Source organism: Peromyscus maniculatus, chromosome 22, assembly GCF_049852395.1.
Source record: "Peromyscus maniculatus bairdii isolate BWxNUB_F1_BW_parent chromosome 22, HU_Pman_BW_mat_3.1, whole genome shotgun sequence".
Classification (NCBI taxonomy): Eukaryota; Metazoa; Chordata; class Mammalia; order Rodentia; family Cricetidae; genus Peromyscus; species Peromyscus maniculatus.
In genome coordinates this window covers 32846293-32990471 of record NC_134873.1, presented here as the reverse complement: position 1 = coordinate 32990471, position 144179 = coordinate 32846293, and the positions used below count along the sequence as shown (strand labels likewise).

Genomic DNA, 144179 nt, shown 5'->3' with positions numbered 1-144179 from the left:
AGCCAAATGAATGGAAACACATGAACTATGAACCAAAGGCTGAGGGGCCCCCAGCTGGATCAGGCCCTCTGAATAGGTGAGACAGTTGATTGGCTTGATCTGTTTGGGAGGCATCTAGGCAGTGGAACCGAGTTCTGTGCTCATTGCATGAGTTGGCTGTTTGCAACCTGGAGCTTATGCAGGGACACTTAGCTCAGTCTGGGAGGAAGGGACTGGACCTGCCTGGACTGAGTCTACCAGGTTGATTGCAGTCCTCGGGGGAGGCTTTGCCCTGGAGGAGGTGGGAATGGGGCGTGGGCTGGGGGTAAGGGGAGGGGGTGGGAGGGGGGAGAATAGGGGAACCCGTGGTTGATATGTAGAACTGAATGGTATTGTAAAATAAAATAAAAGGAAAAAAAGTTAAAAATAAATTTAAAAAATTTAAAAATGCATGTATGGCCTAAGTCAGGCGCCTTTCCTCCAGGCTTCTGCTGAAGGGCAATGTCCACATATCAACAGGCCACGCCCAGTGCCACGGTGCCAAAATGACAGGCTTGACTTAGGGACTCCAGCAGTCGGACCCACCCAAATCCCTGGGTCCAGATGACAAGCCCTAAGAGGTCCCGGCTGTCTCAGTCCACCGCAGTCACCTTCTGAGGATGTGGCCCCAGGTCCTGCCCTTTTCTCACAGAACAAGGCGCAGAGACACGTGCGGGGGTGGGGGGGTGGGGGGGCAATGATTGGCACGCGGTGAGGGGAGGGGGTCGCAAGACTGTCCCAGAGAGTTTTCCCTTTAACTGCAGAGAAGTCTGTGAATGACCACGGGAGGAGGGGGAAGTCTCTGGAAAGAATGCCTAAAAATTGAGGGGAGGGGGGCGTCAAACTCTTTTTTAAAACAAAGTTTTCCCACCTGGATTCGCCCCCACCAATGAATGCCTAGAGGGATGATGAGCCCAGTGGCCAGCAGAGCTCACAAAAGGCAAGCGCACCCGAGCTGCGGGCGCACCCACGGAGCTCTCGGGGCCCCACCCGGTTGGGGGCGCGGCAGGGGTGCCCCAGGCGCACGTGGTGCGGGCTGCGGGCTCGGGTAGACTGCAGTCGTGGACTTGGCTGACTTGAGGCTCGGCCGGCGTGCAAACGAGGCTGGAGCCAACCGAGGCGCGGAGGGGAGGGGGGGAAGCGCGCACAATGTGTTTCTTGTTAGGGACTCCCAGACCGGGCCAGGTTTTGCTTTTGGTGCGGCATTATAATATTAAGAAGCAGTTTGATTCCGGACAAGCCCGCCCTTGTTGCAGGCTGCTTGCGGGTTCCCACGGACGCCAGTGGGCAGACGCGGGTGGCCTGGGCGCTGCGCTCGTCTTGGCGCGGCGGGCGGCGGGGGGCGGGGGGCACCCAGCGGGCTGCGGCCTGGGGTCCCCGCGGTGACCCCGGCTCCCGTGGTGGCCCGACCCGCGGCTCGCGCCTCCCGGTGGCGCGCAGACTCGGCGACGCCAGCCCCCGCTCTCGCCAGTTCGCAGGCGGCCAGAGATTGTTTTCCAAGACCGTATCGCTCGGTCCAGTTAATTTTCTTTTTTTAATTTGGTGGCCGGAATAAAAAAAAGTCCCAGGAAAAAAAAAATCCTTTGTGAATGCCAAATGTGACCGCAAATCGGAGCACTTCACAGTATTGGTAACAAAATATTTGTGGCGCTCCGATCGGACCCTCCCCACCAAACTTCCCAAGCTCTCTTTGAACCTGGCTGGAAAGTGATCCTCTAAAAGGGGATCAGAAGGTGGCCAGCAATTGGATTTGGCACTTTTTTATTTTTTATTTTTTTTTTTAAACCTGGGGCTCGAGATAGGCAGGTAAACAGGACCGTGCCGGAATCCTAGAAGGAGTTATGGCCGGGATTGAGGCAGGGCGAGGGCGGGCCGATTTAAGGCTAAGCCATTGTAGAGTAGCAGCGGCGCTTCGCTAATGCCATTTATTAGCTGTGTGAGACACGAAGTGTAAGAGGTTAGGCGAGTCTTCAAAAAAAAAAAAAAAAACTCAAAGAGAAAAATAAACATCCTCGTGTTTGCTTTTCGTAGTCTTGCTCATTTTCCTTGAGTCCTAGCGCCCCTCATCTAAGGCCTTTTTAAACCCAAATTAGGTTTATCTGGTTGCAGGATAAGGGCTCCCTCTTGCCAAGGTATTAAATAAACACGTAAAGCAAAAACTCGAATCCTTATGCAACCCAGATGCTGTTTCCTCGAAAACCACTACAAACCCGGATAAGCCAGATAACAGCCCCGGCGGGTTGCGCGCCCCAACCCCCTCCCCCAAATCCCCAGCACTCCCGCCCTCACCCTTGGGTTTTAGGGCCAGCAGAGGACGATTGTATTTGGGATCTTTTCTGCAGGACTGGGGATTAGTAACTGCCGCTAACACTCTCAGCCGTGGATGAGCACCCTGGAGGGATCCGGGTGCCATAAACTATCCGGAAACGTTGGCATCTGGTTCCTAAAAGGGATCTTTCCCTGGAGATAAACCCGGGAGGAGGTGTCTGAGTCTCCAGGCTGACTTACAAGTTTCTGGACTCTTGGTGGTGTCAGGCGAAAACTCAGCACTAGGAAGGGGCTCCCCCTGCCCGCCCGCCCCGGCTTTTGTAGCGGAAATGAGCACGCAGATGCGGGAGCCGCACGCTGAGGCTGCGAGGAGCCCAGGACCGCAGCAGGCAGCGGGGCATCCTACCATCTCAGGGTGGGGGTGGGGCTGCCCTGGAAATGCCTGATGCTTTTTGCATAACCACTAAGGATTCCTAAGAGAATGTCAGTAGAACGAGGTGCATGTATGTGTGTGTGTGTTGGGGGGAGGATTCGCGGATCGGGGTGCTTCAATTTTTTTTTCCAGTCAAAGCCATCTAGGCAAGGACCATGGAGATTCAGAGGAATAAATAAATCCTGCCCCGAGATCCGACAGCGACCTCCTTCGCATCCACTCCTACCCTCCCGCCAGAGCCCCACGCCTCTGTTGCAAAAACAAATGAAATAAAACAAAACCTTTTTTTGCTTTGGCAACGTCTAAGCCACATTAACGCCCCCTCTTGCGAAGGAAGATTTCTTTCTTCTCCCTCTCCTGGCTTTTTTTTTTCTCGATCTTCTACCCCCCCTCACCCCCCCCTTCTCCTTTTCTTCTCGGTCCTCCTTCCTCCCCCCCCCCCCCCCCAAATCACTCGAAACTTAAGACGTGCAGAGGCTGCAGGTGCGCGCAGGCTGACGGCCCGGTCAGGGCGAGCCTGGGACCGCCGGGCCTTGCAGGCATTGATCAGCTGGGGCGCGCGCGCTGAGTGACGGCGCGGTTGCCATGGCAGCCGCCTGAGCGGCGCCGCGAGGACAAGGCTGCAGGGCGGCGTGAATGGGCGGCGTCACGCGCCTGGCGCCAGAGAGTCTGCTCCGGGGCTCCGGCTCCGGCCCCGCCGCGGCCTGGCCCGCGCGCCGCCGCCGCCGCCGCCGCCGCTGCCAATTCATCACCTGTCAGGGATCACTCGGGGGGTCACGGGCGGAATGGACACAGCTGTGAGAACAAAACCGAGGGGAAGAAAGGCGAGAGCTCCCAATTGCGCCAGATGTGCAAGAGAGGGGACCTCGAGGCTCGCCCCCGCCGCGCCGGCTCCTCCCGCGCCCCCCCCACCTTCTCCTCCCCGTGGCATCACGCGGGGAGAGTAACCGAAGGGGGCTGAGCCGGGACCTGCTTCTGATTACCGCGCGTGGCCTGGACACGGTGGGGGATCGGGGGGGGGGCTGGTAGCAGGGCTCAGGGAACTCCAGAGCGGGTCTGTCGCTTTAAGTGGGGGGCGACCCAGTGGGTAGCTGGGGGTGGCCAATATTTCCACCACCAGCATCCCCCCCACTCCCTCCCCGCCGCCCCGCCGCCGGAAGCCCTTCACACCTTCCCACCACCCACGGATCCCGCCCTTACTGCAGCTGGGCGCGTCCTGCAGCTGGGACCATTTGAACTTCGGGGCTCTCAGATGAAAACCCACATCCATACCAATTGGCACATTTTTATATGCCATTATAAGCCGCCCCTTCCCCCCCCCCGCAAAAAAAAGGCTCCCACCCCATTCCTGGCCCCCAAACATAATTTTAAGAAATGTCAGCCCGGGCTTGCTGTGACAGACTTGAAACTAGTAACTCCGGCCTTTTCTCAGTCATTGACTTACACAGTTTCACAATCCCCTTAAAAATGATCTTTAAATGAATGCAAAAAAAAAAAAAAAAAACTGGGTAGTGTGCCAACAGAATCGGATTCAGCGCAGCCCGGCAGACTGGACTCTGGCATGGCAGCCAGAGAAAGAAACGCCAGAGAACTTTCACCATATTTAGCAATTTTACTATATCAGGGTACAAGAATGGTCTTGGGAGAAGGCGCTCATGCGTTGTAGCTGCCAGTGTGTCGAGCGAGCGGAGCCGCACAGCGCTCATTATCATCCAGCCCAGGGCCTTTTCTGTGGGGATAATGAGGCTGGCACGGGCGCTAACATACGGTGTCCTTGGAAAAAGCTAAGAATGCGTCAGTGCCGCAGGAGATGCAATGTCCAAGAATCATAAGTAATAATTTGAGAATCCCAGAGATGTTTGTTTACGTTGGCTATTATTGTAAAATACTCCGAGTATAACATCATGAACCAAAAGTGTCAAAACAAAATCTGTTCCGCGGTGGCACGTATGTGACGGAAACACATGCACACAGAGTACATCAAGAGGCTCGAACTGTGTGTGGGGGGGGGGGGGGACGGGACTCAGATAGTAAATCCCTTCCAGGCTTAATAACCGAGGCAGGCGAGCGAGCCGCCCGTCAAGCGAACGCTGTCGCGGAGTTGCGGGCAGGCACTGCAGGATTTGCGCAGATTTCCCTGCAGGGCAGCGTCCCTCTGCAGCCTCCACACCGAGGTGGCCCGGTCTGACCACCTCTACGCCACCACCGGACTCTGCCTCCCTAGAGAGAAGCCCTGGGGCACATGGCTGTCACGTGGAGGTCAGAGATTGCCTGGCCCACCAGCTGAGGAATTAATCATTAATTGAAGGGAAAATACTGTTCCTCCCCCCACACACACACACAACACTACGGAGCTCTGCCCGGATTCTGCCTTCTTCCTCTTTTCTGGCATTCAGAGGATGTGGTGGATGGAGACAGAAAAGAGAAAGAAAAAAAAAAAAGTCAACAGGATACTACCAGTTTACCCTCTCTGAGGTTTTGTTTTTTGTTTACAGAAATATTTTTCCCCTAGTATACGGTAGTCTTCTGCAGAGCGAGAATTCAGTCTGAATTGAAGTGCTTGAGTCAAGGGCTCCAAACTTTCCAAAATGTAGCTGCATCCAGAAAAGGGTGCCGAGAGATTCCTAACCTCAGACGTAACAGAATTTCCTTTAAAAAACAGCGATAAGCTGTCAGTCAATAGCCGGGACCACCTACCTGACAAAGAGCTCCCCAAGAGCTGTAAGTGCTGGAATGTGACACCAGAAATCACAATTTGTGCATAATTAATCGCATCACTTTGCCACCTACACTGAAGGGCACAGACCAAGGGCAGTGTATGTAAATGTGGTTGCAGTGTGCAAACCCTACTAATGACCTCCGACTAATGGAGTCGTTATACTAAACCCTGGCCTCGTTCTTGGAGGGGCGGAGAGGGGGAGAATCCTGAACGTGCCGGGTCCCTCGGGGCTCCTCTGCGGTCTGAGGGAGACCGCACAGTGTTCGCTCCAACTCCGGTCACTGAGTTTCCGAGAAGGCCTCCCGCGTTTCTCCTCCAAGTTGCAACACCCCACGCGAAACCTGTCCTGAATGTGGACCTGGGTAGTTCCCCCCGCCACCCCCCTCTCCCTTAAACACAGCTTTCTTCATCTTAAAAGAAGGAACTCACGCTACAAACGTGACTCCCTAAACGGCGCGCTTCTTTCCCCCTCTGCAAAGGTCGCCGTCTTCCCTGACGCTAGCGACCTACGAGTTCCCCTCTGCTGAGCGGAGACCTTAGGGCTGCTGGCAGCCCTGGGCCTGGGGATGGCTCGCACCGGGCACACCTCCAGGGTGGAGGGGTCCTAACCACTCCGGGGATTGGAATCAAGCGGGCACATTTGCACACCCGGGCCCCCTGGGCTCCCTGCGCACACTGTACTCAATTTACCACCCCAGCTGGGCTGGCGCCCGCTCCTCCCACCCCACGGGCATTGGCTGCAAACGCGGAAGGACCGAGCGCTCGCGCTCACCAATGGGAGCGCTCTCTCGGCATGATGGACGGGGCCCCTTCCACCAATGGCGGCTGAGCGATGCCCGATCGAGTGGCCCGGGCGAGCGCGCATAAAAGCCGCCCCGCCCCGGCTCGCGCTTCATTCTGAGCCGAGCCAGGTGCCGCGCAGCCAGCTCAGCCCCCCCAACCCCCTGCGGCGGCTCCCTTTCCCCCGGCCTCTCCTCCTCCTCCTCCGAGCAGCATGAAAGCCTTCAGTCCGGTGAGGTCCGTTAGGAAAAACAGCCTGTCGGACCACGGCTTGGGCATCTCCCGGAGCAAGACCCCGGTAGACGACCCGATGAGTCTGCTCTACAACATGAACGACTGCTACTCCAAGCTCAAGGAACTGGTGCCCAGCATCCCGCAGAACAAGAAGGTGACCAAGATGGAAATCCTGCAGCACGTCATCGATTACATCCTGGACCTGCAGATCGCCCTGGACTCTCACCCCACGATTGTCAGCCTGCACCACCCGAGACCTGGACAGAACCAGGCGTCCAGGACGCCGCTGACCACCCTCAACACGGACATCAGCATTCTGTCCTTGCAGGTGAGACTCGCTCGCCGGGTACTCCCCTCCCTGCCCGTAAACTCCCGGTCGCCCGACCTGTCACTCTTTTTAAAAGCCCCTTGTGGAGACGGGCTCATTAACTTTATTTTTTAGAGAAAACTGTACATTGAGCCTCCTGCGGAATCGCTACTTAAGTTCTTCTGTGTGGGTTGCGTCTCTGGATCTGCATGGCAGCGTGAACCTGTTTAATGGGACTTGTTGGCACTTTCGTAAAAGGAGGAGGGAGGCTAGCCTCTTTCTAAGGTTGTCTAATACCCTGCCTTTTATCTTCTTTCTCTCCAGGCATCTGAATTCCCTTCTGAGCTTATGTCGAATGATAGCAAAGTACTCTGTGGCTGAATACATGGTGAGTGTTTGCGGGGAGCCTCCTCCTGTGTGCGCGCTTTGGTAATGGGCTTGTGTGTGTCTGCACAGTGTTTGACTTGGTAAATGCATGCTTCCCTCGCTCTGTTATGGGTGCCTCCTGTCTTACCAGATAGGCATGAAGGGGCTTGTAGCTGTGTGGTTACTCGGGATTACAGAACATTTGCCTTTCAAAAAAAAAGAAAGAAAGAAAAAGAGAAAAATGCCAGGAAGTTATGGCAGGTAAAGTGTTATACTGGCTTTGTGAGTCCAGAGGTGGTACTGTGAGGTACGAACCTCGGCTGTAATTCATCTTATCTCCACAAATTCTATACTGATTTCCCCCCCAAACTGCAAGCGTCTGAGATTTCTTGAGCTAGCCTGAGCTAGCGGAGGATTGCTGCTACCCTGAGCCTTTTTACCCCCTTGTGCTCTGGGATCCAGATTTCCCTATCTGTTAACTAAAGGGCTGTTTTCAATCAAATAATTGTTACAAGAAGCACCCTGGCGCCTGTGAGCAGGCTGTTAGAGATCCAAATAGGAGACTGGGTTTGGGAAGTTTTCCCCTGGAGTCTCTGCTGTTTTCATGTTTAATTTGTGCTGTGGAGGCCGGGTATGTGTGCCGCATCTGGACGCCAGGGGTTGGTTTAAATGCTCACACTGTGGCTTCCCCGGCGCCAGGCTGCCCGCCTCTGCCCTTAGGTTCCTCTCTAAGCTGCTTTTCTCCCCCAATCTTTTGCAGGCGTCTGGGGACTTTTTTTTTTTTAACTTTCTCTTTTTCTTTTGCACAATAAGAAGTCTACAGGATCTTTTTAAGTCGCTGAACTTTTTGTTTTGTTTATTTTCAACCATTTCACCAGGAGAACAAGTTGAATGGGCCTTTTTAAAAAGAGAAATGGAAGGAAAACTGAGAGTGATCATCTTCCCCCAGGAGTTCTCCAGCCTGGACTGTGATACCGTTATTTATGAGAGACTTTCAATGCCCTTTCTACAGTTGGAAGGTTTTCTTTATATACTATTCCCACCATGGGGAGCGAAAAACGTTAAAAATCACAAGGAATTGCCCAATCTAAGCAGACTTTGCCTTTTTCCAAAGGTGGAGCGTGACTACCCGAAGGACCCAGTATTCGGTTACTTAAATGAAGTCTTTGGTCAGAAATGGCCTTTTTTGACGCGAGCCTACTGAATGCTGTGTATATATTTATATATAAATATATATATATATATATTGAGTGAAGCCTTGTGAACTCTCTAATTAGAGTTTTCTTGTATAGTGGCAGAAATACCTATTTCTGCATAAAAATGTAATGACGTACTTATGCTAAACTTTTTATAAAAGTTTAGTTGTAAACTTAACCCTTTTATACAAAAATAAATCAAGTGTGTTTATTGAATGTCGATCGCTTGCTTTATTTCAGACAACCAGTGCTTTGATTTTTTTTTATGATGCTATGTTATAACTGAACCCAAATAAATACCAGTTCAAATTTATGTAGACTGTATTAAGATTATAATAAAATGTGTCTGACATCAATACCAGGATTCTGAATGATTTTTGAGATGGCTTGTGCTTGCCTGGGCCACATCTTCCGTTCTCTCTCTCTCTGTGCCTGTCTTTATCACGGATGTGTTCCATGCCAGCTCAGCAGACCAAAACATTGTTGCTGCTGTTAGGGATGGTGGGGACTGAGAACTCACACACCTAGCAGCTGGGCACTGGGACAGTTAGGTCACGGACAGTCTAGAAAGTGTGCAGTCTAGAGAGCCTCGTGTCTGGGTGTGTGCAAAGACGCTTGGAGCAGGATCCAGATTTAGAAGGGAAAAAAGGGCCTTGACCGGCACAGTTTGCCTCTGGGCATTTAGCTGTCAAACCTGGCCAGGAACACCCAGCCCTGCTCCTCCCTCTCTTCCTCCACCTGTGGCTTACCCAAGCCTGCCCAGGCCAGCTGCTTTCCCAGCCCCATGGCTATTAAGTGCTCTTCACCCTTGACTGCGATCTGAGAGGGAAGGCGCAAGAGAAGTCCCTCCCCCGCACCAAAAAAAGGGGTATCGCCAGTATTTCCACTAGCTCTCCGAGCCTTGAGGACGCCGCCGGGCCGCTAATTTAAATATGCATTCTATGGGTGCTTAGATTCTGCTCCCAGATTGGAAGTGACATGGGGTGGGGTGGTCCTGGAAGCTGGTCCAGGGAGTACAGGCGGGCGCAGTTCAGGGAAAGGATGGGACACGGGGCACGAGTATACACCTCTCACCTGGTGCCACTTTCTGGGCCAAGCAGGTGTTTGGGTGGCGCCTGCTAGTCTGCCTTGGCTGAGGTGTTTCCTGGCCCCTGACACCGAATCCATCATGGTGAGTGGAGGAGGGGCAGCTTCGGTTCCGGTGGTCCCCGCCTCTTTCCTGCGGGGTGGGGTTCGTCCTTAATGATTACACCAGGGGATGCCTGCTTTGGCCCTTACACCTGGGCTGGAGGCTGCCCCGAGGGGCCAAGGCAGCCGCCCAAAACACTAGTCACCTGTTGCCTACTGTAGCCCCTGTATGCACACTCGGCCAACCAACCCAGCATGCACTGCGTCCCCCCACCCTCCCCAAAAGCGGGAACAAGTTGCTGCCCCACCCCTATCCCCAGCCTGGTGACAGCCGCTTCTCATCCTCTGCTCGGGTGGCCGTGCGGATCTGGACCCTGAAGTGCAATCGTGCTATCTGAACGACAGGGCCCTTCGGAGCACCTGTGGGGTCGCTGGACAACCAACGCCGGCCTGCAACCCTTGAATGACTCCTAACCCGCGGCAGTCCTGGCAAAGTGGAACCTTTTGGAGGGGACTTGGAACTGCAGCCGGTCGCGCCATGGAGGCCGAGCGCCACCTGCTGGCAAACATGAGGATCGCTGCTGGCCATGGTTCTGCTGCTCCCGGGCGTGGGTGCAGGGTGCAGGTGACTCGGTCCTCAGCATTATCCTGACCACGCTCTCTGGCCATGTAACCTTCTAGGGAAATGATCGCTGTCATCCCTAAAGACTCCGCCTCTAGCGCCCTGTATATAAAGCCGTTCCACCTCAGAGGCCTTCAGCAGCATGCTTCTCCTCTGTCTCTAACTTTTGCCTTTAACGTTCCTTTTTTTGTTTCTGGAATTGCTTAATGCCTTTTCATCAGAACCCCAAATGTTACCTTATCAGAATAGGATGAGAGTGAGCAACATTTTCTTACTCCAGATCTTAACGCCATTTTCCCCTCCACTGTGTGAGATGTAGGTCCAGATGGTTCATGTACATTTTATCAGTTTTTTGAAAAATTCTTGCAGCTTCTAAATTTGGGGGATTTTGAGAATTTTGAATCATAACACGGTGGCAAATTTAGTAACATTCTCATACTTCATTTGTTAATTTTTTCCCCATTATATAAGTTTTAAATTTCCTTTCATTGATTTATTTGTGGTGCTGGAATCAAACTCAAGGCCTGAGTAATCCGAGGCAAGGCCCCTACCTCCAAGCCACCTCCTCAGACCATGATGTTATTATTCAGGAGGCTGGCTGTCCTTTAACAAGCTGTGGTTTCTAAAATAACTCGAACTCGAACGCGATGTCGGATTTGTTGCTGCTCTTTTGTTTCGTGGCTGTGTCCACCACAGACTCTGGGGAACCCGTATTTTGTCTGGACTTGTGAGAAATAAAGGACTGGCCTTTTTCTCATACCATCCTACACTCGGTTTTAGAACAACCGTCACGCTAGTTCAAAGGATGAGATTGGTGGGTTTGTTCTCGGCGCCGATGCTGTGGTTCAATCCTGAAGAGACGAGCAGATGTGTGTGTAGTCCTTCCATGGTACAGAAAGTGGTCCTGGATGTGCCACCCACGGCCAGTCGGTGGACAAGCTGACTGGGTCTGTTGTTGCTTCCTGTCGGTCGGGGGCTTCCAGGCAGAGCTGACCCAACAGTGATGAGCTTAGCAGTGTGGTCAGTCAAAAACTGTTACAGGAATCCTTAAACTCAACGATCCTTTGCCCCGACACTCAAGTCCTCCTTGGCCTGACTTCTTCTGCAGCTTTTGGGGTTCTCATAGCTTGCTGTTGGAAGGGGGGCTCCAGGCTTTGGGTGTCTCTGTGGCATGGACCTACCTGGACTTTGGCACCCTTTTTTCTAGTTTATGGTAGAACACAGGACAGCTATTCCTGGGAACTAGCTGAAGGCCATGCTGTCTTGAAAAAGAATGAAGGTAATGACCTATAGAGGACCTTGACCTGAAGTGTAATAAGCAGAACAATCCGGTTGATAGCTAGGTCTATAGTAATAATAGTGAGCCTGGGAGTTGCCCTACATGGAACGGGGAGGAGTCAGAAACCCCTGACCTGAGAGTCCAGTCAGCCCTCCCTCCTGCCACCCTGGGGCTTCCAGATGGTACGACTCCTGCCTGTTAATTACCCATGATCCCGTGAGTAAATAATTGCAACAAGCCCATTGGCTCATTTGTGGAGTCCTTCCTCTAAGCTGGGAGTGCCTTCTCTATCCACAGGCATAGACATTTCTTTATGTCTCCCCAGGAAGAGTCCCGCAGCACATGGTAGGCTGTGGGAGGTCTTTCTGTACACTGTGAATATGTGTTGCTCTTATTAGTTGATAAATAAAGCTGTCTGGCCAATGGCGAGGCAGAATAAGGTTAGGCTGTACATTCAAACTGAAGACAGGGATGAAGAAGGGCAGAGTCAGAGAAGACACCATCCAGCCACTGAAAAAGCAAGATGCCAGCAGATTGGTAATGGCGCAGCCACGTGGCAAAACATAGATTAGTAGAAATGGGTTAATTTAAGTTGTAAGAGCTAGCTGGTAATAAGCCTGAGCCATCAGCCAAACATTTATAAATAATATAAGCCTCTGAGTGATTATTTGAAAATGACTGTGGGACCAGGCAGGGCAGAAAAAAGCCTCCAGTTAATTGGTTTTATAGGGTAAATGCTGAAAGATCAGAGAAACAAAGGAGCAAGCCACAGCCACCTCTGACCTCGCCAACTCCTCAGACTGAAAGGGCTGAGCCCCTGCCTCCACCCCACCGTATCACCTCCTCTCTCTGCCCAGCCATATCACTTCCTGTTTCCTCCTCCCAAGTGCTGGGATTAAAGGCAGGTGCCTCCCAAGTACTGGGATCAAAGGTATGGGATCCCAAGTGCTAGGATTAATAGTGTGTGCAGCCACTGCCTGGCCTCTAGTGGCTAGCTCCACACTCTGATCTCCAGGCAAGCTTCATTTGTTAGAGCACAAACAAAATATCACTGTAAGCAATGGCAGCAAGATGATCCAGGAAGCCTAGGGATGGGCGTCCTGTTTAGTGAAGTAGGCACCAGGAGGAGATTTCCTAAGGGCACACACAAGGAAAGAACAGAGCATTGGCAAGCACTGTGCACACACCTGGGGCAGCCCCTGGTGAGGGGGAGCCCTCTAAACAAACTGGAGCTTTGGCCAACACAACTGAAGACAAGATGTGTCGAGCTGGGGAAGCGGACTGTATGAAAACATAAAACTTTAGCACTGATCTGAGACAGGCCACTAAAACAGCCCAGCTCCAGACCGCTCCCCTTGGGAACCAGCGTCTGCTCCTTCCCTGTATGGGCACACCCAGTGGGGCTCCTCCTGTGGATAATTTGGGGTCAGGCAATTCCTGGTAAGAGAGATAAACAAGGCCAACTTAAACCGGGACTGGGCACAAGCTCTGTGAGTGTGACTGTCCTTGAAGTGACCTGTCAGGGGGAAAATCCCTATTTATCATCTCATGACATACGCATGGATGGGTCCTACAGATGCTTAAATGTGTGGATATATGCCCAGTACATGAATAGACTGCCGAAGTTATATCACAGTTCATCTGACAGGCAGGTTAGGATCAGCCCCATTGCTGACCCTTCGATCACTTCCTCCCTCCACCAAAATTCACTAAGAAACAAAACAAAACAAACAAAACCCCACAAAGAACCAGAACTCTTGAGCTACATGCTTACTCAGGCCAACTTCCAATTCTGCACAGTGTATTCTATGCTAAACACAGACTTTAGTAACTAAATACTTGAATATGGTCACTGTGTTTTGTCCAATGTGTTGTCAAGGCGCGCACACACACACACACACACACACACACACACACACACACACACACACACCTGGAGTTGAGACGTTAAGAGTTAATTAGGATTGAATTGAGATTCTGGCGGGTGACACCCTAGGATGTGATGGACAGAAGTAAAGGGTTTATTTGGGTTTGGGTTTGGGTTTTGTTTTTTTATAGAGAAAATGCACAGAATTCTCACATTTAATGGTAGGGTAAAAGGTACTTATTTTTTTTTTTTTTTTTTTTTTTTGGTTTTTCGAGACAGGGTTTCTCTGTGTAGCTTTGCGCCTTTCCTGGAACTCACTTGGTAGCCCAGGCTGGCCTCGAACTCACAGAGATCCGCCTGGCTCTGCCTCCCGAGTGCTGGGATTAAAGGCGTGCGCCACCACCGCCCGGCTAGGTACTTATAATTTAAAAATATAAACAACACTGGAAACAAGGTACTGGGCGGGATAAGCAGCCTGTACAGCGAAGAGGAAGATCAAAAACGGAAGAACTATAGAGCACCTAAACTATGATCGGCAAAGTGATCAGGAAAGAAAACAATTAATTAATGAAAATAAACAGTGAATGAGTTGAAAAAATAGTTGAAGTGTTACGTCTCAAGCTCTAGGACAAATGGCTAAGGTGCCTATTTGACATATCCGAGTGGACCTGGCTGCCAGGTCCTCCCAGCATCCCTCACTCTCTACCTGTTACAGGGTATGGCCGGCATACCCCACCCTCTCCCCTGGCTCCAAACTCTCCAGTCCAGGTCCTGGGCTGCCCCTCCCCCAGAGGCTCTTCCCTGTCTACTCTGGACATTTCGGTTACCCACCACTTTTTACCTTTCGGTCCCTGGGCTGCTGCACCTGGTTTCCTCTCCCCTGACCCTCTCCTCACGGCTCAGGTCATGTCCATTCTGAAATCTCTCAGATGTCCCTGCCTCTGGCTGTGCTCTCTCCCTTTTATCTACAATAAACTTTCTCCTCCACCATACCTAGGAGCAGTCATGTCCTGCCTTTTTCTTTTTTTCATTCAATAAGAAAGCCACGAGCTGGGCGGTGGTGGCGCACGCCTTTAATCCCAGCACTCAGAGGCAGAGCCAGGTGGCTCTCTGTGAGTTCGAGGCCAGCCTGGTCTACAGAGTGAGTTCCAGGACAGGCACCAAAACTACACAGAGAAACCCTGTCTCGAAAAACCAAAAAGGAAGGAAGGAAGGAAGGAAGGAAGGAAGGAAGGAAGGAAGGAAGGAAGGAAGGAAGGAAGGAAGGAAGGAAGGAGAAAAAGAAAAACAGTAAGATTTCACAAGAAGTAAAATAAAATAAAATAAAAAGTAAAAGAAGTAATATAGCCACTGAAACTCAAAACTCTCTGCACACGGTAAAATCCAGGTTAGAAACTACTGAAGAAAGACTCGATAAACTGGACGATAGGCCCGAGGAACATGTACACAGGAGAAAGATATCACAAAGTGAGAGGCACAAGGGAAGGAGGAGGTAAGAGAGAAGAGCCACGTGAGGAATGCTTGACCACGGCTGCAGCCACGAAAAGGATTGATCACCGACAGCAACTGAACATCAGGGATGTCGGTTCTTAATCAAGGTAATATTCTACACACCCAACTGCACAATAAAAAACACTCATAGGGAACAAACACAGCTTGTCTCCTGGGCTAAGAACGCCCCTCTCCATACCTGCTCCTGTCCGTGGTCCACAGCACAGTCCTGGCATCTCCAGCATGCTGGGATTGCCCCTGCAACCGAGGCTGCATCATCGCCCATGGATTTCTTGCCTCTCTTCCAGAACTGCGATCCTGCCACATGGTACCAAGCCTCAGACTCTCTCCACGACCCCTTCAGCCCCCCAGCTTTCTTCAGGGCTGCCCAAACCACTGCCACGTGGGAAAGTCCACACAATACCAAGTCTGACTGTCAGCCTGTGATGCTCCGGACCACAGCTCTGTGTGCTGACCCTAAGGAAATGCTTTCTTCCCAGATTTTGACCTCAATGATGTTGGTTTCTTATTTAACCACAGCTGATTCTTTAGCTCCAGCTAATAAACTCTGATTGTCCCAGTAAGGAAAGGTTTTACTTCCATGCATTCTCAACCCCAAACACCACACCAACAGCCCTGATGAAGTCTTTACCTCTCTCTGAAACTTCAAGAGCCAGGCCTCCATGTCTGCGTCTCTCAGCATTCCTAGCTCACTAAACTCTGAGTATACAACAGTCTTTTCTAGCCAAAAAAGAAAGAGAGAAAGAGAGAGGGAGGGAGGGAGAGAGGGAGGGAGGGAGGGAGAGAGGGAGGGAGGGAGGGAGAGAGAGAGAGAAAAGAAAGAAAGAAAGAAGGAAGGAAGGAAGGAAGGAAGGAAGGAAGGAAGGAAGGAAGGAAGAAAGGAAGAAAGGAAGAAAGGAAGAAAGGAAGAAAGGAAGAAAGGAAGAAAGGAAGAAAGAAAGAAGAAAGAAAAGCTCTAAATCCTCCCACAATCCTCCCTTAAAAACACAGCCTGGTCAAGTCCATCAAAACAATATCCAACTCTAGATTTTACAGTCCATTGAGGGAACCCAAGGCAGGAACTCAAGCAGAGGCCACAGAGGAATGCTGCTAACTGGCTTGCTTTCCATGGTTTATTCAACTTTTTTTTTTTTAACTTTTTTTGATACAGGGTCTCACTATGTAACTTTAGCTGGCCCCAAACTTACAGAAATCTGACTGCCTCTACTTCTGGAGTACTAGGATCAAAGGTGTCCACCACCACAACAGCTCAGCTTGCTTTATTATACATCCTAGAGCCACCTGCCTAGGGACGGCACCGCCCACAGTGGGCTGGGACCTCAATCGTTAATCAAGAAAATGCCCCACAGACACGTCCACAGGCCAATGTGATAGAGACAATTTTTCAGTTGAGGTGTCCTCTTCCCAGGGGAGTCTAGTTTATGTCAAATTGATGAAAACCGAGCAACTGTCCCGTGAAGTTACATATGCATCTCTTCATTAGCCCAGCTGATCCTAACCTAGAAATCTACCCAGAAGTTACATTTGCCCAACTATGAATTAAAACTGCACCAAGCCAATGGATTCAGCATCTTTCCCCTTCTTCCTGATTGTTTTCTTCTCTTGATATTTTTTGGGGGGTGGGGGGAAGGGCAGGCATGGAGTTGCTCACCTTGTAGCTCTGACCAGCCTGGAACTCATTATGTAAACCAGGCTGGCCTTGAACTCACAGAGATCCACCTGCCTCTATCTCCCAAGTGCTGAGGTTATTAAAGGTGTGTGCCCCCACGGCCCAGAAAGGGCTCAGACAGGTCCAGCCTGCATCCTCAGACACATGCTCTAAGGGCAAAGGAGAACAGAGAAATCAGAGTTCACATTGTAGCCATGATGTTAGCAATGATGGTGGAATCATCATGTATCTATTGTAAGAAGATGTGGTTGATGTTCCTAGGACCCAAGATTCTCCTCTTAAGAGAAATGAGGACAATGTAAAGTCTTGCCATTGAACCGAAAGTGTTAGTCAGTTTAGATTTGCTTTTGTTTGTTTGTTTGTTTGTTTGTTTTGTTTTTTTCCCCCTGGAAAAGTATATGTTTCTAGCTTGCCACAGAATATGCTTAGTAGAAATGACTGTAAAGCCAGGGTTATCTGAAGCCTTTAGCCTAGGAGAAAGCAGGTTGCCGGGGAAATGCCTGACCTGCAGAGGGCATGGAATGTTCAAGTAGGGTCAAGAGGAGGGAAAAAGAACTCTTCAGGTATCCATGGAAGTTCAAAGACACCAACTATTATTATTATTATTATTATTATGTGTGTGTGTATATGTGTGTATGATGCGGGGAGCAGGCATGAGTGATGGCTAAAGTTACCTTTTAAGTTTAAATTACTGTGCTTAAAATGCCTCTAACCTGTAAGGCCCCTCTTGCCTAAGGACAGAGAACTTCCTGGAATGCTGGGGGCTGATCATATAAGGTAACAGCCCAATGTTTTCCCTTCTGTAAAGAAGCTTGGCTGTCCCGACTACACATTGTGTGTACTTGATCACACGTAGGCAGGAAGACCGTCGGGATGTACGCTTGCCCCTGATTGGATGGAGCCAGGAAGTTTGCAGCTTTGTGGGGTTTGCCTTCGTGAGCCCCTGACTAATGTAGTTTGGCACCCTGAGAATCCCAGGTACGGACCTGGCCAGTATCCGTGGTCCTAGCCTGTATTTAATAAAGCTTGCTTCAACTGTGGCTCAGGAACTGTGGTAGTGGCCTTATTCTCACCCAGTGGGATTAACACATACGTATGTGAAGGCCGGAAGACAATTCTGAGGGGTCCAGTCTCTTCTTCCACCTTTACAGGGCTTCTGGAAATAGAACTTAGGTCTCTTGGCTTTCGTAGCTACCTTGCTGATCCCCAGCTTATTCTAAAACGGGATGACTAGGGGGATAATTAATCACTTACGCCCCTCCCCTGCCGGCCAGGATGAGCTGTTAGGATCAGGATGGTGAAACTCAAGACACCAGAGGTCAGTGTATTGAATAAGTTAGCAAGTCAGACTCAGAGGGACAAAGAGTGTGTGATTTCTTCCGTGTGTGGAAAGGCGAACAGCAGCAAGGATAATAATAATAATAATAATAATAATAAATAGTAATAATGATAAGTTGATGACTTGTAAGTTGTAGGATACTAGAGAAGGATTGGGGGAAGATGGAGGGAAGAGGAGAACAGAGGGAAGAAGGCAAACACCAGCTGTGTCCCCCCAGCAGGGACTCTCTGGGCCCCGACACAAGGCTCTAGCGGCTGACCAGTCGCTGGCTCAGTCCCTGCAGACTGACCTTGACTTGCAGGGCCCTTGACCTCCAGTCTGAGCTGACAACAGCCTGTGTCGCTGACAGGGGCCTGTCGTGGGTCCCACCAACGGACAGCCAAAGGAAAAGTGGTCCAGACCTAGAGGAGCCCTCCCCCGCCCCACCCCGCCCCAGCCCGCCCCGCCCCGCCCCACCCCACCCCGCCCCCACGCCCCCAAGGCCATTTTCGGGAGAGAAGGCGTGTGGCTCCATGCAGTCAGAGCGGCCCTGCTTTGACACAATGCTCCACCTAGAGGCAGCATTGTGAACTCTGTTTCACAAATGAAAATCTTCTTTTGTAAAATGTGTTTTTAAAAATATATTCTATTCACACTCCCGACCGCCCCCCCCCTTGCTGACCCTATCCCCGTGTGTTGGTGCTCCGTGCATTCCGTTACTCCAGCCACCTCCTTTACACCTTTCTCCCCCCATAGTCTCCTCTCTCTCTCTCTCTCTCTCTCTCTCTCTCTCTCTCTCTCTCTCTCTCTCTCTCTCACACACACACACACACACACGCACGCACGCGCGCGCGCGCACACACACACACACACACGCACACACGAGCACACACACACACACGCACGCACACACACGCACACACACGCACGCACACACACGCACACACGAGCACACACACAAGCACACGCACACGCACACACGAGCACCCATCCAGAGCCCTCACGGGAGGGAAAGCAGCCGACTCTCCCGTCCGGCCTGCTTACAGACAGGCTTCAAAGCCAGCGTGAAGCCGCTCCATGGCTCTGGAGGAAAAAGTTCACCAAAACGCAGCAACCATCTTCAAACTCTGGCTCAGAACTGCCACGGAAGCCACGCCAGGCACAGAAAGGGAAAAGCCGTTCTTAGTGTTCTGATTTCATCAGAGCTTCCTGAAGCGCCCATCGGCTTAAAAAAAAAAAAAAAAAGCACACGTTAAAAATGTCAACTGAAATTGTAACTCCCTAGAGTAAAATATTTTTTTAAAGGGAAAAATCTCGTGTTTGAATTTAATCCAAGCTGATTGGAGTTGATCTGATTTAAAATGCCCTCGCTAGGAAACTAATTCCCACCCTCTCCACAGGCTCTGACTTTGTGCCTGACGGGGTTTCTGAGAGTCCTCCTGAAGCAAACATGTAATCTGTGCTTGCAAACATCAGCTGACAGGAAGCAATTCCAGCTGTGGCCGGGGCGCACACAGACGGTGTCCCCAGAGACACCCCAGCCTGGCAGAGAACCTCGGTGAAGGAACCGAAGCCCGTGGAGGGAAGAACCAAAGTGAAGCCCCTTGAGCCGAAAAGTCAATGGCCAGAACGGAAAAGTCACCGTTTATCCAGAGTGCCGCTTTACGTGGCTGGTCCCCCTAGGTCAACTGTGGTCTGAAGGGAAATGGAAAATTCGCTCTAAATAACTCTTAGGATTGCCTTACGTATCAGTTAAACACATGCACACTGTGCCTTCCTGGGGTGGCTTTACCACGCTTAGCTCTGTGGTGGGAAACGCAGCGCACCCGGGGTCCCACTCCAAGTTTCTGGGACCCACCTAGGATCCTGAGCCACGTCCACAGAGGGCAATAAGGCAGATGGCAGACGAGCCACGTCCACAGAGGGCAATAAGGTGGATGGCGGACGGACTCTTTTTTTTTTTTTTAATATAATTCTGTATTGATTCATTGGGAATTTCACATCAAGCACCCAAAACCTGCTCACTTCCCGGTTCCTCCATATCCTCCCCACACCTCTGCAGCATCCCCCTCCAAAGAAACCCCTCCAAAAATCAATTAAAAACAAAACAACACACACACACAAGCCCCTTTGGTCCTCCGTCTTTCCAACACCTCTTCATTCATCTTAATGGTGTTAGAAGTTGCAGTGTGTCACGCAGTATACCCTTTTGTCCAATCAGCCCCACCCGCAAATGTTCATTGCAACGAGTCACTGGTCTGGTTCAAGGCCTCTGGCACACCATCGTCACTGGACCCTCACCAAAACTGGTCTAGGATATCCTGCTGTTGCCCCGAGTCATGGAGATCCTGCGAAGGACCAGTCCGTTCACGCACTCTAGCAGGTCATAGATGCGGTAGATGTGAGGGTGGACCAACCCAAGGTCCAGGATGTGGGTCTGGGTGGTAGCTGAGCTGGTCCATCGGGGTCACTGCTCCCCGCACACACACACTCAGGGCCATGCCCTTGGGGCCAGCTCTCCCACACTCCTGTTGAGGGGTAGAACCATCTCTCCCCAAGAGCAGGGGCCATCTCTCCCATGGGGGTGGGGCCATCTCTCCCATGGGGGTGGGGCCGGCTCTCCCATGGGGGTGGGGCCGGCTCTCCCATGGGGGTGGGGCCGGCTCTCCCATGGGGGTGGGGCCATCTCTCCCATGGGGGTGGGGCCGGCTCTCCCATGGGGGTGGGGCCATCTCTCCCATGGGGGTGGGGCCGGCTCTCCCATGGGGGTGGGGCCATCTCTCCCATGGGGGTGGGGCCGGCTCTCCCATGGGGGTGGGGCCATCTCTCCCATGGGGGTGGGGCCGGCTCTCCCATGGGGGTGGGGCCGGCTCTCCCATGGGGGTGGGGCCGGCTCTCCCATGGGGGTGGGGCCGGCTCTCCCATGGGGGTGGGGCCATCTCTCCCATGGGGGTGGGGCCGGCTCTCCCATGGGGGTGGGGCCATCTCTCCCATGGGGGTGGGGCCGGCTCTCCCATGGGGGTGGGGCCATCTCTCCCATGGGGGTGGGGCCGGCTCTCCATGGGGGTGGGGCCGGCTCTCCCATGGGGGTGGGGCCATCTCTCCCATGGGGGTGGGGCCGGCTCTCCCATGGGGGTGGGGCCGGCTCTCCCATGGGGGTGGGGCCAGCTCACGGACAGCAGGCGCTTTGGGCTGCTTATTTATATTGAAATGTGTCTACAGGAGGAAAGTGTCCACCCCAGCAGAGCAAGCCTGGCTCCCCACGGCAGTGCAACTCTCACTGACAGACACTCTCTCATCAGCATCCCCTACGCACCAGTGGGGATGGCATTCCTGCAGGGGGCGGACACGTGATCACAAGTCACGCCGCCAAATGTCCAGGTGATAAGGGCTTTGAGGACAAATGACGGGCACAGAGGGAGAGACGCGAACTCAAGACCAGCTCAGCTGCAGTCCTGCGGCTCCAGACCCACGTCCTGCTCTGGACTTGAAGGCGCTTTGAACTCTGTCTCAGCCAGTTGGGGTGACAGATGGCAGCTCCCGAACACCTTCCAGGAAGCGGGGTGCTTCTTCTTCTTCTTCTTTTTTTTTTTTTTTTTTTTTTTTTTTTTTGCCTCCGGAGGCTTTCTGTCCAGCCGCGCTTCCCAGAAGCCCCACCCGACACTTCCTCATCCTGGCCTGCTTGTGGCACCCACTCCAGAGCAGCCTTTCTAAGACTGGGAAAGCCGGTGGCTGCCCCTCCCCCAGCCAGTAACGACCCCTGCTGAACGCCCCCTCCATGAGGTCGGGCGAGCTCAAGGGCTGGAGATGCTCCCTGCAGCGTTCTATTTTATTTTGTTGCCCGTTAATACTCGATTAATTGAAAAAGTGTGTCCTCTAGCCAGGTCCAAGGCAGTTGAGGGTTCACCGAGTGCATAGGCAGGATGCCTGGGAGGTAAGACACAGTGCCAAGGACAGGGCCCAGCACCACAGGACTGGAGCGGCTGGAGACGCAGTAAAGGAAAGAGAAGCTGGCTGACAGCCGTCCTTGTCGCGAGCTGCAGCAGCCAACACCTTTTCGGGTTCACACACAACACACACACACACACACACACACACACACACACACACACACCCCGCTCTCACCACCAGCTAATAAAAGAATAAAAGATAAAATTGTCAGACTTCTTAGCACACGTCTGATTCCACAACATCTTTGCAATACTCACAATAATATTACAATCAAAGGTGTGAATAAAATAGCATGTCCCCTAAGGTGGCCGGGCAAAGCTGGGTCATGGGCAGCACAAACAGACAAGTTATCCTGACAGTGATGCTGTGGCTTACTCAGTGTGTGGGGGTGTGCATGTGTGAGCACATGCATGTGCACATCTCTGTGTGTTTGGTTGGCCGGGTTTTTTTTTTAAAGCAGGGTCTCATGTAGCCTCTACTGTCCTGGAACTTGTCATCCAGGATGATCTTGAACTCTTGATTTTTCTGCCTGCACCTCTCATGTTCTAGGACTACAGCCGTGAGTTTACCGTGCCCAGCAGTTTGATATTTGAGACAGGGTCCTTCAGCCCAAAGGTGACCTCCCATTGGCAATCCTCCTGCCTCCGCAACCCCAGTTCCGGGATCACAGGTGTGTATGACCACATCTAGCTTTGTTCTGGGTCTCTGGATCAAAAGAGTGGTAAATGGATGAAGCAGGACGTGAAAACCTGAGGACCAGAGTTCAGATCCCCAGAACCTGTGTCAAAGATTTGCAAGTGCCACGGTCATCTGTCACCCCAGTCCTCAGGCGGCAGAGACAGAGAACGCCCAGAACAACTGGCTAGTTAGACTGGTCCGTGAGCGAGCTCTGAGTTCGGCCGAAAGACCCTGCCGAAGTAAATAAAACGGGAATGGTCAAAAACACCTGACAGCTTCAAGTCTTCACCCGTGTGTGACCACACACATGCAAACACACGTACATACATGCATGCATGCATATACATCACCCCCAAAAGAGGGACCACTCCCCTCCAAGTGAAGTGAAGACACATCCAAGAAGCTTAGTAAGCAAGTGTTGAGGTGATTGATGTCTAAGAGGTGAGCAGGACGAGGTCTCACTCACCAGCTCCGCCGACAGGCTGTCTGCAAAACGGACCAGTTATTAACCTGGGGGTACATCTTGTTTGCGAGAACTCAGCGCATTAAGCTAATTTGTTTCTACATTTGATGGGATTGTTTCCTCTCGGGATTTTCATAACTGTAATTACTGTATTGCAACAAATGCTGAAGTTGAATGCCTCAATTACAATATATTTTTATTGTTATCCCGGGAATCAAAAAGAATCCATCTTTCTCAAAAACCTCTACCCTTTCCAAAACACACATTTCCATTTTCAAAATTTCTTGCAATAATACTTCCTCATAAACTCTTCCACCTTTTACCCTCTGATTGAGCTGTGAAAAAGCATGAGTCTATTTGCTAATATATATATATATACATGTATGTATATATACATGTATGTATATAAGTATGTATGTATGTATGTAAGTATGTATGTATGAACTGGAGAGGCAGCTCAGTGATTAAGAACTCTTCCAGCTCCTCCAGAGGAACTGAGGCGGGTTCCCAGCACCCACAATGAACAGCTCACTATGTAACTGCAACTCCAGGAGATCTGATGCCCTCTTCTGGTCACCAAGGGCACCACGTGCACTTGCCATTCTCTCTCTCTCTCTCTCTCTCTCTCTCTCTCTCTCTCTCTCTCTCTCTCTCTCTCTCACACACACACACACACACACACACACACAGACACACAGACACACACACCTGGCTCTGTCCCCTGCCCTCATATCCTGTCATCTGTGCTTTTGGTTTATGCGCTGTTGGGGTTTGAACCCGGGGCCTCACGCATGCTAGGCGAGAACTCTACCAACTGAGCCACATCTCCAGCTTCATCTTCTTCCCCCACCAGCATCAGTTTTTAACCTTCTAGAGACCGCCTGTCCAGACAAACCCCAGAGAAACACAAAAAGCATGGGCTGGATACTCGGGGCCGTTGTCAGTCCTGGGTCCAGTTATTGTTGCGACGTCATGTTATTAGCCTGTCGCTTAGGGATTGTAGCTAAATTTGATCTTTAAAGTGTTATCTGACCATAAAGTATAGGGGTTGGAATCGGGGTACTGCTCAGTGGGTAAGAGTGCTCGCTGTGAAAGCCAGAAGATCGGAGTTCAAATCCTCAACAGCCACATGAAAAACCAGGTGTACATGCCTCTCACCCCAGCACCCTGAGCTGGAAACTGGTGAATCCCGGGATTCTCTGGTATGATGACAGATCCTTTCTCAAAAAATAAGGAAAGAGTTAGAAGATAGCTGATGTGTTCCTCCAGCCTCTACATACACACGTGCTCAGACACAAAACAGAGGTTGAGAAGGAGGCAGCAAGCTCTATGCATGAAGGGCACCCAGCCACAACTGCAGCCTGTTTGTAACCCCTGAACTTGACTATGGAGCAGAACCTGATTCAAAAGCAGGAAGATGCAGCGTGTGGTTCCAAAGGTGTCCCCCCACCTCCGAATGAGTGTCAACTTCACACACCAAAGGTGACTTTGTATCTGGGAATAGGGTGCAGACCTGAGCTGGGAACGGTGGCTGTGGTGGTTTGAATAGGTATGCCCCCACCGCATAGACTCATGTGTTTGAAGGCTTGACCCATAGGGAGTGGCGCTATTAGGAGGTGTGGCCTTGTTGGAGTGGGTGTGGCCATATCGGAGGAAGTGTGTCACTGTGGAGGAGGGCTGTGAGGTCTCCTATGCTCCAGCTATGCCCAGTGTGGGACTCAGTTGCTTCTGCTGCCTGCGGATCCAGATGTAGGACTCTGAGCCCCTTTTCCAGCACCATATCTGCCTGCGTGCCGCCATGCTTCCAGCCGTGACAATGATGGACTGAACCTCTGGAATTGTAAGCCAGCCCCAATTCAATGTTTTCCTCTTTAAGAGGTGCCGTGGTCATGGTGTCTCTTCACAGCAATAGGAAGCCTATGACAGTGACACATGCCTGAAATCCCACATTCTGAAGGCAGCATTAGAGGTATCACTAAAAGTTCAGGGACAGCCTGGGGTGCATGAGACTTTGTCTCAAAAAAAAAAAAGTGCCCCCAACAAAACTTAATTCAGATTTGAGGTAAGATAGCACCTTGAGTTGTCCCAGTAGCCCAGACAACATCTCTCAGCTTGGAGGACTTTTCCCAGACAGTGTGGATCAAAAAGGTGCTGTGTAGGTGGAGGTCAAGGCCACCTGAATGCAAGGCCTCTGCACGCTACATAGAATGGGTAGGAATTCTCTCCTGGGGACTCCAGGATAACACCGTATCCAAGGGGGCCCTGTGAGACCAGAGGAACCCCAGCTCACCATCTTGGGAGACAATCAAGCCAAAATACTGCTGGATCCCAATGGCCTGTGGAAAAAAAATAGGACACACCCCCAGGCTTGGTCCTCCAGATCCTGCATCCTGGAACCACCCCACCCCACCCTTGCATGTGTGTGCAAAGGACTTCCACACCTACTAAGCAATCTGTGTGGTGTGGATGAGGTGGTTCCATCGTAGCACATCCTCACCAAGATAAATATCACTGAAAACTTGTAACAGCTGGGGACCAGCATGGAAGTACACGCCTATAATCCCAGCACTCAGTAGGCAGAGGCAGGAGGATCGCTAAAAGTTCAATGTCAGCCTGCGGGCTGGGAAACCGGCTCAGCAGTTAAAGGACTTGCCATGTACGCAGCAATCGTGGGCCAGGGTTCAGATCCCCAGAAGGCGTGTGGATGCCTAGTGGACACGGTAGCCATAATTCCAACAGCCCAGCCTCAGAGACTGGGTGTGCCGGGAGCAAGCTGGCTAGTTAGACTAGCCACATTGGCAAGCTACAGGTTCAAGACCCTGACTCAATGACTAGAATGAAAAGTGGCCCAGGAATACTCCAGACATCAACATAGGACTTCTACACATGCACATGCAGACATGTACAGAGAGAGAGAGAGAGAGAGAGAGAGAGAGAGAGAGAGAGAGAGAGAGAGAGAGAAAAGCCAACCTGAGCTACAAAATGAATTCAAGGGTATCCTGGGCTAGAGAATGAAGCCTTGAGGGGAAATAAAAGCCTAGTCTAGAATGTTCTATAGAATGTGATCTTCAGGATTCCGTTTAAAGGAAGGGCACTGGCCTCTTTGGTGATGTATTGTGTCCCCCAATATACTGTGTCTCCCAATAAAATAAAACTTGCCTAGAGATCAGAGGAAATAGCCAGGCAATGGTAGCGCACACCTTTATTCCTATCACTTGGCAGGCAGGGATCTGTCTGGATCTTTGTGAGTTCAAGGCCACACTGGAAACAGAGCCAGGCGTGGTGGCACATACCTTAAATTCCAACACTAGTTAACCACGGAGGACTGTAGGTCTGTACAGACAGACAGGAAGTGACAGGACTGGGCAGAAGAGGAAGTGATGTAGCTGGACAGAGAGAGCAAATCAGATGGCAGAACAGCAAGGCATATAGGTGTGGGTAGACAGGAAGTAGCTCGCCTTTGGAAGCTGCAGAGTTGGTGAGGTGAGGTTAGCTGTGACTTTCCCTATTTCCCTGATCTCTCTCAGGTTTGCACCCCTGTATCTGGCTCTGTGTTTTTTATTAATAAGACCATTGAGAAATTCCTCTGCAGCCTCTGGGTCATGTGACCAGAGGTCCTGCTGCTACTGTGAAAATGGGACACTGGGCTTGTACGAAGGGACCCCCTGACATCACAGGGAGAAGCAGCCAGCAACAGGAAGGTCTCCTGGGACACAAAGGGGGCTCAGCACCCAGGTTCGTCACTCACCATGAAGTTCCTGTCACCAGCACCACCTGCAAAGGTAGCCCGGGTCTGCCTCGCTGGTGACTGTACCCTGTCAACATGTCAGAAAGCAGAGAGAAGGGGACACTGGGGCAATGCACGCTTTCACCACTTTGTTTTTATTTATCATAGCCCATGGGACAGCATCACCCACATCCAGGTCTTTTCTCCTCAGTTAAACCTTCCAGGACATGTCCTCACAAACACGCCCAGAGGTGCGCCTCCTAGGTGATGCTAAATCCATCCAGTTGGCAGTGGCAATGACCTGTCACTCATGTGCTATGTCAGAATGAGTTCCAACAGGAAAAAATGGTAAGAGACAAAAGCTGGGGGGGGGGGGGGCGCCATTGAAAATGACGTTTTTTGACTCCTAAAGAAGGCCCATGCCCATGTTTTGATGCTGGTGATCACGGCTATCAAAGGGCCCTGCCAGCTAGCCCCTTGAGTGCATTTACAGAATAATGTAATGTTTTGCCTCCGAATCTATTTTGCAGACATTTAAACCGATACAAAAATTTTAGATGGCAAGAAAGAAACGTGTGAGAATATACGTATTTTCACACGCCGTTAAGGGGTTTGCATGAACAAAAATGTTTAGAGATTATAATTCTAAACGCTTGATCTCTTTCTGTTTCAGACTGTGTTCGAGACATCAGCTCTCATGTTAGAACCTACCCCAGATGGGATGCTGTAAGACAGCCATGACACACTGTGTTGCCAGTATTCTGTCTTGTCATTCTATGGGGTTTGGGTGGGAGGGAACTAATCTCCATTAGGTGTTATTTTAATTGTATTTTACCAGTGATGAAGATGAGGATGAGCATGTGTGGTGTATGTAAGAGGTTTTCTCCCCACCCCTGGGTAGTAAGTTTGTCCACCAGATCAAGTCGAATTGAAAAAGAGTAACAACAGGTTTATTTTTGCAAAGCAACTCCTGGGCAGGTTCACCAGTCCCAGAGATCGAGGCTGGAGAAGCCCCATCCTCGAACTAAAGCAGGGAGACTTTATAGGTTGTAGGCAAGAGGTGGTGACGTGCCCGCCACAAGCTTGGATTTGTGCCCAAGGATGGTCAAAAGCTAAGCAGTTAGGCGGGGATTTGGGCTGCTGGAGACCCCAGGGGAGAAAGTCACAACAGTTGCTAAGAATATGGAACTGGGTTTTTTTGGCAGCTTTTTCTTTGTTGGGAGACTCTAGGAGTGGGCGGGGTTGAGAGAGAGAGAGAGAGAGAGAGAGAGAGAGAGAGAGAGAGAGAGAGAGAGAGAGAGAGAGAGAGAGAGAGAGAGATGGGGCTCTCTGGATCATGCAGGGGTGAGCTGGAGGTTCCAACAGTATGAACGCCTGTGTGTACAGGAGGACATCATATGTCCTGTTCTGTCCCCTTCCTCCCAGGGTCTCTCACTAAACCTGGAGTGAGGCTGGCAGCCAGCAAGTCCCAGCAATCCTTTTGTCTCCGTCTCCACGGTTCTGGGGTTACGGGTGCATTCAGGTTTTCACACGGTGCTGGATCTGAACTCGGGTCCTCATCATATGCAGCAAGCGCTCTCAATCACTGGACCACTTCTCCAGCCCCAACCAGATGTGCTTGCGTAAGGTACATCATATAGCTGTGGTCAACGGTGAGTTAGCTAGCAGCTGGGGCTTCTCAAAGCTGTTCTCATACACACTTATTTTAATTTTGAGACAGGGACTCGTTACGCAGCTGTGGATGGCCTGGTACTCACTCTGTAGACCAGGCTGGCTTCGAACTCCTAGGGAGCTGCCTGCCTCTGCCTCCTGGGGGCTGGGACTGAAGTTGTGCACCACCTTTAATGGCTGATGCTGGCTGTCACTGCAACTCCTATACTACTGTTGTTTTTTTCCTGCCTGGGCTTCCTCACAAAGTGGCAGCTACAGACAGAGCGCGGAGGTCTTGAGAAACATCCGGGGGAATTGCTTTTTCCATGAGCCGGTCTTGAAAGTCATGGGGCATCACTGCTGTTGTCTCTCACTGGAGAGAATCATGAAGCCCCTTCCCTTCCAGGGATTGGGGGCATGGACAGCGCCCCTCCCTCCTGGTACTGGGATGGAGCATTGGAACTTCGTGTACAGCCACAAAGATTTTTGTAGCCAGTTTTGGGAACTACAAACAGCTGAGGATCACTCCAGGGGGCAGAGAGGGGAAAATCCCCTCCCAAAGACCCATCACCAGAGAAACGGAAGGGGAAAGTTCCCTGTGCATCACAAAGGGTGCTCCCAGCCTATTTGGGAAACCGATCCTCTCAGGGCAGACCACAGGATGAGGCCGCAAAGACTTCCTTCTGGGGAGATGGAGACCCAGCCAGGACACGGCCCCTCCTCACACCCGGCGGCGGCGGCGGGGCAAGCAGGCTGCGCCCTCTTTGGCTTCCCCACCTTGGAGGTCCTCTGTGTTCCCAGAGTGCCCGTGGGGTCAGCAGGCCCTTTGAACACCCTCGGCGGGGTGGCCGTGGCTGTCCGCGTTCTTCTGGTGTCGGGGCGCCCCTCCCCCGGTGCTCTTCTCTCGGTTGGGAAATGTCAGCTAGAATTCACACCCATCGTACAACGACAGCGACGGAGAAATTAGAAGCGGCTCTCTGCCGCGCGACTGCCACTGCGCTGCTCTTACATATGGCTTCCAGGGAGAATGTGGGTTGTTGGGGTTTTTTTTTTTTATTTTTTTTTCCCTCTTCCATTTCACTGATGGTTTGGCTATAGGCTCTCAGAAAACTTGGGCTCTTGCCTATAACTAAGAATATAAAGGCCTCACGGAGAAAACGTTAAGTGTATAAAAATCTTTAATACGTGCTATTTGCGGATCGCATATCAACATCAGCTGTAAAACTCGAGCCCCTTACCCACCCCCACCCACCCACCCCTCCATCAAATAGCAGAAACGGAACCTCCACCGGCTTGTACAAAGTTCCCAGAACTTCCTTCCTTCCTATCGGTCTATTTCAGCCAGTCACTGGGACAAGAAGGGCAACAGACCCTCAAGAATGAGACTGAAAGCCGGGCGGTGGTGGCGCACGCCTTTAATCCCAGCACTCGGGAGGCAGAGGCAGGCGGATCTTTGTGAGTTCGAGGCCAGCCTGGGCTACCAAGTGAGTTCCAGGAAAGGCGCAAAGCTACACAGAGAAACCCTGTCTCGAAAAAACCAAAAAAAAAAAAAAAAAAAAAAAAAAAAAAGAATGAGACTGAAGCCCTGTGGCGCCCGCCTTTAATCCCAGCACTGGAGAGGCAGAGGTAGGCAGATCTCTGAGTTCGAGTCCAGCCTGGTCTACAGAGCGAGTTCTAGGATAGCTAGGGCTACACAGAGAAACCCTGTTTGGGGGAAAAAAAAAAAAAAAAAGGAAAAAAGAAAAGGAAAGAAAAAATTACTAGACTGAGGGGGTCGAGAGAGATTGCTCAGTGGTTAGAGCATTTACTGGCTCCTCTTCCGGAGGGCTCAGGGTTGATTCCCAGCACCCATGTGGCAGCTCACAACCACCTGTAATTCCAGTTCTACGCAATCCAAAGCCCCAGCCTCCTTAGGTATCCGTCGTACATGCACAAGGTACATAAACATACATGCAATTAAAACAAACACACACACACACACACAAATACACGCGCATGGGCGCGCGCACACACACATATTTTTTTTTACAAAAAAAAATAAAGTAATAATTTTAAAAAAGAGTGGGACTGAAGAACAATGTCAACAGTAGACGATTCCAGAAACAGCCGGTTCTCCCACCGCTGCTCTTCATCCTTGCCTGTAGGTGCCGAAGAACAGCTCTTGGATGTTCTCCTTGGCTGATGTCCTGGGAACTTGATTCTTCATCTGTTTTTAAAATGGTCCTTTCAAGTCCCGAAAAGCTAACAGTAAGACTTTCTAAACTGAAAACTAGGTGTACGCGGCTGCGGAGATGGCTGAGCAGCTAAGAGCGCTGGCTGCTTTTCCTGAGGGCAGGGGTTCAGTTCCCGGCACCTGCACGGTACCTCACAACCATCTGTAGATCCAGTTCCAGGGGATCAACCCCCCTCTTGTTGTTGGTTGTTTTAACTCTTTGCTCTTTTGGGGGCCCCGCCACTCAGCTCCCAAATAAATCACACAGCGCCTTATTATTTCTTATAAATGCTTGGCTTGTTTCTAGCCAGCTTTTCTTAAATTATCCCATCTACCTTTTGCCTCTGGGCTTTTAACTTTCTCTATTCTGTATACCTTTCTTTACTTCTTACCCCGTGGCTGGCTGTGTAGCTGGGTGGCTGGCCCCTTGCATCCTCCTCTCCTCCTTTTTATCAATCCTTGATCTTTTCCACCTGGATTTCTCCTATTATTTATTCTCTCTGCCTGCCAGCCCCGCCTATCCTTTCTCCTGCCTCACTATTGACTGTTCAACTCTTTATTAGACCAATCAGGTGTTTTAGACAGGCACAGTAACACAGCTTCACAAGGTTAAACAAATGCAACATGAAAGAATGCAACACATCTTTGCATCATTAAACAAATGTTCCACAGCATAAACAAATGTAACACATCTTAAAATAGTATTATACAACACCCTCTTCTGGCTCTGTGGGCACTGTATATACACATGCATGCATGCATGCAAAACACTCATACACATTAAATAAAAGTGAAGAAATCATGTAAAAGAAAAACCATAATATATGTAGAGTCTACTTTTTATGTATCTAATTCTACAATGGCAAGGTTAATCAGATGCACACACATATATTCTATAAACCATATTATTAAATATAACACATATTCTGTCTCACAGATATGCCAAAATTGTCCATGGCACTGTGGAAATAGAAATACTAATATCTTCCACTTCAGAGCAAAGTTCAGCTAAAACTCCGAGGTGTTTGATCAGCGTGGGGGGTAATATTTAAGACAAAGTCAGTGATCTAATGAGTTATGGTGTTCCATAGCTTGTACTTACATAACCAACTCTTTCCTTGGGTTCAAAACCAGGCTAAGCACAGCCTGGCAAACAACTTTGGGACAGTTTGACTCTAACTAAGAAAGACATGTGGAAATCATCGACACCAAGACATTTTGGCAGCTGGAGGAAATGCCAGCATCACTCCCAAATCGAGAGCTTTAGTGGTAGAGCAAAATAAGCCTGGGGGAGTTGCAGGGCCAGAATTATCCCTGCCATTTCCACCAAATGTTTCTGCAGAGCATCTAGCGTGGCGTCTGCCGTGGGAAGTTAGCCTTTTCAGAAGGGGCGGCTCCTGCTGTGAGCCGGTGGGCCAGGGTATCCACTCATGGTGGACTTTGCCCCCTCCCCATGTGGTGATGTCCACAGGGGTCTGTATTAGTTACTTTTCTAATTGCTGTGAAGAAATTGACGAGAAGAAGGATTCTTTGGGTTCACAGTTTGAAGGTACAGCCATCCATCATGGTGGGGAAGGCATGCGGAGAGAGAGGCTCGAGGCTATGGCAGCAGGCATGTGAGGCTGCCTGCTCACATCCCCAAAGAACAGGAAGTGGAGAGCGAGTCACGCTGGTGACCATCCAGCTTTGTCCTCTTTCCTCTTTTATCCAGTCCACCACTCCAAGGAATGGTGCTGCCCACTTTCAGGGTGGGCTTTTCTTTTGTTTTTGCTTTTTGAGACTTGGGGTTTTTCTCTTTGTAGCTCTGGCTGTCCTGGAACTCACTCTGTAGACCAGACTGGCCTTGAACTCAGAGAGATCTGCCTGCCTCTGCCTCCCAAATGCTGGGGCTAAAGATGTCAGGCTGATATCTTAATCTCCCAGATAACACTCTGAAAATTCCCTCACAGACACATCCGAGGTGCTTGTCTTGACAACACCCTAGACCTATCATAATCCAGACAAGGAGGCAAAGCCAATCGCAGCAGCTCAGCCCATCACCCCAGCGTGGCCCAGCCTCCTGAAGTTGACGTTCCACCCCCTGCCAAGTCCCCTCTTGTAGTAGAGCTGGCGGTTTGTGTGGCAAACAGCGATGATGGGACACTCCAGAGAACAGGCTGTGTAAACGTACAGCTAACTGTGGTGTGGGGCGCTGGCTCTGGGTCTGCTTTGCTCTGGATGCCAGCTGCTGTCGTATTAGCATCCCCTGTGGAGAGGCTCAGATGTCAAGGAAACTGGGCCTTTGGGCTAAGTGCTGAGGAGGAGCAGAGGCCTGCCTACAGGAGTGAGTATGGCCACCTATTTGCCCACCTAGGCCAACCTTAGGATGACCTTTGTCTCCTAAGCTGTTCAATCCGGACCACCCGATGAAGCCGTTCCCGCACTCTCGGCCCCCTGATGTGGTGCTTGATATGGAATGTGTGTTGTTTTGAGTCACTGAGTTTGTGTGTGTGTGTGTGTGTGTGTGTGTGTGTGTGTGTGTGTGTGTGTGTGTGTGCAACAATCTGCTTCTTGACATCTCCTCTCAGCATGGTGGGCTTCACCACCTTTGGGAACCTGGGGTCAAGTCTCTGCCTGGGAGGAGGAAGAAGCCATCCGGAGGCTGGCCCTCAACATGCTTGGTGAACCTGGAGTCAGATAGCTGCAGGGCAGGCACCAGTGTCCGGCGTCCATCCTTGTTAGCCTCGCTGCACTTAGGATTACGTCTGCTCAAGGTGAGAGGCACCCAGTTCCCAGCCCTAGGCCGGTGTGTTCGTTCATTCACACTCTCCGAGTTCCTAACATGGCTACAGCACCAGCTCCAAGAAGGGTACAGGGACAGGGGGATTGCTGGGACTTGCCGGCTCCTGGCCGAGCCAATATGAGGAACTCTAGATTCAGGGAGAGAGAACTTGCCTCTAAAAAATATAGAGGAGGGGACTTCTCTATAAAACCCTCTTCTGATTTGTGAGTATACGTACGGGTATGTACAATGTGCATACACACATGCACAGACGGACACACGTAAAGAATAAATCAATACAGGCCGGGCGGTGGTGGTGCACACCTTTAACCCCAGAACTCAGGAGGCAGAGGCAGGCAGATCTTTGTGAGTTCGAGGTCAGCCTGGTCTACAGAGCGAGATCCAGGAAAGGCGCAAAGCTACACAGAGAAACCCTGTCTTGAAAAAAAAGAAAAGAAAAAAAAGAAAAAAAAAGAATAAATCAATACATTTAAAAAGGAGAATTTGCCACTGCTCAGTTTAAACATTTTCCCAGCTGTTGAGTCCCATCTCTTCCTCTCTGGAAGTCATAGCGAAGTGTCTCTTCATCAACAGCAGCTGGTTTTACTTTTACCATTCAAATGCTGCTCATTCTCAGACGGCGCTGAAAAAGACACCGATAGACCCCTCGATAACCTTTTCCCCAACATAGTATTTATTGACAGAGCCCTTCTTAGACGCGTGATTTAAATACACTTTTGTCACTAGAGTCGCAGCACTAGCCTTTAGTAGTATGCAAATATCCCCACAAACGTCCAAACTGATAAAAGGCCTTCACTGTGAACTGAGTTCAAAAATCCAGATTCAGTGTCATTAAAAAACTAACTCTATTAGTTTTTTTTTCCAAATCAAAATTCAAGTCAGCATGTCAGTCCCGTGGCTAAGATACGCATGGATGTGGCTGACGGCCAAATGATTGAAAACAACACTTGGTCTGAAATAAGCGAGATCATAGCACGGGGGTGGGGCCCTCACTCCTCGCAGCATCCGCTGACCGGAGATCTCACAAAGACAGGAGCGGCGTTCTCTCTTCAAGCAGCGCGAGAAAGCTGGGGACAACCGAAGGAAGGAGACCTGGGTAGGGTTCGATGCGCCACTTCCTGTCTTCCCTTTCATTGTTAAGCAAGGCAATACTCCAGAAATTCAAACGAGGAGGGTTACAATGAAACACACCAGTGTCTACACGTGTCCACACGGCCACGCCTGTCAGTTCCGCCCTAGAAACAGCCACCTCTAGTGGCCTCCCTGGTTTACCGGCAGCTAGACAAGCAGTATGCACACTATCCTCTGTCCTCTGATGATCAGTTCTGTAGCTAGAGTTTTCCTGCCTTGCCCACAGTCAGGACAAATCTCTGTCACCCGCCAGTCCCACAGCCGCTCAGACCCAACCAAGTAAACACAGAGACTTATATTGCTTACAAACTGTATGGCCATGGCAGGCTTCTTGCTAAATGTTCTTATATCTTAAATTCATCCATTTCCATAAATCTATACCTTGCCACATGGCTCGTGGCTTACCAGCATCTTCACATGCGGCTTGTCAAGGTGGCGGCTGGCAGTGTCTCTGACTCAGCCTTCCACTTCCCAGAATTCTTCTCCTCCTTGTCCCGCCTATACTTTTTGCCTAGCCACTGGCCAATCAGTGCTTTATTTATTGACCAATCAGAGCAACACATTTGCCATACAGAACATCCCATAGCACAGTTCGGTCTTAGAAACCCGGCTGTCTTAGGGTCACTACTGCTGTGATGAAACACCATGACCTAAAGCAAGCTGTAGAGGAAAGGATTTATTCGGCTTACACTTACATGTCATAGTGCATCACTGAAGGAAGTCAGGACAGGAACTCACACAGGTCAGGAACCTGGAGGCAGGAGCTGATGCAGTGGCCATGGAGATGCGCTGCTTACTGGCTTGTGAACTATGGCTTGCTTGCCTGCTTTCTTATAGAACCCAGGACCACCAGCCCAGGGATGGCCCCACCCACAGTGGGCTGGGCCCTCTCCCATCAATCACTAATTAAGAAAATGTTCTACAGGCCTGCCTACAGCTTGATTTTATGGAGGCATTTTCTCATCTGAGGCTCCCTCCTCTCTGATGACTCCAGCTGTGTCAAGTTGACATAAAACTATCCAGCACACCTGTATGTACTTCCTACCACAGCAGAAGACCAAGAGCTCCCCAACATCACACACACACACACACACACACACACACACACACACACACACACACACCCCTTCCCTCTTGTTCATCTGCCCAAGCACAGTTATAACTACACCAACCATATTTACACCATTTCAAGTGTACCAGACCAAGAAGAAAAGCAAGTATGCGTCTCTTCTTGCAGGGACTTTTAGTTTTTCTAAAGCTGACTTTCATATTTTCTGTCTTTCTTGTAAATTTATCTCCAAATTTCCCAGTGTATCTGATGCCCTTCCCCCTCCTCCTCCTCTTAGAATAGTGACCTATTTTCGTTATTTTACACTTCACTGTGACTTTTACCATCTACTTGTCCCTTCTTTTTCTGCCTTCCATAAACTCAAGCACAGCAGTTCCCCGTGAGTCTTCCCGCCTCAGCCCAGGTGCAGAATGTAGAAGGGGGGATTTCTAACAGTCCCCCTCTACTCAATTCTCTCATCTGGGAGATCCGGATTCCTAGACGAAATATCTAGCTTTTTCTTGGTTTACTGTCTTATTTTGCTGGAGTATATCCTTCAATAGTTTCCCGAAAGACCCATATCTTCCCTGTGCCCCCTTTTCCTTGGGGGTCAGTAGCCAGGTCAAGATGGAGGGAGATGTATAAGCTCAGCCTACCATCCTTTGGGGACACATAATAATGACTTGTACTCACATTTGCCAAATTAAATGTGTTATACTCCGAGGGGCCATGGGTGGCGCTGTTCCTTTGCAATTGATTTAGGCAAGAATGGCCGAGGTTTTTCTTTTAATAGGTCGGTGGTGGACACGCTTTACGGAAAGTGTCAAAAGTCGCATGGGGGAAAACCCTGCTAAGCTGAGCCTTCAGCTGGAGGAGCCTGAAAAGGGCTCATTGTCCTGGTGACAGGGAACTAGAGTGAAGATCTTCCTGCCCGGCACAAACACACAGCTGTCAGTCACCCCTAAGAGCAAGAGGCATGGTTTATCCTGAAGCCAAATATCAGTGTTCACGGCCCAGGAACACAGGTTCGGGTCGCTTCAAATACCACGTCCTAGTGTGGTAACAGCTTCATGACATTTTTATAGCCACAGAACCCAGAAAGTCATCAATCAAGGCACTTTAAATACCCTGGTGGAGTCAGGGAGGCAGGTCACAGTGAGGCAGGGAAATCTCTGCTCAGACGCTATCAGGTGACTGTGCTGGTTAAGGGGAGCTGAGGGTCTGTTTGTGCATTCCAAAAGCACTTACTTAATGGTCATAAGGATGTTAGGGCTCACACCGAGGCAGCCATGAGTGGCTAAAGATAGCCAGAGATAATTTGCCTCTGGACCTGCAACATTCCAGGCCCCCCTCCACCCCACTCTACCCCTTCACCTCAACCCCACACCCACCCCACTCCCCCATCCCACCCCCGCCCCACCCTACCCTCACCAAGGGAGTTCTAGTCAGTGTATCAGCCTTTTAGAGTGTTTCTTATCTCTTGGAACTTCAGTTCTTATCCTGAATGGAAGTAATTCTAGATTTGCCAGATGGTGTGAACTTGTGGATGAATCCCCAGTTCTCTCTCTCTCTCTCTCTCTCTCTCTCTCTCTCTCACACACACACACACACACACACACACACACACACACCACACACACACACACACACACACACACAGAGAGACAGAGACAGAGAGACAGAGAGAGAGACAGACAGACAGACACACACACACACACACACACACACACACACACACACACAGCACCAGAAATAGGCAAAAGATTTTACAGTGAGTTGACTATAGCTGTGGTTCTGTTCCAAGATTTGTACCCTTGATCTCTTGAGCCTCTGATCTGTTCTTATCCTAGTACACATCACACTGTTACTGAGGTTTATGTCAACTTGTTTAAGTTTTTGTTTTGTTTTGTTTGTTTGGTTTTCAGGCAAGGTCTTACTCCGTTAGCCCAGGCTGGTCTCAACATGATGAGCTACGTAAAGACCTGTAGGTAGACTGAGTCCAAGGCCAGGGTGGCCTCAGGTCCCGAGCCCTGGCTACTGAGGGTCAGAGAAGAGAAAGGGAGAGAGAGATGGGGAGGCCTGGCATTGGGCATTGACACTGCTCGGCGGAAGGACTGGACCCACCCAGCTCACACCCACCCCTTGCTGGGACCCAGAAGCTCATCGGCCTCTGAGGAGAGTCCCATTGAGCTGGGAAGTCAGCTGGGTGCCGTGGGGGCTGCTGGTTGCCGCTCTTCACTGTTACAGAGTTCTGCTTCCCTGACTCCTGGTCCTTTCATTCCCAAAGCAGGAAGTCACAATATTGATGTGTTTGTTTGTTTGTTTGTTTCTGATTATTTGTTTGACTCGGCAAGTTGGTCTTAAATAGTCTTTTATTGCATGTATCGATTACACATAATAATGGATTTCATGATGACACTGTCATTTGGGTGTATGCAAGGTATTTTGACTATATTCATCCCACCCTGTTACCCTTTCTTGTCTCCTCCACTCCCACTGATACTTCTCTTCCCAGTGGGTCCTCTCCTCTTTCCATGCCGGCCAACCAAAATGAGGGGCATTTAAACAAGCCAGAGGGAAGCAGAATGTGGGTGGAGAAAGCTGCGCCCAGAAGCCACGGTGTTGATCTACACAGTCAGTAAGGAATGCACGCTAATCTGTGTCAACTGCAGATAGCTGTGTCTGGCTTTGTGGCAAGGACTGGGGTCAATAGGCAGACGTTCACACAAAGCTGAAGTGGCCCTTGACTGTCTCAACCCACCGTCTGTCCACAGTGACTGGGAGAGGGGCCTCGGTTGTGTTTCCTTGTTACTTTCTTAGGAAGACAGCCATCATTGTTATTAAAAACTCAAAAGCTGCACCTCAGAATAGATGCATTCTGCTTATCTATTAATAATTATTAATCATTATAATATTCCATCACAGAGTAGAGTGGCATTTAGGATTGTGAGCTAACACGTGGACATACAGGACGCACTGGCAAGCAGGGTAACTGGGAGTGAAGGTCAGATGACTATAAGATGAACATACTATAAGATGAATATACTATAAGATGAATATACTACACACAAGCTGCAGTGTGGTAGTCCGCTTCGTGAAGAACATCAGGACAAGAGACATCAACAAGGAGCCGATTTTGTGTAAACAAAAATGAAAGGTTCCAAAATAATTAGTCACAAAGATGTTTGATCTGAAAGATATTGAGAGTCTTGTCATCAACAAATATAATTCACATGGCAATAGGGTTTTGAGCCTTTCCTTTCTAAAGTGGGTCCTTGAGAGTCTCAAACTCTGTTTCAAAGCAAGTAGGCAGAGTCCATGGTGATGCCACACAAATTAGATGTGAGAAGGAAATGGTCTGCCCCCGGGAAGGAACAATAAGAACATGCGTGGGAGCAAGGGGCACTATTGGGACCTCGGGGCCTGCACCCAGCCTCTGGCTCTACCATTTAGAACGTGTGTGACCCACTGTTTCTGTCCGTTTCTCCTTTGTGAATTGAGAGTAATGGAGATATTCATGTGAGGCTGTCAATGACAATTAAATTAGTTAATGTGTGAAAAGGTCTTAGAACATTGTCAGGCACACAGGTGAGCTATTCCTATAACAAATGTCTGGACCACTTCCAATACCCAAATGAATATAGGACGAGGAGTGACATAAAGCAGTGGATTGGGGGTCAGGTGAATGTAACCCACAACTGGTCCAAACCACCAAAAATGCAACTCAACATGGCTGCACCACATATGAAGACAGCGGCCCGCTGAATCTGGGGAAGGTCCCACAGACTGCAGAATGTGTGTCAGGAAGGAGAAATTGCTGCCATTGACACCATTCACTGTAGGATAGTTTGTAATGTCACGTGAGCCAGAATGTGGGGGAAAGGGCATCTCAGATTTGAAGAAATCCAAACACAAAACACCTGGAAAGTGGTCGGCGAAGTCAGATGGCAGAGGGTTTGTTTAAAAAAACAGAAGTGCTGCCAGCCTGACCCCTGGCCCCTAAGGGTGGGTGTGTCTGGTAATGGCGAGGGTCTGGAGGGGTTGTGACGCTTCCTTTGTTCCATGCTCAGCCTTCCTTGAATCCCTCTGCCCTGCTCCCACCTCTCAAAAGCTGGGAAAGAACTGGCTGATTAAAAACTGCCTAAAACTTCTTTCTGTCAGAGGTCAGGATTTCAGGATAAAAACTCTACCAAAGGAAAATTTAAAAGATCTCAACATAAAGAATCAACTTCTGTTACTTTAATACCAGATGACGCCATCTTTAATCAGCTAGGGATAATACAGGGCATATCTCTGTGCTCACCTCCCTGTGACCTTCTTCCAGGGCAGAGAACCACACACAACTTCCCAGCCTGCCTTGAAGCTGGCTCAGCAGGAGCCCACGACTTGAGAAGCCAGTGTGTACCGAAGTACCCTTCATCACACTGCAGTCTGGACAGTCCACCATGCACTGTTGATCTCGCCTCTCTCCACCACATTATTGATCAAATACACAAGGCGGGCCAGAGCGCCCCTGCTGCCTTGAGGAGGTGGAACCCCAAGATAACGGGGCGTGCCTTTAGGTGAATTGAGGTAACACCAAACTATTGTTCATGTTGGTAAAGCCCCTATTGCTGATGACACCACATATTTAAGTCAGAGAAGAAGATGAAATCAAGCTGGTAAAGACGTGGAAGCTTCATCTGTACTGGCTAGTTTTCATTTGCAAGCTCCAGCAATGACTGGTCTCAGACATACTCACTGGTGCAATGGTGGCGTGGCATCATGGGAGCATCCAACCACTTTCTGATGGGATTTAAGGCCAGTCCCACAAGATGAACCCTACTCCTGGTACCAATAACCCGGGCCAATAACCTGTGGTTAGACAGGTCAGAGGTCTAGGGGAGAACCTACTACTATGATGCTGATAGATGGACGTAGTATTAAACCAATTCCTAATGACTTTTCATCATATCCGTAAATCAGTGTCTCTCTCAACCCTTATCTGAGAAGCTTTCATTTGCAGTAGATGGTGATTAGCACAGAGACCCACAGTTGGCCACTACACAGAGGATAAGAGACTGCAGAATGCTCAGCCCTAAGGGGACACACACACACACACACACACACACACACACACACACTCTGCACCTGACTCCCAGGGTTCAGGGATCACTGAGGAAGAGTGGAAGAGACCGAGCTGATGATGACTACAGATGAACACCTTCTGAGCTCACAGTGGTTTTGATGATAGTCTATCTAAAACCCATGTAAGCCCAAGCCAGACCAAATCCCGGCATAGAGCAGGGGGTTGGGCGCACAATCCCACACCGAGCATGGGAGCAACCGGCAGTTGTTAGCTGCTGGGAAACAAAGGGCCAGTTTTCTCTGCGAGTTTAGTTCCTGGTGAGCCAACCACATTCCAGTAGACCACATAGCCAAGATTATTTTGGGTAGCACAGACTGGTCTTTAAGGTTTAAAAGAAGAAAAAAAAAGGGGGGGGGCAAAATATAGAGTTGATAGGGAAGGGGAAGTAGATATAAGAATGGGTAGGGGTGTGGATGTGATCAAAACACGTTGTATGGAACTCAAAACTCTCAAGTTTAAATGCATTCAGTTAGTAAGACTGGGAAATTGCTATTAAGAATGATTTGTCTGTATCAACAAATAATGCATAATCACACATTCCTATAAAAAATATTCAATATGGATCCTAATACAGCAGTCACAATGGTATGAGATGGGGAGTGACAGATGGCTGAGTGGTGGTCACTGAAAGGAAGGTGGAAGTTCTGACCTGGCTAAGGCAAGCTGGGCACGTGGTGGTCCTGATGTGGAACAGTATCACAGTTAGAAACCTGAATTGGGGCTGCACTGCAACTAAGTTACACTTGAATACCGTTTTCAAGATTCTAATGTGAAATACAGGATTAACAGTTTCGTCTGCCTCTCGGATTCTATTGATGTATGAGATGGGCATCTCTACTACACCAAGGGCTTAAAGAGCACAAGAGGGTTCTTAAAACGTGCAGAACACATTGCCTTGCCCTTTAAAAGGAGATGGTTTGTCGTGGTGGGCTGTGGGTACCCACCTCAGGAATTTTGAATCAAGCATGGTATCACAACTTGAAAGATCGCTGGAATCATAAGCAGAGAAGCTTAGGAAGGCCAGACAGGTGTAAAAATGGAAGGGCCGCCCATGAGGAACTGTGGGGAGGGTGTGGGGTGGCAGGGCATTATCATGTAGGACTTGAGCAGACTCTGCCAGTTTTACCAACCTAGTTTAGATCTGCCTCATTCACTCACAGAAATTTCTGCCCACTGCCCTGGGTTACCCGCAATCAGGTTCACCTAAAAGGCTGTGCAGAAGTTTCCTCTCCTGCTACTGTGTTAACGATGTCTTGTGGTAAAATAGGATGAGTATAATGCAACCTCTAAGGAAACAGACCAAAAAAAGAAGAAGAAAAGAAAAAGGGCTGAAAAGAACATAGGCAAAACATGGAGAAAACAGAATCCGAAAAGAAAATGATCTCTTTCAAAATAGTTTAATTCACATCAAGTAAAAACAGCATGCCTTCTAAAAGTTCTAAGAAACACAACTTCCAAGTGTCAAAACTGTGACAATTTTGAAAATATCTAATGTTTTATTAGTTACCTGACCAAGAACGTGCTACAGGACATAAGAGGAGAGGCTAGGTTATTTACATATTTTTTCTATACATTGGGTTTTTAACCTAAAATCTCATAAAAGTAATACTTCATTAAAGACTGTCTTAAATCCTACAGTTACAGAGAACAGGGAATTCTGGGTGACACATTCTTCTCTGGCCGAAGGCATGGCAGGGCTACAGTGGTGGCTGTGTCTTCTTCCCCCCGATACGTGGTGAGGAAGCCAGATGGGGAAATTAACCGAGCTGCCAGGAGAATGAGAAAGGAGCGTTGCTTGGTCTAGGGGCAGAATACTAAGGTTCTAAGCCCTTGTTGCCTTGAAAGAAAAGGAGGTAAATATGTGTAAATATGATAAAATTAGAAAGTGGTCATGAATAATCGAGAGCTTAATGACCTCAGATAACTTCTTACTAGGAATAAGGACACACATTATGTTGTGAGAGAGTATGGTTTCACTCATTCATGCATTCTCAATGGTTTAGTAATTCACTTTGATATGCCAGGCCATGCTTTGCTAGATTACAATAAATGACTCCTAATACACATCTGTGGCGATATAGTGTGTACCCTAATAAAATTTACCTGAAGGTCAGAAGACAGAACAAGCCACTAGATTAAACAGAGAGGCCAGGCAGTGGTGGCACACACACCTTTAATCCTAGCACTCGGGAGGCAGAGATCCATCTGGATCTCTGTGAGTTCAAAGCCATTCTGGACTACATGAGACTGACTCAGTCTAGGAGAGAAACAGAGCCAGGCAGTGGTGGCACACACCTTTAATCCAAGTACTGGGAAGCACACATGCCTTTAGTCCCAGGAAGTTATATGGTGGGCAGAGAAAGGTATATAAGGCGTGAAGAGACAGGAACTAAAGGCTTTTCAACAGAAGCGTCCCTTTCAGCTAAAAGCTTTTTCAGGGTGAGGACTCAGAGGATTTCAGTCAGTGGATTCCTGGAGTTGGTTAGGCAAGAACAGTGGCTTGTTCCTTTGTCTCTCTGATCTTTCTGCATTTACCCCGATATCTGGTTCTGGGTTTTTTATTAAAAGACCATTTAGGAATTCGTGTTACACACATCCTTGGAATAAATAACACTACAAAGGGCATCTTTAGCTGCAGAGTAAGTCTGGGGAGTAGTCTCTGTTAGTCAATGACCACAGGCCACCCCCGCACTGGCAGATTCAGAATACTTTGTGTTTTGAAACAGTAACACTGCCTGTGTTAAAACATTTCATAATGCTTTGTGTTGTGTGTTCTGTTTTTTGACTAATTTACGTTGGTCTTCACTTCAGTTCGGATTCCAGACTTTTCGAGAGCCATCCATCTCCCACCCGTGTGTCTGGGACCACAGACAGCCCTTCATTAGTGATACTTCACCGTTAGCAACACACACCAGTAGATGCCGTACTTCAGGTTCCAAGTGTTGGCCCTTTCGGGGGCTGGTGACAGTGTGCCCAGCAGCACCATCATTGTGGGGGAACCACCGGCATTCTGATGGGATACCAGGGTGGGATCCTATCCCAAGTCGAGAAACACTGGAGAGGCCCTTCCTTCTTCATCAATGTCTCCATTATAAACTCACTCATTTCCGAAACGCTTCCCTCTCCTGGGAGACCTGAACAGTGCTCATCCATCCCCCAGCCACTGAGGCCCCTCTCAGAAGGGGTTTCAGCTCCGCTTTCCAGAATGCCCCCCCCTCCCGAAACCTTCCACCTGCCTGGGCCAACAGCCAGATGACCTTCAGGCCAGGGCTGTGATTTGCTACCTTTTTTTTTTTTTCCAAATTATAGTTACATCATTTCCTCCTTCTTTTTCCTCCCTCCAAACTCTCCCATCCATCCCCTCTTGCTCTCTTTCAAAATCATGGTCTCTATTTTTCATTAACTATTATTAGATATATATGTGTGTGAGTGTGTATATATGTATGTATATATATGCATTTCTAAATGCACAGATGAAACTTGCTTGGTCTGTATGTTACTTGTATGTCTTCAGGGCTGTTTGGTACTGGATGAACCATTGGTGTGCTCTTCCCTGGTTAAGACTCCTCCCATTCCCAGCACTTCCTTGCCTGTGGTTCTTTGTGTAGGGTGGAGGCCTGATATCTCCCCCACCCCCAATCCACTTTGGCACGTCTAATGTAAAGACATCAGACATTGCTCAGCTCATGTTGAGGCAGCCGTGAGACTTCATGGGCGTAGCAGGACCGTTCTAGGAGACACGGCCTCACAGCAAGCCGGGCTTGCTAATCACACCTTTAGAAACTCTTCGACCGTGCCGGTTGACAGGGGTTAACTCCTGGCAACCGTTCCCGATGTGTCTCACTCTGAACGCTCGTTTGTTACATACCTCAGTTTAAACTGGATCTTCTCAACCGCTGTCTATCTAGCACAGGGACGGCATTTTCTCCCTAGGCAGGAAAGGGTTTAATAGTACGTAAGACTGGAAAGCTGCTTTCTACTTCGTTAGTCTCAACCAGGGATTCTCAACCTTTGCCAAGCAACGAGCCACTCAGACACTGTCCGCAGCCGGCTCGCTGCTCTCCCAGCTCTGCTTCCACTTTTCAGTCCCCTTGTGTTTACTCCAGCCTACACTTCAGCTTGAGTAGGGAAGCACACTCATGTTCGGTGGCTCGCCTGCCCCAGGCAGGAGGATGTCCCCATTTGCTTTTCTCTCCCGCTGTGTCTGCTGAGCCCAGGAAAGATGGGTGAGATGAAGCAGGCTGGGGCTGACAGTACATATCTGCCCAAACTGTTATTTTTCTCGAGCCCTCCTACCTAATCCTTCAAGGTCATTCACCCGTTAATTAAAGGGGGCCTCTGTCCTCTTTTCCTGGTAAGTACGGCAATCTCTCCGGGAGTTAGCCAGGAATCCATGGATTTTTGTCTTTTTGTTTTTAATTCAGGGATATTTCTAAAGAGGCTGAGAATTCCTGGTGTAACCAAAAATTATGTGGTCTTAAAACCTTTTAAATTTAGTACCTTAGCCAAACCAAAAGAAAAAATATGTAATTTCATTTACAAGTTTAATTATTAGTAAGAAAAAATTAGTCATAAACTATTTTACTGTAGCACTAGAACATGCGAATGAGCTTGAATTCTCAGGATGAGGATTTAAGCAAATACAACTCTAAAATTACTTGGTTAGGCAACTACAATTATTCTGACTATATTTAAAACCATATGAAGTAACACAGGAAAACAAGTTCTCTTATTAGTGAAAACAACGCTTTGGTGGTATAGCTAGTTTCCTGAGACAGGGTCTCATATAGCCCAGGCTGGTCTCTACGTGGTTGAGGCTGGCCTTGAACTCTCCTGCTTCTGTCTCCTGAGCACCGAGATGATAGGCAGGGTTCACCATGCTCAGCAAAGTTTAAAGTTCACGGTGTAGGATTCCTGATCCTTAACCATCCGGCCCTGGGGAAGCTGACTCAAATGGAAAATACCAGTAGTGCCTGGCATGGTGGCACAGGCCTTTAATCCCAGCACTCGGGAGGCAGAGGCAGATGGAGCTCCGAGTTCGAGGCCAGCCTGGTCTACAGAGTGAGTAGGACAGCCAGGATGACAGATACTCTCAGAAGCACATCTCCAGAGGCCACGGTGAGTGTTAGGATGCTACATGAGCACACTCTCTGTGGCTGAAGGTGGAGCTAACGAGGCTCATACCACCTAAGACCGAGTAACAGAATCTAAGGGATGGGCAGGGTTCGAGGCTCCTTGTTCTATTATTTCATCCAGCTCAATGCAGAGTTTCGCCTGTGTGTGAATCAGACTAAGCTATGTATTATAAATAGACACAGACACACACTGACATGCAGACTCAGAGGGGTAACAGTGACTCAGGACCCATCTGGCCCGTCAATTTCTGTGCCAGTAGAGAAAGGATGTTGTCCAGAATGTTCACGTAATAAACTGATGTTCTGCAGGGATCTGGATCGTCTGCCTCCAGCTACAGAAATGGACTACCCAGCTACGGTGCCATGTGCTCTGGGGTGCCAAGGCTTCAAGAAAGCACTGGTTAGGTACTGGGACTTCAGAGCCGACCTCCCTCAGGAGGACAACAGGGCTGTCTGGACCATTCTGTCAACTTCACGACTTGTAAATCTCCAAACTCCAGTCAGAGGACAAAACAGACACACAGACCATGTTTTAATTTTTAATCAGAATGTGAATTGTCATTGCTACAGTGAATAAAACTCCATGAGTCAGGATGGCATGCACATCTTTATTGCTCCTAGTCTACGTGTGCACTTGGCACTCAGGAATGATTTCACAGACAGTGTGAATCAAGGCCTCCCGGGACTGGGAGCTATAGCCACTCACTTGGAAAGAAACCAAACTACTTCTGAAGTACCAATTACATGATATTGCAAACTAATAAACACTCTAAGTAGTCAAATGCATAATGTCAGTAACATCGTGCTGTTTTTAATGCTTAAAATACCTGTTAAAGAGCATGCAACATATGCACTTCCTGGAAATGCTCAATGACAGACACTCCAACAGCCAGGCACCGAAGCACGGGGCAGCTACCAGCACAGTGTCAAGTCAACACCACAGGACCCGTCAGTGATGACATCTCAACAAACACCAAGCCTGCGACCTCACCGTCCACAAGCCTCACCTGTGGCTCAGGACATACTGCTAGGACTGACTACATAAACAAGCTCTGCTCAAATGACACACAGTTTGGATACATGATGATGACAGGCACACTTCTAGCCTACATGATACTTCTATGTCTGTGATCATTCTGGCCTGGCCGAGAATAATGCGGAGTGCAGCATCAGGGTCACACCGGCTCTGGCTCTGGGTTCTTGCTATGTTGTAGGCTTCTAAGCTCCTTTTTAAAACCACCCCGCAGTTTAAATAATTTCCCCCAGAATTAAAATGCTCATTTAGGAACAGCTACATGAAACAAACTGCTGTGTTACAGACGGCAGTGACGTAATCACATATTTGCTTGTAGCTGGTCTAGGGTCATTGTCACTAACTCTTCTAAAGTAACGATTTCCTGACACAGTCATTCTCCGGGGAAAGGACTCAAGTTCAGGGCTGGGATGTAGCTCAGCCATACTTCACCTAGCATTGGTGAGGTCCTGCGTTTAATCACCAGAACCATTGGGAAAAAACTGTATTTTTCTCCTAGCCAGAGCTAAGCTAGGTTAGATGCATCATTTAGGAGTTGCAGAGCAGCCCAGGATGGTTTTGAGGGCATAGGTGTCAGAGGCAGAGGCCTGGTCTGGAGAGCACCCCAGGAATACACTGCTCTCCTCCAGCCCCTCTGCTAACCACTCACCACGGCCCAGGCCCACTGCTTTGGGTTCTGCTGACTCACTTTCTTATCAGCTTTTATCAGCCTCTTCAGTATGTATTTTCTACTTAAATTCTAAGAGCTCTTTAAAAAGCAGTGAGTCTTATATAGTACCCTGGCTATCCGCTTGCTAGGCATTCACTTTTAGTCTCTGGTCTCTACTCTAAAAACCTCTAAATCTGTACCAAGATTAAACTCTAACAGTAAAATTGGTTTCTGCTTCATCTAGCACTGTAGCTTCCCTCAAATGTTTCATGAATATTTTATAAAGGAGATCTCTAGGTTTTTTTCCTTGTGATTTAAGCCTTTCAGCTTTAAATACACTTCTGACCTATTTTTATATTCAGCCTGTTTCTCCTCAATCTGTGCAGTTGTGTGCCAGGGAAGGGCATCATGGTGATGGTGAGACTTTAAACTGCCCATGATGCAGGCGATAATGGAGATGACTGGTGGCCATCCTGTCTCAGGCTTCCCTCTGCTGTACAGAGGGCGTATGCTTCCCCAGGTGCCTGACCACCTATCAGTTATCTGTGATGCATGGACATGATGGAGAATGGTGACGGACCAGTTTAAAGTTCATGACAGTCCTTAGGGTAGGACAACGCTACTTCACTTCTCTTTTCCTTAGAGAATGCTTTCTCTCTCTTCTCCAAAGCCCGTGCTATCCGAGGAGGCTGCATGCAGCTCAGACGCATCTTTCGAGAGCCTTGTGTAACTGGAACGCTGGCTTCGCTTGTGCGACATGCTCTTCAGATTTTCATTCTGAACAGCAGTTGGGTTGGGACTGGGCCCAGGCCTCAGAATGACCTGAGAAGTCTCCCTGCCTCCCTCCCTCTCATCAAAGTTTTGGTTGGCTCTGTTAGCAGGCGCAGTGTTGTTGTTGAGGGTCACGGTACTGGGTGTTCGGTTCAGATTATAGGCCTTCTGGCACGCGGGCCAGCTCTCTTCAGGGCTGCTGGCAATCAGGCTGCACTCAGAAGGGCTTTTCTTGTCTTCCGAGCAAATAGACATCCGAGCTATAATTGGATCTTGCAGGCCACTCAGACTGTGTGGCATCCCACGCTTCCCACTGTGGCCATCGTCTTCAAGCTCTATGAGATTTGCCTTTTCCAGCTGGGGGTCGTCTGCCGTTTCGTTGTGAAGAGAGTGGTTGGGAGAGCTCTCGTTGGATCTCACTCCCGAATCGGAGGAATCTTTTTTGTCTAGGAGGGCATCCGACAAATACTCTTTTGCTTTAATGAATGTTCGGATTGGCTCAGCACTGTGTTCTGGAGACTTGGACACTCTCTCTGCTTTGCCTTCAGCTTTTTTATCCTTGTCATCTTTGAGCAGTGGGGTATTGTCTGACTCTTCTGGACCAGATTCATCTTCATCGCTGGGCAGTTTCTGGTAGCGCAGACCACCTCCCTTAAGCTTCAGGTCTGTCTGGAAGAGACTGGGCCGTTCTGAGGGTTTCTTGCCTGGGAGCAACTTACTACCTGACTGGTCGGATTTTTCATCTTCTTCAGTAATGGGGTCCAGGGGTGAGGCATCACTAGTGGACACCCCTGAGGAGGAGTAATCTATGACATCCCCCCTCTTCATTAGGAATGACTTCCGCCCATCCTCCTGCTTCAGCTCACCCTCCTTCCCCCTCTCCTGCTCTAGAGTAGAATGGATGGAGCCCCCTGAAGAACTCTGACCTATGTAGTATGTGCTGTGTGGAGAAGATCTGCCACTTATTGTTGACGACCCTGTGCCCCCTTCTAACTGGGACATCTGAGCAATGTACTCTCTATAGGCATCTCTATATTCGGCCTGCACCTTATCAGTAAGCTTTGAAATTTCAATACTGGAATCCTGGGAATTGAGACTCGAGAGACTTGGGGTTCTGCGAGTTTGTGACTGTGAAGACAGAAAAAAAAATTTAAAAATTCAAATAAGAAGGGGAAAAGACATAATAAACATCAGCTTAGGAAACACAAATGCACACTAATAATTAAAAAGTTGTCAAAATACCAGGGTCTTAGAAAAATTCGACCTAACAGTTTAACCAAAGATATGCATTTCTGAATAATTCTGTTATTAGCTTATAAATTTTAGCAACATTAATTTACTGTTTATACTTAAAAGAACTATTTCAGGTTGTATAAGTCATCTGAACAACTGCTTTTAGTAATTTCAAGTTTTTATTTTATTTAAGGTAAAAGCACCTCCACTGAGAAAGAATTCCTCTTAGAAGAGATAAAGGCCGGGCGATGGTGGCGCACGCCTTTAATCCCAGCACTCGGGAGGCAGAGCCAGGCGGATCTCTGTGAGTTCGAGGCCAGCCCGGGCTACCAAGTGAGCTCCAGGAAAGGCGCAAAGCTACACAGAGAAACCCTGTCTCAAAAAAAAAAAAAAAAAAGAAGAGATAAAGAAGAAATAAAGAAGATCTCAAAAACAAAATGCTCAACTCTTCAAGGTCTGATAAAAGAAATCATCTCAGATATATGACAGGAAGTTCCTGTCAAGTCTAACTCAGAGGGAAAAATGTTCTTAAAATGGAACAACCAAGGTGATAACAAGGTCTGTGGTGAGCAGAGGCGGAAGCTGTGGCTAGCTGGGCAGGAAAGGCAGAGTGGGATACTTTTAAGTTTAGTTTCTAATACTGAGCTTCAAGGTCCCAGCTGTTTTAGATCCAAGGAAAGCTAATAAATGAGCAATTAAAAGTACAGATTAGGAAAAAGAAGCAGGGAATGGAGGAGACAGCATGGGGGAGCTTGGGAATGGACTACAGGAAGGGCCAGAACAAAGACATAGAAACAAACCGCCTTTCCTTTGGAAGGAGGTAGCCCCACAGGATGCCACCGGACTGGAGGAATGGTGCCTCCCTCTACCCACTAAGGCAACTGTTCTCAAGTGCTGCGTGCGCCCCTGTGCAGGGGACCCACGGGTTCTGAACTGCATTCCACAGGACACGATGGTGCTCTGTGTCTTTTCTCCTTCATTCCCACAGGAGTGCCCAGTGGAGTTCCAGAGCTACATGTGTGTGTGTTGTCCCAGGAGATGGGAGGCAGTAGTACCTGGGGCCCAGTCATCTTCTATGAAGCCAGGCATTAAAGATATGTGCAAAACATTCCCATTCTCGCTGGACTTTTGTTTGAAAAAGAAAACAGAAAAAGCCAGGCAGTGGTGGTGCACACCTTTAATCCCAGCACTCGGGAGGCAGAGCCAGGTAGATCTCTGTGAGTTCCAGGCCAGCCTGGGCTACAGAGCGAGATCCAGGACAGGCTCCAAAAAAAGCTACACAGAGAAACCCTGTCTTGGGGAAGGAAGGAAGGAAGGAAGGAAGGAAGGAAGGAAGGAAGGAAGGAAGGAAGGAAGGAAGGAAGGAAGGAAGGAAAGAAAGAACAGTATTTTTTTGTGGAAGTGTTATTTATGGTAACCTGTAATTACTTAAAAGTATTTAGAAACATTTTCAGTTTCTATTTAACTATTTATAGTAATTTATATATGCAAAAATTTTCTAGGTACTGATAATATTTATTACTCTGTGTGTGTGTATGTGTATGTGTGTGTGTGTGTGTGTGTGTGTGTGTGTGTGTGTGTGTGTACAGCTCTGGGGATGTGTGTGGAGGTGAGAGGAGGTGAGAAGGTGGGTCCTTCTTCCATCACATGGGTCCCAGGGGTCCAACTCAGGTCATCAGGATGAGGCAAGCATCTTTACCTGCTAGCCATGTGGCCAGCCCCAGGTCCTGAACTTCTAAGAGAACAAAGGCTAAGAACAAGGAGGTGTGGAACTACTGTGCTAATGGGGGTGGGGGGGACACAGGCCGAGGCGCCTCAACAGTGGGGGGGCCAGAAGGGCAGCTCCTCCGAAAGCTGGGAAGGACAGGAAGTGCTTCTGTCAGAAGAGAGACCCAGGGACCAAGGGTGAACTTGGCTCATTGCAAAGTAACTGTATTAGTCAGTATTCGATAATAACACAGTAAGAACCCTCAGCTTCTCCACCTACTGTGGACTGTATGGAGAACAACTAAAGACGCTGTCACTACCACAGGAAGCGCTCACGGGGGCCCTGCCAGCACTGCTCTGTACAGCTTCCCGCGCACTCCTGGCTTCGCTCTCCCACTGTGCCCCGGGCTGGTTTATTTTCTTCTTATTCCTCCTCATCCTTCGCACATGACTCACGGGTACTCCTGCTGCTGATGCCTGCACCTGTCTAAGAACTACCCACAGAGAACATGTGTGTGGAACCACACGGTGGTGCAGGCCTGTGGTTCCAGCACTCAAGATGCTGAGGCAGGAGAATCGCTGGAGCCCAGGGGCTGGAGCCCAGCCTGAGCAACCTGAGTGTTGTGGGAGCCCATTTTCAGGGTCCTCTTGGCTTTACCCAGCAGGTCTGCATGCAGAGGATGATTGAGCCACGGGCCTGAGTGCAGGTGTTTTGTAACTAGCAAGGGGGAGGCCTTTTGCTCCACCCCTTGGCATTGTTATCAACAGACCTTTGGGATAAAGTTCAGGGCGGGCCGGTGGCTAAGGATCCAGGCTCTCCCGAGTCTGTCCTGTGTTTTCTGTTTCTCTCCCCTCTATTTCTAACTAAGTCTCTTATCCCTCGTTCCTCTAGAGTCCCTGGGTAAATAAGTGGGGGGCTGGTCCCCCCCAAGTGTGGTATGTAGTGTTCCTGTGTGCAAAGGGAAACCAGACCCAAGGCTTCAGCGGGTAGTCAGATGCTAGTTTCCCACACTGAATCTCACAGGAGAATACCGAAGGAAAAGCAGATTTGCAGCCACCCTAATACAGCCCGCCCCAGTCTCACCTATGTAGACTAGGCTGGCCTCAAACTCACCGAGATCCCCCTGCCTCTTCCTCCTGCGGGCTGGATTAAAGTCCCCATCCACTCCCCTGCCACCGTTGTCTGTGACTGAGTTACCACCATTTTTGTCAATTTCTGAATGACCTCACTTCCCCTGTGCTCTACCAGTTCTTCCCCTCCAGTGAGTAAACCCAGGTCCTTCAGGAGATGGCCCTTCCTCTTGCCAGCTGGGTTCTCAATCAGGACTCTCTGAACGAGCATTTCAATGTCCCAGCATATTTGCATTTACTCTCCAAGCACATGAAAAATGACATAAAATAAATACCTGCCAACTCAGGTTACTGTGCCGTGGGGCTCCCTCCTCTAGGCCCAGTGTGTTCAGCTCTTCAAAGCTGAAGTTCAGGGTGTAGGGAGTCTGGCTGGAGAGCTCTGTGTGAGGCAGTTCACTGTGAGAAGCACGGCGAGCAGATTCCCCGTGAGGGACCGGGGCGCTGGAATTTTCATTGAGAAAACGAGGGTCTTCAGGGACCACCTGGTTTTCCACATTTCTCATTTCCAAGACCTGAACAAAAGAGGAATGTCATCTGCACTGTCAAACCGCATTAGAGAGGCTTCGGAGAGCTGAAGAAAAGCATGGCCAAGTTCTCACAACAGGGTCAAGAGAGCACACACCCACTATGACGTCCTTTCTTCCAAACCTTACCTCAATCCTATTAGTAATGTTCAAAGAAGCCTCAGCATTTTAGTTTACAAATTTTAAAACTTAAGAAAACACAAAATTCAACTGGAGTGCATCAAAAAAAAACCAGAGCTGGAGTAGAAAGCAACAAGATCTACCACAACAGGTCGCTGACCTCAGTCTAGAAATACTCTGCTCCAAAGCCAGCCACGAGTGGGTGCACAGAGCCAGTGAGTGTGAGATGGGGAAGGTTAGTTTGCAAGGGATTCTGGGTAAGCCAATTTGACAAAATTCGTCAACACAAGTCAGGGTGATCAGACCTCAGCTGGAAGTAGCTGAGGGACAACATGGACCCTGAGGAGCACCAAGGGTGACCTTACCCTGAAGGTAGGGCTCGTTCTAAAGGGGCTCACGTGCACTGCTGCTAATACAGAGCAATAGACAAGGGCAGACAGTGAAGGCTGAGACCTGCAGGGCTCAGAGCGCCCCGCCTGGAACTGGTCAAGGAGAAAGCATGGAAAACTGGTGAATCACTGCTGCTTCTTCAGAAAGGACAAGATCCCACATGCTGCTATGACTAGTCCCCATAACACTGGGTGGAATACAAGTGTAAAACTGAAAAAGAAAAAAGTTACACATACACAATGCAAATAATCAGTTTGGACCAGTACTTCTTAGTTCTGGGTCTGTTCAGTGTTGCAGACAACTTTACACAGTATAGTAAAATGTCACGTGTGATAACTGCTGTAAAACCTCACCATGCTTCTGAAAAGATGCCAGTCTCCGAAGTTCATATTCATCTCTTTCTTCAGCTCGTCAACACTGCACTGAGCCAATACCCGGCCATTTATGTTTGCCTGAGTGAAAACAGAAACAAGATGTTCAGGTGTTCTGCGTTCCTGCTGATTTCCAGTCGGCTGCGGAGAGGCTGCACTCAGAGCAGCGGTCCCTCTCCACGCAGTACAGTGAGCTGCTCCTCAGCCACACAGACCACCGGACCTTTTCTTAGTGTCAAGCATTTCAGTGAAACAAAGCACACTTCAGGACCAACCAGCCTCTCACATGTTTCCACCTGCTCTGTCCTGGGTAGCAACAAAACCATTAATTTTGCTTTTCAAATCTGAGAAACTATGACTATGAACATGGGTGGAAGCTGGGAGGGAAAAGGATTTCTATCTTGTGAGTGTGTCAGTTGCCCACAAGCCTAAATGAAGGTTGTGTGTCTAATGAGCCGACTCACCACTTGCAATGGATAAAGAATGTCCAGATACTAACTTCCCAGTCTACTAGACTTAGGATAAAATAGGCGTTCAATTTTGTAGGACCCTGTCATTCAAGCTGCATTTAAATGAGAAACACTAGCATATTTTGAGGATGGTCTTCTGATTTCATAAAGAAAAAAAAAAAGCCTGACTACTAACTGGTAAAATGAGGTAGTATTTACATTAAGGCTTGGTAAAATGCTCCATTTCTAGGTTAATTCCAAAGGAATAAGCATACAGAGCCTGTCCATGGCAGACCGAGAGCAGACTTCCCTGAAACTAACCACGTGCCTGCAGCAGGGTTTGTGCCTGGGAAGGAGGTACTGACTCAAACGGACAGGGACAGGCATGGATTAGCTCTGTAAGAAGATGGACATGTGCCGAACTCTTTCTGACCACATGCAGGCTATGATTCGTTACATGGTATATAGAAATGCATGCAATTCTTTAAAGGGCATTAGCAGCAGAGGCTCGCTGTCTTGTATAGGCAATGTCTTCCCTGAACCTCCAGGCATAACTGTTCAGCTTCAGGGTGACTCTGGAGCTATAAGACGTGGAGGAAAATCCTTCATGAATGCACAGCCTTGCAAGCCCAACCCCATGTGGTTCTTCAAACACAACACAATCAAAAATCTTACAGGACACAAAAATGACCTTTTGTAGGAAATGAACTGTACTCTGCCATCACTATGAGGTCACACCAACACACACTGCAGGCCAGGTATCCTTCCCAGGATGCGGGGCACTAACACTGCTTCCGAGTGTAGCGACTCCCACTCAGGGAGGGATAGTCATTTGGACTGTGCTCACTGAGCATCCAGCACAAAGTTCAACATGCGACAGGCTCTGATATCGGACTTAGCCTCATCCCCTGCTCAGAAACTTTCCAGAGCTTTCCATTAGAGATGCAGCCTGTGCGTGGAAGGTAGTGGGAGTGCCAAGTAGCCTCACCATGTTCTCTGCTCCGCGGTGAAGGAGCTCTTGTATTTTATAACGTGTCGTTTTATTTTCACTCACAGTAGACCACGTGTGAAGGAGGAGCACTGCCCTCGGCTCTCTTTCTTTAATCTACTTAGAAAGCTAGGAAAACGAGCAATTGTAGGATCCCCATCTCACTCGGAGGTGTGCATTGCGGGGCTGGGGTAAAGCCATGCTGCCCGGCACCTGGCCTGCCGTCCACTCTCTCAGTCTGCTCTCTAGGTAAGATGCAGACACACACGTCACCTTTTTGATTGTTGCGCAGTACTGAGGCAGCATGCTCTGGTCCAGGCCTTCGATTTGTCTCAGTTTCTCAGAAACGACATCCACGGTCATGGAGCTCAGTAACAGTGCTGTACATGCAGTGGAGGCTGGTCCCTAGGTGAGCCAAAGGGAACACACGTGTGAGTAGCATTAATATGGAGTGTATGAGGTCACGTGACAGAAAAGTTCATTACGTTATTGCTGAAATAAAGAAAACACAGCCAATGCACATAAGATTTAAGAAAATGCCCTTAATAAATAGACTCAGCTAATGTGACGTGTAATGAGTAGCATTTATTACAGGAGACAGCCTGACCCAAAACACTTTTCTAAGATGGTCGTCCTGTATACCAGGCCTCCATCAAGTCTTCAAATGATTAAGAAGAGAGAGAACTGCCTTCAACAAGAGGGAGAGAACTTAAGAAAAAAAGAAGAAAATTACAGACACTTATAGAATACAAAAGACACATCTAAGAATAATTTCCCAGTGCCTGTATCAAACAATTAAGTAACCTTAAAAACACTCTATGCACTCACTGCCTTAGTGGTCGGGCTTCCAGAAGGAGTATCTAGGGAGGAGTAGGCTCAGACCAAAGTGCAGCTGGTCAGATTTTATATAAATGTACTGTTTTCTCTGCTCCGACTATTTCTAAAAAGGTTCTGGAAGCTACAGCCACAATGATAGAGGAAATGCAGTAGAGACAGTGGCGTTCTAGTCTGCCCTGTTTGCCCTTCAACATAACCTTCTCCTTAAAGAATATAAGTTTGGCTGGCAGTGGTGACACACACCTTTAATCCCCGCTCTCAGGAAGCAGAGGCAGACAGATCTCCCTAAGTTCAAAGCCAGCCTGACCTATGTAGCAAGTTCCGGGACAGCCAGGGGGAAGGTATATAAATGTGTCAAATATGTTCTACTGACTCTTACCCGTGCCAAGAAGCAGTAGACTGTCCTATAGTCTAAAAATGCCTGTTAGGTACAGGTAAACCTTATTTGTAATGTGAAAACATAATAGTTGTACTACCTGAGAAATGCATGACCATACACTGTGTGCGAGTGCGTGCATGCATGCGTGCGTGCATGTGTGCACATGCATGTGTATGGCAGATGGAACTGTGTTACTCAGACAGCAGGAGCAGCGACTTCATGAGTCAGGGACTCTAGCTAGCTCACAAAAGCAGCATAGGTACATCAAAACTTAGAAACAGATGACCCGGAACAAACTGCATCAATATAGTTCGCTTTTATTTAACTATAAAATGTACCATGTCTTACATGGTCCAGAGTTGCACTACTTTTAAAATATTAACAGCAACAGACGAGTTTTTTCATACTTCGATTTTCCTATCTCTGCACACAGCTCTCTTCTTTGCCTAGTAAGTCAGGCCGTGTTCAGTGTTCACTATGCACTATCTACTAGGTGAATGTTCAGTACCATGCTGGCTTCCTCTTCACATGCCATGGAACTCCCACATTAAATGTACAATCTGATGGCTACCTTTGTTTACACAGTTTGTGAGCTATCACCTTCAAAAGAAACTCCTGTTCCATTAGCAGTCACCCCCTTCAACACACCTTAGCCCCTGACCACCAACCAGCTGGTTTCCACCTCTGGGTTTGAAGCGTCTGTTTAGACACTTTATACAAATGGGACCCATTCTGTCTCCTTCCACTCGGTGTGTTGTCTAAGGCTCGTTCATCTTTTCACTTTCTTTTACTGGCGAATAACTAATCTTTAGATGTTATCCACCCCTTTAACTTGTGTCCTTGCTCTCAATATATTGATATTGGTTTACTTTCTTTTTTGTCTAAAAAAAATCACAAAAGTAGAATTTGATCGATAAAATATACATTATGATAGATTATAATTCACAGGAAAAAAACCATAAATTCATACTGATAAGACTAAATCTGGTTTTTGTTTTTGTTTTGAGACAAGATCTCTCTATGTAGCCCTGGCTGTCCTGGAACTATGTACACCAGGCTGGCCTTGAACTCACAGAGACCACTGGCCTCTGCCACCCAAGTGCTGGGACTAAAGGTATGCGCCACCACTCCCAGCCTTAAAGCTTAGTACTTCAATAAGTGAATTAAGAGGAAGAGATACTTTTCCTCATAGAATTCCAATTAATAAACGTGGTAGAGAGAAACAGAAAATCCCCACCAGGCAACCACCATTGCTACAGTAGCTATGTTATCAACTCTATCGATGGTCATCAATTAATGGACAAAAGCCAAGCAAGTTGAACAGGACACGGCAAAGTTTACTAGTTAGGAAAAAGAAAGCTATAAAGTATTGACACCTAGCAGAGGCCACCTCAATGGAGGAGTTAAGATCACGTCTAACTCCTGTTTCTAAGTTGGTCTTTATCAAATGATAAGTTATTAATTTGAAAACCCTATGTGTTGAAATAGTTTCTTTGAATGAAGGAGAAACGTTAATCACTTTCCAAGTCTTTTCTAAAGTAATAATGTATAGTGAAATTACTTTTAAATCAAATGACTTTTATAACCAAAATAATAAATTTTGAATGGAAATATCATAAAAGAGGAATATGAGAAATTTATTAAGTTGCTAAATTCTTATAGTTTTGGTTGTGAACCTAGCCTTTAACGGCTGAGCCATCTCTCCAGCCCCAGTTGCTAAATTCTTACTGGACACTAAGCCTGAGAGGAAAGGACGAGTCCAAATGCTGGTTCAACACTGATGGTGCATTCTCATCGGAAATCCACCTGTGTAATCAGAACACATCAATTTGGTAGACTGGTTTTCTAAATCGAAATTTATTTATCATCTTTCTTACTTGGAAAACTCAGTGCAGCACACATTAGCTTGTTTAAACTATTAGAAGCTTGAAAATGTGTTTAAATCAGAATTTCTCCAGTTCAAAGCAAAGCTCTGAAAACCCCAGTGACTTGAGGTGGTGGCCTTGCTTTCTGGTGTCAGCAGATTTCCAGTGCACTCTGAACTATCACAGCTTCAGTCCATTGATTAGATAAGCTGGAAACGGATTAGTCAGCAATGCCTGCCATGCAGAGGCTGAAAGCAGCTACAGACAGGAACCCAAGACACAGAAGGAGCACAGATCTCTCAACAGCCCAGCACGACGCAGCTGATGACCATCTACCAGTCTACGAAAGGAGTGAGATTTCACCAGGAGTTTCTGTACCTGTCTTTGTTTGTTAAACCCAGAGTCACACGGCTTTAAGGAAGGAATAAAACAGAGTGAAGGCCATGAATGTGAAATAAATCATCAAAGCACATGTATCACACACAAACAGAGCCCTTGCCAAGCCTCTTATTCCCCTCAACTCTGAACAAACTTTTTATCAGCAACACTGAGCAAGAAACATATAAAAAAAAAAACAGTTTTACTTCATTAGTAGATACTTAGAAAATTTTAAATTGCACTCTTAAAACTTATTTTTTTCCATTAAAAGAATAAATCATGCATCACACATTCAACAAGAAAACTAGGTAAATCACATTTTTCCATGAAAAGCCAATATTCTTCCAATATATAAACTTAAAATTGTCAAAACATTTATAAGGCTTAATTATTTAGACTACCTTGAAGGACAGTTATTATTCAGAAATATAGCATTAAATATAAGTGTTGCTTCAGTGACTATGTTGATCCTAACAGAAGCCTCAATTGCTTGTTCAAAAGAAATGTCTTCCGCCGGGCAGTGGTGGCACACGCCTTTAATCCCAGCACTCGGGAGGCTGAGCCAGGCGGATCTCTGTGAGTTCGAGGCCAGCCTGGGCTACCAAGTGAGCTCCAGGAAAGGCACAAAGCTATGCAGAGAAACCCTGTCTCGAAAAACCAAAAAAAAAAAAAAAAAGAAAGAAAAAAGAAAAGAAAGAAAGAAAGAAATGTCTTGAAACTTATAGCTCAACAAATCAGACATGTAAAAAGGGGAAAAAAGCCCATTCTTTGGTATACTGTATAATTCTAGGAACTCGATTTCAAAGAAAGCAAACACTGTTGCTAATTATTCTTATGAACTCAGATAACTCAGATGACTGACAAACGTCAACAAAGCCGACTGGCCGTGCCGTTTTGGTGACCAGGAGGAGGCCCTGCCGGCCTCACCGCAGACACCTGTCTCTGAACCAGTCAGTATCTGGAGTCCACGGGGGACCTCTTCTTTTTATCATCAGACTTACTACAAATAAGCTTCGAGAAGGTGACTATATGTCCACCTCTCCATAGGGATGTGCACAGGGACCAGACAAGCGCAGTGAAATGAGGGTTTACTGTAAGATGACCCCAAACGAGAGGCCGAAACTGTTCATTAGCTCTTCCTCCTCCTGTGTTATTACGATCACTATGTAGCTTACTCTTCACACGGCTGAAGAAAGAACTCTGTCAAAGATGACAGATGGCGCTTAACACTACAGTTTAAGGAGACTCTTGAAATAAAAAGAAAATAAACAAGTACTAACATGTTTGTCTGCTTTTTAACTTTAAGAAATATTTTAACTTTTATTTGTTTTCATGTGTATGAGTATCATATGCATGCAGTGCCCATGGAGGCCAGAAGAGGGTGGCGAGTCCCCTGAGACTGGAGTCCTGTATGGGAGGTGAACAGCTGTGTGGTGCCGGCTGGCCCTCAACCTGGGTCCTCCAGAGGAGCAGTCAGTCCTCTCCACCACTGACTCGTCCCTTCGGCCCCTGCTTTTTAACTTTTTAACTATACCTGGGACTTCAACATTACTATAGTGTCATCCACAAAAATATTTCACTCCATTTACTTGAAATTCAGAGAAAAAAAATTAACACACACAGTCTCTGAGGGTGGTGGGCACCTGTGGCACACACAGTCTCTGAGGGTGGTGGGCACCTGTGGCACACACAGTCTAAAGAACACCTACAGTGCCCAACTCCTTACCGGCATCTGCGGCTTTTTCATCCAGCTCTTCTCCTGAGCAAACAAGAGACAGCTTGGTTTGGACATAGTTGCCTTGAACACAATTCGCAAGCTCTACAGCGGTGGTGGAAATGAAGTACCTACAGGAATCACCCTTTTCACACTTTACATCATGAGCTGGAGCCTACGTAGCAAAAGCTCTGACATTTATTTGTAATGCTGTTATTAAATCAACAGCTATCTTCAATCTCTAAACATAACAGGAAGAACACACTGGAAATTGTGAAATTATTTTAATGTTGTCTATGTAATTCTGAAATTTCTTGCAATTAAACTTGATACTAAATCTGTTATGTTTTTCAACAATGTATAGAAGTGATCTCCCAGAGACCAAGAAAGGTAAACACTGGTAATCCCTTGGTGGCCTGGGAACCCACTGGCTGTGAGGGCAGGATGCCGTTCATTTTTATCTTCTGCACTATCCCACCAGATAGGGCCTTCACATGCTCAGTAAGTATATGATGGGACAATGAATTCGCACTCAGTATCAGCCAGCAGTATACAATGCTAATACGGTAAGGAAGAGGAGGAGGAGGAGGAAGAAGAAATGCCATGGTATTCCTTCCTTTGGGGAAAAATGTCTGCCAATGACATGTAGTTCTCACCAGGCGCAGCAAATTGTAAGCTGCTCTCTAGAGCAGGTCTGGATCACTAACAGAATGTCACCCAGGAGACCTAGCCCAAGACAGGCCCTCCCTAAGAAGCCCTTCCTTCCACGAGGGCAACAGAAGCCTCACCACGCCACTACAGTTGGCTCCTGAGCGGTGTGGTGAGTGTGCCAACCCCTGAAGAGTCGCCAATCTGGGGAGAGCCTTTGGCTCCCTAAACTCTTGCTAGCAGCTAGCTTCTGAACACAGGCCTCCCTGTGAGCAGTCGGTCATTTTGCACGCTACAAGTATTACACTGAAGGTATCCTGCTACACTGGTGTGCAGTTCCCTGGAGAGACAGACGCCCACACTCCCACAGCATTTCCAGCTGACTCTTGCAACACTCAGGCTTCTCGTGACAGCAGCAGGAGACGGCCACAGCAGTCAGTTAGGACCCACAATGCACCTCAAGTGTATTTACACTTCTCTCACCATGAGTGTGCCATGCACTGTCTTTGTGTTCATAAACTTGGATAAGTTTTAATTATTTAGAATCGATTTTTATATATTGAGGTACTAAATACTTTTATTATACATTTTATGCATTAATGACAAACCCAATTTTTCCTTACTTTTCAGTATGTCTAGACTATGTAGTTTGTAAGGGTGTTTTGTGATTTATGTAAATCTTTTTTCTCAAAGCAACTCACATCTACATGGAGCCATGCAGTGCAAATCTGTGTTGAGGCCAACAGATACCTTGGTGAGAACTCCACTCAAAGAAGATAAAGGCACCAAGTGAAATCTTCCAAAAAAACTTCAGATTCCCAAACCTAGTCATGTACCACACAACCCTTCTGTCAACTTGAGACTGTACATTACTGGCGGTCCATAATAATACTCCATCTAGTGATGGCGTAGCTGCCTTAGTCTGTGTGAATGCATTCCATGTTCATAGGACTACCTAAAGTGTGATTCCCAGGTCACACTCCTGTCCTTAAGAGACGCATGATCATATTCTCAACCTCAAAACTCCTCTAAACGATGCCTCTTGCACACAAGAAACATCAGTAAATAGAACACCTGGGCTAATCTACACTGGCTGCTGATGTACACACACAGCCAACAATCAGCTAACTTGAAGTAGTTTGAGTTCTGAGTCTTTACGGCTCTGGGGTATTTTTAGTAAATAATAATGTACTTAAATATGCTAGTATTTAGTACACCCAAATCAGACCAAAGAGACTGGTCTGCCTTCTCCAGACTGTCCAGCACAGAACTGGGACAGCTTGTGTAAGGCCAGGCAGGAGAGCAGCACAGATCCATCAACCAAAGGCTGCAGCCCTGTTCATACTCAGTGGGAATGGGCAAGGCAGGAAGTAGGGCCTAGGTGCATTCTGGCTCCTTACATACCTGGTGTGAGCCCCACACACTTCACCTGGGCCATGGAGGCTAAACCAGACCCCAAGACACCAGCTGTGCCTAGAGGAGCCTCAGAAGGAAAGGGGGGCCCAGAACGGCCCAGGGGCTGCTCTCCCTGCTTTTACGAAATGAAGTATTAATTAGAGCTTCAATTACAAAAAAGGATTTCTCTGCCTTCGATGAGGACATACTAGTTCTTTCCAGCTCCAATGCTCTGGGAGCACATCTCAGGTCTAACATTATCTTCACTTTCACAAGATCTGGCATGCATTATTTTCTCAGCCATAAAATTACAGGGGCCAAAACTACCACAGGGGTTATATTTCTAGCCCCTACTTTGTGAAACACTCAAATATTTATCTATAATTTACCTGCTAACCTTTAACTGGACTTTGTAGACTATAATCTCTGAAATGTTAATATGAGAAAACTTATTATTTTCACAAATATTTGGTTTATCAGAAATTTCCTGAGGTAAAAACAGATGAGCTCACCTATATTTTGCAAAGACCATACTTGGGTAACTTTTTGGCCTCATTTTTCCTCTGTGTTGTCCTGTGTCCATAATAATATCACAGTTTGTTCTGGAAGGTTTGTGTAGCCCCTGGCTTACGTGTGAGTGGCCTTCCTCATCAAGTCTATGGAGGGGACGCTGGCCACACAGACATGACCAACAACCAGGGTGTTGTCCCAGACAGGACTGGGCAGGCTTGAGCACAGAGGGGTCACTTACTCTCCCGCGGGCTGCTGATCCAGCCAGCACCCATGGCACCTAACTGTGTTCGGCCATGTGGTGGTATGACTGTGAACGGCTCCCACTGGCTCATATATGTGAATGCCTGGTCACCAGGGAGTGGCACTATTAGGAGGAGTGGCCCTGTGGGCAGAAGTGTGTCACTGAGGGTGGGCTTTGAGGTTTCAAATGCTCAAGCCAGGCCCAGTCTCTCTCTCTCTCCCCCCCCCTCCTCCCCCTTCCCCCTCCCTGCTGCCTGCCGATCCAGATGTAGCACTCTCGGCTCCTTCTCCAGCACCATGTCTGCTTACCACAGCCATGCTTCCCACCACGATGATAACGGACTAACCGTCTGAAATGTAAGCCACCCCAACTAAACGTTTCCCTTTGTAAGAGTCGCCACGGTCACATCACAGAAACGGAACACTGGCTATGACAGGCAGGTTCTTCAGTTTCCACCACCACTTTCGAGGGCTTTGAACAAAGGCTGACTTGCTTCTCCTAGGCTTCTATAAGACACATTTTACACACTGTTGTGCTGTTAATTTCTTAGAAGCACCCTGTGGTGAGCATTTGTTAGCCACTCTACCAACTACAAACTACCTTAGTGCCGAGGGTACAGGAAGCGTGTTATCTTACTGGCATGGACACGGTCTAGGTGAGGTGCCTTCATTACTGAGTTTCTAAACATGGCTCAGGAACTGCAGAATTCCCCTTCCTCAGAAAACCTCATTCCAAACCTTGTCCAATGCGCTCCTTTCTGGACCCAGAAAAAAATCGACTATCGGCCCTTTCATTCCAACTGTAGTTTGTCTACACTTCTGCACCAGGGACAGCTGCTGTTTCAGCATTTCTATTTCTAAAGCGATGAGATCCTTCACAGTACCTGATTTCCACCAGAACTCCACTGAGGAATTTTAGTCCCTAGAACTGAATTACACACATGAATCCCTGTAGCAAAGGCTCCCTGACTTATTAAAAGTCACTTTGCATACAGTGTGTGAGGCTCCATGGGCCATGGCTTCCCTAAGCACCCAAAGGAACTGCTGTGACTCAGTATGTCTGTCAATGGTGGATAAATGAAGTCACTCAAACACTTCAGCTAATACGTTAATGACTTAAGAATCATCAGCTCCTCAATAAAAACAACCGAATGGTTCCCTTTTTGTCTCTGAATAGGATTAACTCAAAGAAACTTAAGGTTTAAAGATATATTACCTATTCAAATGCATGTTTTAACTTAAACATTCTTGATAAACTTGGGATGAACTATTTCAGCCTGCACTCTTCACTGCGGACGACATTTTAGAACAGTTTTAGATTAGCGAGACCAGGTTTGCCTGAGATAACATATTCTGAACATAAAACATGAGCTGGACCCCACAACTGCACACTGACTGACTAAAGTGGGATTTGATAGCTGCCCATCACAGGCATTTCTTTTCTTTTCTTTTTTTTTTCCCCTTTGGTTTTTCGAGACAGGGTTTCTCTGTGTGGTTTTGGTGCCTGTCCTGGATCTCGCTCTGTAGCCCAGGCTGTCCTTGAACTAACAGATCCGCCTGGCTCTGCCTCCTGAGTGCTAGGATTAAAGGTGTGTGCCACCACCTCCCAGCAGGCATTTATTTTTAAGTATAAGGTCTGGAATAGTTCTTATTTTAGTTTTCCTTCACAATTTGTTGGTTCAAATTTTTAAAGAAATCAGTATCTTAATGTATTTAGGGGAAAAGGGTTTAAACAACTTCTTTAGATGCTGAACCAGCTCTAGATTTGTTTGGAAATTTTATTTTGTGAATAAAGAAAGGAAGAAGTGATATTGCAGGAAGACGTCACCAGTGGAGACACCTAGAAGCAAGAGTGAGTTACTAGAGCCGTGCTGGTCTACACCATCTAGGTCACACCTTTCTCTGGCGTCAAAGGTGATTTGGGATACTTTCAAAGCTATGCTACATGAATCCTACCACGTACAGGCCTGATAGAAACAGTTCAAGATGACAACAATTCTCATCCACCACTGACTACTCGTGAGGACTCCTGGAAACAGCCCTCCTTACTGGCGAATGCACGCCCCTCCCATAGCACTGAGAAGGGGAAATGCAGGAGGAACATTAGCTTTGGAATGGACAGACTCGTGAGCTGTGACGGTTAGTACTCAGCTACTCTACACGCCAGTCACACCGTCAGTGAGTTAGTGCAGGGCTGCCAGTCGCGTTTAGATGGCCATTACTGCTCAGAAGCCACAGACACTAGTGTTCCACACCACGAGACTACTCCATTACCCTCGAGGAGTCTGTGGGTGAAGGAAGCCCCTCAGCAGCATCCTCCTTGATAACTTCCTAGCAACATAAACAGGAGAGTGGGTGAACAGAGCAGGATGAGCCACGCAGAGATGAAGGAACATGATGCTAAAATAATAACACAGATAACACCAAACACTATGGTGACTGGAATTCCCCTTCACCACTTCAAAACATAACTAAAATTAGATTAACAGGGAATTTGTTTTTTAGAGTTACTTCAGGTTTATCATCAGGAACCCCTAATATATTTGGCACAGATGTATTTTGTTTTGGATCAATTATATTCAATAATATGTTTAGTCTTATTCTGTCTAATCCCTACCACAGACTGAAATACTTTTCTTTACTGCATCCTCTTCCTGCTAAACCATAATGCTAATGTATATACACACAGAGATACCATATAGATGTCCTTTTAAAAGATACTAGAAATTAGCAGATACAAAAGATCTAGTTTTTAAAGTTTTGGTAGCAAACAATCCATTACAAGCCAGAGATCTCTGGTTGTAAAAACTCAACATTTAGTCACTCAGATGGCTAGTCATTTATCTTTACCAGAAATGAAAACATACAATTTATATTAGTAATATACTGATTCTGAAACTATAAAGTAAGTTGTACTTACTTACTCCAGAAAGAAAAACAAAATACAGCTTTTACTGCTATTCATGTTCTTTTATGAGATTAATATTTTAGTTACCCTTTTATATACTTACTAGGCCATTGTTCTGATCTCTGGGCAAACTCGTTTTTACTGATGAGCGTGGGATGAGATGTTGGGAACCGCCAGGGTAATACCTTGGCGTGTAAAGGTATGGGGCAAAGAACGGCTATGGAAAAACATGTAACAAAAAAGGGCATGAAAATTACAGAAATCAAAGTGTGATGAGACTTATCACGTGAAACCAACCAACACAACTCCAAAATCAAAAGCAAATGATAAAACAGAAGCCTCCTTCGCACTCTGTGAAACCCAAACCAGAGTTAAGATAATGACGCACACCCTTGTTCATCTGGTATGTGCTGCACCTTGAGGGTGGACATGAACGTTTTCTTGATATTAACTTACACATTTTTCTTTAAAGCAGACTAGACTGTTACTAGAATACTCTGTCTTACAAACAAAAGTCAGTTATATGAGACCCAAAGGCCCTGGGCACGTGGGAACAGCCTGGAGTGCTTCCCAGGCCAGCCCGGAGCTCAGCTGCGTCTCCGCACACAGGAGTGCACTCTGGACTCCAAGATGAGGAGCCTGCTGCCCACCCAAGACTCAAGTGCTGAATTTCCTCACAGCCAGTCTCACAGAGCAGACTCTATGGACGTAAGTGAGGACTCACTAGGCTCCACTGCATCGGTATAGCTGCTCTTTACTCTTGACAGTTCAAGAGACTGACTGTCTTTTAATGGTACGACTCACACTCCCTAAATAATAACAGAAACACTAAACCCCCAAACAAGAGAAATTTTAGTGTCTTAAAAATAATTAACTACTTTAAAAGCATATTGTATTATTGCTCTTAAAACAAATGAATGTAAAATGCAACCTAGATGGTTTCATAATTCTTTTTTCAAATAAACTTATTTTCACACCTTGAATTAGTATTGATTGAGCCATCTTATGTAAAATGACAACAGATTTTAAGACTGGTGACTACAGATCTGTCTTCCATACCGCCTACCACACAGTTCATTTTTACAGAGGATGAGCATGGCATAAATGCTATTAAATGCACTGGCTCCTCCTGTGTTGCCTTGTCCACACAGAAGAATGGAATATCACATTTCTAAGGCTCTACAACCACCAAACCTAATTACCAATATGGCCATTTAAAAAAATAAAAATTTAATTTAAATCCTGCAATTCCTTCTTTGCCACATTTATCCCAAACTCTTTCTTCTCAGCTCTGTGGAATAAAGTCATGCAATCAGCTGTCTTCTCTGAATATTAGCTGCTGCATTTTGGACTAGCCAGGGAGAAAAGAAGGATTAGCACTTACAATGGGGTCTAAGAGTATGAGTCTACAAAACATACTGGTCCATGATTCGTTTCTCTCAGGAAATCACTAGTGTCGTTAGATGATTCGGGTCGTTAAGGTGAGAACAGGCACCTTTGGTTGACTATACCCAAAGGTTTGAGTGCCCCTGGTAACTGTGCTTTCAATTTTTAGTTAGGAAATTGTGTATTAAGCAAAGAATTACATATGACTGAAAGTACTTGAAATAAAATTATGAAAACGGCTTATGGTAGTATTAATTGGCCATAATGTTTGCTCCTTCAAGCAGTATGCTCCCATTATTATCTCACATATGTCTAAAAACTATGAATGACTCTAGGAATTTATCACTATTATAAATGCTTATAAATTCCTACACAAAATATACCAAAAGAACCTTTGTTTATAAACAAAAAGACAAACAGATCCCTTTAAAATCCAGGGTGGCTATTGCTGAACTCGTAGTATTTACTTTCTTATCAAGAAAATAAGTAAAAGCCAATATTCTTATAGTCAGACACTTAAAAAGTCTAGAACATTCTAAAATCCAAGACTCTGCTTTTTAAAAAAATCATACAACTGTACATTGAAGCCTCACATTTTCCTATTTTAATCCAAGTGACAGTTCCGAACCGGTACCAGAGCCCACGGCAGAGACCCCTGGTGCCCTGCAGAATCACTCTAAAGCAAAGGTGCCGTCACGTACCCTGTTGTAGAAGGGGTGCTGGGGGCCGGACAGGCCGCTGTAATAGCTGCTATGGGGTTGAGGAGACACGACCCCGCTTGGGAACGGCCCGTTGAAGGATGCTGAGGAGGAGCAGACAGATGCAGGCTGACTGTACCCAGAAGGTGGCCGAGGAGGGGCTTCATGCAGAGGGAGCGGAGGATAAGCAAGGCCTCCTATGTTGATCTGTTCTCTTGCGGCTCGAACGTCTGAAAAGTCCATCATAACCCAAAAGGCAAAAGAGAACAGGGCACTAGTGATGAGTCCTGCCACCAGCTACTAACCAAGAGCATGCTTTCGTCACTACTAGTGACTTTGGCTGGGTTTACATGAGTTGATGGGAAGTCTTTATTAGTCTACAGACTTTATGTGGAAAAAAAAGACCAACTGCTATAAATAAAAAGATTGGTTTTTTTTTTCTTTCTGTTTTTGTTTTTCTTCACTATATGAAAAGTTACTACACTTGGATTCTCTCTTCAGTTAGCAAATGCCACAATTTTTTTTGAGTCTTTAAAAATCTATTTGTGGTATGCTAACAAAAGACTCAAATTTGTCTAATACATACAATGTGAGCTAAACTGTGGGTCTACACTGACCTCTCAACACAGCACTCAGGCACAAAAGCATCAGCCTTAGAGTGCACACTGAGAAAAAGAACTTGGGGGAGTTTGGTTCTTTATCATATAATAACTGCACATTTATGGTACAGTAGGTTTCCTTAACAGATGTAGATATTGCATAATGCTCAGGCTGAGGAAATGAACCTGTTCATCACCTCAAACATTCATCGTTTCTCTGTGAGGACGCCCCTTCTGGGTTCACAGGTAACTGTGCCACCTTACTGTGTGAAGGAGAGTCTGAATGACTGCCCCCACCCAATTGTACCTCTGTACCCACTAACTAGCCTCTTCTCATCCCTGTCCTCCCTCATCCCAGGCACCAGTAAGTCCTGCTCTACTCTCTCTTAGACCCCACACATGGATGAGGACAAGGCGTTTGTCTGTGAATCTATTTCACTCCCAGAAAGCTCAATCACGGTCTGTTGAATGACATCACAGGAAACCCTTGTGTTCCAATACAGCTGTGTGTGCTCCAGCCCACAGCAGTCTCTCTAAAGCCCAAATGCAAACCGGATCTGCAGTATGGGCTCTAAAGCAGGAATGCAAACCGGATCTGCAGTGTGGGCTCTAAAGCAGGAATGCAAACCGGATCTGCAGTGTGGGCTCTAAAGCCCAAATGCAAACCGGATCTGCAGTATGGGCTCTAAAGCAGGAATGCAAACCAGATCTGCAGTGTGGGCTCTAAAGCAGGAATGCAAACCGGATCTGCAGTGTGGGCTCTAAAGCCCAAATGCAAACCGGATCTACAGTGTGGGCTCTAAAGCAGGAATGCAAACCGGATCTGCAGTATGGGCTCTAAAGCAGGAATGCAAACCAGATCTGCAGTGTGGGCTCTAAAGCAGGAATGCAAACCGGATCTGCAGTGTGGGCTCTAAAGCCCAAATGCAAACCGGATCTGCAGTGTGGGCTCTAAAGCAGGAATGCAAACCAGATCTGCAGTGTGGGCTCTAAAGCAGGAATGCAAACCAGATCTGCAGTGTGGGCTCTAAAGCAGACGGGGCCATGAGGAGGAAGATCAAAAGTTTAGGGCCAGTTTGGGCAATTTAGTGAGCTCCTGCCTCAAAATAAAAGTAAAAAGAGGGGTAAGGGCACATTCAGTGACGGAGTGCTTGCCTAGTGTGCACAGGCCCTGGATTCCCCCCAGCATCGCCATAAAATAAATAACCCTTCATGTTTTTAAGTCCCAGTTTACATAAATTAGGTTAAAAACCTCAAGTGAAGGTACAGATTTTCTGTTTTCTGCTCTACACAGAGGTCCCTCTTAAGAACAGAAGATGGACAATGGGGACGATGGGTCAGTTACCATCTGAAGTCAAAGTCCTGACTGTATACAGTGAAAAAGGATGGGGGGCTCAGCACCCCGAAGAGAGCACAGTGGAGTCAGCAGCCGACATCTTGGCACCCCAAGCTGTCGACACCCTCAGTCCTTACGCTCATCACTTCCTCTGCGCGGAATGCATGTTTCAAATTCCTTGTTTGGTTTTTGTTTTTTTTTCATGAAGCAAGATAAAATTAGACAGCTAAGTTAGAACAGGCAATCTGCCAGGCATGGGGCACATCCCGCAGCCCCAGCACTTCCCAGGCCTGGGCAGAAGGACTGACTGCCATGACTCAATCCAACCAGGGCCCCACAGTGAGACCTCACCTCAAACACAAAGCAAAACCAACTAACGAAAAAAGAAAGAAGAAAACAAACATGGAACGCTTTGAAGATTTTTAGAGAAAAATAAACTGCAACCCAATACCCACCTGCAATGATCTCCCGGAGTTTGGGATCTAGGTTTACGGTGCAAGGCAAAAAGGTCTTTACATCTCGAGCCACAAGTACTGGGGTTCTTGAAGACAGAAACACTTCAAAATTCCGTATGTCTCCATCAATTTCAAGCAGTGGCTCAACATCTTTGGTTGTTGGAATATTCTTTGATATTCTTCGAAAAGAGAGAAACGAAAAGTCCATTAACACTGCTATCAGAGTCAAACTCTGCATTCTTAAAAACTTGTTGCTTCTGTCCACAAGGAGCATATTACACACCTTGTTCTCAATTGAAAAATATCTTTAAGATAAGGAACCTAAAAGAGGAAAAATAATAATAATTCCAAAATGACTAAGATCAGAACTTCACCTATTTGGCCAAGAGCAAGGTATGGACCAGAGAGACCAAGAGGGAAAGGAACAGGGACACCAGGGACACCAGTCAGCTGCTCCCTCTCACTCACGGAGATGGGCTACAAGTGCACTGGAGGGAACTGGGGCCTCAGAAAGACTGACAGCTCCCGCATCACACGTCGAGGGAGAGGCTGGCTCAGAGACTTGGGCTCTTCCATGGGACACCATGGCTCTTTTTTCAGGGGGGGAAAAACTTTTAAAATAAATCACACAAACTAGAAAAGTGTTAGCACAGGTTATTTTCATCTCTGTAAAAGATTATTTTCTATTGTGCAAGTAATATACGCTTATTGTATAGATAGTGTATGCATAGATATGACTGCATACATAGATGTGATAAAATACAGTAATTGCTATTCTAATGTACTCTTATTTTATGTGTATTTTTTTCATAGCTGAGTTCAAACAACAAACAATTTTGGATCAAGCAGAAATTCTCAAATGTAAAAATAATTGAATTTTAGTCATTAAGAACACTTAATAGATACTGTTGCCGTGATCAATAAGAAATTGTCTTGAAAGAAGGAAAACGGTCAAATGCTCCAATGCTGCATGGTGCTACTCCCAGCTAAACACTAGCAGTCAACAGCTCTGAGGTGCACAAGAGAATGTACCAGAGATAAAGGAGTAAGAAGCGTACCGGAGCTTTTCAAAGGTGTAGACGAGAAAACTGGGAGTAGCCGCAGTGTCCCCTAACTGGTGCGCGGGTACAGAGTGGAGCAAGGGCCGTATCACAGAACACAAGCTAGCAATAAAAGGGAGGGTCTCGCCGGCACACGTGGACAGATCTCATAATAAACTAGGAGTCCAGCCGATCTGCAGCAGGCAGATCCCAGTCCCTGCGACGCTGAGGGGGTGGGGGAGGGTGACCAAGGATTGCAAAGAGCCAAGAAGAAACCTGCCTAGGCGACGGGCGTGCTCACCTTTCTCACTGAGAGGGCAATTTCATGATACATGCAAACACCAAATGTGAAACTGGACCGCTTCAGCACCGCAGTTTACTTGTGCGAACTACGTCTCCCGGAGCTAAGTCCTGGTGTCGCTCTCTTGAAAGCACTTGCCAATTACTCCAGAGCACTGTGCTCTCGGGTTGCACTAGGTCCCATTTTAGGGGAGAGAACCTTTTCCTGATCTTCCCGAGTGAGATGGAACCCTACGCTAAGATTAGCAACAGCTGCATCTTTTCTTTGGGATCAGCACTTTATTGCTGAGACCCAGTACTTGGCTGGTAGCCAGATATTAAAAGTCATCCGAGGGAAAATCCAGAGAACAAAATTAGCAAACAAGGAAAGAACAGGGCACTGGGAGAAAACAAGGCAAGCAATTTCATCTTGTGGATTTCACAAAGTCTTGCTACAGACTCACACACGGACAAAACAGAAAGCTCTCTGAAATAAGATTACTTTTATAAAGTAAAACAGCACTCAAGCTGATTGTTAAATACATTTAAAGTGTAATGAAAACCTGGGAAATGATCACACGGTATCATTTGCAAAGGTAGAGAACTATCAGAAATGAAACAGTTAAAAAGGTAGTTCGTTTATTTCAGGAGTTTTACACACAAAAAGACGGGAGGCCAGGGAGATTGAGATAAAAACACACAGCTGACAAGTCACATGAAACAAATTAACCGAATCCTAATGCCAGCGTCGCTTTCAGCCTGAATGCGAACAGTGTTCTCAGCGTGGTGAACAATGCTGCTGTTCACAAGCCAAACGGCTACTGCTGCTTCCCAGATTGAAGTCTCTATTCTAACCTTTTGAGCTCGATGCATTAAGCCCTTCTGTTAAAAGAGACGTTTATGTAAATGATAATCTTTTGGCAGTGGGCCATCAAAATCATATGGGCCTTTATTTTTCAGATATTTTTTCCAAAGGTTAGCATTTAAAGAATTTAAATAACTTCACTTTTCAATTAAGAGTGAATTTAAATTTTCAGCACTATGAATCATGGGAACCGAAGTTCCCAGCAGTTAAATGGCCCACAGAAAGCATTCTTACAACCTCAGGCCTCAGCCAGCGCCCAGGAAGTTGAAATGTAGTTTCTTTTGATACCACTAACGGAAGAGCTCTTGTGAATGCCAACATCCATGTAAGTTAAAGCGTCCTGATTATGAATGGCAGTGCTTTATAGAAGGCACACCTTAGTTATTGGCAGAAATCACATAAGCCTTTTATGTCACTGCCGTTCAAAGTAAGAACCAAAACTGCAGAGGAAATTTCCTACCTTAAAGTATAAGCAGATCATAATGTATAACTTATGAAGATATTATCATATTTTTCCGAAGCTAGTCATCTAATAACATAATTATTTAATAAGGGGTTATAAATTAAGATTTATTACCCAATTCTCTCTCGGCGATCACCAGGCAACCCAATTGTCTTTATAAACTCTCGCCTGCCTTGGAACTGTATTATACTAGAGACGAATTTAACTTCCAGGAGACTGTCGTGTTAATACACAGACACAAACGGCGAGTCAGCGCTGGGAGTAGGCTAGTGGAAGGGCGCTTGCTTAGCACACACGGCCCCACGTTTAATCACTAGCAATGAAGGGAAAAGTAATAAAGCCACCCAACTGCATTGCCAGAGTCAGAAACCAAAGATACCACACAACTCATTCTAAAGATAATCTTAAATTATATATAGGTGTGTGTGCCTGAATGTGGATATATGAAACTCATGGAGGCCAGAAGCATTGGATTCCCTGGAACTAAAATTACAGAAGTTTGTGAACTGCCATATGGGTACTGGGAACCACACTTTAGTCCTCTGGAAGATTACCAAGTGCTCTTAACTGCTGAGCCGTCTCTGGTTCCACAAAACTCATTTTTACGACCACTGTTTCTGTGGAAAGACAACCCAAACTCTACTCACTCCCCTCTGTCTTCACCCACTTATTTCTCAGCCGTTCCCCATCTTCAGCACCATTCTCCCGCTTAGCGATGGCTTCTGTAGGGACAGCTCATTTTCCTCTGACGACAGACCCACATGTTCATGTCACATGTGCATCTATCTATTAGTGGAAATACGTCCTTAAACATCTTACTCTCCTCCAGACTGTCATTCCCATCAAAGTTGAGAGCAAGTTTGGCTTTAATCACTAGTGTATCTCTAGCGCCTTAGCATAGAACACTGTTAGCACGGTTACTCTAGACATATTTGTCAAGTAAATAAAGTCACACACACACACACTCACTCTCTCTCTCTCTCTCTCTCTCTCTCTCTCTCTCTCTCTCTCTCTCCCCCTCCCTAAAGAAGTCTAGACTTTCTGAATAAAACCATTTCCATTTTACCCCTTCTTTTGTGCTTGAGAAAGAAGAGGTGGAGCACACTGAGTTACTTTTTGTAGTGGTGTGAGGTGAGGGTCCAGTTCCGCCCTTTTCTGGCATGAGGGACTCCACCGTCTAAGAACCAGTTTTGAACAGGCATAGTTTCTCTGCTAGATAGCTTGGTACTCGCGCCCACACCTCACCAGCCTCAGTGGCCCGGGCTTCCTCTGTCTGACCGCCCTGGGCGCTCTTTGTACCCTGCTATACTGTTGACACCGACGCTCTGCGGCGAGCTTTCAAGTTGAAAGTTGGGCCTTGGATTCTGCTATTCGTCAAGACCGCTGTCCTTTCTGCTGATGAAGATGACTGGTATCTGGAAAACCTTTCCATCGGCCCTGAAGGGAACTTGGGGCAGCCCCAAAGTCCTGATGTCTAGCTTCCCTGTTGGTGCACACTGAGTCCTCCCACTTGTTTCCTCTCTCTCCATTTCTCTCTCTTCGCAGTGTGCGGTTTTCAATGAACACGGCTTTAACTGCCTTGGTTAAATCCAACACTTAATTCCTTTCAGGTTATCCACAGCACGAGTCCAGAAACGCAAATGATCTCTGTGTCCATCTGTGTCCTGAAAACTACTGGATTTAGTAGTTCTAGAAGCTCTCCTGTACATTCTTTGGGATACTCCCTATACAGGATCACAGTACATGTAATTAGAGATAGTTTCACTAATTCCCTATGATTTGGGTCTCTTGTTTCTTGTCCAGTCACTCTGGCTAGACCGCCATTACAATGCTGCAGAGCAGAGGGAGAGAGGACATCTTAGCTTGACCTGTTAGAACCAAATGCATGAGTGGGGCTTGAACAGCAACCATCAACATCTCACCATTCCACACATCGTCAGCTGCCTGACATTATTTGAGATTCAGCTGCTCCCGCTGCAGTACGGTCGGTCCTCTTCAGGACATGGTGTGGTTTCTGACAGGCTGCTGACCCTGAATTCTTACTTAAACTCACATGCCCTTCTTGCTAGTGACTTGGGATAGGCCAGCCTGCCAGAACCTGCGTCCACCTCTGAAAGACGAAGTCACTACAACTTGTCCTCCTCACTGGGACATTTCTGGGCAATTGTGAAGTACTGTCAAGTGACAGTTACAAGGGATCTAGTGAACCTGGCCACCAAAATAATGATCTCAACTTCTTGCCTATAACCAAAGTTTTTAATAGGACACTTTAACAAAATGTGGCCAGGTAAGCAAATGAAGACTATGTTACCTCACTCTGTTCCTAGCCTGCATTACTGAGACTAGTCTTTAGTAATTCATCTCCAAAAAAGGTAAGTGAAACCCCAAAATCAAAAATAAAGATTTCCTTACTAATAAGCAATTATCTTTAACAGAACTACTTGAGAAATTTTTCATATAAATTATGTCTGTATATTATATCATTACATATATATATATATATATATATATATATATATATATATATAAACATAAGAAAAGAAGGAAGTGGTATTTTTAGATTCTCATAATGGATGTATATTCAGTTGGTGCAATAGAAATGTTTTGCTGTTCCAACCAAATACTCTGTTTTTAAAATTATTTATTTACTTGTTTACGTGTATGAATGTCATGCCTGCACGTATGTATGTGCATCACATGCAGGTTTGCCGCATAATTAAGAGTGCATCAGACCTCCTGGAATTGGAATTATGGGTGGGTGTGAACCGCCATGCTAGGAACCAGCGTCCTCTGCAGGAGCAGCAAGAGCTCTGACCCACTGAGCCGTCCCTCCAGCCCCTCAACTACCACTTCTTACCTAAACGCTGCAGTCAGGGTAAGTGACAAGCATATAACCAGCACTCCCCAATGGGAAGCACGCCTGCCTGCTCCCCAGGTGACATGTGATACAGACTTCATTCTGGTCACCTGGCAAGGGCCAGTGTTACTCCCCTAATCTTCTTAGTGTGTGATTCAGGTGAGGGTACCACTCCTAAGAGGAGCACCCCTCTTCCGTACCCCGCCCATGTGAAAGTAACTCCAAAATGTGTTTTCCTCAGCCTTTCCTCCAGCGTGGCAACTCCCCGATCTTGAAATGACAGCTCGACCTCAGCTGGTGTGTGCTGAATGACTGCATGTCCAGCACAGCCCTACCCTCCTAAATTCCAAGTGTGGACCTTCAGTTTTGGAGTTTGTCTGCCTGGGTTTTTGAGGCAGGGTTTCTCCCCGTAGCCCCGGCTGACCTGGACCATGCTGGCCTCAAACTCACAGAGATCCCACCTACCTCTGCCTCCTGAGTGCTGGGATTAAAGGCCTATACCACCATGCCTAGCTGACTTACATGTTTTTAAAATGGAAAAAATAATTTAAAAGAATGCTTCTATGTATTATATTTGTATTAGAACCCAACACAGAGAGGTCTAGCAAGCCATCCTGACTTTGTACTGGAGTTTTAAAGAAGACAGTTCAAGAATGGAGCTGTAGGAGAATTCTGAGCACTTGTGAGAAAACTCCAAGAAATCAAGACAAGAGTCTTGTGACCGAGGCAAGCGGATCTCTGTGAGTTCAAGGCCAGCCTGGGCTACAGAGTGAGTTCCAGGAAAGGCGCAAAGCTACACAGAGAAACTTTGTCTCAGGAAAAAAAAAAAAAAAACAGAAAAAAATATATTGGTGGGAGAGGGGAGAATAGGGGAACCCGTGGCTGATATGTAGAACTGAATGGTATTGTAAAATAAAATTAAATAAACAAACAAACATAAATAAATAAATAAATAAATAATAAAGAAAAAAGAAAAAAAAGAGTCTTGTGACCTCAGTTTCTTCAAAACATGGAATTATTCTTGGACTGTGCTTTCGAGCTCCTCCCAGATGTAGCAGACAAGAGTGAGTTCACTTCAGATCACTCACTACAAGTGGCTGTTGTTAGTTGTTCATATGCCTCAATGGGAAAACATGGTTTTGCCATGTGTGGCTCGCCCGCCATGTGTGGCTTGCTCTTGTGATTGGACGCTTCACTCACGTGACTCTTCTTAACCCTCAGAGTATAAACTGTCTGATGCTCTCAATAAAGTTGGCTATTGCAAGAGACTTTGGTCCTCCTCATTATTGGCTCCATTCTCCCAGGAGGTCCCTTTAACCGCCCTTAGAGCAGTGAACGGTTTCAGTTATGTTCAGACTCTGGGACAAACCATCTCCTTTGCCTCATGCACACAAGTATGTTCTTTCACTGTTTCTTAAACTCTAAGCCATTTCTTGTTCACAAAATTACACAAGAAAGTGCACTCCTACTACAGCCTGTATGTCAGAGCCTGAGTATAACAACCAGAAGAAAAGCCTTGGCCGGAGTGACAGGATCATGTCAGAGAAGCAGGGCCAAGCTTCAACAATCACACACTACACTGTTGGCTCAACTTTATGTTGACATCACAAAGGAAGTTTACGAATTGGTACATTTCCATCTATTTACAATGAAGGATTTTCTTGGTACACTATGAAACTAGAGACGCTTAAGTGAACCCAAGTCTCTAACCCTTATAGATATCTCTTCACTTAAGTATATTCTTCAAAACAGCTCAGCTTTCTAATTAACTTGCTTAAAATATTCAAATATCTTCAAATATTCAAACACAATGGAATTTAGTTTCAATCAGTCTGTTTCTGTGAACTGTTCTATTTAGGGTTCCACACAGGACTCACTTGACAGAGATTTCACAGTGAACGTCAGTGCGTCCCAGCACAGGCCGGCATGGGAGGGAGCAGACGACAGAACAGGGACCAAACGGTCGGTCACTTTAATCTAGGAGAATGCGATGGTTGATAACGAGGTACGAGGCAAGGTAACTCACAAGAGAGTACCCCTGAGCACAGCAGCGACCCCTGAAAGAGAAGCCCGGTCTCTGGCATCCGAGGTCTATCGTTCAAAATGCTCAGAAGAGAGCAAACGACAAGAAAGTCTGCCCTTCCTGAGGCAGCGCTGACATTATCATAGGCTGATGTCGGCGACAGAGACTGGGGACCCAGAGCTGAACCCAAAGCGCGTCTGTGAGTGCCCCAGCTTGAAGAAACCTTTTTCATATGTTATCTTCGAGAGTTAACCTTCAGCAACCTCAGCAATGTTTACCATTTAATATTATATTGACAGGGTCTCTCTATGTAGCCCTGGCTGTCCTGGAACTCACTATGTAGACTAGGCTGGACTTGAACTCACATACATGCAACAATTCTGTGAGAAAAAGGTACTACCATACCTAACCTACCATGTCCCATGATGCCATGGCATTTACATGCTTGTGGTCACGGTTCTCAGTGCTGATGAACGTTCTCTGATGGGAAGCTGGCTTGCTCACCAAGTGTTTGCTCATGTAAACACCATGTAAAATTCAGGCACGCTGTCACACACCTGCAACCACAGCACTGGAAAGGCAAGCACCAGCGGGTCCCTGGAGCCCACCAGCCAGCGAGCCTACCTTCATGGTGGTTCCAGCAACTGAGAGAACTTATCTCTCAGTAAATGCCAAACAAATATATCTCTCAAAAATACCAAGGTAGACAATTTCTGAGGACTGGCACCCGAGGTTAACTTGGTCTCCACGTGGCACTCCCACACAGGAATGAGTGAGCTAATGAGTTAGTGAAATGCGTGGAAATTCAACTTTTCGTTTCATTGTCGTTCCCCCGGCCCCCACTTTCCTGCTACGGAAAGGGGAAAGCAGAAAGCGTTTCTCTTGGTCTTAGGCCAGGCATGCTAATAAAGTTTCCAGTGAGACAGCCCCATCTTGTGGACTTCCCGAATACTGCAGGATGCTTCCATTAGCGTAGAACTAAGCCAACACTGTTACTGTACACTGCTTTCATTTTTCTTGTAGAAGAGCCTTTTTGATTTGTAAAGGTATACCTTAAGACCTCTAGTAAATATGGGCCCTTCAATAATTAGAGTTCTTTAAAAATACATAATGACATAATTTTTCCACATTGCAAAATAAATTGTGAACCTGACATAAATCATGTTTTCATACTCAATGTATTTCTACAAATCAAAGCATATTTCAGAGAGGCTGACTTTCCTGTTTGTATCCAGCAGTCTTGGTTAATATGCTTCAGTTTCATGTTGGCATTATTAACACAAGCCTTGGAGCATTGACGATTATTTCTTAGTTCTCTAAATCTTGACAATGACATCATGAGTTTAGGCTGAGGAAATCCTTTTAAAATTAACTTTATTCTACGAAACAAAACAAGACCTGGAGGGAAGCTCAGCAGTGCAGTGCACGTGATGGGCCTGGAAGTCTGATGCTCAGTCAGTCCTCTCTCTCTGTCGCTCTCTGTCTGTCTGTCTCTCGGCTAGAGAAAAAGCTACTTAGGAAAAGCTTACGGCCACTCACTGACCACCGAAGTGTACAGCTTCAACAAAGCCTTAAGAGCAAGACAGCCTCTGCTGCTTCCCACTGACCCACTGCAGCTGCCAAGCACGATCAGAACCGAGTATGGGGGGGGGGGGGCTTTCTGTCATTTTTAAAGTCTGCATTTTTTAATAGGAAAGATAAATTTCAAGTTCTAGAAAATTTGTATCTGGGTAACATTCCCACTGACATTCAAATGCACAACAGTGAGAAATTAAAACACATCTGAAAACTGTGTTCCCATCTCAGGCCCACAGCTGTCTCCTGCAGCTACAGAAGACTGTCCACAAACAGTCTGGAGAGACTCCAGATGCAGCCCAGCGATCCTAACTCCTGCCCGCTGCTTCCCGTGGTTACGCAGAGCACGCACAGCATGGGATGCTGGGCAAAGTGCCCAGTCCACTGTATGGCACCGCTCAGGTAGTGCTTTCTTTAGCGTGCACCAGCACATGTCTATCGGTAAATAACTGTTAACGGCCTAATAGAATCCAGATGATTAGCACAACAAAACAGTCACCTAAGTCACACATGGCCTTCACTGACTTTGACTGTTTATTAATTTTTGATGTTCTGTCACACAGCCTTGCTATATAGGCCAGGCTGTCCCGGAATTCAGAGCAACCCTGCCTTCCCCTCCTGAGTGCTGGGATTATAAGCATGTGCCAGCACCCTGGCTACACTGACTTTAACAGGACACTGCTAATCATCTGTAAGAAGAGACGGTATTGGGAAGACCTGTCTCAGAGTGCCAGGTATACAAAGTCTACAAGCCACAGCTTGGCCCAAGGCTCACAAACCTAGGAACCTGGAAATGTAAACTGAGTTACAGGCTACAGAGATGCTGCTGTGACTTGAGTGTCAGCTGCCAAAAGGGAGAAGGCACCATTCATGGGGGCTTCACCTTACAGCAGACCTGGCACAGGGACCCACCTCACAACAATGAAAAGACGCTTTCCCCACAGTCAGAACCAATGGCAGCTGGAGGGTCCCATCCTTGGGATAAAGCAGGGCTCTGCTGGCCATCTGACGCAATCCAAGCGCATCATCGGACTCCGCCTCTCTTTCAGAAACACCCTACTCTGTACCTTCATGTGTGAAAGGGGATCCGGCAATGTGTAAGAAGTTGTAATCCGTGGAGTTTACCAATACTAAAGAAAGAGGGAAGCAAACCTTGGTGGGAGAATCCCATGGCGGTGCCTATGAAGGAGCACACCAGTGAGGGACATAAAGACCCTGAAATGGGGGGGGGCTGCTTTATAACAGGCTTCCGCACACTTACCAGACTAGAAAAATGAGGTGGGGGACAGGAGGGTGAGCCAGAAAAAGCAAGGGAAGGTGCAAGGTCAAAGGAGACACAGAAGGGGCTACAGAGCCCTGCTGGCCATGCTTGAGCCCAGAACAGCCCCATCCCACGGGGAGCTCTGGCCAGCTGCTCTGCCTATGCTGAGTGCCCACTGCGCTCCTCAGAGTCTGTGACCTCTTCAAATGCGATTCATTTATTCACGTGCTCGTGTGCGTGTGCGTATAGGTGTTCTGCCTACACTTGTCTGTACACCACCTGTGTGTCTAGTGCCAAGGAAAGGCCAGAAGAGGGCGCTGGGTCTCCTGGGACTGGGGATGTGGATGGTTGTAAGCCTCCCAAAGGGACTCAAACCCAGGTCCTCCGGAAGAGCAGCAGGTGCTCTTAACCACTGAGCTCTCTCTCTGGCACCCAAAGTCCTTGTTCTGATTACCCATAAATCAATAGTACTCCAAAGGCAGCCCACGAATTCTACTGGCTGCTTTTCTACCAGCCGATGCTAGCAGTCCTCGGTAATACAGAGATCCTCTCGCCCACTAGAATCTACTTGGCTATCTGCCACCTTTCATCTCAGTGAGGACCGTCACACCCTGACTCGTTCATTTCACTCACAGTGGGCACCACTCCTCACCTCTGAACGTGTCTCTCTTCACTCTTCCCACAGGACTGTTGTAACCACTCGGTTACATTGGCCCTGTGTAGGACTCCCTGGGACAGGGATTTCTGTCAGCTTTGCACATGGGCATCCTGCAGTAGTGTGTCTGTCCATAACAGGACCTCAGGAACTATTTCCCAGCAGGCAGGCAGGCAGTCCCCTGTGAGTTCAAGACCACTTGGTCTACACAGTGTGTTCCAAGCCGGCCAGTGAGATCTTTTCTCAGAAGAAAACAAAACAATAAGGAACAAGTTCCTAAATAACAATGAACTTTAAGGGTTTTTTGCTTTTTCAGTAATTTCTCTCTAACACCCTTGGATTGGCAACAAATAACAAGACAAATCAGAAGCAAAACACAGTAACAGATAAAAGTCAAGAATGGTCCAATCTGCCTAGTTAATATCTCTGTTTTTTTCTACAAACAATGTCAGTAGGTATGTTTTCCAAGTGCATCAAAAATAAGCTTTCAAAATTCTGCCATGCTGGAGACAGAGAAATGAGCAATAAGAACACTGGCTGCTCCTGCAGAGGACCTGAGTTAGATTCCCAGCACCCCCAAGGTGGCTCACAACCAACTGTAATTCCAGCTCTAGAATTCTGGCTACTGAGGGCACTGCATGCATGTGTCACACAGACATACATTCAGGCAAAACACCTAAACACATAAAATAAAAATAAATGAATCTTTTAAAAATGCTGCCCTTCACTTTTATTTAAAATAAAAATAAATGAATCTTTTAAAAATGCTGCCCTTCACTTTTATTTATCATTAAGAATCTGGATTTAATAGCTGGGCAATGGTGGTACATGCCTTTAATCCCAGCACCTGGGAGGCAGAGGCAGGTGGATCTGAGTTTGATGCCACCCTGGTCTACAGAACGAGTTCCAGGACAGCCAGGGCTGTTACACAGAGAAACTACAAATGGTTTATTCTCTCCTCCTGGCCATTCTTCTGGAGAGATGAGGAATGAAAAAGCCGAGCAAGTTATGGAAAGCTTGGGTCACAAAGGAACAATGTGTGCCCAGGGCCACACCACACCCACACTGAATCAAACAAATGTAAAATAACAAAATGCTAGTTGAGCTTGGTGGCCCATATCTCCAGTCCTAGCTAGTTAAAGGAGCACCAGGGTTACACAGAGAAATGCTGTCTCAATGCCCCCACCACAGAAAAAAAAAAAAAAAAGAATCCAGATTTACCAATTAATTTCTATCATGAATACAAATGAACAATGTGGTAATATTTTGTTTGTGCTTTAACCAGTAAAGCTTGCCTGGAAAAAAAAAACAAAACAAAAAAACGGGCAAGCGAATGACGAACTTTGCCAATATAGGTGGGACAATCCTTCACATTTTCTGCTTCATTATAAAGTATGTCAGATACTCCAGGCCTGTAGGCTGAAGATAGAGGCCCCAACATTACAGAAGAACCTTGGGTGGCTGTCCAGACAGCAGATGTCTCTGTCATTTCTAGAGTTTTGGAAGTTGCTTGCACTGCACTTCCTGTTTACTCAGGTAACCTTGTATCCTTCTGGGGTCTTTGTTGAAGACTAGATAGTCATAATTATAGTTTTCCTTAGTTATAATAGAAAGTAAATTAGGTACAAAATTTTAGATTCACCATGATAAGATAATTATTGTCTCTGATTTTGCCAAATGCAAATGGAGTAGATAGTGTTACTGTAATTCTTACTAAATAACTGTTTTGTTGTATATAGTTTTATTATATTAAGGTTAAAACCTTCCTTTTTAATTAGACAAAAATGGGAAAATGCTGTAGAACATCCTTTTCTACACTATAAGTATGCATTACTCTCATTGGTTAATAAAAAGCCGAGAGGCTGGGAGCTGGGCAGGAAGTTAGGCAGAAAAGCCAAACTGAGAATGATGGGAAGGAGAAGAGCGGAGTCAGGAGTCGCCAGCCAGACACAGAGGAAGCAAGATGACGAGGCAGAACTGAGAAAAGGTACCAAGCCACGTGGCTACACAGATAAGAATTATGGGTTAATTTACGTGTAAGAGCTAGTTAGTAATAAGCCTGAGCTACCAGCCAAACATTCATAATTCATATAAGCCTCTGTGTGGTAATTTGGGAACAAGCATCTGCAGAGCACAGGAAAACTTCTGGTTACAAAACAATGTAAAATCGGAAATTCATAGTAAGTAACTGTCAATATTCTACCTCATGAAGTCTGCAGGCTCACTTTTCATATTAAACTTACCACCCTATTAATGTTACTTATTTTATCTAAAGTACAGCTTCTGTTATAACCACAGAATCTTTATTCCAGTGCAAACCTACTTAGTTTTCTCTCTTATATGGAAAAATTATCAGGTGATTTTTGCAAAGAACTATATCAGTCTTTCACAGACAAAGATACTACTAAATATTTAACTTCTGGATTCTGAGTGTGTGTTGGGAATATCCATGGCATATGTTTATGAAAATAATTGTACACATGATAATAATTTAATGAATTTTGAATGATGGCAACATCAAAATCTCCAAGAAGTCCTACCATATCAAAAATATGGAATCTTAGTAAGACTTAAAGCTACACATAAAAAAACACCTTAACGGCATGTGTGAAATAATGCTTTGAATAGCTATTCCCAGGATCTTCAATTTAAGACAGAAAATAAATGTCAGTACAAAAGTCATATTCTGTACAACATGGGGGACTTTGCTGCTCAAAGTCATAACTTGAGGATAATCACATGCAAGGGGGAAGGCTTGCATAATTCGTCCAAGGGATAACAGGCGGAAACGGGAATGAAGGACACATGGAGGAGACTGGAAAGCTCTAGAGAAACCGGGGTGATTAGATGCAATCAATTAAGATTCTGGAAGCTTTGGCTAATATTAGAAAGGGATAAACAATGTGATATTTGCTAAAATATGACTAAATAACTTAGAGATATCAGACAGATCCATAAAGACTGTATATTAATGCCTGAGGTTCCTAAGCAAACAGCTGTTTCTATGGGATGGAAAATGACCATCATTGTTAAACTCCCTCAGAACCTATTCAATTCATTTAAAAATCCAAGACTGCCAAAACCATGTTCCCTCTTACAGGAAGTTCTCCTGACCATATCTTCTGGAGAAAAAGATTGCTTGAGTAGTGTCAAAACAGAAATTTAAAACATTATCTTCATGAAAACTACTTTAATCAACCTTTTAAAAGCTTCCATCATTGCTTTAAGTGCCTAAAGTACCAGAAATAAACTTTTATACTAAAATATTTCAATGACTGTCTAAAATGCTGCAATAGAACGTAGACAGAAAAATCTTTATCTACAGTTTTTATTTAACTCTCTTTCTTCTTACTAAATGTATGTTAACAAAAAAACCCTCAAATGATCTAGACAAAAGCTCTTAGCTCAACACATAATTGCAAGAAAATTACAATAATTGTACCAATTAAAATAATCTTGAATGAACAGTATGTCATCTTAATGTTCCAATGGTTTATAGAGGGATCTACTTAATTAGCTGAAATTGCTTTCCAGTGTTAGTATCAAATGTCATTTGTTAAAAGTTGAACAATTTAGACAATAATTTAACAAAGCAATTTTACAAAACACCAAGAACCAACATTTTCTTTTTCAGCTGAATAAAGCAAGCAGATGTGTCATCAGATTGCTATAAAAATAAATGAGGCTTTTTATGGATTAAAAAAATAAATTTTACTACTAGCGTTAAAAATACTATTTTCTGATTGTTTTTACCAAATCAGATTTCTTTAATAAAATAAATGAATATCAATTATACACTGCTGCTTTTTGTCAGCTGTAAATAAAACTTTTTAGTATTCAAATGACAGGCATCAAAGAATTTAGACAGACATCTAAATTGTCAGAGCATGTTCCAACAGATGAGTTCTCAATACGTTGAACAAACTGTCTCACTACAGTTTTTCATTATAAATTATTTTACTTACATTATTTCAACTAAAAGTGCTTATGAATTTTCAGATTGCTTTCTATACTGTTTTTCTCTTTGTTGGCTAACTACAAACATTCTCTGTAAGGATTCATAGGCAGATCTACTTCTTAAAAAAGAAAAGCATCTCAGAGTCACCCTAAATCCAGCCCACTCTCAGAAGACAGGACCATCAAGGCCTGAGGTCTAAAGTAATAGGTTGGTTTAATCATAAAGGAAAGTTGGCATAGCCTCATTTTACTTTAATGTGTGTTATTCTATATTGATACGATCAAAATAAAATATTCCCCTAGAAAAATTCACTCCAATTTATGTTCATTATATGATTAAAAAAAAAAACCACTTCCTCCTCCCCAAATAATTCTTACACAATATTCTGTTTTTCATTAAAGGGTATAATAATTGCTATTATCTTTAAACTACATGTTAAACATTTGCTATTGTCTATAAGACACATTTCAATTTAAAAATGGAAACATTTCAGAACTACCTATGAGGTTCAGATAGTGGGGCCTGGGAGGCGAACTTTAGATTTCAAGCAAAGCACGGCAATTCCTCCTGTGCCTTTAGCTGCCCCGAGAGTGGCTCTGCTTGCTCAGGCTCTCCCCGTCACCACAGACCTGTAAAACCATGAACTAATGCATCCTTCTCTCCTAAGCTATAGTCACGGCACTGAAAGCCTGACCAACACAGAAAACGAGTACCAGACAAGCAGGGTGGCTGCTGCGGCATTCCTGAAACATGGTTCCAAATTCCTGGTTTGCAAGAATTATCTGGAGAAGTTGGAGATGGAGGCTGGAGAAGCTCCATGACGCTCTAAGTAGAGCTTGTGGGCGATTACCGGAGGAGCTCAAGGAACCGGAATACTGATGAGAACAAGGACAGGAAGCATTGTTCATAGGGATGCAGATGCAAAAGAAGACTGTACTGGGGACAGGACTACAAGGCCAGGAACACTGCACTCTAGCAAAGATCCTGTCCACATTAAAAGAGATTTTAGACTTATGTGTCTGAATGTTCTGCCTGCATGTATGCAGGCTCAGCATGTGTGTGCCTGGTGCTCACATAGGTCAGAAGAGGGTGTTGGGAGCCAGGTTCTCTGCAAGAGCTATCTCTCTAGGCCCAAGTCCTGTCTGTTTTGTCCACACCCTAAGACTTTAGGAGAGGCTGAGTTCAAAGCGATGGACTACGTAATCTGGCGGAGGAAACAACGTTACTAGCTACGTTTAGTCCTATTTCAGGAAGAATGGAGAGCAAAGCTTAGTTTCAGAAAAGCAGCACAGGTAAGGGTCTAAGCAAGGAGAAGTGACTGCTGAAGAGATGGGGCACCACAAGGACGCCTTTGAGTGTTCTGCATATCTTGGTGTCAGCTATCTGATGCTGGCGTTGCAGACACACAGAATGCAAGTGTTACAGGGTCATGAAAAAAGCCTAGGAAGACAGGCAATGTGTGATAGAGGTGGTGTGAATGCAGGCAGCCCTTGAGGAAGCAATGCATACAGCGTGAGGTGAAGCCACAGACTCAAGAGCGACTCAAGAAGTTAGCTACCCCAGGAACACGAACATCTGTTGAGGAAAGCTGCAAGCAGCGAGCAGAGCAATCCCCACAAAGGCCATGGGCCCACCTACCAACGGGAAAGCTATAGCCAAGAATGCCGGGCCTGCTGGGCAGCACAGCCCAGCAGTACATGCCGCAGATGCCTGACACTGATGACGAAATCAACCGGAGTGAACAAAAGAAACTCAAAGAAAGCGACTCTGTTCCAGAGCACCTATTACTCTTGGCTTCTTAAGAAAGACAAGTTGGGCTGCTGTGAATCAGCAATAGAATGTGTGAGCACCACGTACAAGGCTCTGGGCGCTATGCCTAGGACCACAAAGTAAGAAAAGCAACGACAATAAAGAGCCCCAGTTTTAGGAGACACAAATAACACAGTGCAGCCTTAGCAGGCCACAGCGACCTGAGAACCACTGTTAGACTGACCTGAATCAGAGACCTTTTCTCAAACGCCTTTTTAATCTCTGTTTATTATGTACGTCTCCTATTTCTATTGCCTGGGGACTTTTTTCACTCTTCCCATCCTTGTCACGGAGTGTGCAGAAGACCAGTTACGGGGACTCTATACAAACTCCTTAGACTGCTGGTCACAGTGTCTGCGATTCTGAGATGCAGGACACTTGCATGCCATCTCAGCCACAGCAGGGGAGGACACGCATCTGAACCCCATTCCAGCCAAAACTGAAGACTAACACAAATACTCTGTCTAAAGACGAGGGAAGGAGGGAGGGTGGGAGGGAAGAAAGGAGGGGGGGTTGGGAGACTGGAAGAGGCAGTAGCTAACCAATAGTTTATTCGAAATAGAAAACTCAAGTTTTTATAAAGGCAAACACAATTTACAAGAAAAAATAGCAATTATCTGCTTTTTGTGGATTAGTTATTAATGAAGTTAAAAAGAGAGAACACAGAAAATCTCATATATACTAACTACAGTAATTTGAAATGTTCTTAAAGAAATGGAAAACACAAAAAGGTCAAAATTGCAACCCTTGGTTCCATAACAAAAGTTAGCTCCTTGATTCCATGATAAACTTCAGGGTGTCTCTGACAGGACTCTAGCCTGGGAAAGTTTCCACACTGTGCAAACACAAGGAAAGGTGATCTGCCAGCACACACGAGAGCACAGGTGTGGAGCCTCACTCTGAATCCCAGCTCTACCATGCACTGACCTTTTGCCAAGTGACTTACCTCCACTGGGCTCAGTTTTCTAATATGCAAATGAGGCTGACATACTGGTAGACCTCAGAACTGAGAGAATACAAAGAGTTAGACCATCAAGTGCTCAGAAGGAGCGGCATAAGGAGTCAGAGTGACCCAGATTAAAACACCAGCTCTGCCACCTCAGACTGGGTGACTTGGGAAGTTATTTACCTTTCAGAACCTATCTTCCTTGCTAACAACACGCAAGAAATCCTTCTAAAGGTTCCACTTCAACTCTAATAACTGCTCACCTAGCAAACGTTCACAGTGACCTAACTCTTGAGTCAAGTCAGACAAGTTTACTCAGGAACTAAAGGTTAGTATTTAACAAGTAAGGACAAGCCCACTCATGACCTCACGATAAGATGACTTTAACAAGCCAGGGTGACTGACCACCATGTCACCATAACACATGGTCATCTGTGTACCTGCCTCACTGGAACCACATCAGGCTTAAATCTCTGATGAACTTAGACCACCAAGCCTAGAAGAGCTCAGATCTGTGGACAGACACTGCATCGTCCTCTACAACTCTAAAACCAGTTAGAAAAAAACACGCCAAGTGGTGGTGGCACACACCTTTAATTCCAGCACTCGGGGAACAGAGACAAGTGGGTCTATGTGAGTTCAAGGCCCTATGTGAGTTCAAGTCCAGCTTGGCCTACAGGGTGAGTTTCAGGACAGCCAGGGCTACACAGAGAAACCCTGTCTCGAAAAACCAAAAACTAAAAAGCAAACAAAAAAAAAAAACCATATACTACCAATACTCCAAGGGAATAAAAATTATCTGAACTCCTAAAGGTTATAAGCTATGAACTATATTAATATTTTATTTATATTTTAAAACAGTAGTTTCAATTACACCCAATTTTATAAAACTTTACATAGTTTCTGCAAGTTATCTTTTCCTAAGGAACAGTTTATTCTTTTATTAGCCTAGCAACTGGACCTTGAAGCTCCTTTAAGTAAAAGCCAGTAACTCTTACAGCTGTACACACCTGTAAAAGACGACGAACACAGAGGGAGCTCCGAGCTCACAGGCCAGCGGCTGTGCCCTGCAGCTCCAGGCCAGCAGGGGACCCAGAAGTACAGAATTCGCACACAGTGTCTGTGGGTTTTAAAACTCAACTCAAGGTGAACTCAAGGGCAAAGAAGTCAAACAAATACCTCTCATAGATGGTCTTTAAGGTCATCTGATCGGGGATACCTTCAGTCTCTTCCAGATACAGTATGAGCCACGACGTCCGGTAAGGCCACTGCTCGGTAAGGTTGATCCAGCTGGCTAGCCTGTCCCAGTTGAAGGTGATCTGATTGGCTCTCAGTAACCGCCCTTTAAAGGATATGTAAACACTTAACAATTAGTAGACATACTCAGTGATCCGATTGTCTCTCAGTAACCGCCCTCTAAAGAATACACAAACATTCAACAATTAGTAGATATACTATGTAGAATGTTTAGCATAGTCACAAGCAACTCATTTTTAAAATTTGAAAATTTTACCATTTGGTTATAATACAGACCTAAATCTAGTATTTTATGGTTTCTAAAAATCCAGATTTTAAAGATTCAGAGGGCATGGTGGCAGACACCAGTAATCCTGACACACAGGAGCCTGAGCTACACTGTGAGAGCCTGTTTCAAAAAATAAACCAAGAAACAAAATAGAACACCATGGTAGCCCTTAATGCTCTGAATCATGACTGCTAAGGACTTCTCCACGGCTCTCAATGGGACCCCAACATTCTGGTGCATCTCTGCTTTATGACTGATGGATCCCCCTTCTCACTTAGACAGTAACTGCCAAGCCAGGTACAGAGCATCTAAAGCCCAGTATCTATCCACTGGACACAAGGTCTGTTGGTAGGGTGTTCAGAGGCCCACCTCAGCATCCTCCCTCAGGGCACGCGCCCTCGTGACAACTCAGTCCTCAGGCTTCCTTCCACTGCACCGCCACCGTCACCTGAGCTGACCGGACAACAAACCGAGGCTCGGTTCTTCACGCAAACACCCCCACTTTACAGCACCATCAGTTCAGCACATACCTGGACGCACAGCTCCTTGTCTGACAGACTCTCTTTCATCATAGAGATGATGCCTCCTCACTCAATTCTCCCCTGCCTCACACCCTCACTCTCTGAATTTTCACCACGGAGATTGATGGAAAGTGGGGTCTCTCTGCTGGATGGGTGGCAGGATGTGGATCTCCCGTCCCAGTGAGCTATGTCACAGTGTTTGCCAGCCACGGACACCACAGACTCACCATAAACACTGCTGCTGGGGTAAAGCCCAGAACAAAAGAGATGATATGGTCACAGCCTTCCTGAGAAGCATTCACTCAGTGTAACAGGCAGTAAATCCAATCAGCACAGAAACCTATGAAATAACTATGGCTATCTAACTAAATGGGTCTTTTGTGGGGGCGGGGGCAGCAAAAATGAAAAGCTGAACACTAAAATAAGCTTGACAACCTACTTCTGTACAAGGTTGAGTGCTTGTCTTTTTAAATATAGGACCTCAAAAAAAAATAAAAAAAAATAAAAATAAAAATAAAAAAAAAAAAAAAATATAGGACCTCATGTAGCCTGGCTGGCCTTGGCTTCCAGATACTCCTGCCTCTACTTCCAGAGTGTTAGGATTATAGACGTAAACCTCCACATCCAATTCACTAAGCTGCCCAGGCTGGCCATGAACCTGAGATCCTTTGCCTCTGCCGTGTGAGAAGCTAAGGTTTAAGTCTGTGCCGCCAGGCCTAGCTTTAGCATCAATTATTTAAAGATATCAACTCGGGCCTCTTTCTAGTACCCAAAGATGTGTGAAGAATCTAACTTCCTTCCTGGGGACTTTGGAGCCAGAAGGCCTCCCAGGAGCAACCACTCTAGCACCCTTCCCACCAGCTCCTGGGCCAACCCCACCCCGGCTGCACTCCCTCACAGCCTCTGACTTGCTGTTCCTTTTGCTCAGAACGCTTCTCACAGGAAGAACGTAAAGCGTGGCTCTAATTTCATTCCGTCTCCTATTCATTCATAACGATCCCAGATGCTGCAGCGAGTATAGCAGTTAGCAAATCAGACAAAAACCCTTGCAGGAGGGTCTCCCATTCCAGAGAGCAGGCAGACAGGGGAGAGTAAGTGACAGGGTTCGAGGACAGCTTTCTGTGGAGCAGGACGATGCAGGGAGAGGAAGAAGAGGACCACTTCATTTGAGATGCAGAAGATCTCACGGAAAAGCTGACACCTAAGCCAAAACTTAAGGATTCAGTATGAATCCTTACAGGCTAAGTTATGACAACTGGTCAAGCAGAGAGTTAAGCTCCAGGAACTGTAGTCGGGGCAGCCCAATGTTAAAGAGCAACCGTTAACTGTTGTTAACTAGCAACAGTTAACTGTTGTTAACTAGCAACAGTTAGGAGGAAAGTCCAGGAAGTGCAGCCAGCACTCTGGACACCAAAGGAAGGAAGCCCTTCAAGAAGCAGCAGCGCCCAGCACATTGTCACAGCTGCTCGTGGGGCCCAGACGAGGACTGGGGCCTGGCACCTGCATGCTTCACGTGGAAGCCACCGGGGAACTTGACGTCCACTTTGCTGATGTCCTGAGAAGAAGGGAGCTGGAGGAGTTTGAAAGGACCGGTGGGGGAGTGGTGTGAGGAAGGGCGTGAACTATCAAGGAGCTCTGCTGAGGGCAGGGGTGGGCACGGGGCAGAGCCGGGAGAAGTCCCGGGAGGAGGAAGAAACTGAGGGAGAGGGGCGCTGTCTTGTTTACTGATTCGTTTCTACAACATCCAGACCAACTTCCAGCAGGAGGAGGACAACAGGACATACTGTCAAATGAGTATGTCGGGGTTATTGATAATATCAGGAAACAGTTCCATTGTCCGACTAGCACAGGGATGTTGAAGTCTCATTTAAAGGGATTTAACTATAAAAATGTTATACTAGGTGAGACTTCATCTACAATACAGTTTATGTCATGAGCCCTAAACTTACTATAAAGTGCAATTGCAGTTGACAGAGTCAACACAAGGAAATATCAGAAGATACTAAGCATCACCATGCAAGAAAAAGAAACACATTCTATAAGTTACATTGCAAGCTTGTCTAAGACTACCCTAATGCTAATTAGTCTTAACACAGCAAAGAGCAGCATCCACACAAATAATTCAGTCACAACAATAATCTCCATTTTTTTTTTTTGAAATAGGTTTTCTCTGTAAAGCCCTGGTTGTCCTGGAACTCACTCTGTAGCCCAGGCTGGCCTCAAACTCAGAGATCTGCCTGCCTCTGCCTCCCAAGTGCTGGGACTAAAGGTGTGTGCCACCACTGCCTGGCTAATAATCTCCATTTTATTACAAATATTTTATTCAAAGTATCATATAAAAACTAAAACAACATAGCAGTACATAAAAATCTCAATTTCAACACAAATATTAATTATTCTGTTACATAAACCAACATAAATTTGCCCTAAATATAAAGCAAAGCCTTTTAAAATCATGAAATTTTAAAATAAATTCCAAATGATATCTGATTGTCAGCTACTCCTGACGTCCACTTAATACAAACAAGGTCACGTGCTCTGTTAGCCTTGACGCTTCCTGCAGTGACGGATGGGGAAACTGGGTAGTAGGTCGTTCACCAACACTGTGCAGGCCCGAAGTTCAATGCCTACTACCTCTAAAAATGTAAGTAAAATAAAGGTTATTATCTATCACAGAAACAAACATCACCTGTCACAGAGACAATATTGAGTAATCGTCTCATGGTCTGAGGACTGATGTCACTGAACCAATCCTCAGTGACCAGCAGCTTCGTGAGATCAAAGGACATCTGCCGGGTGATGGTCCTCTGCATCTGCCTTCTGCGGTAAGTATCCTGGAACAGAACACCACCAGGAAGAGAGGTGACGTATGCTTAGGATAAGAACAACAAGATGGGCTGCAGAGTCAACTCAGCCGTGACAGCAGAATTCGCAACAGGAACCCAAAAGGAAGGTTATGTGCTTACCAAATGCAGCTACTTCTGAGGCAGAGGCCTACAGAGCCATTACAAAGTAGAGCTGGCAGCAATACATGGGATGCATGCCTACTGAGAGCTGTACAGTTAGGGAAAGCTTAAGCAATGCTGTGGGATGGTCTGTATGTCAAATGTGTTGCTCTGATTGGTCAATAAATAAAACACTGATTGGCTAGTAGCCAGGCAGGAAGTATAGGTGGGACTAACAGAGAGGAGAATGGAGAGAACAGGAAGGTGGAGGGAGACACTGCCAGCTGCCGCCACAACAAGCAGCGTGTGAAGACGCCGGTAAAGCCATGACAAGCAGCATGTGAAGATGCCGGTAAGCCACGAGCCACGTGGCAAGGTATAGATTTATAGAAATGGATTAATTTAAGATGTAAGAACTAGATAGCTAGAAGCCTGAGCCATTAGGCCAAACAGTTTAAATAATATAAGTGTCTGTGTGTTTATTTTACAAGTGGGCTGTCGGACTGCCGGGGCTTGGTGGGACCCAGAGAGAAAACCCTCCAGTTACAAAGCAATGCATTGGAGCATGTCCACTGAGAGCTGTACAGTTAGGGAAAGCTTAAGCAATGCATTGAAGCATGTCCACTGAGAGTGGTACAATTAGGGGAAGCTTAAGCAATGCATTGAAGCATGTCCACTGAGAGTGGTACAATTAGGGGAAGCTTAAGCAATGTATTGAAGCATGTCCACTGAGAGTGGTACAGTAGCAGCAACACATAGGATGCATGCCCACTGAGAGCTGTGCACTTAGGGAAAGCTTAAACAATGCACCGGAGCATGCCCACTGAGAGCTGTACAGTTAGGAAAAGTTTAATGTCAAGATGGGAAGTGAGCAGAACTCCATAAAGAGAATCATGGTCAAACGCCATGAACCCTCCAAACTAGAGGAACCCTAAAACAATAAAGCAAGCTCCTGCATGGTTCTAGGGATCCAGCATCTCTACTTTTAGGCTGTTTTAAAGTGTTACACAATTTTCTCCCAGGCACAGACACTCCTAACTTTCCTCACATCTCCTTAAAGAGTTAAAGGCACTCTGCAGAGTGGGCTGGAGTGGATAAGAATCCCATCTCCTAAGAGAACAGACACAACAGAGGCTAATCCTTGAGTCCTGAAGTGTAGGACAGGTGGTCGCAACCACAGGTACCCAAGAGCCTGGACTCCCAGGAGAGAAAGTCAAAATGCTGAAAAACATACTCCCCTGAGGAGCTATATCCACTGTCATTCATGCTAACTTTGAATTCATATCTGTACAGCATGTGAGCACAAAACCAAAGACACAAGGTCTAACAAGCAATGTCCCAACGGTAGCAAACTGGAGAGAAGAGACAATGCCAGCATAAGGCACGGCGGCCTCCCCTGAGCAACACTACCAGCAACACTTCCCTGCAGGTAGGCATCTTCCCACTTTACAAACCTAGGTTTTCTGCTCTACAAATGAGACAGAGACTGGGAAGGGCCCAGAATCACACGTGGGTGTGGAGACTACAATACAGACCTGGCAAACGCCAGGCAAGGAGGAAGAACCTAAGGAGAAAGAGGCAGAGGTGACAGGTGCCTGCTTAGGACAGATGCTGGGCTCTGACATCTCACGAGTCACCGGGCAGCGTCAGCACCTGACCTGGAAGAGGCTGCAGAGAAGACTCCTCCCAGTTCAAGGTCCTTGCTGCTCCCAGTACAGGAGCTCTGAGGCGGCTGATGCTGGAAGGGAGCCCAGCACTGATGCTGATTTCAAGATCTTAACATTGTGTCCACAGAAGAGACACAATCTGATACAGGACACATTAACTTAACTTGAGTAACTGCTAACAAAGCAAAATCAAGGTATAGCATGCTCAAGGCTTGGGTTCACTCCCAACACTGTAAGGAAAAAATCAATCACATAATTAAGTTAGATGGCACAGATGGCACCTTACCCTTCTGTTGAGAGCTGTTTTGCTCCCAAGCTTTGTCATCTCCCCAAGGCTGTTCTGTGAAACTCTTCGGTCAGCGTCCTCCTGCACCCCTGGAAGAAGGCAGTGAGACCTCATGTGGTGGTTGAAATCAGAGTCCCCAGAGCCTGGGGTGCCTGAGCACTTGTCCCCAGGTGACAGTGCTGCTCAGGGGTTAGGGCTGAGTGAGGCCTTGCTGCAGGAAATGTTCCACTGGGGGAGGGCTTTGAGGACTTCAAGAGGCACGCCATTTGCGTTTGCTGTTTCCTGCTTACAGGTTAAAACGTGAACTCTCAACTTGTTACTCCAGCTGCCGGGCCTCCCGCCGCCTGCCCACGGACGGCGCTGGACTCTGGTCCCTTTGAACGCTCCCTTCCCTAACTGTCCTGCTCCTGGCGCTCCATCACGGCAACGGATGTGCACAAGGCTGTCTGGTGTGGTGTTAGAGAGACGTAAAACAGCAACCACACTCTTCAGGGTGAACAGAGACTACAAGAACCTTCAGGACTACTTCACGCCTACGTACGTTAGGATTTGATACCTACCCGTGGCATCCGGGCATGAAATGTCCCCATTTGTTGCCGAAGTTACAAGAAATTTTCTTGCACTGCTAAGCCCACGACTATTAAGGAAAACCGGTAAGTGAACTATATTGCGCATATAGTCATGTCCGTTTATATTTGAATCACGGAGCACACTGTTCAGGTTCTGGTTGATGGCCTTTATAATAATATGTGGATCACTTGCAAAAATGGCGATAAACGGGCCTTTTGAAAACAGAACTCGGACCTGTGGTAGAAGAAAGGCATGGACATGACACTAATTTTAAAATTATACAAAATAATATCTTTTTAAAATCTGCACTATCCTTAGCTGGGTGGTGGTGGTGTGTGTCTTTAATACCAGCAGGCAGAGGCAGGCGGATCTCTAAGTTCAAGGCCAGCCTGCTCTACAGAGCAAGTTCCAGGATAGTCAGTGTTATGCAGGGAAACCCTGACTCAGGAAAAAAAAAAAATTATACTGTCCTTTGGTGCTATACTTTTTGACTATCATTCATTTTTCATCAAAATGTACTCTCTATAAAAACAACTTTTATAAACGGCTCAATCTCAGTGTTGGTGTTATCAACCATCAATGACAAAAATAACAAAGAGAACAGTTAATACTGTTTCCTTTTCAGTTGCCTGCAGCCTACACAGACGGAATTTTCTGTGAAGACATGTGAGGTCCCAGGCACACCATCTCTGCCGTTTACCGCTGTTGCTTGTAAGACACCGTAGATTGCCTGTGTTCTGCTTTTTAACACAAAACTATAAATTCTATGGGCTCCCTCTGTCTTCTCAGAATATAAACATGATTGTCTGCAAAGCTGAGCCACACTTGTCATTGAGAGATGCTCCACATGGCTTTGTTTGTTTACTTTGGTTTTGTTTTTTCCTAAACCATCATCATGGTGAGATTATTTAAACGTTCTTGATTAAACATTTACTTTTGCAGTATTTCTGCATTTAAAAAATCAGTTCTTTTTACAAAAGAGAGGTTCATTAGAAAAACTAGTATTTCTTAATAAGCAGCACAGTTTCCAACCCAGTTGAGATATTTTGTGAAGTGTGCATCCTACATTAATTACCACAGCATAAGTTTGGAGACAGGGAGACGTACAGTGTCCAGCATCTGAAGGACCTTGTCCTGCTCACAGGCATCCAGGCCATCGATGATGACCACCAGCCTTGTCTGATTCTGAGTGAAGCTGTCAATGGTTTTTGCCATCCTGGCCATCAACTCCACTTCACACTTGAGGACCTGCACAAAGCACAGAAGATACAAGACGATGAAACATGTTTCTTTAAAAGCACGAGAGAAAGTCATCCAACAAGAGGAGGAGAAATCCAAAGTTCTTGTTGCCAGTGGCAGCTCCACTAAAAACTGTAGTAAGGGTTTTGGTTTATGGACAACACCTGATTCTCAGAATGTCATGAGGAAATAGGAATTTACAAAGGACAGAATGGGTTGAGAGACTTGCTAGCCAAAATCACAGACTCTAAAATGACAAAAGACTTGGACCTGAATTCCACCCAAAGACCTACTGGCTGCGGCATTACTCTTGGCTCTTTGGTGACATCTAGTTTTTAACAAAGCTAAATATGCTCATACCATAAAGTCCAAGAATTATAATCCTTGGTGTTTACTTAAAAGAGCTAAAAACTTCATCTACACAAAAACCTAAACACAGGTATTTATAGCAACTTTATTAATAACTGCCAAAAATTAAATCAACAAAGATGTATTTCAGTAGGTAACTGAATAAATATATACTCTTCATCCAAGCAACACTAGTATCCAGGCCTAGAAAGCAATGACATTTTAAGCTATGGAAGGGAACATAAAGGTCTATTATTAGGTCAAAGAAGCCAATATGAAAGAGCTACATACTTCATGGCTTCTTCAACAACATGACACCCTAGAAAAGATGGAGCTGCTGACCCGGTAAACTAATCTGCATTTGACGGGGGTTGGGAGAGAGAGACAGAAGGTTGAACAGGTGAGCCAGGGCTTTCACGGCAGTGAAAATACTGTAACCATGGGTATATTATCAAAGGATTATGCAAACCCAAAGAATGCACGGCACCAAGACTGATTGCGACTGACCAACACAGGTTCACCATCCGGAGCACCTGGAGTACTCTGTTGTCACCAAGGCTGGGCATGAGGAGCAGCACAAGATAGACGGGGGATATCTACATGTTCCTATAAACCTAACAAACTCATTAAACTCAACTAAACGCAACAGACTTGGGCATGGAGCTTAGTGGTAGGATGCTTGCCTAGTATCCACAAGGTCCCAGGTTCAGTCCCCACCACGGAACAAAGAAGAAGGGCACGCCCAGTGAGCAGGGGAAGGGCAGCGCATTCCACTAGAGTTTCCTACTGGTGAGCGCTCACCTTCATGAACCCCTCGCTCTTCAGTTTATGCAGTCTGGAGGCGGCACTGTGGAGGCGTTTTCGCTGTGAGTTCAGGAGAGAGTCCAGCACTTGCCACCATGTGCGGCAGTTCAGCACAAAGGCCAACCCCACCACAGAGGCGATGGCTATGAGGACAGCGTTCACTGTCAGATGCTTGGGGTCAATCCTGAATATAGCCAGAAGAGTAATTCCAGCAATGATGCAGCCCACGATGAAAAGAAAGATGATAAAAGATGGGAGACAGCATGTTTTCTTCCATTTCTTTTTACCTGTAATAGAACGAACAGTATTGACGATTATTACCATATCATGTACCCAAAATACCGTAATATTTATGGTCAGGAGGTTCAATGCATGATCTCGTGAAGATAAACCAGCATTTATTCCCTTCCTCACCCAAGAAACACCGCAGGAAGAAAAGGAGGAAGGGAGGGAGGGAGGGAGGGAGGGAGGGAGGGAGGGAGGGAGGGAGGGAGGGAGGGAGGGAGGAAAGGAGTCCTACCCTGAGTATCTTCGGTCTTGAATACTCGAAAAAGCCTGGTAGCCAAAAAGCCAAACTCTCTCTCACAAGCATCCGAGAGGGTCGCGATCATTTCAGCCAAGGAAGTCTCTCCACCTACACTGGAGAGTCTGTTGTAATCTGTAAACAGAAACCTTTGGGGGGAGATCAAGCAGGAAGTTACTCAACTATCTGATGCAGAAACTTCTAACACATGTATGCCATCTCTATCATTTATTCTACATTTTCTTTTTCCTCTTTTAAAAATTATTTGAATTTTATGTGTTTGAGTGCTTTGCCTGCATGTATGTCTATGCACCACATGTGTTCCTGGTGCCCATGGAAGCCAGAAGAGGAAGTCTGATCCCTTAGAACTGGACCTACAGATGATTCTGGGTGGGTGCTGAGACTCAAACCCAGGTCCTCTGGATGAGCAGGCAGTATTCTTAACCACTGAGCCATCTCTCCAGCCCCCATTTAGTCCATATTTTCTTGATGTCTTTTCAAAACACTGCTTTTCGAGCTCTGAGGGAGTGGAGAACTGTGATCACTCATCTTCTACTCTGAGCAGAGACAGAGACTGATGTGTTGAGTGTGTGTGAATGGCCCAGGGGCAGGGAGGTGATGGCAGAGCTTCACCTCCTGTCAGGAGGCAAAAGAGAAAGTGCTCTAAACAGGCCAGAGACTGGAGCAAGGGGCAGCCTTCACTACAGACAGGAGCTCCAGCCCGCTGGAGACCCAGTGCTTAAGAGCGCTTGCTGTTCTCTGAGAGGTTCAGTTCTGAGCACCCACAGGGCAGCTCCCAACCACCTGTAACTCCAGTTCCAGGAGATCTGACTCCCTCTTCTAAATTCCACAGGCACCACATGCACAGACATACATGAGGCAAAGCACCCATACACATAAAATAAAAATCAATAAATCCTAAAAAATATTAAAATTAAATAAACTTTTCTAATACTTTATTTATAGCATTAACATATACCAAGGATTTATAAATAATTGTAAAATATCGTTTTCAGAGCTGTTCTTTAAAACAGTTGGCTTACTAACATCTTTAGTCTCTGAAATATTTATTTATGTATTAATTCATTCTTTCCTTCCATCTCTAAATTAAATTCTCACCTCAACCCAGTAGATAAAACATGTTTCAAAATTACAGTCTGGAATGACACTGTACTATATTATGTGGCCTTAACTGATGACACCATTTCAGTCGTTCTAACCTCTTCAAAACTATCATCTTATTAATTTAAACTTATTAATTTTATGTAAAAATTTCCTCCAATTGTGTTACTCTATATCATATACTTGCCTTTAAACTTCTCCTCCTTTAAAAAGTTATGTACTTCATTTTTAGTGTGTGTGTGCGCATGTGTGTGTGTGTGCATGTGTTTATGGACACACGTGTATGGATCCCTGTGGAGACCAGAAGAAGGTTTCAGATCTCCTGGAGCTGGAGTTACGGGTGACTGTGAACCACTGTTGTAGGTGCTGGGAACCAAACTCAGGTCCTCTGTAAGAGCAACAGCACTCTTAACCCCTGAGCCATTTCTCCAATCCCAAATACTTCAAGACTTCTCAATTTTAATCTTCATAATACTTAAATTTACACGCTAACTACAACAGTCTCTCGGTATTCATAGCTAGCTGGGTCTAGGATCAGCCCAAGTCTCTCACACAAAATGCACACTTCAGTCTGCTTCAGACCGTCTCTGGATTACGTGTAGTGTCTAATCCAACGAAGGTGCTACGTGATGGCTGTTATGCTGCACTGTCTGATGATACCAAGGAGAAATCTGCACATTTTCATACAGGGGCAATTTTTAAAACGATTTGTAATCCACAGTTAGCTGCATCAAGAGATGCAGAACCCAGGGATAAAGAAGGCTGGCTGTTCTTGTAATCTGTTAATCTTTATTTTTCTCACCCATATTCCTAGCATAGTTTTGATGGTTAGAATGACTTGCATTCATCTGAAATCATGCAGATTTTATCTTATTATAATTTAAAACTTCTTAACCTTTTAACAGATTTTTAATTCTTTTTGCTAACCCCCATGGGAGCTTTTTTGCTCCTAATTTTCTAGCTTAAGAAACAAACTTTGGCTGGGCAGTGGTGGCACACGTCTTTTTAATCCCAGCACTCAGGAGGCACAGCCAGGCGGATCTCTAGTTTGAGGCCAGTCTGGTCTACAGAGTGAGATCCAGGACAGGCACTAAAACTACACAAAGAAACCCTGTCTCGAAAAACCAAAAAAAAAAAAAGCAACAAACGTTTATCTAGAACTTTACACCTTTCTGTACTCCCTAAGAGTCCTTTACCTTCCCCAAGTTTCTCACATTCCCTGCTTGAGATGCTCACTAACTTGAGACATGTGCGTCCACTTGCAGAGATGACCAAAGAGCAGCTCGATGAGAGCAGGGTTCCCAGGGGTGCCCGCTCCGCTCCTTCAAGGAGAAGCCAGGCCTTGTCCAGACCTGTTCCTGCCGGAACTCCACCCCGAAGCCAACACCCTTCCGAGGCGGCAGCAGGATGGTAGTGGAGCTGTGTTCCACCATGGAGCGCTCGCTACTCAGGGAAAGCCTGGGTTTAAACTCTGGCACCACTCCCAGGAAAGCCCTGAGTATGCAGCAGGTATCAAAAAAGAGGGAGAGGTTTCTGTACAAATGCAACACTGTAAAAATACACGGTTTTTTGTGGGAAAGTGACCTCATCTATGGGAAGGGCATAGAGTATGAAGTGTTTCTCAAAGGGACTGAGGCAAGCTTTTGTTTTGTTTTGTTTTCATCAAAAAGACGAAGGTACCAATATTTTTTGGAATATGGTGCCTTATAAAATTCATCCTTACTAAAGGTTCCTCCTGTCAAAGGGACCGACTCACCTCACGGGCAAAGCCTTTGTAGTTTGCTCTGGCAACTCAGGTGGGTTCACAAACATCAGTCTGAAGAGGAGCTCCAGATAGCCAATGTGTCTTGCCAGTCTGGTACTGAGGGCCCAGGCCCAGTTCCAACTCTCTCCTTCCCGCCGTCCACCAAAGTAGATGACAACTGAAATCCACGTGTGAATTAGTCAGGACGCTTGCTTTCTCGGTCAACTCTAAGTAGAGGGGCACTAACACTATGGAACTGTGACTGTCCACACTGTTCTTAAATCTCCCCCAAGAAGCCCTCCACTACCCTTCTCAGCCTCAGAGGTGTGTGAATCTACGAATCGTGAGCGAAAGCCAAGCCTCAGCGTCAGGTGGTGGGTCAGATGCAAAGGAGACAACTTCGTCACGTCTGCAACTGTTTAAGTCCCACCTCCCTCAGCAGCAAATCTACGTCCCACTTTTTTTTTTTTTTTTTTTTTTTTTTTTTTTTTTTTGAGTCAGGGTTTCTCTGTGGAGCTCTGGCTGTCCTGGAACTTGCTCTGTAGACCAGGCTGACCTCCAACTCATAGAGATCCACCTGCCTCAGTGAGATTAAAGGCATGTGTCATGAAACAGAGAGTCTGTTTTGCCTTCCTAGCTTGATTTCAGAAAAACTAAAAATCACAGTAATGGTCAAAACGTCCAGATGCCAGCCAGCACCGGTCACGGCACCATCTCTTCTGCAAGGTCTCCTGCGTGTCACCACCGCCATACCCGACAGTGTGCCAGTTCGTCAGGCCTGCTGCGGCACTAGCAAGGAGATGTACCGGTTCTTAAAGCTCCTCCAGCTAGATTTGAACACGGGTATTCTAAACCAACTTACAAAGTAGCACAGAGATCAATGTTTTTCAGCCAATTATGAAAATCAAGTAGAGTTTCAAATATCAGATGTTTTAAGTAACGTGCTCAATGTTACAGAAAGTAACACTGAAAGATTGAAAAGAAAAGATGGTAGAAAATCAAAGACTTACTGAAGAATATATATAAGAGAGCCAGGAAACTCAACGACACTGCTATGGCCAGATTTGTGTCAACGGTAAAAGCAAACACTAGGCCCAGCCCCCCACACAGCAGCAGGGTGAGGAACACTATGAGCCATGAGAACTGGAAAAGGGGCTCGATCTGCTGTCCTGCAAAAGTCTTCATTTCATCTGAAAGGAAAAGTAACGGGAAGTTTTATTTGTTTGGCTCAGACGTAACTTTTAACTCAGTCTTTAACTTTCCTGTTGGAATATAAATGTGTACTGGACCCTTAACTGCCCTAGATAACACTGCTGATGCTTTCGCACTTAAACCAAAGTTTTCTCTTCATTGACCTGTCCCCTGGTGCATACCCGCCCTTCCTTCCCACAGTCCTGAAGATCATACAACTCTTATGTCCACTGTTCTCATCTGTCAAGGCTTTACTGATACTGGTTTCTACGGCTTGTACTAAACAGATATTGTTCCCATATGCAGAACCAGAACCAGGTCCATCTCCAACTGCACAGTCCTCCATTCCTCTCCGACCCTCAACCTCCCACTGCAGTTCTCCAAAGTACACAAAGTACCACAAGAACCACAGTCCTTCCTTCTACAGAATCTGAGGTCACGGTCATTACACACTGAAGCCTGTCCTTGAAGAGCCAAAGGGCCATCTGTTAGGACTAGGGATGAGGCATCTAACGGAGGGAAAGGCCTGGGTGATTAGCAAGGGCACTCGGTCCTGACTGCACGCAGAGCTCATGGAAGGCCTGCAAAGTGTGGGAAGAACCCCCTTCCCTCCCCAGCACTTCCAAGGGGTGTGCTGGATGCTGGCCACACTGGACCTGTTCTAGAAGAAAACCCACGGGAGGTCGGACTGGAGGCAGTGAAACGCCAACCACCCAGCAGACGCTGGGGCAGGGCAACCGCCCTCAGAGCTTTCACTGCACAGAAAAGGCTGTCTGCGAGGACGTCATCAAAGCGTTTCCGTACCTTCTAGTTTCTTGAGTAGGAAAGACTTCCCACTTCCCCACTGTGCGTACAGGCCCACACAGATGGGGGGCTGCATGGTGGGCTCACTGAGGATATCTGCCAGGGCGCTGCTGTACAAATCGTACCCCAGCATGTCACCGTCGGTCTCCGTGGGAGACAAGTGTCCTGTAATTAGGAGCACAGCACATACCTAAACAGTGGTGTCACTTACGAAGGACACCCATGCTAACCTACTTTACCTACTTTATTGGGGCGGGGTGGAGGGGGGGACCTTATCGTGAACATTTAAGTCTATGTATGAACAGCTTCAGAATTTCTTACACCAATACTGTATTTTGAGGAACATATTATACCTATTCTATCTATTACTTAATGACAGGATACATCATCCTGAGTACAGCTTCCCTCTCTATCACTTATCACACACTCCAGGGCCGGGGGCCCAGCTCGGCAGCAGAGCACCGGCTGGCATGCAGGAGCCTTGGGAGAAAAGCTCAGGAGACATTTCAACTCCAGATATATTTTTAAAAAATAGTACATATATTAAAAAGTGTTAATGAAGAACATAATAGACAATCAAAGGCAGAATAATTCTTGACAGATTTAATGACTCAGATACCAATTCTTCCTGAATTAAGGAAATTCAAACAAATACACAAAAAACACCCGTGGGATTATTTTTAAAAATGGAAAACCCATGAAGATGTAAGAGGAGCTGGAGAGTAGTTAGCAGAGTTTCCTGCTCTTTCTGATGACGCAAGTTTGGTTCCCAGCATCCACACCAAGCAGCTCAAAGTGGCCTATAATTCTAGTTCTAGGGGATCCAACATCCTCTTTTGGTTTACACACACACACACACAGCATACATTCATAGACACAGAAACATACACATAAATAAATTTTAGAAAATCTTTTTAAAAGTGTAAGAAGAGCTAGGAAATGTTTAATTTGTTAGTATAGCCACGGGAGAGGGCCACATATATGTAGGTTGGTCAGAGGACAGAGGACAGGTTCTGTTCTCCCACCTGGGAATCAGGCTCAGTCACCAGGCTAAAGGAGCAGGAGCCTTTACCCTTGGAGATGCCTCACCAGCCCAGAAACAGGTTTTTTTTTTAAATCTTGTGGGTGGGGGACTAGGGAGACACATACATACATGTAGGCAAAACACTCACAGATAAAATAAAAATAAACATATCTAATAAAAACTTTAAAATTCTTTTTTGGGCCAGGTATGTTGGACCATTTTCTTTCCATATGTTTTTACTAGAAATTCATTATTTAAAAACTTCAACAGGAGTGCTCAGTTGCTCAGAGGTAAAGCTTTTCTCTAGGATTGACAGGTCCAGGGTTTAACCTCCAGCAAAACACACACGCACACAAACATACAGATACACACATGTACACACATGCACACAAACACAGAGATACACACATATACACAGACACACGGATACACACAGACACACAGATACACACATATACACACATGCACACAGACACACATATACACACATGCACACAGACACACAGATACACACATGCACACAGACACACAGATACACACATATACACACATGCACACAGACACACAGATACACACATGCACACAGACACACGGATACACACATATACACATATGCACACAGACACAGACACACAGATACACACATGCACACAGACACACAGATACACACATATACACATGCACACAGACACACAGATACACACATATACACACTCACACAGACACACACACAACTGTGTGTGTACAGGCTCAGTCGAGGACAAAGCCCATCACTCACTGGCTCCAAATATCTGTGTCAAAATGCTCTTCTGGTGGCTGCAGTCGATGTTGTAGGGAGTCTCGCCGGCTTTGTTGGGCCTGTAGAGTAGCCGCCCATCTTTGGGGTTCCGTAGAAGAAGTTCCGCCAGTCTCCGGCTCCTCCCCCGGATGGCAACATGCAGGGGAGTGTCCCCTTTCTGTAGAGAAGCAGCACAGACTGAACTCGCTCCCCCTCAGGGCCAGCTCTGAACAACACTTTTCAGCCTCTACAAAGCAGACAGCCTGGGGTTTACGTTTTCATAAATGGTGCGAATATAATACGGATTTGGATCTCTTTGTTCTTCGGTTTCTTTCCCTAGCTCTCTCCAAGTGCTTCTCAGAAATATTCCCTTCCGGGCCTCTAGAGCACAGCTTCCTCTGTCTGCAGCTCACTTAGAGAGCACCAAGCCTCACCACGCACGCCTCCCGGGCCAGGACCCACCCACTCCTCCACACCCCTTCCCATCACAACAGTCACTGTCCAAGGACGTCAACCGCTTTCCTCAACGGGTTCATGCTCTCAAGGCTGTCTCCCCCCAGCTTCCACGCCATGTCCCATCCATCGTGACCAATCCCATCAGTCCCTGCCACCTCTGCCAAGCATCTGCCGTCATGGAGTCCTTAAATCCATGACCACACTCTTCATCATGTCACGTCTGTCCTCGTCCATCCGGTATCTCCAAGTCTCTTCACCCCTCCTCCCTGCTGTCAGCTGTCTCTCCTACGAGACCCCACAATCGCGGGGGCCTTCACATCCCACACTAACAGAAACTCCTTCCTGTGAAGGAGCTCTCCAGTCTGCCGAAGACAGCCAATGAGGTCAAACTTAGAGATTATCCCAGCTCTCATCTCCCTGCCCGCTGAGACCATCCATGAAGGAGGCCTGTGCGTCTTCCCCACGGCTGGAGGGAAGGCCCCCCAGCTGTTCCTCTGTCCCGCGCCCTCTCTAGGGTGCACCTGTGGTGAATAACCGCTGCACTGAGCAGACAGAGGACAGCATGGTCCTGAGAAATGGCTCTACATGAAACGGTTTATACAGCTGATGACATAAAAGGAAGAAACTCGGGGATCTTGTCAGCTCTTCACCCCATGCTTCCCAATGGCTGCTGGTCTGTCTGTCTGTCTATCAGCCCTCAAACTCAACACATCCGAACAACACAACTCCATTCCGCATTCTCAAACCTGTAAGAGGGCAAAATCTCCTCAGCACACGAAACCTCGGGAAAACATAATCAAACCCACAAATATGCTAAAACTAAACAGAGAACAATAGCTAGGTGAACCATCTTTATTTCAGTGTATTTTTGTGAAATAGTATATCAAAACTCACATACGCGTCACTTCAAATACCAAAGAGACAGCGCCCCAGATCAGTGGGCTAGTACTTAACTTGGCATGTGCAAAGGCCCTGGACTCTGCCTCCAGCGTCACCCAGAAGAACTCCGACAGCACAGGAGGAAGAGAACATTAACTCCCAGGGCAGTGTGTTCAGTGAGCAACCGACCCCTTACCGTGCGCATCTGTCAGCAGGTATGTGCTGCCTGTCTCCCAGTGACACACAAACAGGTATGTGCTGACTGTCTCCCAGTGACACACAAACAGGTATGTGCTGCCTGTCTCCCAGTGACACACAAACAGGTATGTGCTGCCTGTCTCCCACAGTGACACACAAACGGATTCTACACAGAATCCTTGGGAAACTCACTGACACACAAAACAGCCACTGTGAACAACGGATCCCATGATGCTTCTATATGGGAATGTCACTGTGTTTCTCACCCTAGAGTGGAGACACAGAGTCGGCTGGGTCGTGGCACAAGAGGGCAGAAGGGAATGACAGCAAGCTGTCCACAAAAGGTAATAATACAAGAGGTCGTCTTGCTCTGTTCAGCCCTGGCTGGCCTAGAAATTCTCTATGTGGGTCAGACTGGCCTCACACTCACAGAGATCGCCCTGCCTCTCCCCCCACCTCCACCCCAGTGCTGGGATTAAAGGCGTGCGCCACTGCATCCAGCAGAAGTTTCCATTTCAAAAGTCTTTTTTAACCTTATTCTTCCTAATTGAATTTTTTTTCACTTTATTTATGTGTCTGTGTGTGGATATGTGCATGTGAATCTGTGTCCTCAGGGAAACAGGAAGAAGGCATCAGATCTGGAGCTGGACACACAGGCAGCCGTGAGCTGCCCTCTGTGGTGCTGGGAACTGGACCATCCACGCCAGCCTAGTCTACTTGGAGAACGCACCCTCCCCAGCCCCTCTGTATTCTCTGTGGACTTGGGGTAAGCTACCCCTGAATGTCCTCCTCATGTGGTGGTCCAGGACAGCAGGAGAACAGTAACACACTAAGCCTGCTCCCTGCACATGATGTTGGGACAGACTCAAAACGCCCTGTATGCAGCCCCAGCTGGTCATCTCATCACGCACGATGAAAGTCCATCTCCAGCACTCCAGCCGATGCGCAGGCCAGCACACCACCATCTCTGCACAGGCGCCCTGCACAGATGTCCTACCTTGTCCGCGGCAGACACCTTAGCTCCCTTATCCAGCAGCAGCTCCACCACCTCGATATTCCTCATCTTGGTGGCCTTTATCAGTGGTGTCTCGCCATCCTGTGGGCACAGACAAGGTTCAAAGAATAGGGCTTTCCTCTGCTTTGGTCATTCTGCACTCTCATATTCTGAAGAAAACAGTTTACAAACTGACAAGGAGGTACTTTTCCCTTCCCAGCCAGTGATCTGTATGGCAACAGCTCTATTACTAAGGCATCTTCACCTTTCTATCAGAATTACAAATATATTTCTGCCATGGAACACTCACACACACACACACACACACACACACGCACACGCACACGCACACGCACACGCACACGCACACGCACACACACACACACACACACACACACACACACACACAGCTAATCACAACCACCAGTCTCGTACAGTCTCACAAGGTGTGAGTGAAGTTAAAGTGGCTGGTGTGGGAGCCAAGCACAGCCCACAAAGGTTGTTTAAAGCCAGTGTGCTCCGGTTTCCAGACAGTGTCAAGAGCCCGGGGCAGCCGCCTCTTCGCGGCTCATGACGAGCTGGCCGTGTACCGTGACAGAGCATCATCACGGCAGCCCTACCGTCACTCAGCTCACAGGACACAACACTGTCTGTACCTTCGTGCATATTTCCGTGTCAGGATTGCACTGCAGAATGTCCCTCACCATTGTTGCGTTTCCCTTTTCCACAGCCCAATACAAGGCAGTCTTATTGTCCTGTATAATGAAAGAAAGTCACGTAAGAAGCAGTATTAAAAACTGTCCTTTATGAATGTAAAGAGGTGGGAAGTATTATCAACCTACATGATTTCTAGGATTTACTTTTGAGACATTCCTTATGAAAGGATCCTAGAGAGACTTAGCATTACGTAAGTAAGAAGTAGCAAGCCACAGGGCTGATAAGTTGTGCTCATTTTGTCTTTGTGCTGTGGGGATGGCGCCCAGGGCCACACATTCTAAGCAGGCACCAGATCACCGTGCCACATTCACAGCCCTAAGATACACTGGTGTAATGCAATCAGACTTGAGGAATATAAAACAGGTTAGAAGTCACCGATACCTGAACTCTGCTATTTTGGATAAGCCATTATTGAACATGCTGACCCAGGTAATTCCATCTACAATGCCAGACAATATATCTGTCCAACTCTTCTGAAGAGAGTGAGTAGGAATGGATGCCTTACAAACACAGGTGTTATTATTTGTAGCTCTCTTAACCTAGACCACTGGTACCCTATACTGTCTCGAGCAGATCCTTCAGTAACCTATCTGGCTCCTTTGATTCACACAGATGTGGACAGCAGAGCTCGAGAACGTCAATTAACACTGATGAAAAGTAGGTGCCCAAGGCTGACAGAGTAACCAGTGGCCTGAAACAGGTGACCCAGGACCATCCGTTAGTGAAAATCTGCCTGTAGCTGAGAAGACAGCTCCTGTAGCTGCCACACCAGGTTTCCCATGTCGATATGTCCCTAGACAGTTCCCAGCCTAACCAATGTGCATGAGCTGCCCAGCTCTTAGGGTGCCACCCAGCCATCTCAGCACACACTCTCTTACCCATCTCTCTTTCATCCCACCGTCAGCGACAGGAAAGCTCAGAGACCAGGAGAGGGTGTCATATCCCTTGGAGCCGGAGCTAAGGCAAGCTGTGAGCCACGCGGCATGGATGCGGGATCTGAGCCCCAGTCCCCTCTGAGAGCTGCACGCACCCTAACCAGTAAACCGCCCCAGCCTCTTGTTTTATTTTCTGAGGCAGGTTTTCACGACACAGCCTAGACTGGTGTGGAACTTTTTTTACTTGTACCTGAATTTAAGTGCACATTAATTCTGGAACTTTAGTGTCAACAGACATAAAAACAACCGTAACACACAGCCAATGCCTTAGGACATACATTATCTCCACAGAAAGTAGGAGGAGAGGCATCCTGACACTTGACACATGCGTTCACGGTCCCCGCAGTCTGAGCGCACATACCTGCCCTCTGATGTCTATATCGGCGTATTTTTGGAGGAGTGCTCGAACAATCTCAATGTGACCACCTCTAACGGCGCCAATCAGTACAGTGTCCCCACTCTACAAGGACAAACACAAGGTCCATCAGTAAACAAGTAAACACAGTTCTGAAATTGACGTCACTCATTTATCATCAGTATAATTGGTTCTACAAACCTCTTTGAAAAAGAGTATCACTGTCTGATATTAGCAACCCTCTGAGTAAGAGAGAGAGGACATTAGTCCTTAGAAAAAGGACTCGTGAAACCCCATGATGGAAACTTAAAAGACAGTTGTCAGATGGAATCTAGTCTCTTAAGACACATACAATTGAAATCACAGGACACTGGCTGGCAGTTTGGATGTTACATAATAAATCCCCTTCAAGTACTCTCACGTCATAAAAGCAACAGGTTCTAAATTGGGAGTGCAGAGCTAGCATGCTGCTGTGGCTCCAGGCCAGTGTCTGTGGATGCAGCCAGTGGGCAGTCACAGGAAGAGCACACAAACTACGTCATCCTCTTGTACAAGAACTGAACCAAGTTAAATACTTCACAGCACACTTCCTCAGAGGACAGTCAACCGGCAACAGCCATTTTGAATCAAGGCTTCCCACTACTTCAAATGCTCATTTTTGTCATGGGCTCAAGTACCTTATTATTTCATTGCTAAACGGTAGATCAGTTGTAGACTTTTGTGTTAAGTAAGCCCGTGAGCTGTTGCCTGCTTTGGTTCTGAGGGCCCCAGTGTGCTGCGAGTCAACTATCCCTTGAGGGCTCTATGTTTAGCACTGTGGTATAGGATATTTGCTGCCCCGCTAACAACTTAAACAAGCCCAAGGCAGACCAGTTCTAGTTAAGGATGTAAGCAGCGGTGTGGGTGAGAACCAGTGAATCCCTGTTCCAGTGTGCCAAGCACCATTCTAGGCACTGGAACCAAGACAGACAAAGTCCCCAACTCTCAGAAAATTTACAGTCTAACAAAGAAAGACAGCATACAATAAAATACATATACCAAGACAAACACTATACAAACAGAATAGCATATCTGATCAAAAATAACTGGGTAGCCCCTCTGGACAGGATAGCTAAAGATGACCTTTGGGACTAGGCAGATGTGAGCAGAGGTGTAATGACAGACAGGAGCATTCTCGAGTGAGAACACAGCAGCTGAAGATGACCTTTGGGACTAGGCAGATGTGAGCAGAGGTGTAATGACAGACAGGAGCATTCTTGAGCGAGAACACAGCAGGTGCACATGGTCCTTCCCCACAGCAGGGCAAGAGCAGCATGACCAACAAAGAGAAGGCACTGAGCAGGGCTGCACCCTCCTAAATGGGGGAGTGTGACACAAAATAAGGACAAGGACTCAAGTAAGGACCGTGACACGCAGGGTCTGTAAACTAAAAATGTAGTATGTATCCAAAGTGCAAGAGAAAGCCTTGGATGGCTTCAACACAGGAGCGCATGCATTCAACAGCATGCAGACATAGAGCAGAGGCAGCAGAGGAGTCTGTTATGATGTGTTTTAATAACAGGGAGGGTAAGTTTTACGTGAGTCAACAGAACTGCGTGGGCAGGTAAAGGAAAGGTAAATCAGGAATGGGTAGGAACACCATTCACTGAGATGCAGAAAACGGAGGGAAAAATGGCTTGAGGTATTTAAAAAACAAAAACAACCCCACTTCCATTAACTTAGCCACAAGTTTTAAAAGCTTACTAACTATACATTCAAGTGGAGCGTTCTTCAGGAAAGAAGTCAGGCAAGAGAAAAAAACTTCAGTATAAGGTAGTATTTAAGTCCTGGGACAATGAATAACACCGGCTGTGAAAAACACCTACAAGGTTATTCATCTAAGAGTTACAAATTAACCGTATGTGTGACATTTACAGTAACAAAATTATTTGACAAAAATAAACAAGAACATTCTTTGGCAAGACTGGAAATTTTAATTTGTTAGTTTCAAAGGCAGAAATGAAAGTTCTCTTAAAACAAGTTCATGTCATATGTGCAGACTCTTGATGACGGTCCTTACCCTGTCAGGTATGTTCACGTACGTCCCAGCGTCCAGCAGGTCCTGTACGATCTCTATGTGTCCCTCCTTTGATGCAATCATCAACGCTGTATTTCCGTCCTTATCGGTCAGGTTTACATTCGGATTCCTCTTCAGAATCTCTTTCACTGACTCTGTGTAGCCGCCTTTCACTGCCACGATAAGTGCAGTCATCGAATTCTTAAAAGAAAAACAGAGAAGTCAGGATGTTCTAGAACACATTTTATATATACCATAATCAGAAAACTGTTTTCAATTATTAACAGTGGTGGGGGGGGCGGTGAGGTGCTCTTCCAGAGGACCGGAGTTTGATTCCCAGCACCCACACTGGGTGACTCACAACCACCTGTCACTCCAGCTCCAGGGAATCTGATGCCCTCTTCTGGCCTCTGCAGGCACTAACTCACATGTGTATATCCACAGGCAAACACAGGCTCATACACAGAGTTGTAAAAATATAAATCAAATTTTAACAGTTGGTGGTGCTGGCCTATAATCCAGGGCCTTGTGCATGCTAGGTAAGGGCTCTACCACTATTATGATCTTTCAGCCATTGAAAGTTACTTCCGATAGGGTCAACAAGAAGGCCTAGCTTGTAAAGACACTTGCTGCCAAGCCTGAGGACCTCAATCTGATCCTTAGGCCCCATGTGGTAGAAGGAGAGAACCAATTCTCATAAGATGTCCTCCGAACACCCTTCCAATATATAAATACACAAATGAAATCGTTCTTTATGTTGTTTTTGGTGTGCATGTGCATAGGTGTATGTATACGTGGACACATGGAGGTCAAGTCGGGGGAGTTCGTTTTCTCTTTGCACCACGTGCGTCCCCAGGACAGAACTCAGGTCACCAGGCTCAGCAGCAAGCACTGAGCCGCTGAGCCATCCACGGTTCTGGTTTTCAAAGACATATGGGTTCTGTTGAGTCATCGGACTACCCCGAGGTTCGGTGCTTTCAGTGATAATGCCTCACTCCCAGGAAACAAACCCTTTCACAGATGCTACCAAGTTGAAAGAAGGACTCAAAATCCAACACTTTCCAATGTAAATACTCCAAAGAAAATCTGGATCAGACTTGAAACTAAGAGGATTTTATAATAAAATGTGTAGGAAAAACTGCAAATGATGAATTAAGAGCTAGAGCATATCTCAATAAAAGATTAATAAGCAATCTTCAACAGTACTTAAAAGCCTGTTAACATATTCTAAGTAGTCCTTTAAAATACTAGACACCTTCCTCACATATTAAAACAAAATTTTGGCCCAGCGGTGGTGGCACACGCCTTTAATCCCAGCACTCGGGAGGCAGAAGCAGGTGGATCTCTGTGAGTTCGAGGTCAGCCTGGGCTACAGAGTGAGTTCCAGGAAAGGCGCAAAGCTACACAGAGAAACCTTGTCTCAAAAAACCAAAAAAAAAAAAACCAAAAAAAAAAAAACCCCAGAATTGGTCATCATCAAATTATTACAATAGCAAGCCACTCATCTATTTGATAACTCGGGAGAGAGGCCAGTGGACCTGGGACCCACTGTGGCTCCAGCCCGATGAACAGTGTCTTGAAGGCCATCATGGAAGAGAGGACACGCTGGACTCGATTGCTCTAGAAATGCAGCATGAGCTCTACAGTTTAACTTGGCTGCAGGTGTCCCGAGACTTGGCGTTACCTCCTCTCAACTCCATCATGAGCTGTCTCACATAACAGACTAATCCCACAAGTAGCAGTCCTCGGCACTTTAAAGTGCTTGCGGCTCACAACATCAGTTCCTGAAACATTCTTAGAACCGCTAAGAAAAGCTGTTTGTCAGGCTCCTCATGGCTCTGACACTCTTGGCACAGATGAGGTACACAGCTGGTGCTCAATAATGAATTAATAGCCAGGCGGTGATGACATACACCTTTAATCCCAGCACTCGGGAGGCAGAGCCAGGCGGATCTCTGTGAGTTCAAGGCCAGCCTGGGCTACAGAGCGAGATCCAGGACAGGCTCCAAAACTACACAGAGAAACTCTGTCTCGAAAAAGCAAAAAATAAAAAACAAAGAATTAATAACTGACTGACTCAACCAATTTTTAACCTTAACAGTTCACATGTCTGTCATCCTTACCCTGTTTATGAGACAGGAAAAATACCTTATAGTACAGAACCCACAGAGTCTAATGTCACTTTAAGAAAAATCATTTTAATAGAGCATGATGTTTCCCTGCAATTATGATTAAAAACCAGCTTGGCACAGAGGCACATGCCTTTTGTACTAGCTTGGGAGGCAGAGGCAGGAAGGTCTCTCTGAGTTCCAGCCAGAGTACACAATGAGACTATCTCAAAAAAAAATTTTAATATTAAAAAAGGAAAAAAAAAAAGGAAGGGGTAAGAAAAACTACTTGACCTGAAGAACTTTTCAGTTTATAAGATTACTGAAAATTATTCTTCATGGTTTTAGTTTCCCAAAATTCATGTACCTTAGCAACAGACTCTCAAAAGCAAATATGTATTATGTTTTTCTTATCATAACATGCTTCTTTCCAAAGTTCATATCACTTAAGAAATCCCAGCACTCGGCAACCAAGGCAGGAAAGCCTGGACTACATGGTGAAGTCCCTATCTCAACACTAAAAAACGAAAGCATCATTTAAGAACTCCAGGGAACTTTTTCTAGGCTTGTACTAGCTTAAATTATTCCCTTAAAGCAAACACTTCCCTCTACTAGAAGGGTTAGGAGAGGAGAGGTACTTACAGCTCCTTCTTGATCGACATCAGCTCCCATGGCCAGCAAATGCTTCACACATTCCAAATGACCCTTCCGGGCAGCCCACACCAAAGGGGTTGTTCCATACTGTTAAAACAGGCAAGGAATGCAAAATGACTTTCAGACACACACTAAAAGAAAGCAGCCGGTAATGAAGTTATATTTTCAGTATTCTAAATCAAGTGTTTATATCAGTCATAATTTCAGTCCTAGACAAGAATCTATGTCCCTCATCCTTTTGTCCTGAGTAGTTAGCCATTTTTGTATGAAATGTCTTCTAATCAACTTTATTTAACTTTTCTAATCAAGATAATCTTTCCACCATAGTCATACAGTCCCTAATTTTTATCAGGCATTCACTGCTTCCTATATTTTATGATAAAATGTGAAGTCCACTAGTCTAAAGTTAGCATCAAGTGTCAAGCACAGCTCGGACAACCTCACACAGTCAATGCACTTCAGTCTTTATCACAGAGTAAGCCCTGTTCATAGCATCACATTTTCACACATGAAAGTGGGGCCCGAACGGGGTCAAAGCAACCAAGTTATCACGAGGTAGGAAAAGCTGGGAGGTGGTGACGCACATCTTTAATCCCAGGACTTGGGCGGCAGAGGCAGGTGGATTTCTGAGTTCAAAGCCAGCCCGGTCTACAGAGGAGTTCCTGGACAGCCAGGGTTAAACTGAGAAACCCTGTCTCAACAAACAAACAAACAAACAAACAAACAAAGAGGTAGAAAAATACCCATGGAACCACCAAGCTTTCATATCTGCACTCTTAACCATAACCCCACATCAATTTGTCTCCTTGACAACTGCAGCCCAGAACTGTTCAGAAGCACCTTTTATGGAACATGACCAGAAAGCACCACAAACTAACAATCAGACATGAAAGCATTGCTATCCAATCAAGAGATGTGAATACCTCAAGTGCCTTTTATGTTCATGAAAACCTGAACGTGGTTGTAAACATTCAATAAACCCCGACAGCCTGTCCAACAGTGCTTAAAAAACTGTTATTCCACACTGCCAATACAGTAAGAAGCCACTAGTCTGTATGACTGTAAGTGTGTAAAATGTGGCTAGTGCGACTTAATTTTAAATTAAAACTAAACAGCTCTATGTGGCTATTCTCTATGAACGACATCAGACACCCTCGCAACCACACTCTTGGTAACTGAGCCCCTGAGAGCTGTTGATAGATGGGTCTTCGTGGCAGACAAACAAGGATGTGAGTACAGCAGGTGGGAACAGAAGTCTACCAAGAGGAGGAGGGGTGTGGGGAGAACAGGCTGAGAGAGATGGGTAAGGGATGCAGGACAAACACTCCAATTTCATTCCCGCATCTGTAGTGTTCCCAGCCTCCTGCCTTGTAGGTAACATGTTGTCTGAAGCACCTTCTCTAACCCCACAACACAATGTCCTAGCCATCCTTAGGGATGAGAGACTCATCAAGACATCCTTAATTTTAGGAATCAGACGTCAGTTCTCATCCTTGACACCCAGTGCATTTGTTACCTTCTGAGAGAAGGCTATGTGAGAGGATGTGCTCCGAAGTCTGTTCTTTCTCTTCGCCATCACACCGGCCAGCTCACGCTGACCCTAAGGAGCAGGCACTCTCAATGATGTCTTTACAAAGGACTCTTGCTATCTGGTAGGAACTTCCTCACCTCACTTCCTGTCTACTCCACAATGGCTCTTCAGTTAGTGCTCAGCCACCTCAATAAATCTCTTATCCTTTTCAAGTTCAAATCCTGATCTTTCCCCCTAACTAGATTCCTTTCATGTACATGTTTCCCACAGTCTCAGCACATAAGATCTATCTTTCTCTTTTTCATCAAGACATTACTCAACTGTTTCCTCTCCTATCACATCCTCTCCTCCTGCTCCTCCCTTCCTCTTAGGTCTCTGGTTCAAGTCCTGACAGTTTAGGCTTTCCTTGCCTAACCAGCTGTCCTGGGTGGTTTGTGTGTCACCTCGACACAAGCTATAGAGTCATCAGAGGAGGGAGCCTCTGCTGAGGAAGGTCCTCCACAAGTCCAGCTGTAGGGCATCTTCTCATTCAGTGATTGATGGGGAGGGCCCAGTCCATTGTAGGTGGTGCCACCCCCCCACAGGCTGCTGGTCCTAGGTTCTGTAAGAAAGCACACTGAACAAGCCATGGGGAGCAAGCCAGTAAACAGCGCCCCTTTGTGGCCTCTACATCAGCTCCTGCCTCCAGGTTCCTGTCCTGTGAGAGATCATGACCTGACTTCCCTCAATGATGGACTACAATATGGAAGTGTAAGCCCAATAAACCCTTTCCTCCCCAACTTGCTCTTTGGTCATGATGCTTCATCACAGCACTAGAAACCCTAACTAAGACACCAATTTTCACAGTAGCTTTCCCTCTTAGAGCCCATCATTACCCTTCCTTCAACACTACAAATGTAACTTCAACCATTATTTCCAATCATCACACCACCAGCTTTAGAACTCTAAGTACGAAGAAGAGAACCAAACTTGAATTTTAAGATCATTTTTCACACAAACAAAACAGGCAAGACTAAAAGTAGAAAGAAGAGTTATAATAGAAAACCTCAAACGATGAAGACAAGAGTCCATTATCCCTGTCTTTTTAATAATGAATTCAATGTAATACACATCAAGAGAACACTTACTCTATAACACAAATAGAGGACCCACCTACAAGTTGTGCATCTATAAAAACGTTAGATCACAAAAATAAGATACATCAGAGCAGCTTACACCACGGACTGTAACTCACCTTGTCAGAGCAGTTGACCTTTGCCCCATTCTGCAGCAGAAGATGTACTATGTCAGCATGGCCTCTGCCTGCTGCCCAAATGATTGGGTAAACACTGTACTGCTGGGATACACAGGTACACACGAGGAAGAAGGAAGAAGAGAGTCTTTTAGACGGGCATTTGCAACACAAATTTACTAAGTAAATACCAGCAGAATTAACACAAAGTAATGTTTTTTAAATCAAGTTAGAGACCATCCTCCATTTTAAAAACACAAATACTCTAATAGATAATTAAAACTAAGATGTGTTAAGCCTTAAATAAGCACATATTATCAACACATTTATTTTTGCAGTTAACATATTTATTGTGATTAGCCATTCGGCAAGATTAATAAGCAGAATAAGAAGTAAAAAACATGTACAGAAATGAATAAAATGTACAGAAAAGTAGAATGTATAGAAAAATGGTATGGCTTCTTGGTAAATGTTTTCTCAAGAAATTCCAAGAAAGGATGCACTCACAGTAAGACAAAAAGGAATTCACAATTTCCTTTTGAAATGCTACACAATTATGGTTCACATTAGAGGTCAAAGACTTGCTTTTTCACTGGAAAAACTAAGAAAGGACAGTGTATACAACTCTCATTGGGTCTTACAATGGCATTCTATACGATGTCCAGTATGATCTAAAAATTCTCTACCCACTATGCAATATAAAAGCCTGCAGCATTCCGGAAGAAAACTTACCATTTACATTACAAATTTGCTTTTTGTGGATGCTTACCAAACCAGTGACACTTGGGTTGGCACCGTGAGAAAGAAGCAACTGGACAACATCAGTCCTGCCTTTGTAGCACGCCCACATGAGAGCTGTCCATCCCCCCTAAAGGACAAAAAGTGGTGTGTGAAACGGTATCATACACAAGCAAGGAACACCTTTAATCAGGTCCTCTACGCACATCTTTGTAACACCATTGTGTTATGAAGATAATGGTCTTAAATCCTCAAGCTCCTCAGAAATATACGACAGAACATGAACTGAATAAAATCTGCCGAGTCTACAAGTGATCACTGCAAAGTTTGTGTAGTACACGTCAGTGAACTAGAGTCCTTCTGGCTGCTCACAGCCAGAGTGCCCAGGGGGCGAGGAGGAGGGGCAGGGAGGACTGCTCACAGCCAGAGTGCCCATGGAGAGGAGGAGGGACAGGGAGGACTGCTCACAGCCAGAGTGCCCAGGGGGAGAGGAGGAGGGGCAGGGAGGACTGCTCACAGCCAGAGTGCCCAGGGGGAGAGGAGGAGGGGCAGGGAGGACTGCTCACAGCCAGTGTCCAGGGGGAGAGGAGGAGGGGCAGGGAGGACTGCTCACAGCCAGAGTGCCCAGGGGGAGAGGAGGAGGGGCAGGGAGGACTGCTCACAGCCAGAGTGCCCAGAAGTAGGCAGGGTCCTAATATGTGGGGCATTTCACAGCCACACTAGGCACAGAAGTATCTTCCTAGATTTGAGAACATAGGATCATAGAAGTAAAGCCCTTGTGTGACACAATATACTACGAAGAGAAAGAAAGTACTTCATTAAGCCCATCAGCAAGTAATGTGTGCTGTATATGGCAAGGTGGAGGCAGGACTTCCTTCCCTGCCTGCTTGTATGTTAAAACTGACTTCTTAAAAGGTTAAACATCTCACAGAATAAGATAGACATGACCCCTTTTCTCACTTTTATGCCTTTCCCAGATCACGATCCTACAGGAGGTACATGACAACTATGGCCACGTCCTATGAGAACTGTAGCATTCCTGGACAGCAGCATGCAGAGATCACATTTATAAAATTATATATATTTTATATTTATATAAATTTATATATATATATATAAACATTCCAAAGACTATAACTTACCCAAAACATTTTAAACTATCTGATGTACCTTTTAATGCTGTGGGATGTTCTGTATAGCAAATGTGTTGCTCTGATTGGTTAGTAAATAAAACACTGATTGGCCAGTAGCCAGGCAGGAGGAAGTATAGGTGGGACAAGGAGGAGAAGAATTCTGGGAAGTGGAAGGCTGAGTCAGAGACACTGCCAGCGACCACCATGACAAGCTGCATGTGAAGATGCCGGTAAGCCACGAGCCACGTGGCAAGGTATAGATTTATAGAAATGGGTTAATTTAAGATATAAGAACAGTTAGCAAGAAGCCTGCCACAGCCATACAGTTTGTAAGCAATATAAGTCTCTGTGTTTACTTGGTTGGGTCTGAGCAGCTGTGGGACTGGCGGGTGACAAAGATTTGTCCTGACTGTGGGCAAGGCAGCTTCTAAAGTTTGATTCCAATGAAGTAATTTTTTAAAGTACTAAGTTATGACCTGTCAAAGGATGAGCTGAGAACTTTTAACTCTTCAGGAAGCTGGTGATGACTGTTCTAAACAGGAGACACTAGAAGGCTGGCATTTAAAACATTCTTGAGTCATTCCAACATCCAGCCCCAAGTTGTAAAACAAAAAGATCCTATCTTAAAAATAAAGTACAGACAAGGTTTCCTGTGTCTCCACCACTGCTGGTGACTCTCAGCTAACTAATGCCACCCTGCAGAAAACACACATACCATGTCACGGTGCTCCAGGTTGGCCCCACACTTCAGCAGCTCCTCCACAATGTGGATGTGCCCCTCTTTAGACGCAGATATAAGTGCTGTCCAGTTATCCTTGAAAAATATTCAAAATGTCACATTTCAAAATAAGAAACAACATTCCAAAGTGAGGGGTATGCTAGAATTTACATGCCAAATGAGTGTCCAAACTGACATAACGCGAGCCATGCTAAGCCTCCGTGGAACAACACAGAGCTGTCTCTAAGGCTTTACCTGCCTGCTGAAGGGGTTAAACCCAACCACCCTCACAACTGAGTTTAGGTTTCAGTTCTTGAGAAGGACAAAACAGGTGTCTCTCCCACAAAAGGTCATTTATCCACAATGTCCTTGTATTCAAGGACGAGGCCTGAGCCAGCCTCACAAGGTCTCAAGAAAATCAGCAGCTCCTTCTGAGTCATGTCCAAACTTGCCCAAATTTGTGGAAGTGTTTTTATTCTTATCAAAAAACGATAAGAATAAAGCTCAGCCAATTAAAAGTATACTAATGCAACTGCTACCTGTGTAACCAGTCATACTTGAGATGACCCAACTGTCCCGGAAACTCCCCTTAGCTGTGCTTAAAAGGAGCCTGCACGCTCCTCTCAGGGTCGTTGCCATTTTGTAAAGGTGAATGGCCCCACAAAGGCTGAAATATTAATAAACGCTCTTTGCTGCTACATGCTATTTGAGTCTGGGGTCTCCTTCAGCGTTTCCTCCGACTGTACATAGCGTCAGGACTATCGCCTGCCTGTGTCAGGACTAACAGTTACAGAGAGCAGTGTCACAGGTGCTTGTTCCGGCTCCTTCCTGGACTGACCACCAACACCTCAAGGGCGATCCTACAGCTAGCAAGTGTTATTCAAACTCAAGAGCCTGTGACCCGATGAGAGGACACATGCACACAGTGTTCAAGTACAGCCACTGACGGTGGGGACGATAGAAACCTTGTAACGGGGGCTGGAGAGACGGCTCAGTGGTTAAGAGCACTGGCTGCTCTTCCAGAGGTCCTGAGTTCAGTTCCCAGCAACCACATGGTGGCTCACAAACTCCATAATGAAGTCTGGTGCCCTCTTCTGGCCTACAGGCATACATGCAGGCAGAACACTATACATAATTAATAAATTTAACAAAAAAAAGAAATCTTGTGACAAAGAAAACTATGATCTCCTGTTTTATAAATAAAATAAAGAATTGTCCTAATTTTTATTTAAGACAGTGGTTCTCAACCTATGGGTTGCAATCCCTTTGACAAACCTCTATCTCCAAAAATATTTACATTATGACTCATAACAGTAGCAAAATTACAGTTATAAAGTAGCAACAAAAAATAATTTTGTGGTGGGGGGGTCAGCACAACATGAGGAACTGTGTTACAGGGCCACAACATTGGAAAGATTGAGAACCACTGCTTTATAGGAAGTGAATTAATTCAAATAATCACACCAGGAATCATAGTAACACATGCTTTTAATCTCAGCATTGGAGAGGCAGAGGGAGGTCTACACAGTGAGACCCTGTCTCAAAAACAAAAAATTCAAATGGTCACTCAAAGCAAAAGAATGTGGTTGTGTGAACCCAAAGTAAGTCTAAGAATCCCAGGAAATCGAAAAGAAACAGGATGGTGATTTGTCCCTGAGAAGAGTATCAGAAGGGATAATCATCAAACAGAACACAATCTGTAAGTTACAACTCCAGAAAACCACTTCACAGCACAGCTCAGACATAGAAATATTCTGAAGACACTTGATTGCACAGATATGAGCTTCAGGCATGCTATGTACAGAGGGAAAAACAAGAAGGAGCTGAAATACTTGGTTGCAAGCAAAAAATTCTCTCCTGATTAAAAAAATAATAACAAAAAAAAATGTAGCACATAAGGCAAAGGTGAGATATATCTCAAAGCACATTTAAAATGCTTGTCTGTTTGTTTAGAGGCAGAGTCTCACTATGGCGCCATGACTAGCCTGGAATTCTCTATGTAGACCAAGAACTGTCTATGTAGACATGGAACTGTCTATGTAGACCAGGCTGGCCTGGAACTCGGAGTCCCTCCTGCTTCTGCCTCCTGAGTGCTGGGACTGTGATAAAGGCATAAAGTACCACATCCAGCCCCCAAAGCACCATCTTTTTGTTTTGTTTTGTTTTTCAAGACAGGGTTTCTCTGTATAGCTTTGGTGCCTTTCCTGGAACTCACTTGGTAGCCCAGGCTGGCCTCGAACTCACAGAGATCCACCTGCCTCTGCCTCTGCCTCCCGAGTGCTGGGATTAAAGGCGTGGGCCACCACTGCCCGGCCCAAAGCACCACCTTTAGTCATCACTCCCCCACCACTTCCATGAACAGATCAGAGGAGGACTACTGAGCAGCCCATGCGTGCATACCAGATCTTCCAGGTTGCAGTTGGCTCCATTCTTAATCAGTTCTTTCACTATCTCCACATTGCCCTGTTCCGCAGCTATCATCAGGGGAGTCTGGCCGCACTAGAGACAACAGGACGGAGAGTTTAGCAACACGGTGTGCTCTCACTGCAACACTGATAACACCACACTCACCTTCTCACAACAGTGTTTAAAGCCCCAAATGTGTCTCCTGTATTTCTGTAATTGATCAACAACTTTGAACTATAAGCTCAGCTTACTGATGATCCGAAAGTCATGAGCTGGTTAGGGTACACAGGCCAATGATGGGCACTTGCCTCAAATATGGTATATGGCTCTGCATTTAATCTCCAGAAAAATAAATGCATTAAAGCCATTAGAAATGTAACTTTCTGGGACTGGAGAGGTGCCTCAGTGGTTAGGAGCACTGACTACTCTTCCAGAGGAACCAGATTCAGTTCCCAGCATGCACGGCAATTACAGACATTACAATTGTCTATAATTCCAGCTCCAGGGGACTCAACACCCATGGCAAAACAACAATGCACATGAAATAAAAGTATACTAAAAAAAAAAAAAGAAAAAAAGAAATGTAATTTTCCCACCACAATGTTAACAATCTGTTTTAGGCACTATGAGTTCATTCAGAAGCAGTAAATAAATACTACTATAAGGATAATGTAAGTAAAGAGTTAAACATAACTACTGGTTTAAACAAAGTGAAAAATAAAACACATAAACACAGGCATTCTTTTCTTTTCTTTTTTTTTTTTAAAGATTTATTTATTTATTATGTATACAGTGTTCTGTCTGCATGTATCCCTGCAGGCCAGAAAAGGGCACCAGATCTCATTACAGATGTTTGTGAGCCACCATGTGGTTGCTGGGAATTGAACTCAGGACCTCTGGAAGGACAGCCAGTGCTCTTAACCTCTGAGCCATCTCTCCAGCCCCCACAGGCATTCTTATAATGAGAGACATTAAATTATATGTGGTGGCCACATCACTCATTAGAGATTGAGGCGCCATGTATAACCATATTTTCCAAGTGGAAAAGTTTCTCATTTGAACATTAAATTTGATTATCAGCCATTCGAAAAAGCAATGTGCAATATGACTTCACAGAAACTGGCAGCATACATGAGACCTGCACAGGTTCAAGCCAGATGGGGGGCACCAAACTCAGAGAACAAAGCAGACATAGCTCCCACCTCTAACTAAGAAGTTATCTGCCATTGGTACCAGGGGGCAAAGGGAAAACCAGTTCTGTCCAGTGCAGTGTCCCTGGGTCTACTGTCTGCACTCCAGGCCAGCCCCATACCCAGCTGGACAGCCCCATACCCAGCTGGACAGCCCCATACCCAGCTGGACAGCCCCATACCCAGCTGGACAGCCCCATACCCAGCTGGACAGCCCCATACCCAGCTGGACAGCCCCATACCCAGCTGGACAGCCCTACACCCAGCTGAACAGCCCCATACCCAGCTGGACAGCCCCATACCCAGCTGGACAGCCCCATACCCAGCTGGACAGCCCTACACCCAGATGGACAGCCCTATACCCAGATGGACAGCCCCACACCCAGCTGGACAGCCCTACACCCAGCTGGACAGCCCTACACCCAGCTGGACAGCCCCATACCCAGCTGGACAGCCCTACACCCAGCTGGACAGCCCTACACCCAGATGGACAGCCCCATACCCAGCTGGACAGCCCTACACCCAGCTGGACAGCCCTACACCCAGCTGGACAGCCCCATACCCAGCTGGACAGCCCCATACCCAGCTGGACAGCCCTACACCCAGCTGGACAGCCCCATACCCAGCTGGACAGCCCTACACCCAGCTGGACAGCCCCATACCCAGCTGGACAGCCCTATACCCAGCTGGACAGCCCTACACCCAGCTGAACAACCCCATACCCAGCTGGACATGGCCAACACAAAAGTAACTCAATGGTATTTGTGGACTTTTTGTTTACTTTGCTTTGTTCTTTTGTTTTTGGACCCGGTTGGCCTTTTGCCTGTTCATCTTGATTTTTGCTTTTGTGGGATGTTTTGTTTCCTGCGGGTGTTTTTGTTTGTTTGTTTGTTTGTTTGTTGCTATTTCTTAGTTGTTTTGAAAGAAAAAAAGAAAGAACATAAAGTTGAGTGGATAGGAAGGCAGAAAGGATCTGGGAAGAGTTGGGGGGGCAGAACACAATCAAAAATACTGTATGAAAAAATGTGATTAAAAAAGAATTCATTACAAAAGCAATGTACACATCACTATTTGTTAAGCAGATTAACTTAAAACATTTATGATTCTAAGTCATGATGGCAGACATCACTTACTATAATTACTATGCCACACGTGCCTAAATCAATTCTTTTTTTTTTTTTTGCATAATTCCTACAGTATCCCTCTCCTGTCAAGATTAACGGCTACACATCAAGTATCATCCATACAACACAGAAGAAACTAAAGCCAAGAAGCTGAATCTGAGCCCCGAGGATGCATAAACTTTACATAACAGCCCTGGCTGTCCTGGAACCTGCTCTGTAATGAGGCTGGCCTTGAACTCAGAGATCCAGTTGCCTCTGCCTCCTAAATTCTGGGATTAAAGGTGTGCACCACCATCACCCAGCTCAGTTTTATTAGATTCCGAAAGACAGAAGAGTAACTTGTAAACTGAATCGTAAAGCCTATTATTTCTAGATTCTGCTACTTCCTGTTCAACCAAGGTAGCAACCAGAGCTCTAGAGAAAGAAGCAATTTGCCATCGGGGAACTTTATCCTTGCATTTGACAATGAGTCACAAAAGTGTCCTCCATACCTAGGCTTACATACTCCACAAATCACAAGCCTACTGCTTTCTCAACTCGGGAGGATGAAAAACCCACTACCCTTCATTATCGTTTGAATGTATCCATCAAAGCTCCTATGTTGGAAACTCAATACAACATAATATTGAGTGGCAGGGACCTGAAAAGGCAGATGACGGGAGCACAGGCCTGCTGGATGGACCAGTGCCATTACTGTGCAAGCGGGTTAGGAGCACAGGCCTGCTGGATGGACCAGCGCCATTACTGTGCAAGCGGGTTAGGAGCACAGGCCTGCTGGATGGACCAGCGCCATTACTGTGCAAGCGGGTTAGGAGCACAGGCCTGCTGGATGGACCAGCGCCATTACTGTGCAAGCGGGTTAGGAGCACAGGCCTGCTGGATGGACCAGCGCCATTACTGTGCAAGCGGGTTAGGAGCACAGGCCCGCTGGATGGATCAGCGCCATTACTGTGCAAGCGGGTTAGGAGCACAGGCCTGCTGGAGGGACCAGCGCCATTACTGTGCAAGCGGGTTAGTTGCTGGAGCACTGCGATCCCAATAAAAGGAGAGTTTGGCTCCCTTCTCGTCTCTCTCATCCGCTTTCACACGTCCTCTCTCCCCCACAGGGTGTCTTCTGCTGCTGTGATGCAGTAAGAAGGCTCTCGGCAGATGCCAGCCCTTCATCTTGGACATCCTAACCTCTAGAACTATGAGAAGACATCACCCAGCCTGTGGAATTCCACTACAAATGCACACAAGCTGACTGCGACACCTCTCCTCTATTACACCAAAGAAAACACAACACTCTACACCAACTGAACTTCTCCTCAAGGGGGTCCTCCTCTCAGCTCCCCCAGGAGGCTACGACCCGCCTACAATTCAACTACCTTGTTCTTCTAATTCCTAGGATCTTGTTTTATGTAAATCAGACCTACACAATCACTGCCCCTAAAGCAGTTATCTCTTAAATGACTATTTGTCTTCTTCTAATAATTACAGTAAAAGCAAAGCATTTTGAAATCCTCTCTTGAAATTCCTTTTAGAGTGTTTATAAACACACAACAAAATTCATCTCTTAAAGTCTTGTTTCATTTTCTTAGTCAGAATGCCCAGTCTCAATATAACCTATCACCCAGGCCCACTCCACCCCAGGAAAGGTGACCTTGCTCTTCCCAAGAATCAAGACACCAAAGCTGATGACTGCTATGGAACTATTCATAAGCTGAGACTTATCTAGTTCATAAATAAAACAAAAGAGGCAAAGAACCCAAATACACAGTTTGTGGTCAACTATATGCTAAAAACACACATATAATTTTATTTCACTGATCTAATATTTAAGAATCCTTTTCAAGAATGGTGACCAAGGGCTGTGGAGACCTGAGTCAGAGCCCCAGGACCCACATGGTGGAAGGAGAGAACCTACTTCTGCAAGCTGTCTTAGGATTCCCAGTTGGGTAACATGGCACACACACATACACACACAATAAATAAAATGCAATAAAAATGATGAGCTAAACACATTAAGATGAAGGAGCTTAAATACTCTAAACAAGAAAGAAGGGAAAACCGAACCAACTGTGAAATTCTAGATTATTGAATTGTTGTTGAAGTCTTGTTGAAGGTAGGGCCTCGCTCATGCCAGGAAGCATTCTTCCAAACAGCTATACTTCCCAGTTCAACAGTTTAAAATAATAATAATAATATTAATAATTTTTTTGTTTACTTTTTTGGGAGGGTATGACTATATAGCCTAACTGGTCTGAAACTTACTATGTAAACCATGTTGTACTTGAACTCACAAAGATCTGCCTGCCTCTAACTCTTGAGTGTTGGAATTAAAGGAGTACACTACCATATCCTGCTCCAAGATTAAATTCTATGAGAAGAGATGGCTCAGCAGATAAAGGTACTTGCCACCAAGCCTGACAACCTCATTCTATCCCAAAGACCCACATGATAGTAGAGAACCAACTCCTGAAATTGTTCCCTGACCTACACACACACACACATACACACAAATAAGTTTAATACAAATAAAAATTAAAAAGTATCCATTGTCGGGCTATGTATACAGCTCAACAGCAGTGCTCTTCCCTAGCGTGCGTGAGGGCATAGGTTCAATCCCTAGCATTGAAAAAGGAAGTGAGAGGGAAGGGAGCCAGACAAGCAGCCCTGCCAAGGATCCGGCTGTAGTTTCAGTTTACTGGAGCTGACTGGAGCTGAGAAAACAGTTCTTGGGGAAACCTCAACTCAGGGGCAACCAATCAGCAGGTGCCCCACAGTCTCCTGCTAGCTGAAGACAGCTTTCCCTACCCTGTCGCTGGAAAGTGCCTAACCACTAGAGCCACCTACCAGTCAGCACCCAGACTAATCTCTCCTCCCTGGAATTCCACTAACCCGGCTAAAAAGGAGCCTGCAAGCTTCTCACAGGGGGCACCATTTGCAACCCCAACATGTTGGTAATTTTAATAAATGCTCTTGTTGATTGTATACGTGACTGGTGGTCCTTTATGGGCCTTCTTGTGGATCCTAACAAAAAGAAGGGGCGGAGAGATAGCTTAGTGGTTAAGAGCACTGGTGGCCCTTGCAATGGAACTGGGTTCAATTCCCAACACCCACCTGGTGGCTCACAACTGTCTGCTAACTCCAGTCCCAGGGATCCAGTGCCTTCCTCTGACCTCTGCATGCACTAGGCATACATATGATACACATACATACATGCAGGTAAAATACCCACACACATAAAATAATCTAAAAATTTTAAAGTTCTTAAGATAAACACAGACTTGGACAGTTAAAATTTTATTATTCTCTAAAATGTCATATCAAATAGTTTTCAACCATCATACTACATCTGATGAAATAAGAGCAATGTTTTTGCCATACTATTTAACAGGAATATTTAAGGTATTTAAGGTTAACATTTAAGGTAAGTTTGTAATACTCTCTAAAACACGCAGCATCTGCAATCCCAGGGTATGTGAAATGGACAACTCAGGAAGATTTGAGACTTGACTAAGAACATATTCAGTCTGGTTGGTCTATCTGAAGGAAGTGGGGGACTTAGACACACACTATAAAGCTTCCTAGAGGCACTGTAGTTTTCAAGACTCAAACCTCCTGAATACTTACTATTTTATCAGGGGGAAAGTTCATAAGCCTATATTCAATATTCAACCATTTACGTTATCTAAAAAGTACATTCAAAACACAGACCCCAACAGATTTCCCACAAGAGCTTGCACCGTGAATATGTCCACTGAAGCAGAGAGCCACCTGCTCCCCACCTCCGTCCTTAGCACAGAGCCTTGTGCGGAGAGCAGTCTACAAATAAGGGAAGAATTTACTGGCAGCCTCACCTCATTTCTCTCATTCACATCTTTGCACTTCTCAAGAAGAGCTTTCAGAGCAGGAATATTTTCTTCCTCCACGTAATTTATAATACTCTGTGATATTAGAACCGACATTTTCACAGAAATCTATAGGCAACTTTATTTTACCTGTAAAAAACAAATCAGACAAAATGTGCATTTCTGGTTAGAAATAAACTAAGTTGTTATTAAACATCCTTCAGTTTTTACCCTTCGATGTATTCAGACACACCTCCAATGGTAGAAATATAAATATATAAATATAAAATATATATCCTCACCTTACCTGTCACAGTGCTGACAAGATGTCCTTTCCCAGACTCACAGTGTGTACCAACCTCAATTCATCCAAAACCCAAGCTGGATGCTACCAACCTTTGTCACCAGCACCCAAGCGCAAGGGAACTGGCACTCCACTGAGCCTATTGCTGACCCCGTCGGCTCGCATCAGCTCCAGCTCCACCCTTCCAGGGCCCAGGCCTTACCTGTCACTTAGCCCTCCCTCTCACATGGTACTGAATCTACTACATAACCAGTCTAGAACAGCAGGTCCTCCCAGCTCTGTCCACAGAAGTCACCCTGATCTGTTGTCATTGCCTCCGTCTCTACCAGTCTACAAGCCACGCCGACTTCTCTCTCAGCCTCCCTGGCCCTCTCTGTCCATAAAGCATCCACAGTGAGCTTCTAATTGAGCTAGCAGGGACTAAAGGGGTGCGGGTACAGACAGGAAAGGCCTCACTGGTCCAAGAGCACTAAGTTTTAGCTGGACCAGGGCAGAAGGTTCTGGAGTCTGCATCTATGATTTATCAGTAGCTTGTCAGGTTCTGCAGTCTGCATCTGTGATTTATCAGTAGCATGTCATGTTTTTCAAAGTAGCCAAGTGAGTTGATTTTAAATGTTCTCACCACAAAGAAATTATAAGAATGTGAGGTGATGAAAAGTTAACTAGCCTGAGTTGATCATTCCATAATGTATACACATGGAAACATACGTATATACAATTAGTATTTATCAATCAAAAATAACCCTTAGGCATGGATGCATCAGTCATTGGGAGGGATTATAGCACAGATCCCTGGGCCTCCTCTCAGAGTCTCTGACTCAGTAGGTCTGAGTGGGGTCCCTGAATCTGCATCTTTGACTAGCATGCAGGTGACCTACGCTGTCACTGAAATGTGTACCGGAGCCTTACTGAGTTGAACTAAATCCTTTTGCTCAAAGCCCTAAAATGGCTTCTCAGAGGACAGAAAAATCAAATGTTTTCACCTCAGCAGAGTACGTGGTGTGGCCGCTCACCTATTTAACACCTATAGCCTTACGGGCCTACACCTCCTCCTCAGTCCCTTCACTTTATGACCATGCCCCATCCCACCCAGGCATCTGTGCTCAGCTTGTCTGCTAAATCTCTCTCCATCAGACATGCTGTATCTTGTCCCTCATTCTTACAGGCCACGCTATGAGAAAGTGTAGCCTATCGTGGGATATAGGAGAGTAATAACTTCAGTTGGCCCACAGGAGCCCCGCACTCCTGCCCCTCGCCCACGTCCTTGCTCTCCACTGGTTTCCACCACTAGAAAAGCATCCTGTTTGCTCGGGGCACACCACCACAACTAGGGTGTAAGTCGGGAAAAGTAGAAACTCGGAGGGTGTGGAGAAGTGAAGGGGTGGGGTGGGGTGGGTGTGATCGACATACACTGTATATATACATTAAATTGTCAAAGAATAAATAAGCACATTCTAAAATTGTTTTAAATAGACTGTATTCTACTCAAGGGACATCTAAGTGTAAAATCTTCAGTCCTTACTCTGCCTACACTACAGATTCTAACTCAAAACTAATTTCAATGTAACACCTCAGCACAAAACTGCTGCAAGAAAGCACACTGTTTCTGTAAACTCTGATTAAGAAAACTGCTTCAATATAAAACTAAGCCGGGCAGTAGTGGCACACGCTTTTAGTCCCAGCACTCAGGAGGCAGAGGCAGATGGATCTCTGTGAGTTTGAGGCCAGCCTGGTCTACAAAGCGAGTTCCAGGACAGCTAGGGCTGTTACATAGAGAAACCCTGTCTCAAAAGACCAAAAAAATAACTAAATAAATACTAAAAGCACAGTACATAAAAAGGAGAAATCTGGTAGATCAAGGTTCATCAAAATTTAAAAAGAAAAACAAAAACTTGACCTGTACTAGGAGAACTAAATTGCTCCTTCAGACCTCTCAGGAGCAGATAACTTGTTTGTTTGGTTTTGTTTATCTGGTTTGGTTTTTGTTTCTATTCTTGAGATAGGCTCTTAGTACATATTTTAGGTCAGCCTCAAGGTAGATTCTCCTGGCCTGCCTCCCAATGACATGACTACAGACGGGTGCCAGCGGCCTAGCTGACTGACTCCCACAGGCTCCCTGCCCGCCTCACTCCTGCTGGACTTAGAAGATGGCAGTGGAACTTTCTGAGCTACTGAGACTTAAAGAGAGCTGATGCTGTGAGGAGCTGAGACTTCTGGGGTCTTCAGGGTAGGGCTCAAGTTTTATATGCAGGAAGGAAGTCTATTCTGGGGACCAGTGGGCCGAAATTATTATTGCACTATAGGAGTCCATGTAAATATGACCTTCTGGAACAAGAACTACCCGACCGGACAGGAGCACGGGAAGGGGGGGGGGGGGCCGGCGGTGAGACACTGCACAGGAATGCAAGTGCATTGAATTGAGAGCTGACGGACAGTCCCCACCTCAATTGTGCTGGAGTTCCGTAACTACACAGACCTGTCAGAACTCAAAACCACACCCCAAAAAGGGTACGTTCTGTAACATGCCAATTAATTATATCAATATGCCTTACTTTAAAAAGGTTATTTGATCCAATAATTTCACACCTAGGAAGCAATTCTAAAATCAGGAAAAACCGTGGATAGAAATTGTAAATATCACATAACTTCCTTCACAAGAACAAAAGTGAGAGTAGGAAGAGCACTCAGTGCTCCTGCCGAGGGTCTGGGTTCAGTTCCCAGGGCAGGATCCCCAGTTCCAGAGGAGCCTGCCCCCCAAGGGCACCTGCAGGCAAGTGGTGCAGTACGCAAACTCAGGCAGACACACAGCATCCACATTTTAAACCTAGGGGCATAAAAACTGTGACAAATTCACACAGCGGGTCAATGTGTTTCCAAAAACTACTGACTGAAAAACGTTTCTACCATATGAAGGGAGGGGGCTAGGAGCTACACATGTGCCATCTCCACTATTTAAAATGCACACACTGTTCAGTGCTAGTTTCCGTACAAATGTTACCTGATGCAGAGCACCGCCCCCCCAGCCACTAAGTATAAAACAGCTCTCACCCTCCATGACTATTACCATTCCATAACTCAGCTTTCTTCGAGATGGCCCTTAGCATGACTCAGCACACCATTTACTTATTTAGCCTGCCCTCCCTACCTCAGCAAAGAGAAGTGCCTGGCATACAGTAGAACCAACCCAATCTTGGTGGAATCGTGATTTGCCCATGCTCATCAACATGGAATGCCAGCGTGTTTTACTCCCAGCAAGCCAAAACACATCCTGCATGCAAGTCACAGCTACAGCGTCAAAGTCCACAATGGTTTAGACCTGGATCTCTTCGAGCTTAAAGGCTACCTCCACCCCCCTATCTCCAGAACCTATTACAGGCCTACAGCAAGCAGAATCTCGTGAGAGAATTGTCAAGTTGAGGGACGACATAGGCACATACAGGATGCTCCTTCTCGGGGAGGGAGGGAGGCCTTTGTCCAGACAGGCCCCTTTGCCACCCTCAAGAGCATAGTCTCCACCATGAGCCGCAGGCCGGGCCATGTAAACGATCTGTACATGTCATGCTCGAAAGATAAGCAGGGCCAGTCCAGAGCTGGACTTAAAACTGTGCCTGTCACTATGGATGATGCGTAAGATGGCAGCCATCAGAGAATGAGAGAATGACAACTTACCGACATGAACAGAGAAGGCCCCTTCCTAAGGGAACCAGTGTGGCCTCTGAGTAACAGCAGATCACAAAGCTACGTGGTATCCTGACCTCTCCTCACCCCTGTAAGCGCCCTTTCCCTACATTTCTGCTCATGTCTTCTAAACATTCAGGAATTCAGTGAAAAAAAAAAAAAACAAAACCAACATTCTTCAGCAAAAGCTAAAAGAGGGGATGATGCTCAAATAGAATCATAGAAAACTTAATTTAGCAGTGTAGTATACACAACCCAGAATAGAAGAAGAAGAAGAAGAAGAAGAAGAAGAAGAAGAAGAAGAAGAAGAAGAAGAAGAAGAAGAAGAAGAAGAAGAAGGAGAAGAAGAAGAAGAAGAACCAGAACTGTAGGCATGAGTTAGGGGCCAAAAAAGGAGCCTACAGGAAAGGGGTCAGGCAGAAGAAATGGAAAAGAAATGGAAGACATTAAGTTCAACAAAATAAAACACCCAATATTTGAATTTCTAGTTGAACAAATATCCAGAGACATTCTAGATGGAAAAAATAAGAGTAAGCCATGTGACTCGGAAAGAAAAATGGGTGTCAGTGTTAGGTATTGCCAAGAACCCCAGCAAAAGAGCACCTATGCTTGCTACAAGCTGGAGAGGGAGAGAAAAGGGAGGGGGAGGGGGGGAGAGCACAGGAGGAGGGGCAGCACATATCTCTCCACATGCATCTGCCCCCTTCCCACCACCCAGCCTGGGCACTGACTCGGGCCACTGTGAACACTTACGTGTCCTTAAAGAGCTGAATTGGAGCCTGATGTAGACACACAACACACAGCACAAGCCTTTAACCCCTGCACCTGGGAGGCAGAGACAAGCTGGTCTCTGTCAGTTCCAAGCAGACCAGGGCCACATATTAAGACACGGTCAAAGTCGGTCCGTGGTGGCCCATGCCTTTGATCCCTGCACTCGGGAAGCAGAGGCAGGCGAATCTCTGTGAGTTTGAGGCCAGCCTGGTCTACAAAGTGAGTTCCAGGACAGGCTCCGAAACCCTGTCTGGGGGTGGGTGTGGGTGTGGGTGTGGGTGGGGGGACCCTTATGGAAAGGAAAGGAAAGAAGGAAAAAGGAAGAAAAGAGGAATTCCGGAAACGAGATCCCAATGAGGAGTTTGAAAACCATTCTCAGGCTGTTTAAAACGATACTCAAACTGGTGTGCACATCATTTATTTGCAAAGCATGTCGAAAACTGTATACCGCACCCTTACCCAGAGAATCCTATCTTGGGAGACCTGTGGTGGAGCTCAGAAACAGATTTTTTTTTTAACAAGGACCCAAAAATGAGTCTGAAAAAGTAGCCTGTCGGGGTAAGGCTTGAGAACAAAGAAACACACCTTGCCACAGCACTTTCCAATCTTGTCTCTGCACCAGACACCCAACCGCCCTTTAAAAAAAAAAAAAATGTGTGAATCCTTCCTTTTAATGAAGTCGTTTTTCGTGGTGCCGAAATATGAGCAGGGGCCAACCTATCAGAATCACCTCCAAGAGGCTTTCCCGCAGCCACACCCCACACACAGCAAAGGAAATCTCTGAACAGCCCAGAACGGTGCATTTTTAGCAAGCGTCCTCTAGGGAGCAGAGAGCTCCACACACAGTTATTAACAAGAAAAAAATGTTCTAAAACGGCTTAAACCTTTCAATACGTGAAGACAAGCTGGGGAGAAAAAAAAGGAAGGAAGAAAGAAAAGAAAAATACAAATCCCTCCACTGCTGGCTGACAAAGCAAACATGGACGCGTCCTAAGCAGGGGTGTTTTGCAAGGCGTTTTTAAAAGCCCAGCCCGGGACAATGGGGCCGTGGGTTCCGCGACGAGAGCGCTGGAGAAAACACCACCATCTCCTCCCCGGACAGCCAGAAGAAACGGGGACGGTCAGCCTGGGCGGCACCTGCGGAGGGGACTCACGGGCCGATGATGGGTGTGACAGCCAGGAAAGCAGCCTGGGCCCGGAGTCCCCGCCGGTGCCCGCCGGTGCCCGCCGCCCCGGAGCGCCCGCGTTCCGCTCCCCGGACCGCAGCGACCTCGCCCTCTGGGCCCCCGACGGCCCGCACCGGCCTCGGGTCACCCGCCCTCTCCCCGGAGCCGCTCGCAGGCTCGCCCGCCCCGGACCCTTCGCTGCCCTCCCTCCCCCGGCCTCGCCGCTCCCCACCCCCAGCACTGACCGTGTCACAGCCTGGCCGAGGACGGCGCCCCCGGCTCGGCAGAACCGGCTCGCCGCGCCGCCGAGGACCTTGTCAGAGGACGCGACGCCCGGAGCGCGCAGCCACCAGCGCGGTGCCCGTACCACGCCCGGCGGCCATGTTCCGGAGGACGCTCAGGAACTGACAGGTCACGTGGGGGTGCGCGGTGGGCGGGGCTGCGGAGGCTCCGCCTCCCGGAGGGCGGGGTCGGAGGCGCGGCAGGTGCTTCCCGGCGGCGCGGGACACCTTTCCTCTGTTTAGATTTAGCTCAGTGGTAGAGCCCTCGCCTAGCAAGCGCAAGGCCCTGGGTTCGGTCCTTGCCTCCAGGGGAAAAAAAAAGGGGGGGGGATGGAGACTTTGATTGGTAGATTTGGGCTTAGATGTTCTATTGGTTTTGTCTGAAACAGAGTCAAGTAGCGCAGGCAGGCCTCAAACTCACTAGGTAGCCAAGGATGACCTTCAGCTCCAGATCCTGCCCCCACCTCCCAGCCGACCTGTGCCAGCCACCACACCCAGCTAAAGGCGTGTATTTTTCACAAGTGCCCCAGGCCATATTTTTCCCTGTCATTCACTTTTATGAAAGTCAACTTACAACCCATGCCTGGCAGGATAAGCAGTCATTCAGAGAAATAAACCACAATTACGGCTTTGGAAGCGACTGCCTACTCTCACCAACGAAGGCAGCTCAGTTCCTCCTTCTGGGGCCCGGGTGACAGATGTCTGTCTGCCTTCTGGTGTCTGCGACTTACATTCTCCATTATCTCAAGAGTGCTCTGCCTCTGGACCCTCCTCCCTCCCGCTCTCTGAGGACCCACCCTCTCCCCCAGGGCCCCTCCCACCTCTGCAGAAAGTGTCTCTGGAAGGTCACCGAATGCCATGGATGATCCCTGTCCACCTCCGCTGGGCACCATCAGCAACCTCATCCTGGCAATGTTCCCTTCACAGCATCTTGTGACACCAACTTCCTGGTCTTTTCCCCGCGCATGGTGCTCCTTCCTAGGTACCACCTGCCTTAATTAGTTCCCAGCTCCAGAGTTCTGCCCACCATCAGTCTCATTCCCCTCCTCACCCGATATGACTGATTTAGCTACTTTCGGGGGACCCGGCTTGCTCCAGGTCCTCCAGGAAGTTGGACGTTATCTCACAGAACACCACATAGTGTCTAACCAGCCCATCGCCTGACTGCACTTGTGTTCATGGCTCAGATCTATGTCAAAGCTTTGGAAGCTCCCCCACAGACAGGACTCTCCAGTCTCCCAGCTTCTCCCCCTGCCCCCACCCCTCAGAACACTAAGCGTTTCTCAAACTCTTCAATAGGCTTCCTCTTCTGCAGAGTCCGTTCCCCGTGGCACTTGTAGGGGAGCTCTTGGAAGGCTTGCCCCCACCGACCTTGCCTCTGTTCTGCCTGCCTTCCCCTCCAACCCTGCCACCCCAGCCCAAAGGCTGGCCAGTGTTTTCTGTAATATAGACAGGAAAAGGGATAGGTCACCCCCCCACCCCCGACTTGGTGGTGCACATCTTTGCTCCCAGCACTCAGGAGGCAGAGGCAAGTGGATCTCTGTGAGTTAGAGGTTGGCCTGGTCTGCATGGTGAGACCCTGTCTCAAAAGAACCAAAAGGTGGAGGAAGAGAAATAAAGGGGGGGCAGGCGGCGGTGGTGCACGTCTTTGATTCCAGCACTTGGGAGGCAGAGCCAGGTGGATCTCTGTGAATCCAAGGCCAGCATGGTCTACAGAGTGAGTTCCAGGAGAGGCACCAAAACTACACAGAGAAACCATGTCTCGGAAAAAAAAAAGGAAAAAAAAGAAAGAAAGAAGAGAGAGAGAGAGAGAGAGAGAGAGAGAGAGAGAGAGAGAGAGAAAGAAAGAGAAAGAAAGAAAGAAAGAAAGAAAGAAAGAGAAAGAAAGAGAGAGAGAGAGAGAAAGAGAGAGAGAGAGAGAGAAAGAAAGAAAGAAAGAAAGAAAGAAAGAAAGAAAGAAAGAAAGAAAGAAAGAAAGAAAGAAAGAAAGAAAGAAAGAAAGAAAAAGAAAAGGAAGCAATGGAGGGGTGAGCTGTTATCAGTGGCTGGGTGGGAGGGGTCATTGAAAAAACCTCACTAAAGAGAAATAAATGATGAGAGAAAGTGGTTCCTGTGGCCTTGGGGGCTCCCCCGGGGACTCACATTTGTGAGAAAGGGTTTTTACAGGACCCAGACCCTAGCCTTCCACTCAAGCTTCCCAGACCCTCCTCCAAGTAACCATGCTCCAGCAGAGGAGTTAGTGGGTTAATGGGGGACCTTCCACAAGCAGAACACCGGCTTCGGACAGGTCCAGGCTCATGCCTACCTACAGGGGAGTCCTGCCTCCCGAGGGGAAACCAGAATGGGTGGCAAGCCCAACCCACTGTCTGCCTTTGGGGACCCCAGAACACAGCACCAACCAAAGTAGGCAGAAGAGCAGAGTTCGCAACTGAGGGTCACCCAGGCCCTGCAGAACCCCATTGGGAATTCTCGGTGAGGAAGGTGGTAGACTAGATCTCAGCCTCAGACACAAGTCCTGCTCTCCAGATCCATGGGTCTCCTCTCATCAAAACCAAATCCCTGGGAACATCCAGGGGGCAAATCGCTCTTCCCTCTGCCTATTTTGGGAAGCACTGTGGTTAGGAATGGGAGGCTCGAGTGCCAGGATGCAGGTCCAGCTAAGTGAGGAGAGGCAAGGGAGGCTGAGAATACATTCCAACATTCATGAAACCAGCCCCTGCCCTGGGCGGGCAGGTCTTCATTTGAGGAGGGGAGGCAAACCTCTTAGATTTTTAAAAACGTGAAAACAGACATTTCCACAATAAAACAAGAATTTTAATGACTTAAAAATGACTAGATAGGGTTGGAGAGATGGCTCAGCAGTTAAGAGCACTGGCTGCTCTTCCAGAGGTCCTGAGTTCAATTCCAAGCACCTACAAGGTGTCTCACAACCATCTGTATTGAAATCTGATGCCCTCTTCTGGCCTGCAGGCAGAACACTGTGTGCATAATAGATAGATAGGTAGATAGACAGATAGATAGATAGATAGATAGATAGATAGATAGATAGATAGATAGATAGATAGATAGATAGATAGATAATGACTAGATAGCACCAGACAAAAGTTATGAGCAAAGAAAAAGCATTCAGAATGTGGTGGAGGTCTGGAGAGGTAAGGAGGCGGCAGTATTTGCAGGGCAGACCTGGGTGAAGCAGGGCTAATCTGCGAGCTTCTGTCCATCACGTCCTGCCTCAGAGAAAGGTTACTCTGACTCAGAGAAAAGTTCCACGTTGACCACAAGTATTTGCCGGCCCTGCCACATGCCGCCGGCTCCTTCCACACCGTGGCCCCTCACACCCGATCTTGCAATGGAACTACTGCAGAACTAAGACGTTTCCGCCTGTTTTGTCTCAAGGACACGCCCCTTCCAGTGTTCTCTGGTCTTTCTCTGGTTCATGTAGCCTGCCTAGATCTTTCCGAGGAACGTACCCTAAGGGTTTTTCTCTGGACTCACTCAACACCCCAAGACTCTGAATCACGGACTTGGAAAATCTGGCTTACCTCCTTGTCATGTGCTTTTATGTAGAAGGAAAAATAGGCATTATCTTCTCAGTCCCGGCCACGCTCTCCACCAAAGCTGTAATTTAATTGCTCTTGGGTCCTTTTTCCACAACATCAGCACACCGGCCTGATGATGTCAGCTATCCAGTTTGTCTTCGTGGCTTCATAATTTCATCGTCTAGCACATTTTCCACAGAAATCTCAACATGTTTTGCACACCAAGTTGCTCTGAAAGTGTTCTTTCTTGGCTGGTATGATAGCTCATACTTGTAATTCTAATACTTAGAGGAGACTGAGGCAGGAGGATTGCTGTCAGTTCAAGGCCAGCCTCATCTACAGTGTTATTCTTCTATGGTTATAAAGTAAACATGTGCAGCTACAGAGAGAGCTCAGCCCTTCAGAGCACTGGTTGTTCTTGCCGAGAACCTGAGTTTGGTTCCCAGCACCCACATTGGTGGGCTGACAGCTGCCTATAAATTCCAGATGGGGGCAGATGTGACTTCCTTCCTTTCCTGGTACACACACCCACTCCCACTCCCCCCCCCCAGTAGAGTTAAAAAATATATATAAAGCCAGGTGGCGGTGGCACACACCTTTGATCCCAACACTCAGGAAGCAAAGCCAGGGGGATCTCTGTGAGTTCATGGCCAGCCTGGTCTACAAAGCGAGATCCAGGACAGGCACCAAAACTACACAGAGAAACCCTGTCTCAAAAAACCAAAATTAAATAAATATATATACATACATATAATATTTTTTAAAGCAAATAAAAAGAATATGTGTTTGTTACAAAGAATTCAAAAAATACGTAAAAATCTGAAGGGTCAGCTTCCCTTCCATTACCAGTTGTAAGTCTCTGGCTCCTTAATAAGAGATGAGAAGCATAAACTTGGGTTGGGGATTTAGCTCAGTGGTAGAGCGCTTGCCTAGCAAGCTCAAGGCCCTGGGTTTGAGCCTCAGCTCAAAGAAGAGAGAGAGAGAAGCACAAACTTAATTGATGCTCTGAACAGTGTTGTAGAGAAGAGTGGTGTTGGAGGCCGTGATAGTTAACATGAACTACCACAGGACCTAGAGTCACCCAAGAGACAAATCTCTGAGGATGTCTATGAGAAAGTTCCTAGCTTGGGTTCACTGAGCTTCGGCAGCCCCATCCTAGACTTGGGTAGCTCAGTCACAGGCTGGCGTCCCATCAAGTGACCTGAACATAGGCATTCCTCACTTCCTGCTTCCCGGCTGCTGACGGACATGGCCAGCTGCTTCAAGCCCTGCTTCCCTCGGACTGTGAGCGGAAATAAACCCCTCCTTCCTTCTAAGTCGCCTTGGTTGGGTATTTTGTCATGGCAGTAAGAAAGTAGTGGGGTGCTCTGGGGATGTTTGCCTTGATGAGTGATGGACAGTCGCTGATTAAGTTACTTTTGTGCCACTATGATAAGACATCTGACACAAACCTTAAGACAGGGGGGATTTGTTTTGACTCGCAGATTGGAGGGGCTCAACCGGTCTGTGAGGGCTTGGCCTCATAGTTTAGGCAGAACTTCATGATACTGTGAACATATGGTGTTGTATACTTCTAAGCAGACAAGCAGAGAGAATGGAATACAGGAAGAGACCAGGGTAAGATATAGCCCCTAGAGATATACCCTTGGAGACCCACTTCTGTGGTGGTATTTTGTTTGTGATCTAACAAATAAAGCTCGGCTGAAGATCAGAGTGCAGACCTAAGTCACTAGTTAACCACAGAGGCCGGGCAGTGGTGGCACACACCTTTAATCCCAGCACTCAGGAGGCAGAGGCAGAGGCAGACTGATCTCTGTGAGTTCAAGGCCACCCTGGGCGACACAAAATTGGTCCAGTCTAAAAGAGAAAGAGAGCCAGGCAGTGGTGGCACACATCTTTGATCCCAGCACTTGGGTTCTCATGCCTTTAATGCCAGCACTAGGGAGGTGGAGACGGGAGGTGATATGGCTGGGCAAAGAGAGGAATATAAGGCAAGAAGAGACAGAGCTCACGTCCCTTTTGGCCAAGGACTTTGTAGAGGTAAGAACTAGTGGCTGGCTGCTCTGCTTCTCTGATCTTTCAGCTTTCACCCTGATATCTGACTCCAGGCTTTTATTAAGACCGATTAAAATCCATGCTACACACTTCCTCCAACTAGGCCCCACCTCCTGCCTTCCACCCCACCCCCTTCCAAAAATTCCTACTTACAGGAGGATGTGTGGGACCCCAGAGCAGCCATATCACTGAAGAGTCTCACCCCAGCACAGATGACGACTTCCCCACAGCTGCAGATAGAGTCCCTGCTTCGGTTACTCTTCCACATTCTGGACATTCCACCTCCTCCCAAGCCCACAAGGCCACAAGCTCCTGGGGCAGAGCAACATTCACCTGGCGGATCTCAGGAGAGGGTCTGATAAGGGACTCTGTTCTAACAGTGGGCCTGACCTCCAGGCTCCCTTTTGGGTCACAGCTGCTCTGATGAAGATGGCAATGATCATCATGCTCACACACTGTGTCCTACAATCTGGCAACGACTGGAGTGAATGTGTGGTTCCATATAAAACATCCATGTAACAGCCAAAGCAGCATAACAAAGAAGTTAGGTCTCACCTAAGAGTAAGCACTAAGCACACTAAGGCTCACCAAGCCAAACTCTTAATGGAGCCCAATGTCAGGAGCCTGTAGGCACCGCCCCCTCTCTTGGTGCCCCTACACTGACTCAGAAAGTCAGGTGACAGTCACCCAGCAGCTTCACTGTATTGGATGCGCCCTGAATTTTTCCATGACCTCCTTTATTATTCTGCATAAAAGCAAATAAAAGTTTTAATTCATGCTATCTGTCAACGTCCTCATGACCTGCCAAAGAAAATCACTTTCAGGAAATTATGCCCAGCAATACAAGGAGCAAGGATAAGAGCAAACTCCTCATCCTCCCCTGCTTTCCAGGTTTCTGTTTCCAGAAACTTCCTGTTTCCACGAGTTAAAATAGAGTCCAGTGAGCACGTGGTTGATTTAGTCTGATATCACTCCATCCACTGTTTCTTTTCTCCTTATTATTGTCTCTTTAAATCAGTGATTCTCAAACTGTGGTTTGGGACCCATGGGGGGGGTGTCAAATGGCCCTTTCACAGGGGTCACATATCAGATATTTACATTATTGTTCATCACAGTAGCAAAACTACAGATATGAAGTAGCAATGAAAATAACTTTACGGTTGGGGGGGTCACCACAACATGAGGGACTGTATTAAAGGGTCGCAGCATTAGGAAGGTTGAGAACCACTGCTCTAAGTAAACATGAATAAAAAGAGGCATAAAATATGATCAGTTTAAAATGAAGTTTCAGAATTGTTTTGTAAAATTCATCTTTATCAATAACAAAAACTGGAAAGGAACGGAACAAGATAGTAATGTAGGTTACCACTGGTGGGGGTTAGGCACATTTTGTTTATTTTATTTACTTGAGTGCATTTTATTCCCCATGTCAAGGCCAGCATAAATTAAAAGGGGAGAGACAACTGACAGAATACCCCTAATAGGAGGGTCTGGGTAGAAAGCAGGTCATCTTGTCTCCAGACATGTTCAGCCCTAGTCTGTTTCAGCATGCTGAAGGGTTCCTAAAATCCATCCAGCTTTGTTGTTTGTATGACTGCGGAATCTCTTTGCATCAATAAGTGAATGTTCTGTCAATTTAGCAGGCACAGAATGATCACTTTTCTAGGTGATTCTCCTTGTGCCAAGCCCAGAAATTTAATTGTTTCAAGTGGTCCCCATGTTTAAATATGACCTCTGAGAAGCAATGTGGACTAAATTTGCCATGAGTTATAGAAATTTTGGGAATTATAGCCAGACAGCCACCACGGCTAGTCAGGAGTAATGGAAGCCCTTGGCAGTGGGAGGGTCGGGGCTCCTGGTGTCAGTCCGATTTAAGTGTCACATCATTTCCATCAATTCAGATGACTCTGTCTTTTCCCCCTGACCCCCTCCTTTGTGGGTAACGTCCCTTTCGCTGTTCAAGTTACAAATATGTGTCTTAGTAATTATAGCAGGGGGTCAGTGTACACACACAGGAAAACTGAGCTTGGCCCCCAAGCACATTCCCCAGAGGGCGAACGGTATCCTGATGACAGGGCGGTCCAGCGGGCAGAGGACGGAGAGGGAATTTGGTATAAGGGAGCTGAACAAAAGGGGCGGAGAGGGATGCATGGCCCTCCCTGGGTGAGGAAGTACAAGGTGAGCCTGGGTGCGCTGAGAGGCAAGAGGCACCCATGGAGGCACACAGGGGTCACCTGGGCACTTCGCTACAGGAGCTCAAGACATTAAGATCCTATTTCGGAGAATGGTCTCATTTCTAAAGCAAGAAAACCCAAACCTGTTTTGTGGCTTTAAGGGACATCTTCCAGGGGCGGGGGGGGGGGGGGGGGGGAATGGAGCTCAGTTGGTAGGGTGGTTGCCTAGCAGGCAGGAATATGGAAAACCCAGGGGTCTGGGGGATTTTGCTACATTGGGCGTGGGATATCTGAGGGAAAAAATCTACATATACTATGCTCTTATGTCTGTTAACTTTATTCCTCTAAGACAAAATTCTATCAATACAGCTACAGCTCCATCAGACATTTAGGACAAGAATAAATCTAGACATACCAAGCTCTTTGTCTGTCTACTTTATTTCTCTGGGATGAAATCCTGTCTCCATAGCTTCAGTTCCGTCTGGTTCCCTCTCATAGTCCTGCTAACGACTAAGCTCTTATGCTTCCAGCCTCATCTTCGTCCTCTGTTTCCTTGTTCTCCATCTCTACTCTCTACTCTTGGCTCTCAGAAAACTCTACCTGAGATCTGTTTACCCTCTACGGGACCTCTGTCTTCCTCTCTTCTTTCTCACCATGTCATTCTGTCTGCTCTACAGAAAAACCTCTGTCTTCTCTCTCCGGCCATGCAGTTCTCTGCCTCCTCAGGAATGTTCCTCCACCCTACCTTCCACCTTGATATGTAAAAACCTCTTTTGTACTCAGTCAGCTGCTCTGGGGAGCCATGGGAGGTGGAGGAGTTAGAAACCTAGAAGTTCAGTGGGGTCTGGAAATATTTGGGCACGTAAGAATTTCATAGTAGAAAGCAGCTGAGATATTAAAGGCTGAATAGCACCAAATAGTCATAATAAATGGCTCGCCCTTTGACAGACTCTTGGCCAGTCAAAGTATAGCTTTAATACACAGTTGAATCTCTATAATATATTCTTGCGGTCCAAAAGATAGGAACCCTGGGTTGGATCCTGGGACCATATAAACTGAGTGTGGTGAGAATGTGCAAGCTTCCAGGGCGATGGCATGGTCTGGGGTCTACTTTTAGATGCGCTGAGTTAGAGATGCTGTTGTTCCAGGTAGCGATATTGAGCAGGTGTATACCCACTGGGTAATGGAGAAGAAGATAGGCCGAGCAAGACAGGGAAAGGTGTGTGTGTGTGTGTGTGTGTGTGTGTGTGTGTGTGTGTGTGTGTGTGTGTGTTTTGCAGGGAGGGAAGGATGGTATAGCCCAGACTATAAGAGAGGTATTAGGGAAGAGGAGCGGAAGAGAGAACAACTATCCAGAGATGCCCGGAGAGAAGCAAGAGGCAGCTGCAGAAACCTAGAAAGAATATCCATGTATGAACATGCTTAAAAGAAGCCATCAAGTGAGACTGGAAACCGATGGGTTCCTCAACAAAAAGACCCAAAATAAGCCTTGTAGGAGGGGCTCGGGTAAAAACAGCGGAGGCACCGTGCTGACCAATGTAAACCCTGGGGGGCAGGGGTCACAAGACAGGCTTCTATTGCTTGCTAGCCATCTTGTTCCCTCCCAACCCCCCCCCCCCAGGAGAGAAACTTGACTCCTAGGCCATGTGAATTAACATCCTCTTGGAGCTAATGACTCAGGCATTACAGAGCTCAACTTCCCACAGCCTCTGGGGTGCGGCACAGCTCACTTGCCCAATAACGGCCATAGATAGCCAGCAACTAAGTTCCAATTGTAAACTTCACTTATATAGCA

The 144179-nt window shown here is 46.6% G+C and overlaps 2 protein-coding genes and 1 long non-coding RNA gene across 24 annotated transcripts; 2 read left to right on the top strand and 1 right to left on the bottom strand.

Annotated features, from left to right (window-relative positions):
• The first annotated feature begins 6324 nt into the window (after window positions 1-6324).
• Window positions 6325-8677, top strand: Id2 (inhibitor of DNA binding 2). 2 transcript variants are annotated; one of them, XM_006980930.4, is made up of 3 exons: window positions 6325-6780; window positions 7084-7147; window positions 8004-8677. In XM_006980930.4, exons 1-2 carry the CDS (start codon window positions 6433-6435, stop codon window positions 7138-7140), a joined length of 405 nt encoding a protein of 134 aa, XP_006980992.1. In that variant the 5' UTR covers window positions 6325-6432; the 3' UTR covers window positions 7141-7147; window positions 8004-8677. The 2 variants fall into 2 exon arrangements, with proteins under 2 accessions (XP_006980992.1, XP_006980993.1); XM_006980931.4 differs by having other exon boundaries at window positions 7886-8677.
• A 13316-nt stretch (window positions 8678-21993) lies between these two features.
• On the top strand, window positions 21994-27292 carry LOC143270095 (uncharacterized). Its single transcript, XR_013047023.1, has 3 exons — window positions 21994-22337; window positions 26747-26883; window positions 27209-27292. It is a non-coding gene; the product is annotated as an uncharacterized LOC143270095 (long non-coding RNA).
• A 14575-nt stretch (window positions 27293-41867) lies between these two features.
• Window positions 41868-134756, bottom strand: Kidins220 (kinase D interacting substrate 220). Of its 21 annotated transcripts, none has more exons than XM_042266994.2 (34): window positions 134581-134716; window positions 128426-128566; window positions 122264-122362; window positions 119861-119959; window positions 118044-118142; window positions 117278-117379; window positions 114501-114599; window positions 111754-111951; window positions 109701-109799; window positions 108344-108442; window positions 107691-107789; window positions 105161-105338; window positions 103359-103523; window positions 102374-102553; window positions 101376-101541; window positions 98495-98646; window positions 97972-98261; window positions 96691-96831; window positions 95574-95817; window positions 95014-95102; window positions 92805-92949; window positions 89249-89411; window positions 70339-70517; window positions 67952-68178; window positions 65968-66081; window positions 65231-65287; window positions 60173-60205; window positions 58447-58479; window positions 55261-55392; window positions 53533-53631; window positions 52421-52657; window positions 49122-49202; window positions 44355-44415; window positions 41868-42323 (listed from the first exon to the last, which is right to left on the bottom strand). In XM_042266994.2, exons 2-33 carry the CDS (start codon window positions 128531-128533, stop codon window positions 44356-44358), a joined length of 4266 nt encoding a protein of 1421 aa, XP_042122928.1. In that variant the 5' UTR covers window positions 128534-128566; window positions 134581-134716; the 3' UTR covers window positions 41868-42323; window position 44355. The 21 variants fall into 21 exon arrangements, with proteins under 21 accessions (XP_042122928.1, XP_042122931.1, XP_076414812.1 ...); XM_042266995.2 differs by having other exon boundaries at window positions 42237-42252; XM_042266997.2 differs by lacking the exon at window positions 49122-49202.
• Between the last annotated feature and the right edge of the window lie 9423 nt (window positions 134757-144179).

Bases quoted from the DNA above. Each gene is read 5' to 3' on its own strand.
- Id2 (XM_006980930.4), top strand. From the start codon at position 6,433: ATGAAAGCCTTCAGTCCGGTGAGGTCCGTTAGGAAAAACAGCCTGTCG. The intron at 6,781-7,083 runs GTGAGACTCGCT...CTTTCTCTCCAG, and splicing joins TCAGCATTCTGTCCTTGCAG to GCATCTGAATTCCCTTCTGA.
- Kidins220 (XM_042266991.2), bottom strand. From the start codon at position 128,533: ATGTCGGTTCTAATATCACAGAGTATTATAAATTACGTGGAGGAAGAA. The intron at 122,363-128,425 runs GTGAGGCTGCCA...TGTTGTCTCTAG, and splicing joins ATGTGAATGAGAGAAATGAG to TGCGGCCAGACTCCCCTGAT. The intron at 55,393-58,446 runs GTACAGAAACTC...TGGCTCACCTAG, and splicing joins GGTTTAACAAACAAAGACAG to GGACCAGCCTCCACTGCATG.